This window comes from Pristiophorus japonicus, chromosome 2 (assembly GCF_044704955.1).
Source record: "Pristiophorus japonicus isolate sPriJap1 chromosome 2, sPriJap1.hap1, whole genome shotgun sequence".
Lineage (NCBI taxonomy): Eukaryota > Metazoa > Chordata > Chondrichthyes > Pristiophoridae > Pristiophorus > Pristiophorus japonicus.
This window is the reverse complement of record NC_091978.1, coordinates 347,767,633-347,889,528: the sequence shown is the minus strand read 5'-3', so window position 1 is coordinate 347,889,528 and position 121,896 is coordinate 347,767,633. Positions and strand designations below refer to the sequence as shown.

Below are 121,896 nucleotides of genomic sequence, written 5' to 3'. Positions count from 1 at the left end.
GAGGTCAGCAAAACGAGGAAGATGGCGGCGTAGGGTACTGGCAACCTCCTCATTAACTTCCGCCCCGCGAACGGAGTTCAACCGACGTTGGCACCCGCTCACGCCAGCCTCACGGGCTGGGGGAAATTTCCCCTCATGGGGCAGTGAGGGGTCACCACGCATGGCGGTGAGATCATCGGAGGTTGTGTGGCGGCGCCTCCGCAAATCCCCGCGCAATTGCCCGGGAGCTGGTTGCGCCCCCTCGGAGGCGCTAACAGGTCTCTGAAAAAGGGGGCATTTTACCCCCCTTGTATTTAAATAGTGCGGTTCCTGTAAAAGAAATTGCAAGCTATCTCAAAGATTAAAGATAGAATTTTTAAAATTGTATTTAAGTGCGGCCCCAGCACACAGCAGTCGCAGACAATCCAAGATGCACGCCCTTGATTTCGCTGCTTGCTAGTCACATCTCAACAAGATGACCTTCGACAGAATCCTGCGGGGTCAACGCTGGAGGTCACCAATGGCCGCAAACCTCACCTAACTGCTGAGATCATTGGCCGCACAGCTTCTGGGCCCTTGAGTGTTTGCTACACAGTAAAAACCTTGAAATTACTGTTACAACTACCATTTTTTCCAATCAAGCTAAGGCTTCTTCCAAAATAGGAGACCAAGGAATGTCATTTGAACACATCCAGTGTTTGTCTTCTAATGTTGCCAACGGTAACATCTAAACCAAATAATATTTACATTTTTAAAGCTTCAGCACAGGAGGAAGTGGTTCAGCCCATAATGCCTGTGCCAGCACTTATCCACATCAGAGTTACATAGTCACATCTCGTTTCCCTGCTCTTTTTTTCCACTCCCTTTAATATTTTACCTAATTTCTTCTTAGGTCATGATTGACATAGATCCAATTGCCACTCGCAACTTATAAATATCAAAATAAAAAGATAAATAATCAAGCAACAGTTTGAAAAATTGATAGAAATCTAAGAATAAATGCTGTTGAACTTATCCTGTTGTTTAGATCTATGTACAGGTGCCTCTCAGCTCATTTTGTCCCACTAAAAGGGAATTAAAATGAAAGTAGACATCACGGCTGCAATGTTACATTATCCTTTGTGCCCCTGTCTTGAGGCAATTCCACTCATATTCCTTTAACAACCATCAGATATTTTAAAGTTACTTAATTGGCTGACATGAACATTTTTAACTGTGTGTTGGAGACGTAACACTTCCGCAGAATACCGCATATAAACTACTAAAAAAGCAAAATACTGCGGATGATGGAATCTGAAATAAAAACAGAAAATGCTGGAAATACTCAGCAGGTCAGGTAGCAACTGTGGAGAGAGAAACAGAGTTAACCCTTCGTCAGAACAGAGAAACAGAAACGTTAACTCTATTTCTCCCGCCACAGATGCTGCCTGACCTGCTGAGTATTTCCAGCATTTTCTGTTTTTATACCGTAGACAGATGGTTCGATTAGTGTGCTTTGTACCTGTGGTGTCTCTGAACTCTCGTTAGTCTGACTGGCCGGTGAAAGATGGCGCTGTACTGATAAAACTTTCTTATGTGGACGACAGTTCAGAAACGGGACATTAACCTTCGCAGAAACTAGACCATTGGCTCCAACTGTCTGGATGCTGACTTGAAATGGCACACTTAGGTCAAGATCTTCCAACACGGTCTGTAACATATGAAAGAAGCAATTTCATTTGAAAGACAACTACAATTTTTTGATCTTTATATATATATATTAATGACTTGAAAACAGAGCATAATTTAAAAGTTTGCAGATGACACAAAACTCGGAAATGTAGTGATCAGTGAGAAGTATGGTAACAGACTGCAGGAGTACATAGACAGACTGGCGAAATGGGCAGATGCGTGGCAGATGCAGTTTAACGCAGAGAAGTGTGATGTGATGCATTTTGGTAGAAAGAATGAGGCGCGGTAATATGAACTAAATGGCACAATTTTAAAGGGGGCGCAGGAACAGAGAGACCTGGGGGTGTACGTACACAAACCTTTGATGGTGCCAGGATAAGTTGAGAAGGCTGTTAAAAACGCATCTGGGATCCTGGGCTTTATAAATAGAGGCAAAGAGCACAAACTCAAGGAAGTTATGCTAAACCTTTAAAACACCGATTAGGCTCGAGGTGGAGCATGGTTTCCCATTCTGTGCTCCACATTCTTAGGAAAGATGTCAAGGCTTTAGAGAGGGTATAGAGGAGATTTACTAGAATGGTACCAGGGATGTGGGACTTCAATTATGTGGATAAACTAGAGAAGCTGGGGTTGTTCTCCTTAGAACAGAGAAGGTTAAGTGATTTAATAGAGGTGTTGAAAATCATGAAGGGCTTTGATAGAGCAAAATAGGATAAACTGTTTGCAGTGACAGAAGGGTCAGTAACCAGAGCACACAGATTTAAGGTCATTAGCCAAAGAATTGGAGAATGAGGTGAGGAGACATTTCTTTACTCAGTGAGTTACAATGATCTGGAATGCACGGCCTGAAAGGATGGTGGAAGGAGATTCAATAATAACTTTCAAAAGGGAATTGGATTGGATAAATGCTTGAAGGGGAAAAATTTGCAGGCCTATGGGGCAAGGGCAGGAGAATGGGACTAATTGGATAGCTCTTTCAAAGAGACAGCATAGGCAGAATGGGCCAAATGGCCTCCTTCTGTGCTGTATCATTCTATGAATTTTAATACTCTGATTTCAACATTAAATAGGTCAAACAGAATGCATAAAAGCAAATTTATTATAATCGTAGGCTATGATTTTGATTCTTTCTAATATTCATAGCAGTGTGTTCCCTCAAGTTCGATATTAAAGAGCCTTCAATTACATTGATATCCTTAAGAGGAAATTAAACCCAGAGGGTCCCACACAGAAAAAAGAGGCACCGCTTTATATCTAAGATATGGAGATGATGTTATCACTCAAGTTCTGGTAGTTGTTAACTGTCAAAAACAATGATACGGGAATCTTCATATTGGGATTTTATCTCTGGAAATGAGGTATTGTTTTCATGAAAAAGTGTTTGAAGAGTTTTGTGATGTGCATAGTCGCAGGATGATATACAAAAACTCAAAAACCACCTTGCAACAGCCTGCCTGCAATTTTCATGACTACCAGCCTTAAATAAATGGTGGTCCTCTTCCAATCAGCTCCAGGCAAGGATTACACTCCACCTATTGTCACTATTGGTGATGACACGCTTCAGGCTGTGTACAGTTTCACCTACCTGGGTAGCACCCTGTCTGGAGAAGTTCATATCTGTCATGCTCAGAAGAATGTGTCAGAAAAATCCTGCAGAATTGCCAAAGTCAGCTTAGCTTTTGGCAAACTCTGTGAGCTCCTCTGGAACAAGAGAGGCATTAGTCTGCAGACCAAGCTCAAAGTATACAGGGCTGCAATTCTGAAGACACTGCTTTATGCCTGGGAAACTTGGACGATATATGGGCGCCACATTAAGGAACGGAATCACTTTCACCTAAGCTGTCTGAGACAATTAATGAAGATCAGATGGCAAGGCAGGATCCCTGATACCAAAGTTCTTAAAAAAATGTGCCTGCCAAACATAGGTGCTCTGATCATGAATGCATGGCTACGATGGTCAGGTCATGTGGTGCGAATGTCTGATAAACGAATTCCGAAGATCTTTTATGACGCATTGACAACTGGGAAATGATTTTGTGGTGGTCAGCAAGAGAGCTATAAAGACTCCTTAAAAACAATTCTGAAACAATGCAAAGTTCATAAGTGGAAAAACTTGCTCAAGATGAGAAAGATTGGCAATAAACCATTCATGAAGAACCTGCTGCGAGACCCTTCACATTGCTGATGCTGAATGTAAAGGCCAGCTGAGGAAGTCACGCTTGAAAAATCAAGATTCCCAACCTGGTGTATCCGGGATCCACTCTTCAAACTGCAGACGCTCATTCTGAGCAAAAATGGATCCATCAGTCGTCAAAGAGCTCACTGCAAAAAATGAGATGATATTCTGGCTGTCTTCTTCAATATCGAAGGATGAATCATGGCGATGTGAATACTATTGAAATACATCATGTCACTTGTAGGTGATGTCACCATTATGAAAACCTGTTGGAGATTAAAGCCTTTTTGGATGTATCCTGCTGCGACATTGTTTTAAAAGCTAAAGTACTATATTGTTATTCACTGCTTAATATTTCTTTTCATGACAATACTAACTGGCCTGTTTATATTTCACTTCTGTGGAATTAGGGCACCTTCAGCATGACAGTATCTCCACCTGTCACAAGAGTCCACCTCCAACACTGACCAATTTTCTGATCTCTGAGTCATTAATATGGCAGTGTGGCAATCTCCACTTGGGATCTGCCTGGAGTGGGTACAAAGGTTCAAGGGCTCGCTGCAGCCCGGTATTGTCAGCAGTGACTACGGTGACCTTAAATGTTCAATTCTTTTGAAGTAAGCGTGTTTGCATTGGCTGTTGGTCCATTTAAACTTTAAATGGTCCCTAGTAATGCTGGATGCCAGGAACAAACAAGTCCCTAATGTCTATGGTTGCCATGGCATAAGTGATAGAAAATCTGTCTGATATTTGAGTATCATTTCAATAGACCCACCCATAGACGGATGGACATATTGAACATCACTCATCGCTTCTGGCAGGTAATAGGAGGCTTAAAAGTGGTTAAGGACTTGGTGGAGCACACCCTCCCTGGAAACTATAAAGTAAATGAGCCTCTTTATTGTGTACATGTAATTACTGTGAACAGTGTTCATGCATGTAGAATGTGCCATGTCAAAGAAAAGAAGGAAATGACTATCATTTTTAGCATAAAATATGTACTCACACACGCAGATACAGGGAGTCAGCTGAAACTAGGGTAGTTGTCTCACAACTTTGACCCAAGTCATTGGTGGGAACATAGAAAGACCTGGAGAAATTCTACAATGAACAAGTCACACCTTCCAAATCCTAATTCATGCTCTGATAATCTTCAATCAATGGGCAACACTTATCTCTAAAGGGTTCCAGGTGCTGGGTGACAGTTCAACAGGCACATGAAGCAGCAAATGAAGCTTTGCTACTACAATTCTGCAGATATTTTGATATTTCCACAGAATGCAGAAGTGCACTCAAAAATAAACTCTTCTTCTCCTGGGATATTACTGAGATTTGGCTCGAGCATCAGGAACTCTTGTGGTTCTAATTGAAATTGAAAATACTGGTTCCATCCATCCAATATTCTGCAAGGTGAGTTGTGATAGGTCATCCTTGTCAAATCGAGAGGTCTGCATGACTGGGGACTGTACAGAGACCAAGTGCAAGAGGTGGAGTGGGTACATTTGCATCTTCACTGCATGGATGATAGGTCTGGCAGAGTGGATCGCCAGCCCATTATGGAACCTGTGTCATTTTAATTCCATTGAAATCGCTGGAATGAAAATCATATGGGTTCTATAACAGTCGGACGATTAGTTCTGCCACACTACCGCCCATGCAATGAAAATGAAAAATTACTCCAAGTTTTCGCTGAAACCAACAGATAGCGAAAATGAGCTACAATAATTTATCACTGATTGGTTATGGATTTTGCAAAATACTGAAATTGTGGATGGTAACAATTAGGACCAAGTTTTCTTAAGGTATTTTACTCTTCAGCCATCTATCCAGGGTTCACATTTGGTATCCATCAGATGTGATTACTGAGCCAAAGATCTGAATGCTTAACTGAGGATAACTTGCAGCTCAAAGTATAGAGGTGGATGAGTAACTTGTTTCACAACAGAACTGATTTAATCTTCGTAATGCCAAAAGTAACATAGCATTTACCTGTCTATAGTTCCATTTTGTCTATATTCACCTGTAGTGATTTACAAGGGAATTTTAACCTCTCAGAAGGATGTAAAAGACATCATGGCACTATTTTGAAGAAGAGCAGGGGAGTTAACCCCGGTGTCCTGGCCAATATTTATCTCTCAATCAACATTACAAAAACAGATTATCTGTTCATTATCACATTGCTGTTTGTGGGAGCTTGCTGTGCGCAAGTTGGCTGCCACGTTTCCTACATTACAACAGTGACTATGATTCATTGGCTGTAAAGCACTTTGAGACGTCCGGTGGTCATGAAAGGCACTATATAAATGCAAGTCTTTGTTTCGTTCTTTAAAAAACGGATGGGTTTGGAGCGTGGGGGTACTTAAATTGTTAAAAATTGGATTCCCGGCCTGAACCTGCCTCTAACCCGTCCACCTCCAGTTTTAACGGAGAAAGGACGGAGACAGGCAGCCAATCCGCTCCCAGGAGATGGGACATCAAGTTAAATATTATAATGAGGCTGGAAGCTTCTTCTTTAAACTTCATTTTGTTTTTAACGGTAGCTGGTCGGGTTTTACACACTTTGTAAAACCTGCTAGCGATATAGCAAGGCGAGGACTGCTGCATCCAGGAGGTAAGTGCCTTTACACTTATCTCCTTGGTCGAGAGTCCTTACCTAACACACCCCCCCACCCCGGGATCGGAGATCCCCTCCGAGGGCCTCCAATTGCCTTGCCGGACCCCAAACGCCCCTCCCACAATGATCCTGAGACTGGCCTGATCCTCCAGTGGCCAACCCCCAATCTCCTCTTGCCTCTCCCACCCAACCCCCGATGATCCGGAGGTCAACCCAAACTCCACTCGCCTCCATCCACTCCCCTGTCCCTCGACAGCCCTGATCCCTGCTTGCCTCGCCCCCCCACCCGCCAGTCCTCTCGAGGTCCCCACCCAATCCCCCCTCATTCCTCTGTGCGGCCTAGTGCTGCAGGCCTACCCCCCCGCAGCCAGTCAGCCGTACTCTCCATCTGGCTGGTTGCGGATAGGAAACACAGGCTTCAGATGCAAATCAGGCCTGGCCGTTAAAGTCAGCAGGGCCTGCAGGAAACCCATTCTCCCAGGTGTCCCACCCGCATCAGAGCCACCACCCCTCTCCCCATTTAGTTTATTTTAAAGTTAAGTGGCAGAATCTCATTTGACAGGTGAAGTAATCGCAGGGAAGAAGAAAGTAGAACATCGCAGAGTAATAAAAGGTAACAAGTCATTCACAATAATTAAACAGAACACCCTGTAATGTACTGAATCGAATCACTTTGTCACGCCGATTTTGCTGCACTTTATTTAACAGGGTCTTCTGTAAACATGCAAGAGAGAATTAATTTGTCTTTCAGCCAGCCTATTTGCTTCAATGGTTTCAAACTTAGTGAGCTTTAACCACGAGGTATTTTTGTAGATTTTTTTTTCAGTCGGAGGCATTCGCCCGCGGGATGCCTTCAACCGCAATTTTTGCCCTTTATTTTACTTTTCCTTTCTGTCTCTTTTTTCACTCTCTCTTAATCCAATCTTTCTTTCTCTTTCTGATTTGACATAGAATTCCCCCATCTAATTTACACTTCCTTTGCAGTCCTTATGCGATTAATTTTACAATCCTTCAGTCTTTTGGTTAAGGAGATACACAGTTGCTTGCCTTGTTCACTCAGGTCCCAGATACCCGGTTTCCCTTGCTGCCTTGTTATCAACTCACACTTTCAGTAACGTGCGACGCAAAATATCATTGCGATTAAGCGGGCAAAGGCGAGTCTAACTAACAGCTATGCTGTTTGTTGCCCTGCTACAGGAAATTATGGCACAATATTTTAATTTCAAAAACCTTTAATGTTCTACAAAATATTAAGGGGCAGAAATTGCCCCCTGACTAAGAGTAAGCACACTTACTGATATTTAAGATTTTTCTCCGCCCCAATCCATGGGGCAGATCTTGCGCCGATATTTGCCTCTTTGTCTTCTATTTCTGGTGGGGGCGGTGCTGAGGGGCGGAAGTGCACTTGGGTCGGGTCTGCCACCTCAACGAGTCATCAGTGCGTTGCGCTGTGGCATCACAGCGTCCCCCCCACTTCAGTTAAAGGGGAGGGCTGCTGCAAGCTCTGCATGGGCCACCAGGGAGGGTTTCGACCAGGCCAGCGGCCTGGCACCCAAGAGGGGGTGCCGGGCAGCCTGTTGACGGCCCGGTCAAACCCGTAGCCACCATTGTTGGGTTGACCTCGGAGTTGGCCCGACAATGAAAATTAAATGGAGGCGCCGACAGTGTGCCCTCCCCTTTAAGGGCAGATGCGCCGCCCAGATACACACAGCTTCCCGCGGGACAATTTCCCACAGGGGTCGGTAAGGGGGTCGGCGGCAGTCAGTGTGGGGTCAGTGTGTGCCTGACGGGGCGGCAGCACAGGCGGAGCGGAAACCCGTTCCCGCCGCTCCCGGCCCGTGGGCAATTTCGAGCGGGTCAGCCCCTCCGTCTGCACCTGTCGGTGAGGCCTATCTGCCCCATTGCCGCAGCTTAGAGGCGATAATGGAGCTTAAGGAGGGGTGGAATATTGGCCTCTAATACTTTATGAAGCAACCGCAAAGCTTCCACTTGTAGCTATTGTGGAAATTTCTGTCAAATATTTTTAGTTATCGTCTGAAATTTCCGTGGCAGTTCTTTCAATCATACCTTTGGCGGAAGGTTATTGGGGCTGTATAAGGGCCTTAGTATTCCGAGCAGGGCCCAAAAAACGGACCAATTTCTCAGCCAGTTATCCACAATAAAATTTGATCCATCTGTTTCAGAGTGGTATTTTGTAGACAGGATTCTATGAGGCATGTTGGTAAACCGTGATGACAAGGTACTGTGGTGGCTTGGCCTCACCGAAAGGCTGCGGAATTCTTTGGGATTCTCACAGAAAAAGGGGGCACTGGAAATTTAGCACTGTGAAACCATTCACGAGAACACTCAGGAAATCCCCCAATTTCACAAATGGTCAGTATATTGCAACGATTGGGCCATTGGGTTTTACGCTGTAATATCAGACAAATAATTAATTAGTTGAGATTACATAACACAAACTGAGAGCTTCTCAGCATATTTTGCCTTTATTCCGATGTAAAAATTCCTGGATTATTCACTATAGACAATATGTGGTTTAAAAGCAGTCTATTTTTATAATTGTTTTAGATTTTCTTTTGTATTTATTTCTATTGGTCATTGATAATTTGAAAATTTGATCTTTTTGTTCTACTCTCCAAAATGTATTTCTGAATACATTTTTAAAATGCTTGCTTAGCCAACCAAGCACAACTATATTTAGTAAGCCATTTAGTGAATTATTAAACATTTTGACAGTGTTTTAACTTCAAGGTTGTGCTGCCAGTCCAATTTCAAACATAATTTTTTAATAAGATGATTACAATTCAAAGTCTTACTCATCTTGATGATTGAATAAAGTCTCACAAATTGAATGTTTAAAATACATTTGGGGAACAGACTCGGAAATGAAATATTTAATCATGCAAAGACAATCTCCTCAGAGACAGAACAGCAAAGTGGGTGGTTTTACAGTAATTTCTTACCTTTGTGCAGACTGATCCCATTACCGACTTGTGAAACTCACCATCGATGAATATCTGTCAAGTAAAATAAATATCGTGGTTTGAAAATAATTTGAACAACTTATTCATGCCTGAACGCCTGAAGATCGTTGGAGGAAAAGAAGACTGAGGGAAATAAGGTGTTCCACAGCTTTCAGTCATAGGAAAGAATGAATCAGAGCAGGAGACCATGCAATGAGTCTTGATTTAAGCACAATGTGGAATGCAGGGAGGAGCTAGCGCATGTATGATGGCCACCTTACAACATAGGACAAACAAGAGAGGAATATTCAGAGCGGGATGTCTGCAAAAGTATTGATAAAACAGAGGTGAAAGGTTGTTGTAATTTTCAATGTTATCAGCGTGTTATTAACACTGTGCATCCAAGCATTCAATAACATGCAAAAACATATAGTGGGAGGCTACAGAACCCAAACTATTGGAAAGTTTGTCTGTAGACAAACATGGTTTCAGAAAATCTGCGTTGCAGTGCATCTTGGCATATGTGTGAGATTTGCCTGCCCCTGGGGGTGGATACATGTGATTTGTATTTCAGGAGGCTAAGAGTACAACACTGGTTTGCTTCACCCCACCCCACCCACACCCCCTCCCAACGAACCAGTCCAAAACTCCAGCAAAGAGTCTTGAGCTGGTGGGGAAAGGGTGTCCTCCCTTCCCCAGAAAAAAATCTCCCATAGCCCCAGTACAAAGAGGGGGCATCATAAAATATTTTTGGGGGAAGAGAAAAATTATTTTCTTTAAACCTTTGGCTATCCAAGCTGCGATCCGGGCCTGGACTCCCACCTGAAGCCCACTACCGGTATTTGGTTGGCCGGCACACCTGACCTCACCAGTCATGCCAGTGCCTACCGTGTAGCTGGCTCCTGAGTAGCCCCAGGCTATTCCCAACTCCATGCCCACCCTTACAGCGATAACCTTGTAATGGGTGGGCAAAGGCTCCACCCCCACAAGGCCATCCAGGAAACTTGGGCCAAGGTCGAGACCTGGATTATCCGGGTGCCGACTTATTTTCCAGCTGTTTTGTTGGACTCATGTTGAATTTGTAGCCTCTCAGTTTTAATTATGTTTGAAGGGAGTAAATAGTAAGTGAACCAGTATGCACCTTACTGTATATAACTTAATGAATTTTGTTTTTTTTAATATTATTTGAATTGCTACCGGTATCAGCATAAATGCAAGCACAGACCAGTTGGGCCGAATAGCCGGTTCCTATGTTGTAAGTTCTATGTAATTCTATGTAATGTAAATTTTTTGGTACATTGTTTTCTATTCAGTCCAGCACCTTTTTCTTGAGCTCTCCTACACTATGTATGGCTCCTTAGCTGAGAGGGTACTGGCAGGTTATCCAAGATTACCGCTGATGATGCATTGATAACTCTTGCTTCATTTCTGCTTATTACATTCATGAAAAACACATCAAAATGGGGGCAGAAAATCCTCCAATATCCCAGCCTAAATACCAGGATGCAGCCGTCTGTGACCTCCAGCACTGACCTTGCCAAAGTTCACGAGGTCAGGTAGAGGTCACTTAATTTAAATAAAGTAGACGCGGGCCTGAACCACTAGGGGGTGCCTGTCTGCCTGAGGAGGCTGCAGTGTGCCAGTTTCAGTGGGCCCCAACTCAGGTCTGGACCACCGGAGGGACTCCATATCAGCAAGTAGATATGCTTCTTTCATTTGGAGTATCAGACCACCAATGTCCCACCAGGCTCGAAACCTAGGAACTCCCATTCTGGGAAACCCTACCCTCAGCCAAAGTCCCTCCTATCCCGATAGACTTGTTTGGGCTGGGCAAAACCTTCTGTCATGAACAAGGCCCCATGGAAATTGTCAGTCCCAAGGCCCCATGGAGACTCCTGCCCGGTTTAAGGTGGGAGACTTTTAGCCTCATGATGTCACATTAATAAAATCTTTTATACACCGCAGTGATTTACAATGGGAAATAGCAATCATCACTCTATAAAAGTAATTTTAATAACTACAAGAGTTTTAATAATCTTTGAGGATCAAGTAACAGCTCCCCTCCAATGTCTCACTGTGTGACTGTGTCGTTCAGCATGCCACAGCATCATGGAAATAAACAGTGTGCCAGGTTGGATCCCCATCGGTGCCGAGTGAGAACAATTGTGCAACAAGTGTCATCCAGGCTTCCTACTCCTTGTTAGGATGTTAGGGTTACAGAACGAAGGCGAGTCGATGGAGTAAAGATATAGATCAACCATGAACTAACAGGCTGGAGGGGTTGAATAGCCTACTCCTATTCCTATGTTCCTGTACATTTCCATTCATCCCTATTGTAAAGTATGCAAATGCGGACGTCAGGTGAGGATAGTACTGGGATATTGCGATGCAGTCAGGAAACCCGGGAGAACAGGGTTTCCCTCAGGCCCTGTTCAATTTAATGGCAGGGCCTCATTAACATCTTTTTTAATCTGTTTCCCACTTGCAGCCAGCCAGATTTGGAGTCTGGCTGGCTGTCGGGCGGGTAGGCCTGGGGAACAGAGAGGAGGGAGGGAGAAATCGTTGGAGGAGGAGGGCCAGGATCTTCAGAGGTGGTGGAAGACTAGAATCATCGGCGGGCGTAGGGGGCCAGGAACATCAGGGGCAGGGGATGTCGGGCAATCAGAAGGCTGGGATCGGCGGGGGAAGTCGGAGACCAGTCGAGGGGAAGGGGAAGATCGGAGTGTGGGGGGGATCCATGGCCGGTTGGGGGGGGGGCGGGGGGAGGAAAGGTTGCGAAGCGGAGGTTGTGCAGGACAGATCGGAAAGGTGGTGGGGGGTGGGGGGGGGGGGGGGAGTCTGAATGGGGGATTGGCGAGGCAGGGCCGTTGGATCCAGTAGATATGTGGAGAGGCATTTACCTCCTGGATCCAGCAGTCCTTACCTTCCTTTAACTGGCAAATTCCCCAAGACCTGGGAAAACCACGCTCCCGGCCATAGTTACATTTAAAATGTTGAATCACCATGAGACACACTGCCTCATTAGAATATTTAAAGTGCCAAGCAGCCTCCTGGGAGCTGGTTGGCCGCGCCCCTATCCCGCTTCCGTTGGAGCCGGAAGTGGGAGTGTTGGGGACGGGATTCACATTTTGAGCACTTTAATCTCCCACCCGACCACAACCCACCTGATTTTTGGGGGTTAAAATTCCTCCCACGGCACTGGATATAAATTGTTCTTATTACGTAAAAGCAGGAAATTCCCACAAATGCAACAAAGAGTTGCCATACCTTGAACTGGAGTTAGGTTTTGTTTTAAATTGTCATATTTATAGGATTGATTATGTGATTATCACTAACTTAGCAGTTGTCTGGAATATGATATTTATTCCTTTTTCGGAAGTCAGACAGGAGAGTGCAAAAGTGGGTGAGCTCATCCCTCTAGCATTAGTATTACCAGACAGGTAAAAATACTGTTGTCATGAGCACTTGACCATACCACACCTCAAACCTGAGGCAAATCAATTATCCTTACTGACTTCAACGCACCTATACCTTCATTCTACCTTACTTAAAAAATAAAAGTCAAATCTCTTAAATTATATCTTCTATTCAGCAAATTATGAACAGTATCAAAATATTTTGTATAACTTAGATTCTAACGTACCCTGTAACCTTGAACAAACGTTCCATTGCTGCATCCCTTTCCATCCATAGAAGGCTTCTCCCAATCAATCATCAGGCCGTTCTGGCCAACCGTATCAATAATACGGGCTGAACCAACTGGAGCAGGGGGCTCTGGAGGAAAGAGATGCCAGTGTGATACATATGAATAAAACAAAAGCCCTTTCAAGCAAGAAACCATTTCTGTACTCGTTTGTCTGAAGGATATCAGAAAAATATCTTCGTACTTACTGACAATGACGACACATGTTTCTAGGTTGGGTCTGATGTGGTGTAGTAGAAACATAGAAACATAGAAAGTAGGTGCAGGAGTAGGCCATTCAGCCCTTCGAGCCTGCACCACCATTCAATATGATCATGGCTGATCATGCAACTTCAGTACCCCATTCCTGCTTTCTCTCCATACCCCTTGATCCCTTTAGCCGTAAGGGCCACATCTAACTCCCTTTTGAATATATCTAACGAACTGGCCTCAACAACTTTCTGTGGTAGAGAATTCCACAGGATCACAATTCTCTGAATGAAGAAGCTTCTCCTCATCTCGGTCCTAAATGGCTTACCCCTTATCCTTAGACTGTGACCCCTGGTTCTGGACTTCCCCAACATCGGGAACATTCTTCCTGCATCTAACCTGTCCAATCCCGTCAGAATTTTATACGTTTCTATGAGATCCCCTCTCATTCTTCTAAATTCTGAATATAAGCCTAGCCGATCCAATCTTTCCTCATATGTCAGTCCCGCCATCCCGGGAATCAGTCTGGTGAACCTTCGCTGCACTCCCTCAACAGCAAGAATGTCCTTCCTCAGATTAGGAGACCAAAACTGCACACAATATTCAAGGTGTGGCCTCACCAAGGCCCTGTACAACTGCAGTAAGACCTCCCTGCTCCTATACTCAAATCCTCTCGCTATGAAGGCCAACATGCCATTTGCCTTTTTCACTGCCTGCTATACCTGCAAGCCAACTTTCAATGACTGATTTGAAAGTCCAAATACACCACATCCACTGGTTCTCCCTTGTCCACTCGACTAGTTACATCCTCAAAAAATTCTAGAAGATTTGTCAAGCATGATTTCCCTTTCATAAATCCATGCTGACTTGTACCATGATGCCCAGGTCTCATTGCAACTCCCCTTTTCCTAATCTGTCACCATTCAGATAATATTCTGCCTTCCTGTTTTTGCCACCAAAGTGGATAACCTCACATTTATCTGCCATGCATTTGTCCACTCACCTAACCTGTCCAAGTCACCCTGCAGCCTCTTAGCATCCCCCTCACAGCTCACACCACCACCCAGCTTAGTGTCATCTGCAAACTTGGAGATTTACATTCAATTTTTTCATCTAAATCATTAATGTATATTGTAAATAGCTGGGGTCCCAGCACTGAACCTTGCGGTACCCCACTAGTCACTGCCTGCCATTCTGAAAAGGACCCGTTTATCCCGACTCTCTGCTTCTTGTCTGCCAACCAGTTCTCTATCTACGTCAATACATTACCCCCAATACCATGTGCTTTAATGTTGCACACTAATTTCTTGTGTGGGACCTTGTCAAAAGCCTTTTGAAAGTCCAAATACACCACATCCACTGGTTCTCCCTTGTCCACTCTACTAGTTATATCCTCAAAAAATTCTAGAAGATTTGGCAAGCATGATTTCCCTTTCATAAATCCATGCTGACTTGGACCGATCCTGTCACTGCTTTCCAAATGCGCTGCTATTACATCTTTAATAATTGATTCCAACATTTTCCCCACTACCGATGTTACACAAAAATCATTTTTTAAATGGGACCTCGCCCGTGCTCTCACAATACATTGTTAGCTCAGTTTATTTCCGGCACCATCTTATCTCATCAGCCGAAATAATAACCATGGGTCTGAATTGCCTTTGTTGTGTGGGGCCTATTTATTTAAATGCGCAGTCCCTTGTGAGCAGCCTGCGATGTACCTTGCAGATTACTGCACGGCCCCACATGCACGCACGCAGCTTAGAGGGAACGCTGGTCTGATGTAAACTTTCTCACATGCAGAGATTGCACTGGCTGGTGCCCTCTAGCACTGACCCTGCTAGGATTTGTTGGATCAGCAGTGAGGCACCTAACTTACACAGGGCTGGAGATTGTTGTGCCATTATGGACACTCCTCCAGCACCATGCATCTGTACATTCCTGCATCTGCCTACCATGGGCATGGGGTTGCCTAGCTCAGCCCACCCCCCCTCGTCCTCCACTGTTCAAAGGGGCTAATCCAATGTTAATAAACGTATCTTTATTTCAAGGAACCGGACTGCCTCCCTAACCTGGACCATCCTTCCCCCAGGCGGGACATAATTACATCCATCTGGAGGTCACCATGATATATCCCTCTCGGCGTACCAGCCTCCAGTAATAAGCTGAGTTACTACTGAGCTGGAGAAATGGAAACTCCAAGCATAGGAACCCCCAGCCCTGACTAGACTATCTTGCCGTTACAGTCCTGCTTAGGGAAGGACAGGGATTCTAACCCTGATACGGCCAACAGGGAAATCCTGGAATTGGCAGGGATCGGGCATAACTGTGTCCCTCCTTTTTTCCAGAGTTATGGTTAAGGACATTTTGGGACATACTCCTGAAGAGGTCCCTGTGCATAAAATGCTAATAATATACTCAATTAATTACATATTAATACACTCATTTACGTAACAATTTGCCCTTATAATATAGCAAAAGCTCCTGAATTTTTGCTTGTGATCTGAGTGATTGATTGATCCATGGTCACGGTGTTACCATAAGACAGGAGATAGAACTCAAAGACCTTTGGGCATTGACAACCTCGCATACTCAAGGCTGCCATTTGGAGAATCAAAATGGGAACATTGTAAATCCCTTTAAGGACCTGCTGCTGACTCAATGTAAATGAGTCATGGAAGTGCCTGGTGGATATTGTTCTTATAGTTTGGGGAAGCAGAAAGAGTGTTAACTTATCAAACTATTTATCAAAAATCACATTTATTCAGGAAGAAGGAATTTCTTTAATAAAACATTGAAAGCAATAAATATTTTACGCAGCTTATAATTGATGTGTGCTATCTTTAATACTCTCCCTTCCTGTATATCAGCTACTGCTGTGTGCTTGAGGCTGCGCCCTTTAAGATTTGATGCCAATATATCTGATAGATTGCTTCTTGCTGTCATTGCTAGAAGTGTGCTACTTGTACTTTCGCCAGAGCTCAATATACTTTTTAGGTCACCTGCATCGTTGTATGCCTGGCCATAGGGGATCTCATTGCAGTCCTCTAGGCTACAGTGAAATTGCTCAGCACATTTAGATAGACGCTGTTGCTTCTGTCCCTCTCCTGTTGTTTGCCCACGAGCCTCAGTGTCTGAGTGTTCCAATTCATTGTGCAATCTTGATGCAAAAGGCTGAGATGCATCTCCGTAGCTTAGACAAGGAGTTGACAGTGAACTGTGACATGCTTCCGAATTGGGTTCAGATGTCACAGAAGAGGTTACCTACAGAGATAAAATGATTAAAGTATCAATCTTAAATCCTGCATTAAATCATCAACTAAGGAACTTCTTAAAGATTCCAGCAACAAGACACTAGGATAATAGAAACGGTTGCATAGTGGTTATGCTACTGGACTAATCCAGAGGCCTGGACTAATGATCTGGTGACACGAGTTCAAACCCTATCATGGCAGCTGGGGAATTTAAATTCAGTAAATTAAATTCAGTTAACTAAAAACATCTGGAATTTAAAAAACTAGTATCAGTAATGGTGACCATGAAACTACCAGATTGATGTTAAAAACCTATCTGGTTCACTAATGTCCTTTAGGGAAGGAAATCTGCTGTCCTTTCCTGGTCTGGCCTATATGTGACTCCAGACCCACAGCAATGTGGTTGACTCTTAACTGCCCTCTGAAATGGTCCAACAAGCCACTCAGTTGCAACAAATCGCTACAAATAACAGCGATACAAGAAGGTGGCTCAGCACCAACTTCTTACCGGCAATTATAGATGAGCAATAAATGCTGGCCTTGCCAGTGATGCCCACATCCCATGATTGAATAAATAAAAGCATGAAAATATTGTGTATTTTGAGATACAGTTTAAAGATAATTTGTATTGACATTGATTACAACAATTAACAATGCCTCCTGTGCCTCAAGAAACCTTGTCAGACGGAAATGGGAGCAATACTTACCTTCCTCCAAGCAGCATATTGGCCCAAGCATCATTTTACCAGTCACGTTAACTTCTTCAGCCCTTTTGCTGTGTGCGATTGGTCAGCCTCCAGCAAGGGACTTTATTCATCCAATGCAGGTATTGTCTCATCTTTACCCTTTGACATCTTGAACAACTCTAACTCCTCCTCATCGCCACCAATCGTCTCCTCTAAGCTCCTTGCACCTCACCCTCCATTCTCACCTCAAGCACTAGATGCGAATAGCCTTTATTGTGTCCAAAACTGAGGCCATCTGTATATCTTGTTTCTGCTACTTTCAACTCCTTCTATGTCCAGCTTGTGAAAGGCAGCCACACCCCCTGGCTTCAACTAACCAAGCCTCTTCTATTTCCTCACGCCACACTTTGTCTTCATCAAATTCTTCACATCTACAAAACCTACAAATTGTGCCAGCTTCTGTCCTCCCAACTTGCCTTCCTCAATCCCATGTTCACCGATATTATCAACCTAACCCAATCCTTTGATATCCAGTTCAACATTACAGTTACCACCCCACTAGTTCCCAAGCTTTCTGTGTGGCCTTATTTCTAAGCTTTTTTTTTTCTCCAAAGCTCTGAAACAAGTTGCTGCATCACATAGACTCTTGCCACTTCCAAGACTCCCATTCAAGACTTCCCATCCTGCCCACAGCATCAAGACTGCTGTGGTCAAAGTGACAAACAACATGTGGTGTGATTGTAACTGTGGCTTTCTGTCTCTGCTCATCTTCTGTGACCTCTCTCTGCTGCTTGTTGATCACTCTATACTCCTCCAAAGGCCATGGAGTAATTTAAACTGGAGGACAATGATCTTATAATGAACCCTCTGAGGCACAGGAAGCCAATGCAGCTTGGCAAGAACAGTGATGATGATGGGGGAGGGGAGAGGAGTAGACATGAGCTGTATTGTTCAAGATAAGTTGTCGTTTATGGAGGCAGGGAAGCCAGCAGTGAGAGAATTTGAGAAGTCAAGTGTTGAGGTAAAACCATGGACCAGGGCTTGTGTCCACCTTTCTACAAAGTGCTCCCAGCTTTTGTCCTCTATGTAAAGAACCTTGTGTAAATGTAAGTTGTTGTTGTCTTGCACACATTGTTTTATTTAATTCCATCGGCATGTAACACTTACAATTGCTGCTGTGATAAGGAATGCCATTGTTATTTGTGGCATTCTGTGCTTTGTTTAAATGCAGCACTTCAAAAAGTTAACAATGGCTAAAAGCTATAGTAATCATCTCTTGTGTATCTAAATGTAAATATCGAGCATCTCAAAAGTTTTCTTCATTTTAAAATGAAGATTACCATGGATGCCAAATATTTAAACAAAGTATTGCTGTCTCAGCCTGATGGTAGTTGTAAACTGCTCCAGGTTGGAAGTTGCACAATTCCAATTAAAGCACAATGTTTTCAACCACTGCCCACAGGTTTATGCTCCAAAATAGAGCGGCTGGAAATCTAGGGTACGATGGAAAATTATGACCAATGAATCTGCAATTTCCCCACCTATTTCTTTTAGTACCCTGAGGTGGAAACCATTGGATCCTGGAGATTTCTATACCTTAAGTCCCATTATTTTTCCCATTACCATTTCTTTACTTATATTAAATCAGCTTCTCTACTTGACTTATTTTTAGGTTCCCTTGTGGAGAAACTGATTGGATGTAATATAAGTGGTATTTCACCTTCTTCCTGTACTGTGAATAGATAAAAACAACAACACCATACATTTATATAGTGCCTTTAATATAGTAAAATGTCCCAGGGCACTTCACATGAGCGTAATTGGACAAAAAAAATTGACACCAAGCCAAAGGAGGAGACATTAAGACAGGTGACCATAGAAGTAGGTTTAAGGAGTGTCTTATTGAAGAGGAGAGAGTTGGAGAGGTTTAGGGAAGAAATTGCAGAGCTTAGGGCCTAGACAGCTGAAGACCAGGCTGCCAATAGTGGGGTACGGGGAAGCGCAAGAGACCAGAAATGGAGAAATGCAGAGCTCGCCGAGGGTTGTAGGGCTGGAGGAGACGAGAGAGATAGGAACGAGTGAGGCCATGGAGAGACTTGAACACAAGAAAGAGGATTTTAAAATCAAGGTTTTCTGGGACCGGGAACTAATGCAGGTCAGCAAGCACATGGGTAATGGATGAATGGGACTTGGTGCAAGTTAGGATACTGGCAACAGAGATTTAGATGAGCTCAAATTTATGAATAGTGGAAGATAGGAGGCTGGCCAGAAAAACTTTGGAATAGTCAATTTTGGAGGTAAGAAAAACATGGATGAGGCAAGGGCACAGACAGGCCATATTACGGAGGTGGGGGAGGTCTCAGTGATGGAGAGGATATGGGGTCGGAAGCTCAGCTCAGCGTCAAACAGGACTCGGAGGTTGCAAATAGTCTAGTTCAGCTTGAGACAGTGGCCAGGGAGGGGGGTGCAACCAGTGGCTGGGGAACAGAGTTTGTGGTGGGATCAAAGACAATGGCTTCAGTCTTACCAATGTTTAATTGCAAATACAAAGTATTCATTTAACATTATAGTCCCAGCTGCATCTGTCTTTAATGGGCCCACTCTCTTTCCCTTAATATATTTATAACCTTTACTGTTAGCTTTGATAGCCCTTGTGTGTGTGTTTTTCATATTCCTTTTTTGTACCTCTTTACTTTCTTTGTATCCCTTTGCTGTGTTTTATAGCTCTCCTCTGTCCACAGGATTTCCAATTTCCCTTCCTTTTGTGTAAACCTTTTCTTTCAGCTTGATGCTGTCTCCTATTTATTGACCATGGTTGCATAACTGTGCAAGTGGAGCTTTTGCCTTTCAGGAATATGCACTGGTTTTGTATTGTGAACAATTGTGTGTCGGTTAGCCCACTAACAGTTCAGCAAAATTTTCTGTATTCAATTTATTTCTCATCACTTCGAAATTGGCCGTACTTAAATATCAAACGTGGTTTGCGGCTCTCCCTTCCCCATCTCAAACTGAATTTCAACTTCAGTCACATTATGGTTACTATTTGCAAATTGTTCCCTTATTGTCAGACTGCAAATTAATTCTGGATCGTCTCTCATCACTAATCTGGCACAGCCTGTTCCCTTGCCAGTTCTAAAAAAGAAGTATTTTCTTCCAAAGGTTACTTAAATACAAAAGTAGGACACATATCTTTGAGCCCATGCACTGGAGCGAACAAAATGACAGCTGCAGCATCTCGGACGATCAATATCTTTGCATCTTCTCTAAAGTAGCATTAGTGAGCTGCTGTTCTTCATGTTGGTGATTTGATGGTGGTACTATTTCTAATCTCCTATGTTGTCTCAGGTTGCCGCAGGGAGCGAGGTGGGATGTGAGAGGAGTATCCAATAATTCCTCCATCTAGCCGAGCCAGAGCTCAGGCCCCAAAGGGGGGGGGGTGGGGAGAGTAGGGAAGTGCATCGGAGAAACACACAAACCTTAAGGCCAAATGCAGCCATACCCCGACTGCTGCTGCATCTGAGTCAGATAATTCAGCACAGACCAGGAGTCAAAGCCGGGACTGTCTGGTCTGTACGAGATCAGCTGGTGTCCGTACTCACTCGGACACTGGCACAGCTACTAATACATTTTTATAATGTTATAATTAGGTAAGTGGAGTCACGAAATAATTCAAATATAATTAAACAATTAAAAAGATCGAAATCTGGGCTTCACGAGTGGTTAACCTCCCACTGATATTCGTGTGCCCAGGTTGGCAGGCTTGTGGTGCTGCAGGTTGGCGCTCCTATGCATGATGGCACAGAGTGGCAGGATGCAGATCTGCAATTTTCCTGTCTGACATAGGCACATGGTCATCACATAAACAGAGACACCAAACCGAGTCCGGGAATTTCCCCAGCGAGCGAAAGGGAGGGAAAATCAAAGTTCGAGTCTCCCAAATCACATTTATGGTCAGTTTTTAAATCTCTAAGCATGATTCCGTATTTTTGCAAAATAAAAATGCTTTCATTTGAGATTTACTGACCTGGTAATTGTTGCTGTGCGTGTGCTGGAGTTGTTGGTACAATGTCATAATCCTCTCTGGGCTGCTCAGCCTGGGACTTGGATTAGGCTTGCTCTGAGTTGTGTGCGGATAATGGATGCTATCTGCCTCCTCCACAAACCGTGCTGGAACCAACCCCATCTCCCCGTTCACTTCAGCATGGTACATTCCATGGCTGTCTGCATCCCCGGTGACACGCACTACATCCCCAACAGAAAGAGGCAGCTAAATGGGAGAAAAAGAGTCAACGTGTGACGGCATTCTCATTTTCAAGGTCACTGTTACATTAATTAAAATGTATTCAATCCTTCAGTGTCTGACTGAGGTTACATTTTATTAAGACATCAAAGGTGTAGTAGGTACTGTATATGGTCGCATCTGTTATTTCCTTTTGCAGGAACAGTGCCCCTTAAAATTGCCTGAAGGGTTGCCTTCAAGATTCATAAGAGAAATACCCTCTACATTCTCTGAAGGTACCCATTCATTATAGAGTTTAACCATTGAGCTGAGTGCTAGGAAGTGAATAGTTAATACAGATTTCTAAACATTGAATACATGATTTGAAGTAATTAGGTTATAAATGTATTATCCCTGGCTCAGGCCCAGGGAAAGAGCACTTAGTGGAGATGTTGTTGATTTTGGGCAATAATGCCCAAAGTCAAAATTACCTCCGGTGAGACCTAGGGCTCAATTTTCCCCAGTGATTTGCACCGTTTTCTTTGAGCAGGCTGCTTTTTTTGGCCAAAGTTAAAAAAAATCCCCAGTTTCCCCAATCAATTTGCACCGGCGTAACTCAGTTAGTTACGATTTATTTTAGGTACGTTTTTTTTTCCAGCCAAAGTGGGTGTAACCTACCACCCGTGACAATTCTGGCAATTGAGGGAAGTTTGGCCAGCTGAGAGTTACTCCAGTTCTGCTTAGGCCAGCATATGTGGCCTCTCCAGAAAAACCTGTTGGAGAGTTAAAGAAATCGGTGCAGGTAAGGAAATCACCGCAGGCAAGTGCAGCAGATTCCTGGACAGCAGCAGCAGGAAAGGTAAGAGAGGGGGAGAGAGAGGTGGTGGGTGTGGGGGGAGAGAAACATTGGGGGGGGGGGGGGAAAAGGGTGGGGGGAAGCCTTTCGGGTGTAGTTAGGTGCGGGGACCGGGAGGGAGGAAGCCATTCGGCCAGGGCTAACAGCGGGGGACCGGGACTGGTAAGGTACTCAGGGCCAGGGTCGGACGGGGAAACAGACCAGCAAGCCCTTCAGCCAGGGTCGGGCAGGAGAGTGAACCAGCAAGGCACTCAGGCCTGGGGGGGGCGGAGGGGGGGAGGGGTTACTGGACCAGCAAGGCACTCGGGCCAGGGTCAGGCAGGGTAACGGACCGGCAAGCCCTTCAGCCAGGGCTAGGGACGGGGGAGCGGGACCAGCAAGGCACTCGGGCCTGGGGGGCCGTGGGGGAGTTGGAGCTGGACCAGTACCGGCAAGGGGCTCGGGGTGGGCTAAGCAAGCAGACTGGCAAGTCCTTGGGCCAGAGCTAGGAGCGGGGAACGGGTCAGGCTTTAATAATTGGAGAGGCAAGTTGCTGCAATATATATTAATGTGTTTTTAAGTTGATGCAGTATGTTTTAATGTGTTGGCAGCTAGCTGTATGTTTCACTTTGCAGCCTCAGCTCGCATTGTATGCCCGGTTACCATGGCAACCCGATCTTTTTGGCGTTGATCAAGGCACCACCCCCAAAATTAAAGGACAGGTTAGGCCACGCCAAAATGAAGAAATCCAACGGGGAAACTTAGAACCTTTTTTTTGGCGTACTTGGACCCCAAAAAACGGCCTAACTCTTCAAGTACGCCAAAAATAAGCTTTGGGGAAAATTGAGCCCATAAATAGGTCACGACCCCTCATACTTGTGTTGTCCTTTTGCTAAAAGCAAAGGGATTGACAGGGTAGATACTGAGAGGTTGTTTCCCCTGACTGGAGTGTTTAGAGCTAGGGGGCACAGTCTCAGGATAAGGGGTAGGCCATTTAAGACCGAGCTGAGGAGGAATTTCTTCACTCAGAGGTTTGTGAATCTTTGGAATTCTCTGCACCAGAGGGTTGTGGATGCTGAGTCTCTGAATATATGTGAGATAGACAGATTTTTGGACTCTAGGGGAATCAAGAGATACAGAGATCGAGTGGGAAAGTAGAGTTGAGGTCGATGATCAGCCATGATCTTATTGAATGGCAGAACAGGCTCGAGGTTACGTGTCTCCTACTCCTGCTCCTATTTCTTATGTTCTTAAGGCTGTAAGGTAAAGTGACGAGGAGGGGAGGCTGTAAAAGTAGAACTGCCCTATGTGAAGATCCATATTTCAATACTAGCTTGTTAGAGATGATTGACACAAAAAGGGATGAGCCATTCTGACACATGGGCCATGAAGAAGCAGAGTTTTTCTTTGTTTTTGATAGAAGCATCAGTATTTTTTAGTCTCGGTGTGTTAATCGGAAGACGATTTCTATTTCCTCTATTCTTTTTTTGTAAGAACTTTTACCTCGAAGGTGTAATAGGTGAAGCCACACTTTGAGTATTGTGTACAGTTTTGGTCTCCTAATCTGAGGAAGGACATTCTTGCTATTGAGGGAGTGCAGCGAAGGTTCACCAGACTGCTTCCCGGAATGGCAGGACTGACATATGAAGAAAGACTGGATCGACTAGGCTTATATTCATTGGAATTTAGAAGAATGAGAGGGGATCTCATAGAAATATATAAAATTCTGACGGGATTGGACAGGTTAGATGCAGGAAGAATGTTCCCGATGATGGGGAAGTCCAGAATCAGGGGTCACAGTCTAAAGATAAGGGGTAAGCCATATAGGACCGAGATGAGAAGAAACTTCTTCACACAGAGAATTGTGAACCTGTGGAATTCTCTACCACAGAAAGTTGTTGAGGCCAGTTCGTTAGATATATTCAAAAGGGAGTTAGATGTGGCCCTTGCAGCTAAAGGGATCAATGGGTATGGAGAGAAAGCAGGAATGGGTACTGAAGTTGCATGATCAGCCATGATCATATTGAATGGTGGTGCAGGCTCGAAGGGCTGAATAACATACTCCTGCACCTATTTTCTATGCTTCTATATATGCTTACCGCTACTAGGTACCTTTAAGGACAGAGTGTCAGGGGTTAGGAGCTGAATTGTGGCTATAGTAGCCATTACAGGCAGAGCTAAGTATGTCATTTAACGTGAGTAATGTGTGATCAAGAAAGGTGAGAGGGAAGCTGATTCAGATATCTTCACCTCTGTGTACCTCAGAACTGAATAACTAGGTGAAACAAAGAACTCTGCCACAAAGGGGTTCATCGACTCAACACTGCAGAAGCTAACACCTGCATTCCAGGGAAGGAAGGAGATTGACGCAATCATGTCGTTTGTGAGGTTGAGGTTGTGTAAGCTCTGAACATTGTTCATCACAAACGTAGATTTGATAGACTGGCTATCAAAGCTATGAACTTATTAGCTAACTAAGGAATTACTCAAAGTAATCTCACCAATTTATAAGCTCAGACTCTGATCATTGCTATAGTTAATACTCAGCATCCATTATGCTGCTGTATAGTGATACACTGAATGACCTGTGTAACCTTTGGTACTCATTTTGTTAAGTCACTCTGTCCATTAATGATTTGCTACTCATCTGCTAAGTAACTGATTATATTTACGCATATCTATTGAGCTTTCATTTATCCAACTTTAGCTTTAAGTTGTGATTTGTAACCAATCAATAGTGTTTAGTGCATGGCTTGTGATCAGACTTCTTTAATGATTTGACAAGAAAGCGTTCATTTATTCACAACAGTTTGAGGGTAACTTAATCGAGGGCTAGCAAATTAAATTAATTTTGATCCAAACTGGTTAGTGTAAGACGGTTTAGTTAGTTGAGTCAGGATCATTTACCCCTGGCCCATGCTGGCAAGTAAAACTCCAGATAGTTCCTTAGTAAGAAGTTAAAGGAGGGAATTAAGAATTTGTCTGGTTCCTCGGCATATATTTGACAGAATACCAAATCCCAGCTTTCTTACGTCTTTAACATCACTTAATTTTTTCATAAAGCTTAAAGCTCATCCAAGCTTACTGGGAAGAGATTAATAGATTTTTGGATACTAAGGGAATTAAGGTGGAGCTGAGGTAGAAGATCAGCCATGATCTTATTGACTGGCAGAGCAGGCTTGAAGGACCAAATGGCCTACTCCTGCTCCTATTTCTTATGCATTTATGTTCTGATGAAGGCTCTTCTTCTAACTCATCTTACTCCTGGAAAGAATACAAGAGAAAAAAAATTACAGTCTGATTGGCAATCCCTCGCTCACCTCGAGGTTGCACCCTAACTCTCAGTCTAGCACAACGTTTTGTGTCTCTCTTTATTTTATCAATACTAGAATGGTCACCCAAACTTTCCTCCTGTCTTTGTCCTAAGCTTTAGATACGCCTGCTACAGGTGCACTCCCTCCTCCCTACATCGTCATTGAGTTGAAATCAAGAGTCAGCCTTCTACTCGAGCTCACTCTCATCCAGGATGTCAAACCTGGAATTCTTTACCTCAGTCTTCCTTTCGTTCTCTGAGATTTAAAACATAATCTTGGTGCCAATTGTCATCACTTCCTGATTTAGTTCTCTACTCTCTTCTCCTTCCCATTTTCAGCTGTGGCTCAGTGGGTAGCACACTCGCTTCTGAGTCAGAAGGTTGTGGGTTCAAGTCCCACTCCAGAAACTTGAGCCCAAAAATCTAAGCTGACGCTCCAGTGCAGTGCTGAGGGAGCGCTGCACTGTCGGAGGTGCCGTCTTTCATATGAGACGTTAAACCGAGGTCCCATTTGCTCTCTCAGGTGGATGTAAAAGATCCCATGACACTATTTTGAAAAAGAGCAGGTGAGTTATCCCCGGTGTCCTGGCCAATATTTATCCCTCAATCACGATGACAAAAAACAGATTATCTGGTCATTCATCATCATCATAGGCAGTCCCTCGGAATTCACCTGAAGTGAGTTCTTTGGTGGCTGAACAGTCCAATACGAGAGCCACAGACTCTGTCACAGGTGGGCCAGATAGTCGTTGAGGGAAGGGGTGGGTGGGACTGGTTTGCCACATGCTCTTTCCGTGTCTGCGCTTGTTTTCTGCATGCTCTCGGCGTTGAGACTCAAGATGCTCAGTGCCCGCTCGGATGCTCTTCCTCCATTTAGGGCGGTCTTGGGCCAGGGACTCCCAGGTGTCAGTGGGGACGTTGCACTTTATCAGGGAGGCTTTGAGGGTGTCCTTGTAGCGTTTCCGCTGCCCACCTTTGGCTCGTTTGCCATGAAGGAATCCGAGTAGAGCACTTGCTTTGGGAGTCTTGTGTATGGCATGCGGACTATGTGGCCTGCCCAGTGGAGCTGATCGAGTGTGGTCAATGCTTCAATGTTGGGGATGTTAGCCTGAATGAGGACGCTGATGTTGGTGCGCCTGTCTTCCCAGGGGATTTGTAGGATCTTGCGGAGACATCGTTGGTGATATTTCTCCAGCAACTTGAGGTGTCTACTGTACATGGTCCATGTCGCTGAGCCATACAGGAGGGCAGGTATTACTACAGCCCTGTAAACCATGAGCTTGGTGGCAGTTTTGAGGGCCTGGTCTTTAAACACTCTTTTCCTCAGGCAGCCAAAGGCTGCACTGGCGCACTGGAGGCGGTGTTGTATCTCGTCATCGATGCTCTTGTTGATAAGAGGCTCTCGAGATATGGGAAGTGGTCCACGGTGTCCAGAGCCGCGCGCTGGATCGTGATGACTGGGAGGCTGTGCGGTGAGGACAGGCTGGTGGAGGACCTTTGTCTTATGGATGTTTAGCGTAAGTCCCATGCTTTCGTACGCCTCAGTAAATACGTCGACTATGTCCTGGAGTGCAGCCTCTGTATGTGCGCAGACGCAGGCATCGTACGTGTACTTTAGCTCGATGACAGAGGTTGGGGTGGTCTTGGACCTGGCCTGGAGACAGCGCAGGTTGAACAGGTTCCCACTGGTTCTGTAGTTTAGTTATCACATTGCTGTTTGTGGGAGCTTGCTGTGCGCTAAATTAGCTGCCGCATTTCTTTCATTACAACAGTGCCTATACTCCAAAAGTACTTAATTGGCTGTAAAGCACTTTGAGACATCCAGTGGTCGTGAAAGGCTCTATATAAATGCAAATTTTTCTTTCTTACTATATTTTTGCTGGTCTCCTGTACTATAGGACTTGACCCTTCATTTAAGTTTCTCAATTTTTTTTTTTTAAATGCACCAAACTGGTGACAATAGTGTTGAATCTTTTGTTATACTTGTTCATAGATTGATTTACCCTGTGCCGTGAAATCAATCTATGTACAATCTTAACAAGAATATCCCGAAACCTGTGCCACAGTATGTTAGACCTCCAAAAGATGGCGCCACCGTGTGGCAGGACATAGCTTTACAACCACAATTCCCACATAGTCAGCTTCTGATTTCAGAGGTGCTGTCCTAAGAAGGGAACTGAACAAAGATTGGATGCTTCCCCTGAGGGAAGGAGAGAAAATTTAGATGGAGGATCACCTCAAGGAATTTTTTTATACAACACTTTGAAACAGTGACCAAGGTCTGGCTGCAGATGGCGTCCACCCACTCAATCAAGAGTGATGCATGGCACAGAGTCAGTTCCAGAAAATGGAAGGGAAAAAACACTGGACAGCAAAAGATAAGTTGCCCACTGAATGAAATCCTAAATTATTCTTGATTATGACAGCGATCGGGAAATCCAGAATTCTCATGAAGATTCAGGTCCAGGAGCCATAACCTCCGTCCTCTTCCCTATTCAGGACCAATTGGATAGCGGCACGGGGTGCATCTTTACTACACCATCAATCCTCGTGCTTATCTGAGCTGTGCTGCCACATCATGTAAAGCCTTTGCATTGTAAATGTACATCAAAAGGGAATTCGCTCAAGACTTCCCAAATTTCACTTAAGACACTTTATAATTATTAGAAAGGGGCCTTTCATTCCATTAGTATCTGGGCTGGTTTTAACTCCAATTCCCAGAAGTGAAAGGACAGCTTCTAATGCACTGTTCCCAAGCGCATAATTAGTTTGATACCATAGAAGATAGTCACGTGATAAGACAACCATCTGCTTTGATGAATGCCTGTCTTTAATCTGATTGACCTCTCTACCAAGGATTCATCACACACCACCTTGTTTCATTATTGATGATCTTGAGAAGATTGATAACCAATACTGTTTAAGTGTAAGTGCTGTATACAATATAATGTTGTTTCATTTGGCTTTTTACTCATATTTACATCATTGATATAGCCCATAGGAAGAGAAAGAGAATCATCACAGTAAAGTTAAAAAAAATACACTACTGAGGGCTAAGTAACTCGCCTAACTTGCATAGAAAAAAAGACTTGGATTTATATAGCACCTTTCATGACCACCGGACATCTCAAAGCGCTTTACAGCCAATGAAGTACTTCTGGGATGTAGTCACTGTTGTACACAGCAAGCGCCCACAAAGAGCAATGTGATAATGACCAGATAATTTGTTTTTCAGTGATGTTGATTGAGGGATAAATATTGGCTAACACACTAGGAATAATTCCCCTGTTTTTCTTCAAAATAATGCCATGGGATCTTTTACATCCACAAGACTGCACCTCCAACAGTGCAGCACTCCCTCAGCACTGCACTCCCTCAGCACTGCACTAGAGTGTCAGCGTAGATTTATGTGCTCAAGTCCCTGGAGTGGGACTTGCACCCACAACCTTCTGACTCAGAGACAGGAGCGCTACCCACTGAGCCACAGCTGACATTATACTGATATCAATTGTTATCCTTTACTGCTGGTCACCTAAACATCTGGCCCCAAGCGGCGGTTATTATGAAGAAGAAGAGGGAGGTGATAAAAAAAAAAAACCTGTAAGTTATAACAAGTGTTGCTGTACAAAGATTATGTTCAGGTCCCAGAATTTACCGACTATCGAGTCACCCAGTCATACGTGTGGTGACTTTTATAGTTTTCAACCTCTTTATTTTTAAAGAAGGAGTATTTTCCCTCAGAGGAGTAAGGAAATACATGAGCTTGGATGATGTGGAATCGGTATGGGTGGAGCTACGGAATACCAAGGGGCAGAAAACGCTAGTGGGAGTTGTGTACAGACCTCCAAACAGTAGTAGTGATGTTGGGGAGGGCATCAAACAGGAAATTAGGGTTGCATGCAATACAGGTGCAGCAGTTATCATGGGTGACTTTAATATGCATATAGATTGGGCTAACCAAACTGGAAACAATACGGTGGAGGAGGGTTTCCTGGAGTGCATAAGGGATGGTTTTCTAGACCAATATGTCGAGGAACCAACTAGGGGGGAGGCCATCTTAGACTGGGTGTTGTGTAATGAGAGAGGATTAATTAGCAATCTCGTTGTGCGAGGCCCCTTGGGGAAGAGTGACCATAATATGATGGAATTCTGCTTTAGGATGGAGAATGAAACAGTTAATTAAGAGACCATAGTCCAGAACTTAAAGAAGGGTAACTTTGAAGGTATGAGGCGTGAATTGGCTAGGATAGATTGGTGAATGATACTTAAGGGGTTGACAGTGGATGGGCAATGGCAGACATTTAGAGACCGCATGGATGAACTACAACAATTGTACACCCCTGTCTGCCGCAAAAATAAAAAAGGGAAGGTGGCTCAACCGTGGTTATCAAGGGAAATCAGGGATAGTATTAAAGCCAAGGAAGAGGCATACAAATTGGCCAGAAATAGCAGTGAACCCGGGGACTGGGAGAAATTTAGAACTCAGCAGAGGAGGACAAAGGGTTTGATTAGGGCAGGGAAAATAGAGTACGAGAGGAAGCTTGCAGGGAACATTGAAGTGGACTGCAAAAGCTTCTATAGATATGTAAAGAGAAAAAGGTTAGTAAAGACAAACGTAGGTCCCCTGCAGTCAGAATCAGGGGAAGTCATAACTGGGAGCAAAGAAATGGCAGACCAATTGAACAAGTACTTTGGTTCGGTATTTACTAAGGAGGACACAAACAACCTTGGTTGGCATGCAGGTGCAGCAGGCGGTTAAGAAAGCAAATGGCATGTTGGCCTTCATAGCAAGAGGATTTGAGTACAGGGGCAGGGAAGTGTTGCTATAGTTGTACAGGGCATTGGTGAGGCCACACCTGGAGTATTGTGTACAGTTTTGGTCTCCTAACCTGAGGAAGGACATTCTTGCTATTGAGGGAGTGCAGCGAAGGTTCACCAGACTGATTCCCGGGATGGCGGGACTGACCTATCAAGAAAGACTGGATCAACTGGGCTTGTATTCACTGGAGTTCAGAAGAATGAGAGGGGACCTCATAGAAACATTTAAAATTCTGACGGGGTTAGACAGGTTAGATGCAGGAAGAATGTTCCCAATGTTGGGGAAGTCCAGAACCAGAGGTCACAGTCTAAGGATAAGGGGTAAGCCATTTAGGACCGAGATGCGGAGGAACTTCTTCACCCAGAGAGTGGTGAACCTGTGGAATTCTCTACCACAGAAAGTTGTTGAGGCCAATTCACTAAATATATTCAAAAAGGAGTTAGATGAGGTCCTTACTACTAGGGGGATCAAGGGGTATGGCGAGAAAGCAGGAATGGGGTACTGAAGTTGAATGTTCAGCCATGAACTCATTGAATGGCGGTGCAGGCTAGAAGAGCCGAATGGCCTACTCCTGCACCTATTTTCTATGTTTCTATGTTTCCGGATATAAAAGGGGTCAGAGGGTCTAGTAAGAAGGAGGAACTGAGGGAACTCCTTATTAGTCGGGAAATTGTGTTGGGGAAATTGATGGGATTGAAGGCCGATAAATCCCCAGGGCCTGATGGTCTGCATCCCAGAGTACTTAAGGAGGTGGCCTTGGAAATAGCGGATGCATTGACAGTCATTTTCCAACATTCCATAGACTCTGGATCAGTTCCTATCGAGTGGAGGGTCACCAATGTAACCCCACTTTTTAAAAAAGGAGGGAGAGAGAAAACAGGGAATTATCGACCGGTCAGCCTGACCTCAGTAGTGGGTAAAATGATGGAATCAATTATTAAGGATGTCATAGCAGCGCATTTGGAAAGAGGTGACATGATAGGTCGAAGTCAGCATGGATTTGTGAAATGCTTGACAAATCTTCTGGAATTTTTTGAGGATGTTTCCAGTAGAGTGGACAAGGGAGAACCAGTTGATGTGGTGTATTTGGACTTTCAGAAGGCTTTCGACAAGGTCCCACACAAGAGATTAATGTGCAAAGTTAAAGCACATGGGATTAGGGGTAGTGTGCTGACATGGATTGAGAACTGGTTGGCAGACAGGAAGCAAAGAGTCGGAGTAAATGGCTACTTTTCAGAATGGCAGGCAGTGATGAGTGGGATACCGCAAAGTTCTGTGCTGGGGCCCCAGCTGTTTACATTGTACATTAATGATTTAGACGAGGGGATTAAATGTAGTATCTCCAAATTTGCGGACGACACTAAGTTGGGTGGCAGTGTGAGCTGCGAGGAGGATGCTATGAGGCTGCAGAGTGACTTGGATAGGTTAGGTGAGTGGGCAAATGCATGGCAGATGAAGTATAATGTGGATAAATGTGAGGTTATCCACTTTGGTGGTAAAAACAGAGAGACAGACTATTATCTGAATGGTGACAGATTAGGAAAAGGGGAGGTGCAACGAGACCTGGGTGTCATGGTACATCAGTCATTGAAGGTTGGCATGCAGGTACAGCAGGCGGTTAAGAAAGCAAATGGCATGTTGCCCTTCACAGCGAGGGGATTTGAGTACAGGGGCAGGGAGGTGTTAGTACTGTTGTACAGGGCCTTGGTGAGGCCACACCTGGAGTATTGTGTACAGTTTTGGTCTCCTAACTTGAGGAAGGACATTCTTGCTATTGAGGGAGTGCAGCGAAGGTTCACCAGACTGATTCCCGGGATGGCGGGACTGACATATCAAGAAAGACTGGATCAACTGGGCTTGTATTCACTGGAGTTCAGAAGAATGAGAGGGGATCTCATAGAAACGTTTAAAATTCTGACGGGTTTAGACAGGTTAGATGCAGGAAGAATATTCCCAATGTTGGGGAAGTCCAGAACCAGGGGTCATAGTCTAAGGATAAGAGGTAAGCCATTTAGGACTGAGATGAGGAGAAACTTCTTCACCCAGAGAGTGGTGAACCTGTGGAATTCTCTACCACAGAAAGTTGTTGAGGCCAATTCACTAAATATATTCAAAAAGGAGTTCGATGTAGTCCTTACCACTAGGGGGATCAAGGGGTATGGCGAGAAAGCAGGAGTGGGGTACTGAAGTTGCATGTTCAGCCATGAACTCATTGAATGGCGGTGCAGACTCGAAGGGCCGAATGGCCTAGTCCTGCACCTATTTTCTATGTTTCTATGTTTCTATGAAAGCAGACACATATTTTGCTGCACACTCCATCTCACAGGGACGAACCATTCCGCACCTTCATGATAACAGCTGAAGTTAAGATTTTTGCTTCCCAGCTGAAGGGAGATGGCATGAAGCCAAAAGGCTTGGAGGAGCTGGAAAAGCAGGAATGATAGAGAGTAGAGAAACTCAATCCTAAAATGGGAATTACTCACCACTGGCAGCACCGTGTGGGGCATGTTAGGGTAAGGGCGATAGTCAGCAATGGCCACACATGACCTGTAGGTTAAAGGTGTATTGGAATCCACAAAACCTCGCCTTCCACGAGACAGAGCGCTCAGAAAACCAGGGCTCAAATCTGAAATTAAAATATATATAAAAACACTTAACAGAAGCAGGGATTTTCTTGGTTTTTAAAACATTTTCTGTGAAGGATTTTACTTGAATTAAGTTTCTGGAATGAATAAGGAAAATTTAGTTTGTGTATATATATATACAGATATATATATTTTTTTACTTCTTATTAATTCTCGTCCTTTCCTTTTTTAAGACAAGAAAACTGTTGTACAATGCACGAACCATTCTTTTCCAGTATCTAGTGGGAAATGATGGGGAGAGTCACATGGTCTCTGGTGCCCCCTAGTGGCCAGCTGCAGGAAGTATTGGTGGCAACCTGAGAGCAAGTCATCAGACCATGTGACACGCAGGCATCAGGACAGGTGTTCAAATAGAAAAGAAGATTAAAAATCAATGTGGGAAAATCTTACACTCTCAGAAAAATAAAGTTAAAAAAAGGTCTGTGTTCTGATGTAAAATGAGGATAATGATATACAGTATACACATTAAACATTTTTTGCAAGGTCCATAGGACCTAATGAAAATTATAGAGTAAGCAGGTCAAACCGAACAAACACCTAGCCGAAAGCATTAATCCTTGCCGGAATTGGTATACTGAAATGTTAGAAATCATTCGGTATTCTTGAATATTACAGCACACATATATGCACAAAGTAGTGAAATTAAACTTCATGTAGAACAATATTTTTTTTACTAAATCTGTCACTGAATACTTTTGTTCACCTTCCTTTTCTCTTACATTTTAGCCTTCTTTGCTTGTGCTTACTCAAGTGTGAGAATATAACGGAGTCTGATGTATATACAAGTTCCTGTCTTGGTGTATACCCACACAGTGCAAATCAGAGCAAAGTAGAATTTAAGCAACTCTATTTCCAGGACTAAAGGATGATTTATTGGGGTAGAAATTGCAGTCGGAGGCTTCCCGCTGGTGGATGCCTCTGACCTGTAAAAAATCTAGGACTTTACCTGGTGGTCCAGGAGGTTTGTAGATTCGCGGTCCTGGGCTACTGCGGGTACCCACTGATAGAGGCCCATGTATCCCTAGGGCACACGTGGTTCACAAGCGCCCCGGGATCACATGGGCTGGACCAACCAACAAAAGGGAATTCCCATTCATACTTATGGGATTTCTATTTGTACGGAGACCCCATAAGTATGAATGGGAATTACTTAAAAAATATACAAACACATGAAATAATTTTTTTTTTTAAATGACATATTTACAATAAAAATGTCATTTAACTAAATACTTTTTTAAATGTGTTTTTTTGAAAAAATTATTTATGTTTTAACGGGTGCTAAAATAAACATACCTTAATGGACAAGGTTTTTAATGTATACATGAGTGAAAACATTGTTTTTCTATTTTTTAAAACTCTTACGTTGGTAAAAGCAGGCCTTATTCCTGCTTTTACCAGGCGTAAGAATTTCAAGGGCATTCACTGGGCAGAAGTTGGGCAAATAGCTCAACTCTCCACCAACGAATGTCCATTTCTGTCAGATTCGTACGATCCATCAAGATAATTCTTGACAGATCGCAAGTCCCGGGTTTCGGCGCATGTGCAGTGCATGCCTAAACCCAAAACCTCTGGGGCTCCAACGGGTGCGTGCGCACCTTGTACATACTGGTAGGGACCGAAAATTCAGCCCCAATGTGCTTTTCCCTCCAACTTCCTCCCGTTGCCCTAGGTCTCCTGAAGGTGGTTGCTCATATCAGGATACAATACCAAGGGCATCAGCTGACCTCCATTCCATCGTCCCAGTGGTTGCTCCTCTTCTTTGAGCCGAGAAACAGAGTTTAGCTTGGATATTCAGCTGCTTCTGGCGGCTGAACCCAAACCTGTCACTCAACACCCACATATGTGCACTTTCTAGCAGAGGTCACTGGATCGTGATCGGAAGCATGAACCATGGCTAACTATTCCCACCACGACCTGGGAACAAAAGGCTAAAAAAAATCATTGGCATTCAGAAGAATGAGAGATGATCTTATCGTATAAGATTATGAGGGGGGCTTGACAAGGTGGATGCAGAGAGGATGTTTCCACTGATGGGGAGACTAGAACTAGAGGGCACGATCTTAGAATAAGGGGCCGCCCATTTAAAACAGAGATGAGGAGAAATTTCTTCTCTCAGAGGGTTGTAAGTCTGTGGAATTCGCTGCCTCAGAGAGCTGGAACATGGAATAAATTTAGGAGACAGTTTCTTAAATGATAAGGAAATAAGGGGTTATGAGGAGCGGGCGGGGAAATGGAGCTGAGTCCATGATCAGATAAGCCATGATCTTATTGAATGGCGGAGCAGGCTCGAGGGACCGTATAGAAACATAGAAAGTAGGTGCAGGAGTAGGCCATTCGGCCCTTCGAGCCTGCACCACCGTTCAATATGATCATGGCTGATCATGCAACTTGAGCACCCCATTCCTGCTTTCTCTCCATACCCCTTGATCCCTTTAGCCATAAGGGCCACATCTAACTCCCTTTCGAATATATCTAACAAATATAGCTAACAGAACAGGCTCAAGGGGCCGTATGGCCTACTCCTGTTCCTATTTCTTATGTTATGTTCTTATAATTGGGGTCATTACAAAGCAACCTGCAGTGTTCTCACACACCTACTAGTGGGTGCCTCAAGGCTGTAGAGGTCAGGCAGCAGGTCACCGGCCTGCTCTTCTGGCTGAGAAATGGTATGTGGCATAAGAACATAAGAAATAAAAGCAGGAGTAGGCCACATGGCCCCTTGAGCCTGCTCCTCCATTCAATATCATGGCTGATCATCGACCTCAACTCAACTTTCCCGCCCGATCTCCATATCCTTCGATTTCCCATGACTCCAAAAATCTATCTATCTCAGCCTTGAATATATTCAGAGACTCAGCATCCACAGCACTTTGCGGCAGGGAATTCCAAAGATTACAACCCTTTGAGTGAAGAAATTCCTCCTCATCTCTGTCTTAAATGGCCTTCCCCTTATCCTGAGACTGTGCTCCCTAGTTCTAGACACTCTAGCCAGGGGAAACAACCTCTCAGCATCTACCCTGTCAATTCCCTTCAGAATCTTGCATGTTTCAATGAAATCACCTCTCATTCTTTTAAACACCAGAGAATATAGGCCCATTCTACACAATCCCTCATCATAAGGCAGCCCTCTCATCCCAGGACTTAAGGAGGTAGAATAGTAATTAAAATGGGAGGGGGTAGGAGGATATCAATAACTGTCACTCTGAAGGATGATTGGGGTGTGTACAGATTCCAATAATTTTCAGTAAAGTTATGGGTTCATGTCTAAGCTGCTGTCAACAGATGAGATGACCTTTGTCTAAAGTCACTAACATCCAATTACTGACCTTGTTTAGGAGTTCCAGCTGGGATTGCATTAATGTTCGGGTTACCCTAAAACAAAGGACCACAATTGTGTTAAGGAAGATTAGAATTGACACTGCCCTTTTCTACAAGTCTTGGGAGCCACCTTTTAACTCAGTTTCTGTTTTTTTCACCTATTATAACTGAAATTGAGAGGATGCAACGATCGGGAAAGATTCAGCAACCTGGGCTCTTTTCCCGGTAAATGAGGAGACCTCACAGAGGTCTTTAAATTATGACGTGTTTTTATAAGGTGGATGTGGAGAAACTGTGCCACTTGTGGGTGAGTTTACAACAAGTGAGCATGAATATAAAATAGCTACTAACATACCAAAGGATTTAGGAGGAATTTTTTGATAGAAAGTGGTGAGAATGTGGAACCCACTGCCATAGGGAGCGGTTGAAGCAGAGAGCAGTGATGCATATAAGGAGATTAGAGATAGTAAGGGGAAAAAGTCACTGGTCGGCGCAGTTTATAGGCCCCCAAATAATAACTTCATGGTGGGGCGGGCAATAATCAAGGGAATAATGGAGGCATGTGAAAAAGGAACGGCAGTAGTTATGGGGGATTTTAACCTACATATTGATTGGTCAAATCAAATCGCAGGGGGTAGCCTGGAGGAGGAATTCATAGAATGCATACGGGATTGTTTCTTAGAACAGTATGTAACAGAACCTACAAGGGAGCAAGCCATTTTGGATCTGGTCCTGTGTAACGAGACAGGAAAAATAAACGATCTCCTCGTAAAAGATCCTCTCGGAATGAGTGATCACAATATGGTTGAATTTGTAATACAGATTGAGGATGAGGAAGTTGTGTCAGAAACGAGCGTACTATGCTTAAACAAAGGGGACTACAGTGGGATGAGGGCAGAGTTGGCTAAAGTAGACTGGAATCAAGGACTAAACGGTGGCACAATTGAGGAACAGTGGAGGACTTTTAAGGAGCTCTTTCATAATGCGCAACAAAAATATATTCCAGTGAAAAAGAAGGGCGGCAAGAGAAGAGATAACCAGCCATGGATAACCAAGGAAATAAAGGAAAGTATCAAATCAAAGACCAATGCGTATAAGGTAGCCAAGGTTAGTGGGAAACTAGAGGATTGGGAAGATTTTAAGCAACAGCAAAGAATGACTAAAAAAGCAATAAAGAAAGGGAAGATAGATTACGAAGGTAAACTTATGCAAAACATAAAAACAGATAGTAAAAGCTTTTACAGATATATAAAACGGAAAAGAGTGATTAAAGTAAATGTTGGTCCCTTAGAAGATGAAAAGGGGGATTTAATAATGGGAAATGTGGAAATGGCTGAGACCTTAAACAATTATTTTGCTTCCGTCTTCACAGTGGAAGACACAAAAACCATGCCAAAAATTGCTGGTCATAGGAATGCGGGAAGGGAAGACCTTGAGATGATCACCATCACTAGGGAGGTAGTGCTGGACAGACTAATGGGACTGAAGGTAGACAGGTCCCCTGGTCCTGATGAAATGCATCCCAGGGTATTAAAAGATGGCGGAAGTTATAGCAGATGCATTTGTTATAATCTACCAAAATTCTCTGGACTCTGGGGAGGTACCAGCGGATTGGAGAGCAGCTAATGTAACGCCTCTGTTTAAAAAAGGGGGCAGACAAAAGGCAGGTAACTATAGGCCGGTTAGTTTAACATCTGTAGTGGGGAAAATGCTTGAAACTATCATTAAGGAAGAAATAGCGGGACATCTGGATAGGAATAGTGCAATCAAGCAGACGCAGCATGGATTCATGAAAGGGAAATCATGTTTAACTAACTTACTGGAATTCTTTGAGGATATAACGAGCATGGTGGATAGAGGTGTACCGATGGATGTGGTGTATTTAGATTTCCAAAAGGCATTCGATAAGGTGCCACACAAAAGTTTACTGCAGAAGATAAAGGTACGCGGAGTCAGAGGAAATGTATTAGCATGGATAGAGAATTGGCTGGCGAACAGAAAGCAGAGAGTCGGGATAAATGGGTCCTTTTCCGGTTGGAAATCAATGGTTAGTGGTGTGCCACAGGGATCAGTGCTGGGACCACAACTGTTTACAATATACATAGATGACCTAGAGGAGGGGACAGAGTGTAGTGCAACAAAATTTGCAGATGACACTAAGATTAGTGGGAAAGCGGGTTGTGTAGAGGACTCAGAGAGGCTACAAGAAGATTTGGATAGGTTAAGCGAATGGGCTAAGGTTTGGCAGATGGAATACAATGTCGGAAAGCGTGAGGTCATCCACCTTGGGAAAAAAAACAGTAAAAGGGAATATTATTTGAATGGGGAGAAATTACAACATGCTGTGGTGCAGAGGGACCTGGAGGTCCTTGTGCATGAATCCCAAAAGGTTAGTTTGCAGGTGCAGCAGGTATCAGGAAGGCGAATGGAATGTTGGCCTTCATTGCGAGAGGGATGGAGTACAAAAGCAGGGAGGTGTTGCTGCAACTGTATAAGGTATTGGTAAGGCCGCACCTGGAGTACTGCGTGCAGTTTTGGTCACCTTACTTAAGGAAGGATATACTAGCTTTGGAGGGGGTATAGAGACGATTCACTAGGCTGATTCGAGAAATGAGGGGGTTACCTTATGATGATAGATTGAGTAGACTGGGTCTTTACTCCTTGGAGTTCAGAAGTATGAGGGGTGATCTTATAGAAACATTTAAAATCATGAAAGGGACAGACAAGATAGAGGCAGAGAGGTTGTTTCCACTGGTCGGGGAGACTAGAACTAGGGGGCACAGCCTCAAAATACGGAGGAGCCAATTTAAAACCGAGTTGAGAAGGAATTTCTTCTCTCAGAGGGTTGTGAATCTGAGGGAGAGCAGATTGAGGAAGGTAGAGAGATTGGATCTCCTTCCCTTTGACAGGTGTATTTGTTCAATCTATCCGGAGACAAATCACATTAGCTAGGTGAGGTGAAGCAAAGCTAGTTTTGAGTCATTAGGCTGCTTTATTGCACAGTAAGATGAAGGGTTAGAGCAATAGTTATAACCAGCTTTAGCACAGCTTCTCTTTATGTAATGCTGACCATGCTACGCTGTTTGAGCACTCTCGCATTTGGGTCAGGAGGTTGTGGGTTCAAGTCCCACTCCAGAGACTTGAGCGCATAATCCAAGCTGACATTTCAGTGCAGTGCTGAGGGAGTGCTATACTGTCTTTAGGATGAGACTTTAAATCGAGGCCCCATCTGTCAGTGTCGTAAAAGATGCCATGACACTACTTTGAAAAAAAAAGCAGGGGAGTTCTCCTCCCTATGGTGTTCTGGCCAATATTTATCCCTCAACCAATATCAAAAAATAAATGTTCCAGATATTATCTCATTGCTGTTTGTGAAATCTTTCTGTGCGCAAATTGGCTCTCACATTTCCTAAATTACAACAGTGACTACATCTCAACAAGGTATTCAATTGGCTGTAAAGTGCTTCAAGATGGCTTGAGGTCATGAAAGGCACTATATAAATGCAAGTTCTTTCTTTATCTCACAATGGTGGATCATCCTACTTAAACAGAATAACCCTTCTGCATTCTGTCCTGCAGTGGAGAAGACCCTCTCTATGCAGCCTATTGCTGCCAGATTACCTGTGTAGCAGCTGGTTTCCAAAAGCAAGATTGCTTTTTTGGTGTACGATGTTCTGTTTAAGTCCTAACTGCTCAGCTTAATATCTCATTCAAGAGGAAGAGAAACTGCGAGAGAGAAAGAGAGAGAAACTGAAAGAGAGAGAAAGAGAGAGAGAAAGAGAGAGAGAGAGAGAGAGAGAGAGATAAAAAGAGAGAGATATAAAAAAAGAGAGATATAAAAAAAGAGAGATATAAAAAAAGAGAGATATAAAAAAAGAGAGAGAGCGCGAGAGAGAGCGCGAGAGAGCAGCAAGAGCAAGGACTCAAGGAAGAAAGAAAACTGTGACTCTGGACTGAGGGGAGGGGAGGGCGGAAAAGAGCAGGATCTCGGAATTGACTTACTCAAGTATCAGCTGTGGCTCAGTGGGCAACACCCTGAGTTAGAAGGTTGCGGGTTTAAGTCCCACTCCAGAGACTTGAGCACAAAAATCTAGTTTGACACTCTAGTACAGTGCTGACGGAGCACTGCACTGTCAGAGATGCCATCTTTCAGACAAGATCCCATCTGCTCTCTCACGTGGACTTTAAAGATCCTATGGCATTATTTTGATGAAGAGCAGGGGAGTTATCTCTGGTGTCCTGGCCAATAATTATCCTTCAACCAACATCACTAAAACAGATTATCTGGTCATTATCAAATTGCTGCTTGAGGGAGTTTGCTGTGCACAAATTGACTCGCGTTTCCTACATTACAACAGCAACTACACTTCAAAAAGTACTTCATTGGCTGTAAAGGGCTTTGTGTAGTTATGAAAAGCGCTATGTAAGTTCTTTCTTTTCTTTTACTCAGGAGCTGAGAGTTATTCTTACTCAGAATTTAATGGAGCAAGAAATTTGGGAGATAGAACCGGCAACCAAAGAGATAAAGCTGGGAGGTAGGTAGAGCAGGCCTTGCTGCACTAGAACAAGGTCTCGCTCAGTTTAATTACTGGTTCCTTTCTTTACAAAATGGCTCTCTTCTCACCTGCACCAAAGGTGCCTATCGCTGATTGGCAGGATTCATGCCCTCTGATTAAAATCGAATTCACAGTTTTTGGCAAAAGAAAATGTAATTTATTCTGTTTCAAAAAGGTCCTGTGCAGCGAGTGGGTACTAATGGTTTCGGTAATGCTGAGTAGGAGTCTAATTCTGGTACCACCCATGGAAAAAACGTAGCATTTCCTGAAGATGCAACAGGAGGTGTACATGTCACTCGTCCTATTTCTGATTCACCCGATTGATTAAACATACGATTCTGATCCTAACTTAATGAGCCTGATGAAGAAATGTTCTTTTCAATTTATTTGCAGTGACTTTTTGACAGATTGGACATGTTACATACATTGATAAAATAGGTGTATGATGAAATTGTCTGCCAGTCATCATCATCATAGGCAGTCCCTCGGAATCGAGGAAGACTTGCTTCCACTCCTGAAGTGAGTTCTTTGGTGGCTGAACAGTTGAATACGAGAGCCACAGACTCTGTCACAGGTGGGACAGACATTCGCTGAGGGAAGGGTTGGGTGGGACTGGTTTACCACACGCTCCTTCCGCTGCCTGCGATTGACCTCTTCACGCTCTCGTCTGCCAGTATTGTTTGGTCCAGAGTGCCATCATTTGGAAGTATCTGTTTGGCTCCTGGTGCTGTGTAATCTATTCCATTTACATTGCAGTTTGGATCGCACGGCCGTTAGCTTGTAAACAGCTCCTCATGCAATCACCAATTCCCTTTCCGTCCATCAGACCTTCCCGTGTCTGCGGAGGGGCCAGGGGCAGATTAACCATGGGGCTGCAGCCCCAGGCCCACCAAAGAACATAGGTCCACCAAATAAATGTCAGAAAAAAATATAAGACCTCCCAAATAGATTGAATAGAATAGACAATGAGAGAAGAAAAACAAGACTGAGGAAAATATTGATTATTGGCCTAAGGGTACATACCTATTTTTGCAGAGACAAGATCTTTACTATTTATCTGTGTTTTTAACTGTGTTATTATATATTTAATATATAAAATATATGTTAATATATAATATATTATATTAATATATTATACTATAAGCCCACCATAGTAACGTGTTATTATATTTATACGTAATGTAATGAACATGAACAAACATAACTATAGGCCCATGTAGATCAGTTTGCCCCAGGCCCATCAGGCCCTTAATCCGGCCCAGGGAGGGGTCTTACATGTCAGCAAAGTGAAAACTACAATTCCTGGCCTATATAGGTGGGCTCAGTTTTCGGCCCACCATTAGCCTGATCAAAAGGGCTCCCACACTGCATGGTAAATACAGCATCGGTCTTTTGTTGTTGCCATAACTATAGGCCCAATCACAGCAAATAGCTCACAGAATTCAAATAGCAAAGCCAATATCACAAGAGAGCAATATGCCCCAATAATAAATAGACTTCCATTTATTGACAAACTCCGTTGCAATGCAGCAGTAAATCGTGTAATTAATTCACACTAATGCATGGAGCTGCAGGACTAACAGAAAGAGTTTAAAATGTACTCCATGCGAATGAGCCTCCCTCGAGATTACTAGCCGACCCTCATCTGGTCACAAATACTTGCATTAATATAGCGCCTTTAACGTAGTAAAACATCCCGAGACGCCTCACAGGAGCGATGCCAAACAAAACGTGACACAGACTGAGGATGAGTTGAACGTTCCTGGCCGTACCTGTTGGTTGTGTGCTGACAGAAAGGTGCGTGTGTACTCCAGGATCGCAGTGTCGTTCAACATATCCTCAGCCTCTTCAATCAATCCGGCATTAGTAAAGCCATGCCGGTACAGTTCCCTCACCAACTGTATAATCAGACTGTTCCTGCCGTGGCATTTCTGAATCAGGCACGACAGCTTGGCCTACAAATGGAGCACAACAAATGAGATCTTTTAAGTGTATGTAATGAGGGTTTTTTTTTCACCCTGTTCCATCATTTAAAGACCATTCAATGAATAAATAAAGAGTAATAGATTAACACTGTGTGGGCTGCGGGAGGAGGGAACAAAACATTGGGAAAAAATGCACTGAGGAGAGGCACAGATAAATATGGAAACAAATTTATTTTCTGTGTATTTGTCCGTAGCAAATCAGTTAATGTGATAAGACCCTTCAGTTCCGCGAATTGTTTATTGAACCTAAAATAAATTACCTTTAATGGAGCTATCAGCAGTTCGGCTTTGGTTTTTCTGCTTTGCAGTTCCTCAAACTGAAACAAAACAAATGCCGTTTTAAAGCGATTAATTTTAATTTAATTTGCAACATCTCAAAGTACAGGAAATCATCTTCAAAGTACTGTACACTGAGAAAGAAAAAAACAAAAACATTGACCAGAATTTAAAAAGAAAGAAAGTTGGAGTCGGACTTTGAGGAGAATGTTGAAAGCAGAGGCGGTGGCAAGGTAACAACAACTTGTGTTTATATAGCGCCTTTAATGTAGTGAAAGATCACAAAGCGCTTCACAGGAGTATTATGAGATAAAACATTTGACAGCAGAAGGGTTAGGCAAAAAAATACAGAGGGAGGGGCAGTCAGTAGAATTTTGGGTAAGTTGTAGTTTATGGAGGGTAAAGGGATAGAAAGCACGGGAGCAATCAAGTCTGCAGGAGACGAAGGCAAGTATAAGGGATTCAGCTGCAGCTGACCAGAGGTAGCGATGGAGATGAGCGGCATTCCAGAGTTGGAAGCAAACGGTTTTTGTGATGGGAGAGGATATGAGGGGGAACTTTAACTCCCATGGTTGGCCAGTGGAACATGAAGGCCAGGAACCCGGATAGTGCTGCAAGAGGCCTGGTCCATTTTAATAGTCTAGCTGCGCTGAGCTGCCCACCCAAAACATGCTCAGTGTAGCAACATCATGACTTTCACACAGCATTAATAATACTTCACCTTTTATTAACACATTATTAATAATTAGGTTTAAGTGTCAGTCTTGACTCAGTGGGTAGAATCTCGCCTCTGAGTCAGAAGGCTGTGGATTCAAAGTCCCACTCCAGAGACATGAGCACAAAATCCAGGCTGACACTCCAGTGCAGTACTGAGGGAATGCTGCACTGTCTTTAGGATGAGGTGTTAAACCGAGGCCCCACCTGCCCTCTCAGATGGATGTAAAAGATCCCGTAGCATTATTTGAAGAGATTCCCTAGTATCTCCCCAACTTCCTGGCCAGTATCTCTCAACCAACATCAGTAAACCTGATTATCTGGTCATTATCTCATGACTGTTTGTGGGAGCTTGCTGTGCACAAACTGTATGCTGCGCTTCCTATATTACAACAGTGACTACTTCAAAAGTACTTCATTGGCTGTAAAGTCATTTGGGACATCATGAAGTTGTGAAAGAGGCTATGTAAATGTAAGTTATTTCTTTTATTAAGTACATGACATACACTTGCTATTCATCACTTTGGAGAGAATTAAACTTTCTTAATCACATTGGTTTGCAAAAGAACATTTGTGAACCTTCAGGAATCAATCATCACACTGGATACTAAATCCAGTGACAGTGCTTGTAGTCATAAGTCCATGACAGCATTCTGTCAGGGCTCAAGCACAGGAATTGGGAGAAGGGAAATGATCAGAATATTAACTGGAGAGTGCGCTAATAAACTACCTTCTGCACCAGCCCGTTGGGAAGTTATGAGGTTTAAATCACTTCAGCATTCACAGTGGCTGTCAATCAACAAAATAATCTATATGGAAAATGTCTTCTGCTTGCGATCTGTGGCAAAACCCTAATTGCCTCTATCAAAAAGATGTTTCCAATTTTGATACAGATAGAGGACAGCACAAATCTTCCCCCAATAATCAACTTCTTTTATATCTTCGCACTCTGCTAGAATACTAAAGGGGAAATAAAATACAGCAGACAGCAGCACAAGAGTCAAATATTCACGAAACGTGGGGATAATGAACTGGGTCAAAATACGATATTTTTTCATTTTTCATTTGTGATTTTTTGGAATTCTCTACCCCAAAGGGCTGTGGATGCTGAGTCATTGAGTATATTCAAGGCTGAGATAGAGAAGATTTTGGAGTCTAGGGCAATCAAGGGATATGGGGATCGGGTGGGAAAGTGGAGTTGAGGTCGAAGATCAGTCATGATCTTATTGAATGGCGGAGCAGGCTCGAAGGGCCGTATGGCCTACTGCTGCTCCTAATTCTTATGTTCTTAATATTTAGATGTATTTTTTAAGGCCACAATTACACAACAGTAAAGGGAAAGCCCTAAAATCAAAATTCAAATCAACTTTGAAAATGTAATACTACAAAATAAAATTTTATTTGAGAAAAGCCGAATATCTCCTGATTTTTAAAACATATTTCAGATACAATATTTTGGTGGCTTGACTACACAATCAAGCTTGTGGGTCTGTGATTGACAGCATTAATAAATTGACTTACTGCATCTCCCTCACTTTTCATCATACTGTATCTTGCTCTGAGACTCTCCACATTTTTGCCGTGTTCTTCCAAAGCATCAAGTTGATCTTTCATTCGGGAATTCTCTGTTCTTAGTTCCATTTCAACCTTAGACTATAAAGTAATGGTGCATCAGTACACTCAGCATCAGATTTTCACTCAATTGCTGTACAAGTTCTGTATGGGATAAAAATTCTCCAAAACATTGTTCCCCTGGTGCTCAGCCATCAATAGTTACATCTGACCAAATCGATGTTCTGTCTCACCCAGCCTATCAACCCAGACGAGACAACAGCCTTATGTGGATTGGCTGCACATGCAATCATCTATTGGGATATAATCAAACTGCGATTTTTGATCCAACACAAATGAAGAAATGGCAGTCATTGCTCAGAGTGCTTCAGTCCGTTATGTTACATAAGAACATAAGAAATAGGAGCTGGAGTAGGCCATACGACCCCTCGAACCTGCTCCGCCATTTAATACGATCATGCCTGATCCGATCATGGACTCAGGTCCACTTCCCCACCCGCTCCCCATAACCCTTATTCCCTTATCGATTAAGAAACTATCGATCTCTGTCTTAAATTTACTCAATAACCCAGCTTCCACAGCTCTCTGAGGCAGCGAATTCCACAGATCCACAACCCTCAGAGAAGAAATTCCTCCTCATCTCAGTTTTAAATGGGAGGCCCCTTATTCTAAGATTATGCCCCTAGTTCTAGTCTCCCCTATCAGTGGAAACATCCTCTCTGCATCCATCTTGTCAATGTTGTGTGTTTTGGTCTCACGCACACTTGAAACCCTATTAGGATCAATCCAATTTTTTTAAGAAGCGCTCAGCCTGAGTCAAAGATTGTAAGGGGGTAAAGTATAAAGTAGACAGACAAATGGTCACCAAAGTGGGTACTGAAGGCAGTGAATTGATCTGACACGTGAGATGGTTCAGATTAAAAGGGCTTATCTGTATTAGGAGGTTGTGAGGAGTCAGGAGTTCCTCCACCTCAAGGTAGGGATTGTAAGATATCGCCGATTGACAGATTGTATGTAAAACTCACTTATAAATGATAGAAAATGGCCGTATAACATAAAATGTAAACTTTACATATTCAGTACATTTAAGGGAACGAAGGGCAGAGTTAACGACACCTACTAATAAATCTCCAAGGACAGTAGGGAGTAAGCTGTCTGGAAACATGGATAGGATAATACTATAGTATCAACATTTAACCCATGTAAAAGGATAGTTTGCTGAGCTCATCGGAAAGAGATAGTTTGCTGAGCTCATGGGAAAGGGATAGTTTTGTCTGATAAGAAACCAGGTGCAGAACTAGCCATGGGAAACCAGGGCAAGGTTAACACTGTAGAACAACACAGTCCAGAAGGCTGAAATGCTATGGGAGATGGAGATGTTGAGAAACCACTCAGCAGCCAGTTTGATAAGGGTCAACAAATCAATGAAGCTCTGCTGATAAGCCAGTGGTCATAGACGATTTTGTAGGAGGGTCGCACACCTCGAAAACTGTATAACTGTGTTTGTGGAACCCTTGTACTTTGAAGGTTCATTCCTGAACTCTTCCCCTGCATCTGCTTGAATAAAGATTGGTTGAACCAAGGTTTCGTCTGAGTGATTCCGTGGTCACTGTACAGGCGGATGTTGACTCCTTATTTCAGGGAGTGCACCTTGAAGAAGAGAAGTCTTATTTTTACCCCAACAAAGATTATCTAAACAAGAATTCTATTGTATAAACAGCACAAAACAGCATCTTACCATTAAATCCAACTGATGAAGCCAATCTTCTCGCTGTAATCACCAGCACATTTTTTTTGTTTTGATGCACACGGCAATTTGGCAATTCACAAGATACAAGAAAAGATAAAGCCTGGAAGATTTAGAAAGGTCGCGATTTCCCTTCTGTGCTCCATCGATCTGAGATAGAGCAGCAGTCGGGGTGATACAACTCGCCTGAGAACTCCCACTTCAGAGAACCCTGAAAAGAGCATGTTTGTGGATGTCAAGATATGGTCAAGTTTGGGTTCAGCTGTGTCACCATCAATAGTAAATAGCATGGTGGCAGTCATAGGCTAGGCTCACACATAAGATAAGGTTCTGGAGGATGGCTGACATTTTACCTCAGCATTTCTCAGCACTTTCAGCAGTGGAGGGGGCAATGGAAGAAAGTTGAAGGGGAAAAAAGAAGCAGAAGGCCATGCATGGGCCGCATTAACACCGAGGAAAGCTGGTAGGAGAGTTTCTTGGGCCGAGGGTTAATTGGATGGAGGAGTCAACCTCTTGGTAGCTGCTGCATTTCCTTCAAATAAACTTTCCATTTGGCTCAGTGCCAAAATGTGCAGCAATAGCTGCTGTCAGGGGCCTTTTAATTCATATCATGAGATGAGGCCACAGGAACAGTGTGATACCATTGAGTTGAATTTCCCTCATTGGTGGATTTACCATTAGACATGCAGTAGAACCAGTAACCTACCTAGTTTTGCTCAGTGAACCTTCATTATAGATTTGTGGTACCCGCTATAGACTGTCCACCATTTGGGGGTGGGGAGGAGAACAACCCAGATACACTGCTGCAGCAGCTGAACGGGTTAAGGCAGGCATTTTGTGTCTGTAACCAGCCGGTTCACTTCAATGTCTGAAGCTGCTGCTTCTTCATTGTCTGAGCCCAAGAATCTTGAGATGTTGCTGCCTGTAATCCAACAAAGGAGGGCCTAGAGTCAGCTCAGCTCTCTAGCCTCTGAGTCAGAAGATTGTGGGTTCAAGTCCCACTCCAAGGACTTGAGCACATAAATCTAGGCTGACACTCCAGTGCAGTACTGAGGGAGTGCTGCACTGTCGGAGGTGCCATCTTTCAGATGAGACGTTAAACTATGGCCCCGTCTGCTCTCTCAAGTGGGCGTAAAAGATCCCATGGCAATATTTCGAAGAAGAGCAGTGGAGTTATCCCTGGTGTCCTGGCCAATATTTAACCCTCAATCAACATAACAAAAAACAGATTATCTGGTCATTATCACATTGCTGTTTGTGGAAGCTTGCTGTGTGCAAATTGGCTGCCGCATATGCTACATTACAACAGTGACTACACTCCAAAAGTACTTCATTAGTGTTATATATGTAAACTTGTAGTTACTCTGGAGTCCCAAGGGATCCCATAATTCCTTGGGAGCACAGGTATTTAAGGAGGCCTCACAGGTTGAAGAGGCACTCCGGAGACCTGCAATAAAAGACTAAGGTCACACTTTACTTTGAGCTCAAAGTGTTCAGTCTGACTCCTTCTCCATACATAACAATTAGCTGTAAAGCGCTTTGAGATATCTGATGGTCATGCAAGGCGCTATATAAATCCAAGTCTTTCTTTCTTTTACACCTTAAGGAGGCCATGAAGGGCATGAACCAGCGCTATTTTCCAAAGGCAGTATTTGTCACTTCATCCCTGTAACAGAAGGCCTTCTGAAAGCTGGATTGCAATTCTATACTCTCTCTATATTCTTCTTGAAGGGGAAAATGGCCCACAACCAAAGGCAAAGTACTACCTCAATGCCCCGAGTGCTCCTGCTGCAAATCATCAGCCAGCCACCTCAGAATCTTTGACCACTGCACGAGAACCAGGAGGCTAAGATTAAAAGGACACAAGAGTAGACATCAAGGTGGAGCCATGGTCCAACAGCGAGGCTGGGACCTAGGGAAGATTCAGCACGGACCAGCAGCCAGGTCGGGACGCGAGGCCAGAATATGCGCGGTCACGAGTAATGAACCAACGACCAACGTATGAGCGGTTGGAGAGAGAGCGGAAAAAGCGCAGCAGAGCGTGCACATGGAGAGCAGAGAGCTGGAGCCCGGGGTGCAGTGTCAGTATTCTATGGACAAATACGCAAGCTGCTTCAAGATCAACGCACTCACCTACACTGGGATCTCTGACAACCAGGGAGAGAAGACCTGAGGGTGGGAGGTGGTGTGTGAGAGAGAGAGAGAGATTGTGAGTGTGTGTATGTGTGTGTCTCATGCAGCAAAGCCTGGTTTCCAATTGTCTTGGATTCCCTTGCCATTGGACCGAGACCTTGCTCTGTCAAGCCCATGTGGTGGCTGGTGTGCAACAGACACCCCACGTTAAAAGAATTCACGCACGGGCATCTTCCACCCTTTAAAATGAAGTTGAGGACCTGGCATCAGTCACCTCAGAACTCACTTTAGTGTGGCAGCAAGTCATCTTTGGCACCGGGGGACTGCCTCAGAAGAAGAAATATTAGGAAAGCTGTCAAGTTGGTTGTCAGTGAAATGCTTCCGTCAGTGATGGGCAATGTGCAGAATGATTTGGAGGGAGGTAGCGGAATGCCTGCGTGAAGGAATAGCATAATGATTTCCAAAGTGGGGCCTTTATAGTTGTGAAGGAAAGCTAAGAGTCAGCCGGTGTCGAGGTTTGGGTTTGTTGCCCAAAGGGGATCATAATGGTGGTGGCCTCTGATCTTAGTCATCTAAAGGTCTCCTCTGCAATTGGCACAACTCAAGCTATTGTTTCAGGAGGGAGGCACAGCACATTTACCTTGGATGGCGACTTTCAGCCTTCGAAGCAACAACGGAATAGAAATATGGCTTCATTTTACAGGGGTTCAGTTGTGATTAATTTAACACAGACCTTCCCAGAATCTTTTTTTTTTAAATTAGAAGACAGGGACTACATTTATGCATAAGCACTTACATTTCACACTACTTACTCCCAAGTGTTGCACCTTTCTTTAAGAAAAGACAGTAATTGCCGCTGTCTCCTCCTACACCAGATCAACAACAACTTGTATTTATATAGCGCCTTTAACATAGTAAAATGTCGCAAGGCGCTTCACAGCAGTGTTATAATACAAAACAAATAAATTTGACACCGAGCCACATAGGAAGAAATTGTGGCAGATGACCAAAAGCTTTGTCAAAGAGGTAGATTTTAAGGAGCGTGTTAAAGGAGGAAAGAGAGGTAGAGAGGCGGAGAGGTTTAGGGAGGGGGTTCCAGAGCTTAGGGCCCAGGCAACAGAAGGCATGGCCACCGATGGTTGAGCGATTATTATCAGGGAAGCTCAAGAGGGCAGAATTAGAGGAGCGCAGACACCTCGGGGGGTTGTGGGGCTGGAGGAGATTACAGAGATAGGGAGGGGCGAAGCAATGGAGGGATTTGTAAACAAGGATAAGAATTTTGTAAACAAAGATCAGATGAATATGTACTGCAAACGTCATTTACCTGTATATCAAACTGGGTTTGGAGAAGCTCCAGTTGAATCTGTAACTCTTGCAGCCTCCTTTCAAGAGCTGTCTGATCTTTAAGCTGAGAATTCAATGTGAGAACCTGTTGCTGTAGGGCCATAGCATCCATCACATGGCAGTCGGCTGTTTGGCTTATGGATTTCACCGGAGCGCTCTGTCAGATGACAGCACAACAATTAAAAGAAGCGTCTGGGATTCAATTATTTTTATTGGTAGTAAGCATTCTCAATCATCAACTTCTTGTTTAGTTGCTGATTATCGGCATAAAACAGTCTCACCTTTCATCATTTGTATATTTTATAGTTCCGGATTTGGGGGTGAAATGTTTCCTTCTGAAGAAGGACAAATACAGTGATAAACATTCTCCCTCTCGACTTGGAGACTAACTACAAAGCGCGATGCTTTAAAGTTTATATACACTAATATGCACACATGATTCACTGAGGGAGCATATTATGTACATTCTTGTGTACTATTAAAAAATCTTGGAGCTCCATCTGCTGGAAGAGATCATAACTGCAACGTGGTTCAGTTAAAGTCACATAAATGCAACCGTGATGTAAATGCATTCTCAATAATGTGTAAACTGTTGCTAATTATTAGGCTTGCACTCTACAGCCTCTTGATTTACAGACCACTGGTGCATTCCATTTTTATTTATCTAGGTTGTCTAACTGGATTTTAATGCAGAAAGACAGGGGTCAAGTTTCGGCCTGAGTTGCTCCTATTTTTTTGGAGTAACTAGTTTAGAATGGAGTATCTTAGAAATTGCAATTCTCGGCATTTAGTTTGCTCCAGTTCTAGTCAGTTAGAATAGTTTCATTTTAGAACACATTTTTTTTTCAAAAGGGGCCGTGTCCAGCCACTTACGCCCGTTTTGCAAGTTTAGGCAGCGAAAACTTACTCCAAACTAACTTAGAATGGAGTAAGTGTAGATTTTTGTACGCTCAGAAAAACCTTGTCTACACTTATAAATCACGAGAGATGGGGGGGAGGTGGTGGGAGTGAAGTTTACAAACATTAAACACTTCACTTTTACAAATAAAGAGCCATCATCAATAATAAATGATAAATAAATCAATAAATCAACCAATAAATCAAACAAAAATTTTTTTTTAAATCAATAAATAAAAAATTAAGTTTCTACTCACTGACTGCAGCACTGGGAGCCCTCCAACAGCATGCTAGGATGCCCCCCCCCCCCCCCTAGTGTATCTCTCTCTCTCTGTCAGTGTCTCTCTCTCTCTGCGAGGGGTGGGGGGAGAAAGGGGAGTGAGGGGGAGGGGAGGAGGGAGAGGAGTGGGGGAGAGTAGGGAGGGACAGGGAGGGGGAAGAGGGAGGGTGAAGAGGAGTGGAAGAGGGGGGTGAAGAGGGGGGGAAGAGGGGGAGGTGGGGAAGAGGAGGTGGGGAAGAGGAGGAGGGGAAGAGGAGGCGGGGAAGAGGAGGAGGGGAAGAGGAGGAGGGGAAGAGGAGGAGGGGAAGAGGAGGAGGGGAAGAGGAGGAGGGGAAGAGGAGGAGGGGGAAGAGGGAGGGAGAGGAGGAGGGGGAGGGGGAGAGGGCGGGGAGGGGGGGGGGAAGAGAAGGGGGAGGGGGGGAGCGCCAGAGCGGGACTTGAACAGGGAGGGCTGGGGGGGAGCCGGAGCGGGACCTGAAGTTGAAGAGGAGGGAGGCCAGAGTCCGATCTTCGTCACCCCAGTGAGCCCATTCGGCCAGGGCTAGGGACGGCATGCTTTGGGCCACTCCCACACAGCCTCGGGGGCCTGGAGCTACTGCACATGTGCGCACACTCTAGCTCGCATGTGCAGAGGGCCCGGCTCTGTTTTCAGTGCCGGGACCTGGCTCCGCCCCCGATCCCTTGTGCTGCGCCATGCCGAGCACGAAGATGTCCTGAAGGACTCGTAGAATCACAAGGTACATTTTCGGCCCAGACTTTTCTTCCAGAAAGTCGGCGCACCTTATCGAGATGCATCGTTTTTCCAGAGGGCGGAAACTTGGGTCCACAATGTGGAGCATAGAACGACAACTTGTACATTACTAAACAAAGGCATCCAACTCAGAAAGAACAGCAAATGAAACTATACTATCAATGCAGACTTATAATACATAGATTAAAATCTACCATTAATGAGCATTTAGGGTCAAACAATATAATTCACATGTAACACAGCAACCATGAAACACCAAACAAACCACTCACATTATGTGGTGTCAGGTAATCATAAACATGGGTAAAAATTTGGCAGATGGAGTATAATGTGGCAAAATGTGAGGTTATCCACTTTGGCAGGAAAAATAGAAAAGCAAATTATAATTTAAATGGAGAAAAATTGCGAAGTGCTGCAGTACAGAGAGACCTGGGGGTCCTTGTGCATGAAATGCAAAAAGTTAGTATGCAGGTACAGCAAGTAATCAGGAAGGCAAATGGAATGTTGGCCTTTATTGCAAGGGGGATAGAGTATAAAAGCAGAGAAGTCCTACTACAACTGTACAGGGTATTGGTGAGGCCACACCTAGAGTACTGCATACAGTTTTGGTCTCCGTATTTAATGAAGGCTATATTTGCATTGGAAGCTGTTCAGAGAAGGTTCACTAGGTTGATTCCGGAGATGAGGGGGTTGAATTTAAAGACAGGTTGAATAGGTTAGGCGTATACTCATTGGAGTTCAGAAGAATAAGAGGTGATCTTATCAAAACATATAAAATAATGAGGGGGCTCGACAAGGTGGATGCAGAGAGGATATTTCCACTCATCGGAGAAACTAAAACTAGGGGACAGAATCTCTGAATAAGGGGTTACCCAGTTAAAACTGAGATGAGGAGGAATTTCTTCTCTCAGAGGGCTGTAAATCTATGCAATTTTCTGCCCCAGAGAGCTGTGGAGGCTGGGTAATTGAATATACTTAAAGCGGAGATAGACAGATTTTTGAGTGATGGGGAATAAAGGGTTATGGGGAGTGGGCAGGGAAGTGGAGCTGAGTCCATGATCAGATCATCCATGATCTTATTAAATGGCGGAGCAGGCTCGAGAGGCCAGGTGGCCTACTCCTGTTCCTATTTCTTATGTTCTTATGTTGCTGACAACGTTAAATGTTGTGGCAGTTTATCACATGCGGACTGATGATACAGTGCACTGGATGGATTAGTCAGCTTAATGACTCTCGAGGTGGAAGGGCATGTATTTTGCACTTTCTCAATTTCCTTCACAGTGATCTTGGGATGTCAACCTATACGGGGATTAACAGGGTAGATGCTGAGAGGTTGTTTCCCCTGGCTGGAGTGTCTAGAACTAGGGGGCACAATCTCAAGATAAGGGGTAGGCCATTTAAGACAGAGATGAGGAGGAATTTCTTCACTCAGAGGGTTGTGAATCTTTGGATTTCTCTGCCCCAGAGGTCTGTGGATGCTGAGTCTCTGAGTAAATTCAAGGCGGAGATAGATAGATTTTTGGACTCTAGGGGAATCAAGGGATATGGAGATCGGGCGGGAAAGTGGAGTTGAGTTCGATGATCAGCCATGATCTTATTGAATGGCGGAGCAGGTTTGAGGGGCCGAATGGCCTACTCCTGCTCCTGTTTCTTATGTTCTTATGTTAAAGGCGCTATTTAAATGGAAGCTGTTGTTGTTGATCTTAGCTGACAGTTCCCGATGAAGTGAGAGTGGAGGCAAAGCACTTCCACGGAAGGAAAAAGGAAAAGTTGGAAGGGGACGGATGTCTGTCCTGCCAAGTTGCTGCCATGCGGAACATTTTGTGGGGTGCAATACAGTGTTACTGGCAAACGGCTGGGAGCAGGAATGCTGCTTTGTTCTCAGTAAGAACATGGTGCATGATGAGGGGAATGAAGCTGGGCAAGGAATGTTTTCATTAAATGGGGATTAAAAAGGTCAAAACAATTCAAAAAAACTTTTATAAACAACTGCTTTAAAACTACCAAAGGTAGGATGTTCACCAATATTTAAAGAGTTGTTAAGAGACACCAAACCCACATCGGTGATCTACTGCTTTAGTCATCTGTAAAGGTGTAAGCGATCCTTTCTTGAAAATGTGCCTTTTTAAATAATTTACCAATGTAATAATACGCAGCTATACTCAACAACTGTTAAAGCCTACAGCTGGTGCTACACAAAGATACGCTGACAAGGGAGTGTCTACTGAAGGTGCAATAGCAAAGGCATCACATCATGTAGAGAATTCTACTTTCAATTCTGCACCAAAAATAGCAAAGATATATTTTACTTTCAATTCAAAATACTCTACACTAAAAACTGTTTCATGCATTTCACTAATCTGAATTTTATTGAGTGTTTTTGTTGTTGGCACAGAGATATTACACAGCCAAAGCAGTCCATGTACTAACAACAGCAGAGTATGATCAGCACTCGAGGAGTTAACCCAATCCTGGTCTCCTGGATTTTCATTGGTGCGTGAGGAGGATAATTAATATTCATTCGTGACAAACATATTGAAATAAGAGAGTCTACAGAAGCGAATGGTCTGATTCACGGCAGAGGGCACTATTGCTACAGTAACTAGCATCTACACAGGGCAAACAGCAGGGAGGATTTGCAGGTTGCTGTATCACTCTGAGTGAGTATTAACTGCTGTGGAAGATCAATGGCATTTTTAAATGAAGCCATATTTTCCTGACAAATTCATTTCCATGAAATGGTGCTTGCCTCTTTTTCATAGTGCAATCTAGCGATCTGCAATAATATGGCCTTATCTATAAAGAGAATGACAGTAGTGTGTACCATGTACAAGATGCACTGCAGCAACTCGCCAAGGCTTCTTCGGCAGTATTTCCCAAACCTGCGACCTCTACCACCTAGAAGGACAAGGGCAGCAGGCGCTTGGGAGCACCACCACCTTCACGTTCCCCTCCAAGTCACACACCATCCTTACTTGGAAATATATCGCTGTTCCTTCATTGTCGCTGGGTCAAAATCCTGGAACTCCCTCCCGAACAGCACTGTGGGAGTACCTTCACCACAAGGACTGCAGCAGTTCAAGGCGGCGGCTCACCTTCTCAAGGGCAATTAGGGATGTGCAATAAAAGCTGGCCTTGCCAGCAACACCCACATCCCATGAATAAATGTGTTTAAAAGCTCCAATCCCCTGAGTAGGCAAGCCATCAAGACCACAAAGATCTCGGGCTTCAGCCCTCTGGGTTTAACCCTTGTCTTATGCTCACTCAATGGATCTCAGGGAAGCAGAGGTTCTATTGTTGATCTCGATGCCTCTGGGTTGGGAAAGAGAAAATCAGCTGGGATTTCCATTTCCAATCACTATTCAGCAACTTCTGCTGGAAGTACACGTGTTTGTGCACTGGGTGATCCCAGAATCGGACTGCAATGCCCCCTCACCCCGGGTTAACTGGGCTCACCCCTGATAATGGCCACTCAAATGAGGTACTGCAGGGAGACTGGCAGCAGTGGAACTATAAATGAAGGGGATGGGAGAAAATTCAAGGAGAAAATATGCGAGAAAATAATTAATTTTTAAAAAGGCTTCTCTTATTCAATTTTGTTTCCCAAACAATGATGGTTACACTTTCAATCAGGCTAACAGTTTCAGTTCTATCACTCCCTCCAACTTGAGCTGCCTCAGACAGGAGACTTTCATCAACATTCAGTCAGCAGCAGTGCAGTGCAGAGATGTTATAACCAGTAGGTTGAGAAAGGGGCCTAATCTTGAGTCACACTGCTTGAATCAACACTCCTTCCAGCTGAATATAAAAACATAAGAACATAAGAAATAGGGACAGGAGTAGGCCATACAACCTCTCGAGCCTGCTCCACCATTCAATAAGATTATGGCTGATCATCGACCTCAACGCCACTTTCTCGCTCGATCTCCATATCCCTTGATTCCCCTAGACTCCAAAAATCTATCTATCTCAGCCTTGAATATATTCAGAGACTCAGCATCCACAGCCCACTGGGGCTGAGAATTCTAAAAATTCACAATCCTCTGAGTGAAGAAATTCCTCCTCATCTCTGTCTTAAATGGCCTACCCCTTATCCTGAGACTGTGACCCCTAGTTCAAGACACTCCAGCCAGGGGAAACAACCTCTCAGCATCTACCCTGTCAATCCCCTTCAGAATCTTGTATGTTTCAATGAGGTCAGCTCTCATTCTTTCAAACTCCAAAAAATATAGACCCATTCCACACAACCTCACAGTATAGGGTGAAATTGATAGTAGCCAGAAGACCATGGCTCAGACTACCCCACAATCCCACTCAGAGACTCGGTATGGTCATAAAAACTTTGGCACCTGTGTAAATTAACTTGCGAGAATATATTTTAAAAGGAAGGCCAGGAATTTCCTCTGAGCTGGAGGTACCATATCCAAATATGGTTTCCATCCACTTCCACCAAAGTTATGGTGGTGGAAGGAAGCAGCTCTAAGGAAATGCCCGACTGAGACTTGAATCATTTTGTATTACCTCTTCCATCGGTTTTAAATTCCTTTTCAGAGGCCCTTGCTCTCTTGTAGTTTGCTTCAGCCTCTCCATCTCAATTAAAGCCTGTGTTAGCTCCTCCTGGACCTTCACAGACCTGGATTCTGCAAAGCCCAACTCTCGGTACCACTTCTGAGCCTGGAGTCAAAGATGTATGGAATATGAATCATAATTACATAATTATACCACATATATTACGTTACAAGATATTTCCATTGTTATATTTTATATTTCACTGTTGTAAGTGGCTGCAGTGTGTACCATCTACAAGATGCACTGCAGCAACTCACCAAGGCTTCTTTGGCAGCACCTCTCAAACCCGCGACTTCTGCCACCTAGAAGGACAAGGGCAGCAAATGCATGGGAACACCTCCACCTCCACACTCCCCTCTAAATCACACATCACATCCTGACTTGGAAGTATATTGCTATTCTTTCATCGTCGCTGGATCAAAATCCTGGAAATCACTATGATCCCCAGATCCCTCTGTACCACAGCATTTTGTAATCTCTTCCCATTAAAATAATTTGCTTTTTTATTTTTCCTACCAAAGTGAATAACATCACATTTTCCCACATTATACTCCATCTGCTAAATTTTTGCCCATTCACTTAGCCTATCTATATCGCTTTGCAGATTAGTTGTGTCCTCCTCACAACTTGGTGTCCCACCTATCTTTGTATCATCAGCCAATTTGGCTACATTACATTTGGTCCTTTCATCCAAGTCATTAATATAGATTGTAAATAGATGAGGCCCCAGCATTGATCCCTGTGGCATCCCACTGGTTACCGTTTGTCTATCTGAAAATTACCCATTTAATCCTGACTCTCAGTTTTCTGTTAGTTAGCCAATCCTCAATCCATGCTAATATATTACCTCCAACCCAGTGAGCTCTTATCTCGTGCAGTAACCTTTTATGTGGCACCTTATCGAATGTCTTCTGGAAATCCAAATACACGACATCTACTGATTCCCCTTTATCCACCCTTCTCGTTACATCCTTAAAGAACTCTAGCAAATTTGTCAAACACGATTTCCCTTTCATAAAACCATGCTGACTCTGCTTGACTGTATTATGATTTCTAAATGTCCTGCTACTATTTCCTTAATAATGGACTCCAATATTTTCCCAATGACAAATGTTATGCTAACTAGTCTATAGTTTCCTGCTTTCTGCCTCTCTCCTTTCTTAAATAGGGGCATTACATTTGCGGTTTTCCAATCTGCTGGGGCCCCTCAAGAATCCAGGGAATTTTGGTAGATTACAACCAATGCATCCACTTTTTCTAGTGACAGTGATTGTTTTAGGTCCCCACCTCCCTATAAGCCTTTGATTATCTATTATTATTGGGATGCTTTTAGTGTCTCCTATCGTGAAGACCGATACAAACTATTTGTTCAAAATATCTGCCATTTCTCTGTTTCCCCCTATTAATTCCCCAGTCTCATCCTCTAAGGGACCAATCTTTACTTTAGCTACTCTCTTCCTTTTTATGGAAGCTCTTACTGTTTTGTTTTTATATTTCTTGGTAGTTTACTCTCATAATCTATCTTCTCTCTCTTTATTATTATTTTAGTCATCCTTTGCTGGTTTCTAAAAATTTCCCAATCCTCCAGCCTACCATTAACCTTCATAACATTGTATGCCTTTGTTTTCAATTTGATACCATCCTTTACTTCCTTAATTAGCTACTGATGGTTCATCTTTCTCTTAGAGTCTTTCTTTCTCACAGGAATATATCTTAGCTGAGAGTTATGAAATATCTCCTTAAATATCTACCACTGCTTATCTACCGTCTTACCCTTTAATCTATTTTCCCAGTCCACTTTAGCCAACTCTGCCTTCATACCTTTGTAATTGCTTTTATTTAAGTTCAGGATACCAGTTTGAGACCCAACTTACTCATCCTCAAACTGAATTCGAAATTCTACCATGCTATGACCACTCTTCCCGACAGAATCATTTACTGTGAGATTATAAAACCACAACTATTTCACAATTTAAAAAGACATGATTTGCAGCCTCTTAGTAGACCAAAAAACAATGAAGAATGGGCACAAGATGGCAAATAAAGAGATCAAAGAAAGAAAGACTGCACTTATATAGCTTCTTTCATGATCACTGGGCATCTCAAAGCACTTTAGAGCCAATGATGTACTTTCAGAGTGTAGTCACTGTTAGCAATGTGGGAAACGCGGCAGCCAATTTGCGCACAGCAAGCTCCCATAAACAGCAATGTGATAATGACCAGACAATTTGTTTTTGTTATGTTGATTGGAGGGATTAATATTGGCCAGAACACTCAGAATAACTCCTCTGCTCTTCTTCGAAATAGTGCCATGGAATCTTTTACATGAACCTGAGAGAGCAGACAGGGTCCTGGTTTAACGTCTCATCTGAAAGACGGCACCACCGACAGTGCAGCGCTCCCTCAGCACTGCACTGGAGTGTCGGCCTAGATTTATGTGCTCAAGTCTCTGGAGAGGGACTTAAACCCACAACCTCTGACTGAGAGGCAAGTGTGTTACCCGCTGAGCCACAGCTGACATGATCAAAATCAAGATGATAACCAAAAAGCTCTTGATGGGACTGATTTGCTTCATGAGCGAACCTGATTTATTGATACAGGTGGAAAGGATAACTTTTTGCTGGATGATAAGGTCACAGGGAAAAAGAAGCCCAGCTGGGAGTTGGACAATCATATATAAAAAAAAAACTGAAGCTAGAAACATATGGCAGTAAATAAACCTCTGCAGTAAATAGTCAGGAGGTGATAAAATAAACTTTACACAGAATGTCCAATTGCAGACATCTTATCAATAGGCTGAGCAGACTGATAAAATGCTACAGATGTACCTCAGCTTTTGCCTTGTTCAGTTCTCCCTGATTAAACTTCAGCTCCATTTCTGTTTCCTTGAGTAGTTTCTCAAGTGAATTGTTCCTTTCCATCAAAGTCAACTGCAGCATCTGATATTTAAGAGAATTGTTTTACAAAGTGTAATAGATGAAGAAAGTGATGGAAGAATACAACAGTATTTGAGAGGTTTTTTTTTTTTAAATGAAATTTTACCTCAGTCACGGGTTTCTGAGCAGGGCGCTCCTTCACCTGCAAATCCTGCTCTTCACGTGTTAACTTTACGTCTCCTGTTGCAGGCAGCTCCTCAGCATCTGGCCGTTTTCTTTGTAGAATATCATAATCCAACTTTAGCTTTTTCAGGGATTCATCCTTTTCCTTTAAGTGAACATGGGTTGATTAATTAATGTTCATTTATGATTTTTTTTTAAACAAACATCAAATCAGCTCTTACAGTTCTATAATTTATGTTTTATACATTCCTATAAAACTATCGAAAATGTAAAAGACGTGATATTTGAGGAACAGACTGATACAGTAATCCTGCAATAATAAAATAATTAATTTTTGAAAAGAAATGTTGTATTAAGCTTCTTCAATTATCCAATTTCCCCCCTCACATTTTCCTTACCTTAACAGCACTTTCCAACAATTTAATTGTGTCAGAGTAACTAATGGCCTCTAAAGCCACATCAGTCACCACTGTAATTTCCTTTAAGCGTGTCTCCACAATTGTCCCAGTTTTTTCAACAAGACATCTTTGATCTTCTGCGTCCTTTTTGGACCCCAAGGTCTGGTAATCATTAGATCCCCCAGTGTGTTTCACTCCGGATAACTCTGTCAATATATCATTAAATTCAGCATTCTGTTGTGTCAGATTCTGGCTTTGTTTCCCTCCACATGCTTTTTCAGCCTGGAAAATCATCTTCCTGTCACCTTTTTTGAAAGTAACTTCTTGTAATAAATTATCATTTTGTTGCTTTAGAATTTCTTTCAATGCGTCCTGCTCATTAGTTATTTCAACAGCTCCTTGGGCTTTCAGCTCTTTGATTAGATTTTCTTTTAAATTCATCAATTTGGTGTTTTCATTTTCTAAATGATTGATTTTGTCTTGTGCCGCACTATTCTCAGTAAAGTGCTTCTCCACTTCACTTTTCAGTTCTCTGACCTGTGCTAGAAGATTTTCATTCTCTCTTGTTAACTCATGCACAGATGGGTGAACGATAAGTGTCTTCTCATTCTCCAGTTTGTGCATTTTGTTTAGCAGATGTTCATTTTCTTCCATCAGCTTTTCTATTTCTTCTTTCAGTCCTGTCACCGCGTCAGTAAGAGTTTTATCCTTGGATTCCAACTCTGATGTTCTTTTCTGCAGATCCTCATTTTGTGCGCTCAATGTTTCAACAGTTTGATGACACTCCATTAATTTCTGCGCGTTTTCTTTCTGTAGACAACTAATTTTGTCTTCCAGCTTATTCTTCTCTTCTTTCAGCTGAGATATTCTCTGCAAACATTCCTCATTCTTCTCTTGAAACCTTGCCGCCACATCTCTTTGGTCGGATTCCAGTTTTGCAATCCCATTTAGTAGCTCTTTATTTCTCTTCTCCAAAACCTCATTTTCTTTCCTCAAGTTGTTCTTCATCGACTCTTCTTCCTGTATCTTTCCTTTTGTTCTTGCCTCAAGTTTTTGAGATAAATGCTTCATTTCGCTTTCTGCAATGCACAGTTCCTCCTCTAACTTACATTTCTCTTCAGCTGTCTTAAGTAACTGGTTGTGCTTGCACTGCAAATGTTGATCTACTTCTGCCTTCTCTGTCTGAAGTTCTTGTATTTCAGCCTCAAGGTGTGCAATGGTTTCAGTCAATGCCTTTGTGTCTGTGCTAGCAGGCTCTCTTTTCATGCTAAAATGCGTCTTTGGTAGCGTACAAATATCTGTGTTACTGCCAGTGCAATCTACATTCTTGTGTACAGTCAGGCACCTTGACTTTGTACTGGTGACTTTCTGACTCCCAAGTTCCAATTGGTCAGGCTGTGACTCATTAGTAGCGTTGTCCACAGGAACGACATCATCGCTGGCTAATTCAGTGACAATAGTTAGATCATCTCCACATTTCTGGATCTCTTGGGCTGTCTTACTGATCTCTTGTTTTTCAACCATGGATGATGACAGGTCATAACTTGCCAATTGTCCTACTTCAGGGTCCAACAACATGGCCAGTTCTTTCTGTGTCTCAGGGCTCTGAAGGACTGCTCTGACCTGAGGTTAAAATGATGACAAATTATGTGATACTCTGTGTACATCAAAATGTAACAGAAACTGTAATTACATAAACAGTGGACAGCACAATAACGAGATCCAGATAAATATTCACAAAGTTTACATGAGTCAGTCGATTATAGCAAGAGCTTTCATCTTTTTTGACTTTTAATGCCTTTGTGCTTGTGCTCGCAGATTCTCTTTTCATGTTGAGCAATGCCTTTTGGTGGACAAGCATTAAACAAGTGAGGGCTGATTATCAGTTCCAATGCACATTGGGCAGGTAATGGCAGAACGAGGCTCATTTTAACTGTGGGCGCTAGAGTAAAACAGGCGACATAGAGTCAACCACCCATTATATACCTTTCCTGATTTTCATTTCCATTGACTTCAATGGGATCGGTAATCAGGAGAGGCGTTGAGCAGTTGGGAAACCCAATACCATCTGTTTTACATTATCGTCAAAATTACCCACGATGATCGCACTGCTTGCCCGATGTGCATCAGCAAGAGGCCCAGACCATTGTCATAGTTGCCCTCATTTACGTTGGCTTGGTGAACTGCCAATGCTCACGCAGCGCTGGGGGGGCGGTTTGGGGGAGGTGCAGTGGGAAATCCGACAGTTCCTCTGCAGAGCTGAGCCAGAAGTTAAAACTTAAGGGTGAGTGGAAGAAGGGATCGCTGCACATCTCTTTTTTCAAAATTTGTTATTGACACATTATTCAGGAAAATAATTAGGATGGGATAGCTGAGCTAACTGTGCAGCTTCAGAGCAAGAAACCAAGGTAGACTCTCAGAGAGCTGTACAAATTCTAGAGGAGAATCATAAGCTGCTTCAAAAGGCTAGCTTGTATGTCAGGATTTCATAAAAATAGGTCTGATTATTGGCATATAAATCCAATAAATGTTTAAATCCCCCAAAAATCAATCACCAAAAGATTTCTAAGCTTTTTAAGATATTTCATGTGACGGCACCAAATATTTTATTGAATAAATGTTACAACAAATATATTAACTAGTGTGAAAAATCATTTGTAGAAAATATATCTCTTCAAATTCGCTTGGTTTTCAAAACTGTACTCAACTGGTCAATGGAGACATGGGGCTAGAAATTCAGCCGTGCTTATTTTTGGGAGTGCACCAATAAATCGTGGTAAATTTTTAGGCCATATTTTTTGCTTTTTAATTATGAACCAAGTAGCAATTCTTAAAACAGTCTCCCTGGGCAGGACAGTAAACACCATTTTGCTATCTACTTCATTTTCTTGGATAGTCAAAGCATAAAACGGCAGGTGTCAATCTGATAAAGACAGATAGAAAGCTAAATGCCAGATTGAAGAATAACTAATTCCCTTGGAAAATCACCAAATATATTGGCCCAGAAAAAGCGGCTTCCCCGGGTCTGTACGAAGTTTCTACAGTCCCGGAAAGGCATCGGAAAAGCCGGTTTTCAGCGCACAATGCGCATGCGCTGAAAACCGGCTTTTCCGATCTGTCAAGCTGGAGCTTGACAGATGATCCGCATCTCGGGAGCGAGGTCATTTGCTTGGGCAAGGTTGTGGGATTTACGCATATCTTGCGCAGCAAATGTCCTCAAAATTCTTGTGCCTCAAAAAGCTGGTGCATAGCCTACTTTTACAGACGTATGTGTTTAAAAACATACACAAATATAATTAAATTTAATTAAATAAACACATTCTGTTAAAAAAAACTTTACTCACTAAGGTAAGTTTATTTTTAACCCGAATTACAAAACTTTAAAAAAAATTGAAGAAATATTGTTTTTTTCTGTGGCATTTATTAACTTTAAATTCAATTAATTTTAATTATGTGAGGTCTGTTTTTTATTTTTTTTCCCATTAATAGCAATGAGAACTTGTAGATACGGAGCTCTCATTGTTATTAATGGGAAAGCTGTGGAATACAGTTCCTGATTGGCTGAGCAGCCACACGTGACTGCACCTTCTGCGTAGGAACCCTCCGGACGGGAGCGCGCTTCGCAGCGTGGGAAGAGAAGGCCTCCCCATCGGAATCACAGGCTCCTCCCGGACCACCAGCTAACTTCATAGAAATGTTTCAGGTCGGAGGCAATTGCCCGCGGGCAGCCTCCGACCGCAATTTCTGGGTCATTAAAATTGTATAGATGTTATCTATTTCAATTGATAAAGGATGCTTGTGTAAACATTCTTCCCATCATCTTATATACACTTATATGCAGTTTGAGGTTCTTTATTTTACACTGATGGGGGAAAATAAGAATTTTTGTTTAAGTTTAATTTAATATATTTGAAATGTTTAAGTAAATATGGTCATTAAGGTGACTTATGATAGTGCTGGACAATAAAACAATTTTCCACTTTTCTTCACCGAGTTCAGTGCCACCTGCCTCCAGGTCAGGTTTAGATAGTGCAGTTATTTATGGAGCAAAGCTCTCTCCAGCTGTGTGCATGAGCCTTAACCTCAAAAGAACACGCAATCCCCTAGGGTACCAGTGTGAACCGTTCCACTTTCAACTGTAACTTGATTTGGGAAATGAAAACCAGAGCCATCATGATGTACAATACAGCACAGCTTTAAAATGTATATCAATCATGAACAATACAATAAGAGCAAATAATTCAACTACACGTAAGTGCAATTCCTCAGGAGGCGTTTCTCACCTTCTCCACATCCCCAGTCCTAAGAATCTGCATTAGATCTGCCAGTATACAAGAATTTGCTTCTAGCAGTGGTATAAGACGTCCTTCCTTTACAGCCTCGGACAGTTTTGGATAACCGCAGACACATTCAGAAGCCAGCTCTGTTGAAAAGCATGCAGAAGAAACACCGAGATTGATTAGAATTTGTCAGTTTGAGCATATCATGTTGTGTTTCATTATTTTTCCCAAAATTGGTAAGAGATTGTCACATTTTGGGATTTTTTTCATCAGTAGAATTAGGAAGGACTCTGGATCATTTATATTAAAATATTGTTACTAAGATAAATTTAGCTCACGAGGAATTAAATCCACCTAGCAAATGCATTCTAAGAATGCAAATCCGATCCAGGCAAGTTATTTTTCTCGCGTACCACATCAGACAATGAGGGTTAGTTAAGCTATTCCAGTTAACATTCGCAGATATTATGCTGGAACACGAGACCAGCAGGAGTGTGAGAGGCAGCTGTCTCAGGAGCCCACATCTAGCAAGGCAGAGTAGCAGGATTAATTGGCAACATAGAGGTTCAGAGGTCAAGTCTTTGCTATCCTGCCTAGTTAGGACTTAGTTCGATCTGCCGAAATCGGAAGTGGATGTCGAACACTGAACTCCCTTTTTAAGTTTAGCACTACTAGTCTCAAAGATTCGCTATAGTCGGTAAAGTGGCTAACAGGAACATTGTGGCATATTTTGTGATTTTTTTTTAATGCTACAAGGAGTGGTTTGAAATACACTGAAATTCAATGTAAGCTATTCAATCTTATATTACATGTAAAAGAAAACAGCTTGTTGGTTTACAAATAGACTTGTCTCACTAGAATGTTCATCTTCTGGAAGATAGAAGCACATGGGAGGGCACAAGTGGGACTACAGTATCCAGGTCACACACAATGCAGCGTTTCATTGTTATGACCTCTGGGTCACGTGATTGAATGACTCTATATTTGGCAGTGAAAGGAAACTTGACCATGGGGGATGCAAGGTTCATTCACAAAAGAGACTGGGGACACAAACAAATATCTAGTGCAGACCCAAACCTTGCAACACAGATATACTGGGGAAATTGCTGGACCCAATGGAAGATTTGTTGCTGCACAGTCTGTGGTGGTGCTTCCACCTTCCTGAAAATGACTGTGCAAGAGAGCTAGCATTGGCTTTATTTGAAGCGAACCTTTTCCCCTAATCTATATCTGAAAGCTGAATGGCCTCCTACTGTGCTGTAACGATTCTATGATTCTATAATTGCAGAGGAACAATAGGCCAGTTACTATATTACGATCAAGTCCAGAATATATTCGCCTTTTTGTTGTGCACCAAACAGCCAATTCTTTTCACCCTCAATTTAGTGCCAGCCTATACTGGACCACTGCAAGTCTGCGTGTGTACATTATTTAACCCTTAGATTGTCAGCAGCTCCAGAGAAATTCCATGAATTGACTGCTATGTCAAGTATTCAGCTATATATTGATCCCTTGAGTCATTCAATTTTTTTTTTACCCTATTTTGTCTTCCATTATCCTTCCATTTAAATTCAATTTTCCAGTTATTTTATCCTGATTTGATTTACAAATGTAACACATGGCTTTCCAAATATTTGTACTTTCTCTTCCTGCCTTATATCATGATTGCTAAAGAGCCCGAGTGTAATGTTTTTGCCTTTTACACACTTAGAGAATGAATACAAATGGCGTGTAGGCAACTTTCAACTGTGCAAGATCATTCATTTTTCATCTGACTTCCATCATCATCACAGGCAGTCCTTCGGAATCGAGGAAGACCTGCTTCCACTCTAAAAATGAGTCCTTCGGTGACTGAACAGTGACTTCCACTGAAATGTTGACTACCTTTTAACAAAGAACAAAAATAAACCCACAGACATGGAAATGTATCATAGAGTTAAGATAGGCACAATCATTTATATAGGTGCCTGTCACCCCGTTTGAAAGACTGTGCAAAACAATATTAACAGGGGGTTTTAAAGGTGGGTCCAACACAAACAAAGGGGTGTGTGGACCCGAGACAGCTCTTTGAAACCTCAAATCGTAGAGGGTGTGGTGTGAGGAGGTGGACTGTTTCTTGATAAACATACTTCTATATTTACAATGTGCTCTTTTGAATGTGTGATGATGACATTAGTGTAATGTTAATTGAGTTACAAATAGAAAAACGGCATGTTAAAAAAAATTGCATTCATAATAAAGACATTTTTTTTTTAAAAAGGGTTTATATTGTACGGTTTGCAATATTGAAAGGTGAAAAAAAATGCTTCAGCTTCCTGAAAGCTTTCACAATGGGATTTTGGCAAGTTCTGAAATGAGTTTATTGATCTACAACAGTCAAAGGACGAACCATTATGTTACAGTGACACAAATTTTATCAAATAGTTGAGTCATTGACAATATGACAGGCATTGATGAAAGGAGTAATGAGGTTGACAGCAGGATGTACTATTGTATACAATGCCCTACTTGCAATGATCATGGCCTCTTGAACACACTGGCCAATGGAGGGAGTCTGAGTGTTCTTGTTGCAAGCTGAATCCAACACAGCTGTCCACTTCTCCTGCAATAACTCTTCTCGAAACAAAATGTCGCCATTCTGATTGAAACCAAAATATTTGAGTTTAATGTATGTTCTCGGAGCAGAAGACATCAAAAAGATGGCATCTATGTTTGGCCAAAGAAATGATCTTAAAAGTAAACATTTACCTATATAATTGAAATTGGGCTTATATCCTTGTCACACATTGAAAGTCATTTTCACCTTCACCATTGAGCAGTAAAATGGCAGAGTAGATCGCCCGCCCGTTAAATAACCCGCCTAATTTTTATTTCCATTGGAAATGAAGTTCAGGCGGGCGATCCCCTCTCAGTTTACTGGCCAAGTGGTGAAGGTGAAAATTACCCTCACTAAATCCGAGAGTGGCACATTAAACCTGTCTTCACCAAAGAACTAATCAAGTGTCATACTTTTTTGATTGACTCAAATAACTACTAACTGTTAACGGATTCACTCAAATACAGATCAGCAAAGCTACCAATCTGAAATGAGAACACCACAAAAAGCAACACCAGTTCATTCGCACAATCTTTTAACTAAAGATACCAATCTGGTAGCAGCAGCTGCCATACAACGAGCCAATCGCATCACTCAGTTAAATTTTTTCTAACCAGTTTCATTTGTCAAATAGATTATTAAAAACATTAATTCTTTATTTATTCTTGGGACATGGACGTCACCAGCATTTATTGCCCAACCTTCGTTACCCTTGAGAAGGTGGTGGTGAGCCGCCTTCTTGAACCGCTGCAGTCCGTGTGCTGAAGGTACTCGCGCAGTGCTGTTAGGTGGGGACTTCCAGGATTTTGACTAAGTGACGATAAAGGAATGGTGATATATGGCCAAGTTAGGACGGTGTGTGACTTGGTGTGGATTCCTGATCATCATAATCTTTAATAACACAATCATTTTGCTTTAGTTTGTGGCAAAATATTCCTAAATACAGATTCTTGTTAATCTAAAAAAAGGATTTTGCACTCTTCCTTCACCAGTTTTTCAGCCAAACTGGATTAGGTGGGGAAATTAATCAGGGATGCGATTCATAGAATCATAGAATGGTTACAGCACAGAAGGAGGCCATTCGGCCCGTCGAGCCCGTGCTGATTCAAAGTAATCTGTCCCATTTTAACATTGTTTTACATACCCACCCATATGTGAACGTATTGTAATGATATTCAAATGATGGGAATAAGCCAGCATTGCATTGTCTGTCATTTGCACCATAGCAAAGCAGGATGCCAGGGATGCCTCTTCATCCATGGTGCTCAGCATTACCAGGTTGGTAGTGGGAGGGTGTGATATTTCAATTTTAATACTCGGCAGGGATTTAGAGTTCTCAAAGAAAAAGACATGTCAAATTAGACTTTGTTTTCCATCAAACCCTTCTAGAAATTGGTAGAGCTCAGGATCTCCAAAGGAGACTCTAATATCCTGATTGTTATTGTGAGCTACAAGAGGCCATAAAACCAACTGGGGTCAGCGGTGCCTCCTTGTGGCAGCAGCAATCCCACCACAGAGAAGAAAAGCCCCAATGCTGCAATAATGGAAAACCTAGGCTTATAGTTTTTAATTTGTTCTTTCAATAAAAAAAAGCTGTAAAAGTACATTTTTAATTCCCTGAAATTTCTGGCCAGGATCTATATTTTTCTTTTGAGGTAGCTGTGTTTGGAGAAATTCATTACAGTTAGTTATGTAATTGTCTCTGATATTAGTCTTCCACCACCAGGATTAAGGAGTGCAAAGCAAGTTTGTGTTCTGAAAGGCGGAACGTGCATTTACTGGGCTTCAGCATTCTTTTACCTGGAGCTGATATCGCAAGTGGGTCAAAGAGTTCTTTAGGTCTCTGTATCTGTTAGGTGAGCTCTCCTCCTCCTATCAAACAAAGTGAACAGAATATCAAATTAACTGTGATCATTTTAATGTGTGTTTTACTCTCAACAATTGTTTCAGCAGAACTTGTAAGGATTGTAAAATGGCTTGGGTGCTTATTTTAGTTGTGACCCATTTTAAGCTTCTCATTTAGATACATCTGCTGAAGACATTCTCAACACATTAATCACATGGATAAATACTGATAACTCAACAATCTCATGAAATATAATTCTGTTTTTCAGTACCACATAATACTAGACAATAAGTTTTATATATACACACGCATATATACATATATATTATAAATATACACACACATATACATATATATAATATATATAAATATAAATATATTAATATAAATATCATCATCATCATAGGCAGTCCCTCGAGTGAGGATGACTTGCTTCCATGCCAAAAAGGGATGAGTTCACAGGTGTTTCAATGTTCCAGATTCCAAACTAAAATTCCAGGTCCTGAACTACATCCTGAAGGGTGGAAGATGCCTGTGTGTGGATTTTTTTAACGTGTGGTGGCCTTTGCACACCAGCCACCACACGGGCTTGACAGAGCTAGGTCCAGTGGCAAGGGTTAATCTATATATAAATATATTATATATTTAAAAAAAATATATATATATATAATATATATATATAAAATAAATATATATATATAAATATATGATAGATAGATGCTGGATAGATGATAAATAGATAAACCATTATACCAACAAACATGCCATTTGTTTCTTCTCAGATAATATCTCCAATTATAGTGGTACATTGGGGTATAGTTCAGCAAAGACAGCAGAAAACTGGGACCCACGGGATTCAGAGTAAAGCCTTGATAGGCCTCGTCGCCAGAATACAACACTGATAAATGCATCTGATACCTAGTATTGAGAATGAAACTACAAAGAAGACACAATTCATGTTTTTTTTTTTCTCTACAGGTTCTGAAATGCGATTTAACTAAATTCCTGCTAAACAATTGTCAGATGTGAGCTTACCATATGGTGAAACATTGCACTGCAGAGGCTGCTCAGGTGCTTATACTTTGAAGATACCTAAAGAAGCAAAATAATTATTTCAGCAATTGGCAGGGCTGTGTTTTCCCTCCAAACTCATTGGGAAAATATGCTTCACGCCTACAAAGTTCATTTTTACCATATTCATAATTACTTTAGAATGTATTTGCATTGGTCGTAATATCCTGCGTCTTCGTGCGTGAACATTGTGTATGTTTTTTTGCCCCTTTTAAATAAACTAATCAGAACAGCTATCAAGCACCTTCTGAGTTTCCCCTCCAATTTCACGTGAAAATGATGTGAACTAATCATACCAGATGTAAAGTGAATCTAAAATAATAAGTACAAAAGCAAAATACTGTGGATGCTGGAAATCTGAAATAAAAACGGTAAATGCTGGAAAGATCATCGATTTGAAATGGTAACTCTGTTTCTCTCTCCACTGGCGCTACATGACCTGCTGAGTATTTCCAGCATTTTCTGTTTTTATTTAAAATAAGTAACTGTGCTTCAGAGGGAAAATTGTGAGGAATTTATTTTACTCATGTAATGCCGCGAGGGAGGGGAGGGAGGTTGAGGCCAGAGTACGTTCTGAAAATATTCAGTTCTTTTGAAGTTGATTGAACGATGTAATCAAATTTAGCAAAAGAATAACATTTCATATTTGTTTTATTTTGCCAACGGAAAAAAGTAAATTACAGTCCTATTCTTTTTCTATATATTAGCGACTTAATCTAAATATTTTTTGAGCTATAAGCAGAGTGCCATACAAGGAGGCGCCTGAATTCTACAAAAATCCCAGTAGTTAGTGCTCATGTACTAGCTCATGTGTAGGTGCAACCCTCTTAACCATGCAGAAGGCTTCCACATATAGTTAAAAGCATGTGAGTCTGCATGGCTCAGTGGCACTTCCGCCCCTGAAGCAGAACTTTGTGGATTTAAACCTCATTCCAGTACAGTACTGTGTGAGTGCTGCACTGTCAGAGGTGCTGCTCTACTGGTGAGACACCAAAATGAGGGACTGTCTGCTCCAATGCTTCAAGAGGATGTTAAAAGATCGCAGGGCACAACCACCACCACCCAAAAAAATATAAACTGGCCATTCACTCACTGCTGTTTTTGGAATCTTGCTATGTACAAAATGGGTGGCACTTTTGCTTACGAAACAGTCACTGCTTTGCAAATGCAATTCATTGTATGTGAAGTACTTTTAGATGTTCTTGAGAGCTGTAATATATTTTTGATGATTCTACGATACCAATGATATTTTTTTCAATGCACTGACTATGACTTGTGTACTTGGCTGGAATTAAGATAGAGCCCAATTACATGAACATTTTCTGGATAAACCATTGAAATACAAAGGACCTGCGTGCATCTGAGTTCTGTACTAGTGGATTTGGCTGCATATATTCTTTGCAGTCATTTTCAAAAGGATGCTTTCACTTTTTCCTCATGTTTGATCCCACCAATGGGCAACTACCAATGCCACCAAAGGTCTGATCCAACCTTTATAAAACACCTTTAACAGGGCAAGACATTTCCAGGTACTTCAACTGGGGAATGGACATCAAAGAAGAGTTGGAAGAAGGGGAAGTGACTGAGGTGCAGCAAGAGGAGGGTTTATTGGAGGAATTCCAAAATGTAGGTACCATGATAGCTGAAGGCTCTGCCACTAATGGTGGAATAGAGAGAGAGAGACTGGAGTTTAGAAGAATGAGAGGGGATCTCATAGAAAAATATAAAATTCTGATGGGACAGGACAGGCTAGATGCAGGAAGAATGTTCCCAATGTTGGGGAGTCCAGAACCAGGGGTCACAGTCTAAGGATAAGGGGTAAGCCATTTAGGACTGAGATGAGGAGAAACTTCTTCACTCAGAGAGTTGTTAACCTGTGGAATTCTCTTCTGCAGAGAGTTGTTGATGCCAGTTTGTTAGATATATTCAAGAGGGAGTTAGATATGGCCCTTACTGCTAAAGGGATCAAGGGGTATGGGGAGAAAGCAGGAAAGGGGTACTGAGGTGGATGATCAGTCATGATCTTATTGAATGGTGGTACAGGCTCAAAGGGCCGAATGGCCTACTCCTCCTACACCTATTTTCTATGTTTCTATGAGACGGGTACACCACAGTCCAGAATCAGAAGAGAGTCCGGGCTATACATTGATCTGCAGAGGTAGGACAGGGTAAAGTGAAAATGAGTGAACTTAGTGATGGATAGGGAACTCAACTCAAGGTCAAACAGGAAACTGAGGGTGCACTGTGTGAGGTTCAACTTGAGCAAACAGCTCGGGACAGGGGTGGAATTAGAGACCACTGTATTGAATTTCAGGTGGCTAGGAGGCAAACACAGGACCAGAAACTTCCATAACTACATTTGGAAAAGTTTAATAAATCTAGCTAATCTGTTCTAAAGTCAGACTTGAACTCGCAACTCCAGGAACTTGAGCACACTCCAGTGCAGTACTGAGCGAGTGCTGCACTGTCGGAGGTGCCACCTTTCAGATGAGAAGTTAAACCGAGGCCCCACTTGCTCTCTCAGGTGGATGTAAAAGATCCTATGAAATTATTTTGAAGAAGAGCATGGGAGTTATCCCCAGTGTTCTAACCAATACTTATCCCTGAAACATCATCACTAAAAACGAAACAGATTATATGGTCATTATCACATTGCTATTTGTGGGAGTTTGCTGTGCGCGTTGCTTACATTACAATAGTGTCTACACTTCAAAAAGTACTTCATTGGCTGTAAAGTGCTTTGGGACTTCTGGTGGTCGTGAAAGGCGTTATATAAATGCAAGTCTTTCTTTCATTCTTTCTTTCAGATATCTTACGCAACACATCGTGAAAGTCTGTCTTACCCTGTTGCTGAATTATTCCATGCTGACCTGTTGTATCATGTGACTACCAGTGTGATATATTCACAGAGCACAAGCACACACAGCTTCCTACATGGCAGGCAGCTCTCTCGGAAGCCTCCGGAAATCTGCCTGGTTCTGTTTAATTATTAACTGTGCAATTGCAGTACACAATACGTCCACATCCATAGTGTGGAGCTACAAACATTACAAGCTTACAGACATTACACTTCTCCCTCCTTAATGAAGAAGTTATTATAACAAACATCATACATAACTTTCATGTTTATACATAACACAGGATATAAACTTATTTTTTTCCATATTTACAAATTTAACTTTACCACTTGTTTTCTGTTCCGAAGAGGATACCTTCGCTCTCGAACTGAACCTTCCAAACATGGTGTTGAATCTAAACTCATTCGAGGCTCATCCTGAGGAATGTTTTCCTCCACGGAATTTCCTTGATTTTCATTTGAACTCACTTAGTCTAACTTCAGGTTCTTTGTTTTTCTGACTCGGACTCAGACTTTCATTGCGAGAGGGATAGAGTACAAAAGCAGGGAGGTCCTGCTGCAACTGAATAGGGTATTGGTAAGGCCGCACCTGGAGTACTGCGTGCAGTTTTGGTCATCTTACTTAAGGAAGGATATACTGGCTTTGGAGGGGCTACAGAGACGATTCACTAGGCTGATTCCAGAGATGAGGGGGTTACCTTATGATGATAGATTGAGTAGACTGGGTATTTACTCGTTGGAGTTCAGAAGGATGAGGGGTGATCTTATAGAAACATTTAAAATAATGAAAGGGATAGACAAGATAGAGGTGGAGAGGTTGTTTCCACTGGTCGGGAAGACTAGAACTAGGGGGCACAGCCTCAAAATACGGGGGAGCCAATTTAAAACCGAGTTGAGAAGGAATTTCTTCACCCAGAGGGTTGTGAATCTGTGGAATTCTCTGCCCAAGGAAGCAGTTGAGGCTAGCTCATTGAATGTATTCAAGTCACAGATAGATAGATTTTTAACCAATAAGGGAATTAAGGGTTACGGGGAGCAGGCGGGTAAGTGGAGCTGAGTCCAAGGCCAGATCAGCCATGATCTTATTGAATGGCGGAGCAGGCTCGAGGGGCTAGATGGCCTACTCCTGTTCCTAATTCTTATGTTCTTATGTATTCTGATTCTCTCCTGGATTTGTTTCCAGTACATTGGATTTAGGATTTGCTACTGGTGTATCAAAACTATCTGATGAGTCAGAAATAATTGAATCATTCCCACCTTCAACTCCTTCCATGTCTGTAGGTAAAATATGATCAATATGAACAAACCTAACCTGTCCATTATCAAACATCTTTACCAAATATGTGCGAGGACCACATATCTTCACCACTCTTCCTGGTAACCACTTTACCCATTTATGGTGATGGTTCTTCACTCTCACCTTCTGGTTTAATTTCACACTTCTCTCTTTTACTCTACCTCTATCATGATTTTCTTTCTGTCTTAATTGTCTCTCTTCTACGGACTGTGCCAAATTTGGTTTTAACAATGAGAATCTGGTTCGTGGCTGATGTTTGAGAAACAACTCTGCTGGTGTTCTACCAGTAGTTGTATGAGGAGTTTTTTGACATGTAATCAAACAATGAGCTAATTTGCGATCCAAAGACAACTGTCATTTCCTTGGATTTGGATCTAACATTTGTTTTATGAGGGCACGTTTAACAATTTGTACATTGCACTCTGCTGCACCATTCGAAGCAGGATGGTGTGGTGGAACCTTGGTATATTTCACACCATTTTTTGCTCGTGAATTGTGCAAATTCTTCTGAACAAAATTGTGGTCCATTATCCGAAACAATTTCTTCAGGCAGGCCAAATGAAGAAAATAATTTTCATAAAATGTCCAATGTTTTACTTGTTGTTATTTTCCACATTGGAAACATCTCAACCCACTTCGAATGGCTATCAATCACAATGAACAATTGTTGTCCTTCTAACTCAGCAAAATCAAGGTGTAGCTTTTGCCACACCCTGGGAGTGGGTGCATTTCTAATTGCATCCAATTTTACCAAAGTTGGATGTAAACCATCTTTGTCTACTCTGTACCCCAAGTACTCCACTGAGTTTTTAAATAACTCACACTTAAGAGCAAACACTCGTACTCTGTGCTTCTCTAGCCGTTTGAGGACTTCATTCAATATATTATTATGAATTTGCCTATTTGGTGCTGAAATTAGTATGTCATCCAAATAGCATACTACCCCTTCAATACCTTGCGAAATCTGGTTCATCACCCCTTGGAATATGGCAGGGGTGGAAGACACTCCAAACGGTAGCCTATTAAATTGATATAGTCCTAGATGAGAATTTATCATCAAACATGACTTGGACTCCTCATCTAGTTCAAACTGTAAGTAGGCATTCGTAAGATCCAGTTTTGAGAAGATCTGACCACCTGTCAGTGTTGTGAACAAATCTTCTATATTCGGCAATGTATGGGGACATTGTCCTCTAGAACCTGGTTTACAGTTATTTTATAATCACCACACAATCTTACCTTACCATCGGACTTAGGTACAACAACAATGGGTGTAGCCCAATTACATCGATCTATCTTACAAATAATGTTCTCAGTCTCTAGTCTTTTGAGTTCTTGCTCAACTTTCGCCTTGAGTGCATATGGTACGGAACGTGGATTGTAGTAAACCGATCTAGCGCCCTTCTGTACCCTGACACTCGCCTTGAAGCCTTGGATCGGACTGCCCGTTTCGCAGAACACCTTCGGATACTTCTTGATAACCTCATCCGTTGATGAAAATTTCGCTACCATACAGAAAATCTTACTTCAATCCAGCTTCAGTGAGCTCAACCAATTTCTTCCTAGTAAGGCAGGCTTGTCTCTTTTCACTACTATTAGAGGCAAGTTCTGAAATTGATCTTTATATTTCACCGCTACGGTGATATGACCTAACACAGGAATTTTCTTTCCTGAGTAGCCTCGCAGCTCTTTCTTGGATTTCTCCAGTTGGAAATTACGCAATTTGTCGCGGTATAGCGACTCCGGTACTACACTCATGGGTGCACCCGTGTCAATTTCCATTGGTATCTTGAATCTCGCAACATCCATGTGGATTTTGATGCTTTCTGAATCGCTGTCCGTTAACCTCGTGCTCCTGATGACGTGTAACTCTAACATCTCCTCGTCCTGTTGTTGTTCTTACATGCTATGTAGTCTCTTGGGATTTCTACTCATAGCTTTGAATGCTGGACTCATGGAAGCTGGTTTACCCTTGTTTCGGCATGCCTTCGCAAGATGCCCAGTCTTTCTGCAGAAGAAACACTCTGCCTTCATGTATGGACAACTTTGAACAATTTGTTGTCCCAGGCACCTACAGCACGACTTCGACGCTCTGTTGGAATTTTCAGTTTCTGAGACTTTGGGCCCCCACCATCTTTTACTTTGAACCTGCAGGTGATTTACCTCGGTTGACTGACGATCATAATGATTATTTAATTCTCGGGAATATTGTTCGGCCATGCCCATCGACAAGCAATCTCAAAAGTCAAGTAATCCGTCGTCAATAACTTCCTTCTGGTCGCATCATTTTTCACCCCACAAACAAAACAATCCCGTAATGCTCGGTTTTGAAAGTTTCCAAAATTACAGTGCATCGATAGCTTTTTTAATGCTATGATGTAATCACTGATATATTCATCAGTCTTTTGATTCTGAATCCCGAAGCGATAGCTTTCAGCAATTTCTAACGGTTTGGGGTTATAGTGCTGCTCCAGCTTCATTAAAATCTCTTTAAGCATTGTGTCCTTTGGCTCATCAGGCACAAGCAGATTTACAAGGGTTTTGTATAATGCTGGACCCGCCACCGATAAGAAGATCGCTTTCTTACGTTCCAACACAGCCCGGTTCTGGACTGCATTGTCTGGAACTTCGATTATGTTATTTGCAGTGAAATACATTTCTAGCCAATCCACATATGCTTTAAAATGTTCCCGGTCATGTCTATATTTCCCCAAATGTCCCAATACACCTGCGGGTGCTGCCATTTTAATCTGTAGCTGTTCACACCATGTGCTGTATTTTACCTCGGATTTTGTAGCTTTCTTCCAAAGACAGAAACTTCCAAAGTCTCTCTGTTGGCTGGCTGAATCCTTCACCAACAAAATTTAAGCTTTAAATCATCCGAAAAATCCCATCTCAATCGCCAAATGTGATATATTCACAGAGCACAAGCACACACAGCTTCCTACATGGCAGGCAGCTCTCTCGGAAGCCTCCGGAAATCTGCCTGGTTCTGTTTAATTATTAACTGTGCAATTGCAGTACACAATACGTCCACATCCATAGTGTGGAGCTACAAACATTACAAGCTTACAGACATTACAACCAGGATGGTGGAAGACAAACCAGATGGACCCTGATCGTTCTTTGTCTAGCTTTTCCTATTTCCTACTTATTAATAGCTGACTCAATTATTATGCTCAGATTTTGCAGGACATGACTAACCCTCTTCTTAAGTGTCTCCTGGCGCTTTAGGGCAATTGGCTCCACTGTCAACGCTCATCATTCAAGTGACCTCATGGGTGTATCTAGTCGAACACTCTGACAGGAAGGCAATGTTCCTTTAATTACTGAAATAATATTTGAAATTTCAGCTTCTTTTTTCGCCTCAGGTGTTAGTTCTGCCGCATCAAAAATTCTTGAAGGTTTAATTGTTTCCGAACCAACGATTCCACCCCCGGTCATTAGCTTGTTTTCTTAATCTGTTCTCGTCCTTCCAGCCTTTACCCTTCACTTTCTCCTTTTGTTATGTGTACATTATTGATATTAAGAGATTAATAATTCATGCCTCAATCCTGATCCGTATGTACAAAACTCTACCCTGCAGGAGCATGTATATGTGCACAGGAAAGGAACATTTTGTATTGCATTTTCCACAACATGGACACAACCTCCACACAGATTTGTACTTTCAAATGGGGAGGAAAATTTTGGACCCTAATTCATCAAAACATTGGAAGACAAGTCAGTTATATTTATTTTAATGCTTTGATATTTTCCAAAGTTGCTGTGCGTCAATTTCAAGTTGCCAAAATGTACAAAATGGACAGAGCACAACCAAAATGAGACAATTAAACCCTAGAGTGTCTGGATCCTCCATTCACCCTGAAGATCAGTGTCCTGGCCAATATTTAACTTCTTAACCAACATCACCAAAACAGATTATCTGGCCATTAGCATAATGCTGTTTACGAGTCCTTACTGTGAGCAAATTAGTTGCTGCGTTTCTAACCTGTGTGGTGACCACTTAATATTTAAACTGTGTTTGTTGGAAAAACCCTGACAGAAGTGACATTTGAAGGAACAAAGGGGAAGGCATTCAATAAGGTGCCACATAAAAGGTTACTGCACAAAATGAAAGTTCACGGGGTTGGGGGTAATATATTTGCATGGATATCATCATCATAGAGGATTGGCTAACTAACAGAAAGCAGAGAGTCAGGATAAATGGGTCATTTTCCGGTTGGCAAACTGTAACTAGTGGGATCGGTGCTGGGGCCTCAACTATTTACAATCTATATTAATTATTTGGATGAAGGGACCGAGTGTAATGTAGCCAAGTTTGCTGATGATACAAAGATAGGTGGGAAAGCAAGTTGTGAGGAGGATACAAAAAATCTGCAAAGGGATATAGGCAGGTTAAGTGAGTGGGCAAACATTTGGCAGATGGAGTATAATGTAGGAAAGTGTGAGCTTATCCACTTTGGCAGAAAAAATAAAAAAGCAAATTATTTAAATGGAGAAAAATTACAAAATGCAGAGGGTCAGAGGGACCTGGGGGTCCTTGTGCATGAATCACAAAAAGTTAGTGTGCAGGTACAGTAAGTAATCAGGAAGGCAAATGGAATGATGGCCTTTATTGCAAGGGGGATAGAGTATACAAGCAGAGAAGTCCTGCTTCAACTATACAGGGTATTGGTGAGGCCACACCTAGAGTACTGCATACAGTTTTGGTCTCCTTATTAAAGGAGGGATATACTTGCATTGGAGGCTGTTCAGAGAAGGTTCACTTGGTTGATTCTGGAGATGAGGGGGTTGACTTATGAAGATAGGTTAAGCAGGTTGGGCCTGTACTCATTGGAGTTCAGAAGAATGAGAGGTGATCTTATTGAGACATGTAAGATAATAAGGGGGCTCGACAAGATAGATGCACAGAGGATGTTTCCACTCATGGGGTAATCTAGAACGAGGGGACATCGTTTTAGAATAAGGGGTCGCCCATTTAAAACTGAGATGACGAGGAATTTCTTCTCTCAGAGACTTGTAAATCTGTTGAATTCTCTGTCCCAGAGAGCTGTTGAGGCTGGGTCATTGAATATATTTAAGGCGGAGATAGACAGATTTTTTGAGTGTTAAGGGAATAAAGGGATATGGGGAGTAGGCAGGGAAGTAGAGCTGAACCCATGATCAGATCAGCTATGATCTTATTGAATGGCAGAGCAGGCTCGAGGGGCCAAATGTATTCTTAAATACATTTGAAACCTTTTTTTTTTAAGTTGTTGGAAAATAAAATTGCATGTGTGTAAAACTGACAAAGGCAAATTTCACCCGATATCTATTTGCTTGTAGGTCATAATATCCAGTTTACATTCAGGTTATTGTAACATTTTTGACTGATGAGCAAACTCTATTTGAAGAAGTGGATGATTCAGAAATGAACTCCAAAAGAAAACAAACATGCTGGTTAAATGTGAAGCACGACACTTTAACCGCCATGGTACTGAGAGACTGCAGAAAGGCATGATTCAATGACGAGCAGGAGAGTTTTCCCTGGTGTCCTGACCAATAGTGATGGTGGAGAGGCAATGGCAGACATTTAAAGATCACATGAATGAATTACAACTATTGTACATCCCTGTCTGGCGTAAAAATAAAACAGGAAAGGTGGCTCAACCGTGGCTAACAAGGGAAATTAGGGATAGTGTTAAATCCAAGGAAGAGGCATATAAATTGGACAGAAAAAGCAGCAAACCTGAGGACTGGGAGAAATTTAGAATTCAGCAGAGGAGGATTAAGGGTTTAATTAGGAGGGGGAAAATAGAGTATGAGATTAAGCTTGCAGGGAACATAAAAACTGACTGAAAAAGCTTCTATAGATATGTGAAGAGAAAAAGATTAGTGAAGACTAATGTAGGACCCTTGCAGTCAGAATCAGGTGAATTCATAATGGGGAACAAGGAAATGGCAGACTAATTAAACAAATACTGGTTCTGTCTTCACGAAGGAAGACACGAATAACCACCCGAAAATATTAGGGGACCGAGGGTCTAACAAGAATGAGGAACTGAGGGAAATCCTTATTAGGCAGGAAATGGTGTTAGGGACTGAAGGCCGATAAATCCCCAGGCCTGATAGTCTGCATCCCAGAGTACTTAAGGAAGTAGCCCTAGAAATAGTAGATGCATTGGTGGTCATTTTCCAAAATTCCATGGACTCTGGATCAGTATCTATGGATTGGAGGGTAGCTAATGTAACCCCACTTTTAAAAAAAGGAGGGAGAGAGAAAACAGGGAATTATAGACCGGTTAGCCTGACATTGGTGGTGGGGAAAATGCTGGAATCAATTATTAAAGATGTAATAGCAGCGCATTTGGAAAGCAGTGATAGGATTGGCCCAAGTCAGCATGGATTTATGAAAGGGAAATCATGCTTAACAAATCTGCTAGAGTTTTTTGAGGATGTAACTAGTAGAGTGGATAAGGAGAACTATCGGATCTGGTGTATTTGGATTTTCAAAAGGCTTTTGACAAGGTCCCACACAAGAGATTAGTATGCAAAATTAAGGCACATGGTATTGGGGGTAATATATTGACGTGGATAGAGAACTGGTTGGTAGACAGGAAGCAAAGAGTGGGAATAAACGGGTCCTTTTCAGAATGGCAGGCAGTGACTAGTGGGGTGCCGCAAGGTTCAGTGCTGGGACCAGCTATTTACAATATACATTAATGATTTAGACGAAGGAATTGAATGTAATATCTCCAAGTTTGCAGATGACATTAAGCTGGGTGGCAGTGTGAGCTGTGAGGAGGATGGTAAGAGGCTGCAGGGTGACTTGGACAGGTTAGGTGAATGGGCAAATGCATGGCAGATGCAGTATAATGTGGATAAATGTGAGGTTATCCACTTTGTTGGCAAAAACAGGAAGGCAGATTATCTGAATGGTGACAGATTAGTAAAAGGGGAGGTGCAACGAGACCCGGGTGTCATGGTACATCAGTCACTGAAGGTAGGCATGCAGGTACAGCAGGCAGTAAAGAAAGCAAATGGCATGTTGGACTTCATAGCGAGAGGATTTGCGTATGGGAGCAGGGAGGTCTTACTGCAGTTGTACAGGGCCTTAGTGAGATCACACCTTGAGCATTGGTGCAGTTTTGGTCTCCTAATCTGAGGAAGGACGTGCTTGCTATTGAGGGAGTGCAGCGAAGGTTCACCAGACTGATTCCCGGGATGGCAGGACTGACATATGAAGAAAGACTGGATCGGCTAGGCTTATACTCACTGGAATTTAGAAGAATGAGAGGAGATCTCATAGAATCATATAAAATTATGACGGGACTGGACAGGTTAGATGCAGGAAGAATGTTCCTGATGTTGAGGAAGTCCAGAACCAGGGGTCACAGTGTAAGGATAAGGGGTAAGCCATATAGGACCGAGATGAGGAGAAACTTTTTCACCCAGAGAGTGGTGAACCTGTGGAATTCTCTACCACAGAAAGTTGTTAAGTCCAGTCGTTGGATGTATTCAAGAGGGAGTTAGGTGTGGCCCTTACGGCTAAGGGGATCAGCGGGTGTAGAGAGAAGGTGGGAGTGGGATACTGAGTTTGCATGATCAGCCATGATCATATTCAATGTGGGTGCAGGCTCGAAGGGCCGAATGGCCTGCTCCTGCACCTATTTTCGATGTTTCTATCCCTCAACCAACATCACAGAGGACAACCAAACTGAGACAATTAAACTGTAGGCTTTCTGGATCCTCCGCCAACCTAAAGATCAGTGTCCTGGGCCAATCTTTATCCTTCAACCCACATTAGTAAAGCTGATTATCGGGTCATTATCACATTACTGTTTGTGGGAGCTTGCTGTACACAAATTGACTGCCATCTTTCCTACATTACACCAGTAACTACACTTGAAAAATACTTCATTGGCTGTAAATTGCTTTGGGACGACCTGAGGTTGCGAAAAGTGCTATATTAATGCAACTTCTTTCTTTTTCTTCGTTATTTGTGAGTGAGACACAAACATTAGGACCACTATAATTATCATGGAAGACTGGACGTTTTTCCTGCCACGGCCTTTATATTTTGTTGAATGTTCTTACATTTGAATAAAACAAGACAACCTTAAGGATTTTTTTGGAAAAAACCTGCTGGGTACATCTGGCATGCTTGCACCAAGACCACAAACCCATACAGCCCACAATCTATCCCATATTTTCCTAATGGTGTAGCACTGAATACACTCACTGCAAGGTCAAGGGACAACCCACTCCAGTGAAAAGCCAAAGCAGAATGCACTCAAATAAATTTTACTTCGTCGGAGAACCGTGTCATTCAACACTTTACGAACAAAACCATTCTTGAACTCAGCCAGAACCAAGTCCCATTGGTGACAGTGCTGCTCAGCCTTTCAGTGGCTAATTGTTCTGACAGGACACAGAGAACCTCCTCCATATTGAGAGAGCAGATTTAGAACACAAGAGAATGCTCATAGATATGTGATTAAAAAGAGAATGGTGTCATCATATTTAGAAAAACAAAATCTAAATAATTATTATTCAAAAATTTGAACTGGAGCTTAACAGATCAATACGTGCACTACTAAAAATTCAAATCACTGTAAAATTTAAAATTAAGCATTTTTGACTAACACACTGGAATCCAACACAGAATAATCAAGTCTGAGTGTCGGCCATAGTAACAAATGGGTACATTTCAATATTTGTTATCCCATTGAGAATGTCTCCCAACTCGTCAGTAGTATCATGACCATTCGTTTGTGAAAAGACAGCCACAATGTATCACAAGTGAAGCAATGCATCTCAGAAGCATATTCTAATCTTCCCTCCTCTGCTAAAGAGGCTGAGGTTCAGTTCCGTAGCCACTGGGTATTGTCTGGTACCTTGCCATAGTGACCATTGTACCTAAACAATGAATTTCAGCAGGCTAATCAACCATGAGACAATCGGAGTGGAACTCAGAACTGATGTCTGCGCCAGCACACTATCGGGCAAGGTGTAAGATCGGTTGACTCAGCACAGACAGGAAATCAAACCTGGGACCTTCTGGTGTTACATGGCTCAGGACACGCTCTGATTTTACCCTGGCAGGAAGTGGCTGCAGCGGCGAATGCCATCTCGATAACCCAAGGGCCCCATTAGAGTGTCGGATGAAGTCCACTAACCTCACAAAGTCAGCTAAAATAAGCAAGTTGTCATCTGAATAACAGAAATCTTCCTGAAACACAGAGAGGCAAATGGTATTCCCTTGTCCCAATATTCAAGCAAAACCCTGTGTGATATCACATGGCATCGTGTTCCTATGTCCAGAAGCACTGTAACCTAGCATCACTCATGCCAATTGTCTCACATCCTGTGATGCACGACAACATATGGAGGCCTCCCATCTTAAGTTCTTGGTCCCGTCCACCTACTATTATTATCATCTATTCTATGTATCCCAACAGATTGCTGCAGGATTTGGAGGCTGTTACATCTAGTTAACACAATCCATTCTTGCTATTGGAAAAAGCAGAACACAATGCCGGCAAATGGCAGGCCTCTGGAGAGAGAAATGCAGACATCCTCAAATTAACTTATCATGAAGAGGAGACACTATCAATCATTGGAATCAACTTTTGACCGGGGATTGGGGAGTGCAACGAATAGAGAGGAGTGTTTCTGAGAGACTATTGACTGTTCAGCTTACTCTCTGTCAGGGATTTCACAATCTATCTGCTTCCATAAGGTTGGTGAGAGGAGGTGTTTCTTTAATGGACTGACACCTCAGAAAAAAAATTGACCAGGCATCTGTAAAGCGGTCTGGAACATATTGGGATCTTATCTATCTAGTAGCATAGCCACTGGACCTGCTTCATGTTTTTTTTAAATCGGACTGGCTTTGGCATCAGCTGCATCACTGTCAGGCCCTCTGGTATCCTCTGGGACATCTAGCACCTATCCTGTTCGGACAGTGAAGTTAGGAAGCTCACGACATTCTACCTCCTTTCGAAAGATGATGCTTGGGGCAAACTGCAAGACATCCCAGATCTATCCAGATAGATCCTTTAAGCATTCTATGGTTTGCTCAATTGAGTAGAATAGGCCTATGGGGCTCAATTTTCCCCAAAGCATTTTTTTGAGTTACACCCGATTTTTTGGGGGCCAAATACAGCCCCAAAAAAGTGTTGCATGTTTCCCCGTTGCATCTCTTCATTTTGGCGTGGCCGAACCCGACCTTTAGTTTTGGGGGTGGAGCCTTGATCTGCGCCAAAAAGATCAGGCTGCCATGGTAACAGGGGACACAATGCGAGCTGAGACTGCAAACTAAAGCATACAGCTACCTCCCAACACATTAAAAGAATTGAAAAACACATAGCACCAACTTACCTCCAACCCCGTCCGAAGGGTGTTCGGTCTTCTCGGTTGCCAGTTCGGGTCTCCCTCTCTCTCTCTCTTTCCTGTGCCCCTGTGCCCCTGTGCCCCCGCGCCCCCTCCCCCCTCTGCTGAGAATGGGACCGGTCTGTGTGTGTGAACCAGGGACCAAGAATGGGACTGGACAGCCTTCGGGCGGGGTTGGAGGTAAGTTGCTGCTATGCATTTTTCAATTCTTTCAACGTGTCCGGGCATCTGCTGCATCACTTTCCTTACCTGCGCCAATTTCCTTAACTCTCGGTAAGGTTTTTCAGGACAGGCCACATATGCTGGCCTAGTCAGAACTGGAGTAACTCTCAGCTGGCCAAACTTCCCTAAATGGCAAGAAGTGGCGTAGGTGGCTGGTTACGACCCTTTGGCTGAAAAAAAAACTGATTAAAATAATTCGTAACTAACTGAGTTACGCTGGTGCAAATTGATTGGGAAAACTAGGGATTTTTAAAGTTAGGCCAGAAAAAGCAGCCTGCTCCAAAAAAAACGGCGTAAGTACTGGGGAAAATTGAGCCCATATTCCCTAGAGTGTAGAAGAATGAGAAGTGATATAATTGAGTTATATAAAATTCTTAAGGGGCTTGGACAAGGTAATGCTGAGACAATGTTTCCCCTGGCTGGGGAATCTAGAACATGGGGCCACAGTCTCAGAATAAGGGGTCGGCTATTTAGGACTGAGATGAGAAGAAATTTCTTCACTCAAAGAGAAATCTTTGGAATTCTCTACCCTAGAGATGCTCAGTCGTTGAGTATATTCAAGACAGAGGTCGATAAATTTGGGGGAATTAAGGGATATGCGGATAGTGCAGGAAGGTGGAGTTGAGCCATGATCTTGTTGAATAGCGGAGCAGGCTAGAAGGACCAAATGGCCTACTCCAGCTCATATTTCTTATGTTCTTATGTAATTAAAATTCTGTTCTTATTGTGTACTTCATGATTTACACACCTCTACCACAGAAAGGACAGCCATTCCTTCTGCCCACCCTGGAACTTACCAGATTTCTGGCATACACTTATGGGGCAGAGAGTCAACAGGTCTGGGGCCCGGCCCCAATTTCCTGTCACTAGCGCTAATGCCGACTTCTTCCCTCCTCCAACACAGGAAATTCAAGGTAATGTCTTCAGTTAAAGAAAGGAAGAAAGATAGAAAGACTTTCATAACCTCAGGATGTCCCAGAACGCTTTAAGCCAATGGAGTACTTTTGAAGTGCTGTCACTATTGTAGTAGAGGAAAAGTGGGAGTCAATTTGTGCACAGCAAGATCCAACAAACGACAATGTGATAATGACTAGATAATCTGTTTTAGTGATGTCGGCTGAGGGATAAATATTGACCAAGACACTGATCTTCAGGGTAGATGGTGGATTGAGCCTAGAGTTTAATTCTCATTTTGGTAGTCCTATGTGATGTTGGTTGAAGGATAAATATTGGTCAGGACACCAGGGAAAACGCTCCTGCTCTTCATTGAATCGTGCCTTTCTGCATTCTCTCAGTACCATGATGGTTAAAGCGTCATGCTTCACATTTAACTAGCATGCCTGGTTTCTTTCGGAGTTCATTTCTGAGTCATCCACTTCTTCAATTATCACTCATAAATTTTTCAATAAGGTGAATTTAAAACCATTAAACACAAGCAAATTGGATACTATGACCTAGAAGCAAATAGATAATAGGGTGAAATATGTCTTCATCAGTAGTGTGAAGCAGGCACGTAGTGAATCAGCGGCCCACTTTACACCACACTCGATTTTCCTTTCCAGTGACTTTGAATAAAAATGGGGCTCAGACAAATCTCCAACCCCTTGTTCCTTCATATGTCACTCATGACAGGATTTTCCAGCAAACACTGTTTAAAAATTAGTGGTCAGGACGCAGGTTATAAAACATTACCCGTTCACTTTTTTCTTCAGTTCCTCTTAAAGGGACAGTACAAAAAAATTACAAACTCAAGAAGGAAACACACTCAAAAGATATGGGAGTAAAAAGAGATAGATCGCAAAACAGGGACTTTCTCTCACCTCCAGTGGAATCTCTTGCTCTGGCATTTCATCTGAACTTAACTGGACTTCAATGTTATTCTAGAATAAAACAAGTGACAATATGAAAATCATGCAATTTTGTTCATTACAAGACAATAACAAATGAATATATTCCTGATTTCCATCACTATTTCCACAATTATACTGCAGGTAATTACATATTCCAAATATATGCACAGTCTGTATAAACTTGCTCCATAGAGGAGGTTGCAAGGAGATTCAGAATTGGCTTGGTATTCTCTGTATCTAATCCACATCTGAATGCCACAGTGCACAAGTCTGAATGGCAATGCTTGTTATCGTATGCTTTAGTGTAGGTGTAATCAATCTATTAGTAGCTTCAATTCGATGAAGCAGCATAAGTGAGAAACATAGAAACATAGAAAATAGGTGCAGGAGTACGCCATTCGGCCCTTCAAGCCTGCACCACCATTCAATAAGATCATGGCTGATCATTCACCTCAGTACCCCTTTCCTGCTTTCTCTCCATACCTCTTGATCCTTTTAGACGTAAGGGCCATATCTAACTCCCTCTTGAATATATCCAATGAACTGGTATCAACAACTCTCTGCAGTAGAGAATTCCACAGGTTAACAACTCTCTGAGTAAAGAAGTTTCTCCTCATCTCGGTCCTAAATGGTTTAACCCTTATCCTTAGACTGTGTCCCCTGGTTCTGGATTTCCCCAACATTGGGAACATTCTTTCTGCATCTAACCTGTCCAGTCCCGTCAGAATCTTATATGTTTCTACGAGATCCCCTCTCATCCTTCTAAACTCCAATGGATCCAGTCTCTCCTCATATGTCAGTCCTGCCATCCCGGGAATCAGTCTGGTGAACCTTCGCTGTACTCCCTCAATGGCAAGAAAGTCCTTCCTCAGGTTAGGAGACCAAAACTGAACACAATATTCCAGGTGAGGCCTCACCAAAGCCCTGTACAACTGCAGTAAGACCTCCCTGCTCCTATACTCAAATCCCCTAGCTATGAAGGCCAAGGCCAACATACCATTTGCCTTCTTCACCGTCTGCTGTACTTGCATGCCAACTTCCATTGACTGATGTACCATGACACCCAGGTCTCGTTGCACCTCCCCTTTTCCTAATTTGCCGCCATTCAGATAATATTCTGCCTTCGTTTTTTTGCCACCAAAGTGGATAACCTCACATTTATCCACATTATACTGCATCTGCCATGCATTTGCCCATTCCCCTAACCTGTCCAAGTCACCCTGCAGCCTCTTAGCGTCCTCCTCACAGCTCACACCGCCATCCAGCTTAGTGTCATCTGCAAACTTGGAGATATTTCACTCAATTCCTTCATCTAAATCATTAATGTATATTGTAAATAGCTGGGGTCCCAGCACTGAGCCCTGAGAAATGTGCTTGACGAAGTACATTGCTCCCGGTCCAGCAACGCCTCAAATTTAAAATTCTCATTCTGCGTTCAAATCGCTCCATGCCCTCATCCCTCCTTATCTCTGTAACCCCCTCCAGCCCTATAACCCTCTGAGAACTCTGTATTCCTCTAATTCTGGACTCTTGTGCATCCCCGATTGCCTTCGCCCCACCATCGGTGGCCATGCCTTCAGCTGTCTCGGCTCTAAGCTCTGGAACTCCCTCCTTAAAACTACATTAAAGGCATTATATAAGGACACAACATAAGACATAGGAGCAGGTAGGCCATTCAGCCCCTCAAGCCCGCTCTGCCATTCAATAAGATCATGGCTGATTTTCTACCTCAACTCGACTTTCCTGCACACTCCCCATATCCCTTGATTCCCTCAATATCCAAGAATCTATCAATCTCGGTCTTGAATATACTCAACGACTGAGCCTCCACAGCTCTCTGGGGTAGAGAATTCCAAAGATTCACCGCCCTCTGAGTGAAGAAATTTCTCCTCATCACTGTCCAAAATGGCCGACTCCTTATTCTGAAACTGTGACCACTGGTTCTAGACTCCCAGCCAGGGGAAACATCCTCCCTGCATCTACTTTGTCAAGCCCTGTAAGAATTTTGTATGTATATAACAAAGTTGAATTGCTGCTGTCATTACAGTTTTCCAAACACTCACCGCGGGTAGATGAATCCCACTCTGGTGACAATACAGGAAACATGCAATGATACAGCAAGCGCAAGATCTGGAGTGTATGATCATTAACAAATTGGTGGCGTAGCAACAGCCCCACTATTAAATGGCCCCAACAGCAGGCTCATTGAACTTTGAATAGCTCAGCATCCATATACTTTCGCAAAGTAAAATCTCCCGATTCCTCTTCTTAAAATGGCCTTGGACTTTCAATCTCCAACTCATGATCATCCACTGCAAAGAAGATGGTTTGTGTCTCCTTCCCCCAATTAAATATTTTTGACCCTTCCCACTTCAGAATTTCCGTCATGTTCCAATTTCCTTGTTGAGAACAAATCCCACTCTGCTCCTCTCAGTGGAGACATTCAGGTGTCCCGGCTCCTGTTGCCAAGAAAACTCAAATCGAGTCCCTGCCACTCCCCAATGCTGCATCAAGAAGCAACAACAACTTATATTTCTATAGCACGTTTAACGTAGTAAAACGCCTCAAGGAGCTCAATCAGAACCGAATTTCGCCCCTATGGCCTAATTTAGGAAATGGCTCTCCCCCTGCTGAAGTAGTTTCTCAGTCTTTGCTTCCCATCACCTTCCTCACCCTCTCTTCTTCCCCCATCGCTTCACCCATACACTCTTCACACAACCTCCCTTCCCTGCCCCTCTCTCCCTCTCCTCCCCCTTCTACCCCCCTCTACTTTCGCCAACCCTTCCCTCCCATAGCACAATTCCTGCCTCCAGAGCCTGCTGATTTGGATCTCAGGGGACCAAAACTGTCCCTTTCTACAAGACCTGTGGTGAGTCACGGGTCAGTGCAGACTGGCCGCCGAGCCACCACCATCTTTGATATTGCCCTCGTTTACTTTTGGAGGGGTGTAGGGGACGGCTCCGCCCGTTTTCCCGTCGCATCATGCATGCGCCGACCCCTTACCGACCTGCAGCGGCACCTTTCCGAAATTTCCCCACGGGAAAATGAACCTGTTGGGAAATTCCCACGCGGAATTTTCCGTCAGTGCCCTTTCTGTGGCTTAACGGCGTGGCCACTCTTATAGGGGAGGTCGGGCTGCAGGCGACTCCATGTTATTTTTCTTTGTCGGCCGACTGCCAGGTCAGGCCGACAATTATGTCCGTGGGTTCGGCCGGGCCACCAACAGGCAGCCTGGCACCCGCCCCCTTCGGCTACACCGTCCCGCCCCCACTTCCGACCCGCTAGTGGCGGCTACTCCGATCCGACCGCACTTCCGCCCCTCTCCCCAACACTGGAACCATCACCCAAAAAGCTGATTTCTCCTGATTGTGCGCCCCACACTTGGAAAGTGGTTGGTGCGACTCATTTCGGGCAGTGGGCAATTTCGGCCCCCAGGTGTCTTGCTCTGGAAAGGATACTGGATGAGCATCACATTCACATGGATGCATCAAGGCAAAGCTTGGAGGGCCTGGGACAAATAGAATGGGGTTACAGTGGAGACCAAACCAGTTTCCGTGACAATATTTGAGAAAGATTCAACACATTGCTGTGCTATCTGGAGCAAGTAGTAGCACCAGGAGCATTTATATCTGCTCTCCCCCCAAAACACAGAGGTCTCCAGAACAGTGAACACATCCAACATGAGTATTTTGACCACTAGCCTTGGAGAACTGTTTAAGGCAACCGCCTTATGAGAGCTTTGGAGAGCCATCCCTCAGTGAAAGAATACCACTTAGTTAAAGTTATTCTCCTTTGGAGTAGCTTAATACTGTACACCTCTCTCATTTCCTGTACCCCCTGCTTTTATTCTGCCTCCATTATGACGACATATATGGGAATGGCCATAGCAAACCCCATGGCAAAGGCTCTCTCCAAGTCACACAGTATCCTGACTTGGACATATATCGCTTTCCTTCATTGTCACTGGGTCAAAATCCTGGAACTCCCTACCTAACAGCACTGTGGGAGTATGCTCACCACACCTACTGCAGTGGTTCAAAAATAACAGAAAGAAAGACTTGGATTTATATAGCGCCTTTCACGACCACAAGATGTCTCAAAGTACTTTACAGCCAATTAAGTACTTTTGGAGTGTAGTCACTGTTGTAATGTGGGAACAGTGACTGAGAATAGCGGAGAACAGATTTTTCTAATCATAACAGTCAGGGCTGATATTTCAAACACATTGGTGCACAGTCAAAGCCTGTGAACTCAACCACTCCCTGATTTGACAAGTCAAGCAGGTTACTTACCTCTCTTTCTACAGCCCTTAGTTAAGTCAGGTGCAATTCTGGCACAAAAGATGGAACTTCTGGCAGATCAGGTTTTGCCCTCAGCTCCCTGCTATTCAGAAACAGGGGATGGACGTATCTTTCGTTAACCCCCCACTTTCACTGCAATTTATCGTACATCTTAAAATGTTCTTTGCTCTGGCGTATCTAACATACACCGCAAATAATATCCAGCAATTCTGCTGGAGAGTGCAATGATGCCATCCTCTGTCCCCCTCCCACCTTCCCCATGCCGTAACCATTGATATCCATGCTCACACATAAAGAATAACCACTAGGATGAGGTACCAGAGGGCAGGAGTAGAATAGCAGCATAAATCAGCATCTTCAGGAGGGGGAGACGTGGAGAGAAAACTTAGAGGAAAATAAATTCATTTATTGGAGTCTAGACTGAATTTTAAAGTAATAATGCTTCAATGTGAAAGACAACAAAAATATTAAAATCTTACTTGTAGGTATTTTACATTTTGCAGCATCAGTACTTACTAATGTGATTTTATGCACTTTTTTCATATCCTCCACTAAACTCTCCAATTTGTCTTTCTCTTCCGGTACTTCTTTCAGGTAGTTTACATGCCCCTGTATTCCTGTCAGTTCCCTTCTGAGATTCTCGTTCTCCTCTTCCAGCTCCTCTACTTGCTCTTGCAGGCTGCTCTCCGATAACTTTAGCTCGTGGATCCGCGAGCGGAAGTCTTCCAGCTTATGTGTGAGGAAGTCCTCATTGTCTTCAGCTTGCTGAAATCTGTCTCTGAGCTGCTCCTTATCCTGGTTGTTTGCCTCGTCTTTTTCTAAAAGGTCCTTTAAGTCACGCTGAAGCACGAGAATATGGTCTTTGATTTGGTCGTCTTTATCTGACAGGCAACCTTCCACCTTGGTGAGTTCGGTATCGTGCTCTGAAAGATCTTTGCTTCTTTTGGCATGTGCTTTTTCTAGCTTTGCAAACTTTGCTGTAACTTCTCGAAGTTCAGCTCTCAGGACAACACTGGCAGCATTTAGATCGATTTTCTCTCTTTCCAGCTTGAAAACCTGATTCTGCAGGGACTGTTCACGTTCCCTCAGCTTCCCCATTTGCTGCTGCTGCTTTTGCTTGTAATGTTCAAAGTACTCGGACTGCTTGTTCATCTCATCCTCCTTCATCCTCAGCTGGTTCTGCAAACGCCACAGTTTCCCCTTCAGCAGTTCTTCGGACTTCACCTTTTCTGTAAGCTTCAAAGAAAGAAGTGCGTTGAAACGTACATCGATCACAGAACTCTGCAGTAATCACCTACGATAAACTAACAGTGAGCATATCACAATCATTAACACATAGGCGTGATTATCATTGCAAATCGACAAGGCTGGTCACCTGCAGTTGGACTGACAGAAGCCAAACATGAAATTAAACCTGCTCTCAAAGATTATATATTGTATTTCAAATATTCAGAAATTGCCCTGGGATGATCTGATGCACTAATCTTAAAAGAAAATTCTGATAACTAAGTTACTTTAGCTTCTCTCGTGAAGGATATGCCAGTCCATGAGGTTACAGATTGTGGTGAAATATAATTCTATTGCTGCTGCTGGCCGACAGCGCTGCATGGATGCCCAGTTTTGTGCTGCTAGATCTGTACTTAATATATCCCACTTTATGCCACACATCATGATGGAGGGTGTCCTTAGTGTGAAGACAGGACTTGGCCTCCACAAGAACTGTGCGGTGGTTATTCCTACCAATACTGTCACGGACAGATGCATCTGTCCTCTGGTATCACTGAATCAGTTTGATTGCTCTCTCTTTAGCACTGAAACGTGATGGATGAAAAGTTTCCAACGATATCTTTATTTTTAACCAGATCTTTGATATTCCAAACAGCAAACCAATAAAAATAAAACTTCGTTACACGTAGAACATGATGGGATTTGTCTATGCCTTTTACATTTCTCTAACTTTTTAATTTGATATCTGGGGTCAAAGGCAAAACCTAATTACAATAGAATAACACTCTGCAGTGGATTTTTATGAGCACCAAAATCTAACATTGAGCCTGAAATCGCGCTCCGCACAGGCACGTACGAAGTGCACATATGCCCGCGGGGTACCCGCAAGTTCCGGGTTTAGGTACGTGAAATGCATGCGCCTAAACCCGGCACTTGAGATCTGTCAAAAAAAAAATTCCTGACAGATCATCGCATGCGAAAGAAAAGGGCCTCTACAGCTGGAGAGGTGGGCTAGTTGCCCAACCCCTGCCCAGCGAGTGTCCTTTAAATTCATATGCTGGTAAAAAGCAGGTGTAAGGCCGGTTTTCACCAGCATAAGAGTTTTAAAAAATAGAAAAATAAAATGTTATTACTCATTTATATGTTAAAAACCCTGTCTATTAAGGTACGTTTATTTTTAACCCTCTTAAAACGTATTTTAAAAAAGACTAAAAAATCTATTTTTGTATAATAAAATTGCATTTTAATTAATTTTAAATATGTAATGTATTTTAAAAATGTATTTTTAGTGTGTGTGTTTTTGGGGGTATTTCCATTCATACTTATCGTAGCTCAGTACGTATGGAATCACCATAAGTATGAATGGGGATCCCCCTACTCTGATAGGCTGGACAGGCCCACGTGATCCCAGAGATCCATACGAAACCCGTACGATCCTGGGATACGTGGGCCTCTACGCTGGTCTTCGCGTGGAGCCTCAGGACCACAAGTCGCTGAACCTCCGGAAACAACAGGTACTTTCATAGAAATTATTGCGGCCGGAGGCATCCGCCCACGGGAAGCCTCCGACTGCAATTTCTGGGCCTTTATTTTAAATTATTTAGCCCTGACCCAATTTCATCGTACTTTCCATCTGTGTCATATCATGTTTTAGGGACAAACCAGAGAAAACAAGCAATAAGGTAATGGCGTAAAACAGACGGCATAAAATGTACGAGAAGCACAAATTAGGCCTGACTGCTAGCTCCACATTCGTTCAACTGTCACCAAGAACAATCACATAACATGAGTACAGAGGCAGAAGCTTAACACTGATACTCAGAGATAAGAGAAAACTGCATTACTGCTGGTATCATGGATTTTCTATTAGCTAACCATAAAGGAAGATATATGCCCTTCCCAATTATTGATGGTGGCAAAATTACATCCAGTGATCTGTGCTATAGTATATGGTAGTGCAATTGCAAATGGGGGAGATCAGATTTCCAATGTTCCTTCTTTACAGCAAAACCACATATGCCTTCTTTCTACATACATTTTCAATTCTGCTGTAAACAACGGGTATCTTACACGATGGACAGTTTGTGAATAACAGTGGCAAAAATCAAAGCTGTGTTATTCCCTAGTTATTGTGCTTTTATGCTGACTGTGAATATGACACAAATCATTAGAGAAACCTAAAATTCATAGATCAGTCACATCATGATCTACACGTCAGGATACGAATGATTAAGAAGTTTTGTGTTTATTTCATTTTCCAAGTCAGAAACCTCTTATGACAGAAATTGGAACAAAGATTCCTATTTGGTGTGTCAAAGATTTTCTGAGCAGCAGGGATGTCGTATCAGAAGCAACTCAGCTCTTTCAATACCACTTTAATGTGTGTTAATCCTTACAGTGCTAGTCACACAGTCAACAGGGAATCAACAAGAGCAGGCATTGACGACGAGATCCAACATCGCCTCCAGTGCACTAGTGCAGTCTTCGGCTGCCTGAGGAAAAGAGTGTTTGAAGACCAGGTCCTCAAAACTGCCACCAAGCTCATGGTCTACAGGGATGTAGTAATACCCACCCTCCTGTATGGCTCAGAAACATGGACCATGTACAGCAGACGCCTCAAGTCGCTGGAGAAATACCACCAACGATGTCTCCGCAAGATCCTACAAATCCCCTGGGAGGACAGACACATCAACGTTAGTGTCCTCGTCCAGGCCAACATCCCCAGCATTGAAGCACTGACCACACTTGATCAGCTACGCTGGGCAGGCCACATCGTTTGCATGCCACACTCGAGACTTCCAAAGCAAGCACTCTACTCGGAACTCCTTCACGGCAAACGAGCCAAAGGATGGCAGCGGAAACGTTACAAGGACACCCTCAAAGCCTCCCTGATAAAGTGCAACATCCCCACTGACACCTGGGTGTCCCTGGCCAAAGTGGAGGAAGTGCATCCGGGAGGGCGCTGAGCACCTTGAGTCTCGCCGTCGAGAGCATGCAGAAATCAAGCACAGGCAGCGGAAAGAGCATGTGGCAAACCAGTTCTACCCATCCCTTTCCTCGACGACTGTTTGTCCCACCTGTGACAGAGACTGTGGTTCTTGTATTGGACTGTACAGCCACCTATGAACTCACATTAAGAGTGGAAGTAAGTCTTCCTCGATTCCGAGGGACTGCCTATGATGATGATGATGATGATGATAATGATGAGTCACATAAAACTCAGCTTCTGCTTATTTAGATAAGGTCATTAAAAACACTGAAGTTTAAACGGAGCACATGTCTGAATAAAGCATGACCTCATTTTTCCATTTTGACTAGCGAGATACAAAACTTCCTGTCATCTTGACTGTAGCAGATTTTCGATTGTGATTTCACAGACAAGTATAAAGGAATGGGTATCTCTGCTGGCTCAATATGTAAAGGAACAGTATAGTGAGATAGTGAACTATACAGAGCAGGTATAACACCTGTCTCTGCTGAGTTTGCCACAATAAATTGCCATCAGTACCCTCGAGCTACGGACGACAGAATAAATCAGTCAAGTTACCCGCTCCTGATTGCAGTCAAGTGTGCAGTCATGAACTTCAGGCAAGGACAAAGTCCTGCTCGGTTATCAGGTCTCTGACAACTAGCTTATTCTCAGAGTCATCAACCAATGGAAAAAGTTGCTGGCTTGTGCAGTGAGTACGGATTCATGGCAAACATTCAAAAGGGAGCTGGATGAGTGGCCAATATAGTTATACATGGAGAATGTATTGAGGGATGTGTCATAGAAACATAGAAACATAGAAAATAGGTGCAGGAGTAGGCCATTCGGCCCTTCTAGCCTGCACCGCCATTCAATGAGTTCATGGCTGAACATTCAACTTCAGTACCCCATTCCTGCTTTCTCGCCATACCCCTTGATCCCCCTAGTAGTAAGGACCTCATCTAACTCCTTTTTGAATATATTTAGTGAATTGGCCTCAACAACTTTCTGTGGTAGAGAATTCCACAGGTTCACCACTCTCTGGGTGAAGAAGTTCCTCCGCATCTCGGTCCTAAATGGCTTACCCCTTATCCTTAGACTGTGACCTCTGGTTCTGGACTTCCCCAACATTGGGAATATTCTTCCTGCATCTAACCTGTCTAACCCTGTCAGAATTTTAAATGTTTCTATGAGGTCCCCTCTCATTCTTCTGAACTCCAGTGAATACAAGCCCAGTTGATCCAGTCTTTCTTGATAGGTCAGTCCCGCCATCCCGGGAATCAGTCTGGTGAACCTTCGCTGCACTCCCTCAATAGCAAGAATGTCCTTCCTCAGGTTAGGAGACCAAAACTGTACACAATACTCCAGGTGTGGCCTCACCAATGCCCTGTACAACTGTAGCAACACCTCCCTGCCCCTGTACTCAAATCCCCTTGCTATGAAGGCCAACATGCCATTTGCTTTCTTAACCGCCTGCTGCACCTGCATGCCAACCTTCAATGACTGATGTACCACGACACCCAGGTCTCTTTGCACCTCCCCTTTTCCTAATCTGTCACCATTCAGATAATAGTCTGTCTCTCTGTTTTTACCACCAAAGTGGATAACCTCACATTTATCCACATTATACTTCATCTGCCATGCATTTGCCCACTCACCTAACCTATCCAAGTCGCTCTGCAGCCTCACAGCATCCTCCTCGCAGCTCACACTACCACCCAACTTAGTGTCATCCGCAAATTTGGAGATACTACATTTAATCCCCTCATCTAAATCATTAATGTACAGTGTAAACAGCTGGGGCCCCAGCACAGAACCTTGCGGTACCCCACTAGTCACTGCCTGCCATTCTGAAAAGTACCCATTTACTCCTACTCTTTGCTTCCTGTCTGACAACCAGTTCTCAATCCATGTCAGCACACTACCCCCAATCCCATGTGCTCTAATTTTGCACATCAATCTCTTGTGTGGGACCTTGTCGAACGCCTTCTGAAAGTCCAAATATACCACATCAACTGGTTCTCCCTTGTCCACTCTACTGGAAACATCCTCAAAAAATTCCAGAAGATTTGTCAAGCATGATTTCCCTTTCACAAATCCATGCTGACTTGGACCGATCATGTCACCTCTTTCCAAATGCACTGCTATTACATCCTTAATAATTGATTCCATCATTTTACCCACTACTGAGGTCAGGCTGACCGGTCTATAATTCCCTGCTTTCTCTCTCCCTCTTTTTTTAAAAAGTGGGGTTACATTGGCTACCCTCCACTCCATAGGAACTGATCCAGAGTCAATGGAATGTTGGAAAATGACTGTCAATGCATCCACTATTTCCAAGGCCACCTCCTTAAGTACTCTGGGATGCAGTCCATCAGGCTCTGGGGATTTATCGGCCTTCAATCCCATCAATTTCCCCAACACAATTTCCCGGCTAATAAGGATTTCCCTCAGTTCCTCCTCCTTACTAGACCCCCCCAACCCCTTTTATAACCGGAAGGTTGTTTGTGTCCTCCTTCGTGAATACCGAACCCAGTCACCATGGTGTTGCGGGGGGGTGGGTGTTGCGGGGGGGATGTGTTGCTGGGGGGGGATGTGTTGCGGGGGGGTGGGTGTTAGGAGGGGTGGTTGTTGGGGGGGGGGGGTGGGTGTTGGGGGGGGTGGGTGTTGGGGGGGGGTTGCGTTGGGGGGGCAGTTGAGGGGGGGGGCGTTGAGGGCAGTTTGGGCAATGGGGTCGGCGGAGGTAGTGGGTGGTGTGGATGGGTGGTGTGGATGGGTGGTTGGTGTGGTGGGAGGGTGGTTGGTGTGGTGGGAGGTTGGTGTGGTGGGAGGTTGGTGTGGTGGGAGGTTGGTGTGGTGGGAGGTTGGTGTGGTGGGAGGTTGGTGTGGTGGGAGGTTGGTGTGGTGGGAGGTTGGTGTGGTGGGAGGTTGGTGTGGTGGGAGGTTGGTGTGGTGGGAGGTTGGTGTGGTGGGAGGTTGGTGTGGTGGGAGGTTGGTGTGGTGGGAGGTTGGTGTGGTGGGAGGTTGGTGTGGTGGGAGGTTGGTGTGGTGGGAGGTTGGTGTGGTGGGAGGTTGGTGTGGTGGGAGGTTGGTGTGGTGGGCAGGTGGCGATGGGCGGTCGGTGGGGAGCAAGTGCTGCATGGGGGTCATGGTGTGCAGAAGCTGCACCATGACCGTATGGGACCAGCTCAACGGACAAGCTGCTCTTTTTCCTGTGCTTCACCTTTGTATGGCCAGAACCCTCACTGCCTGCACCCCGACACTAACAAAGCATCACTTGAGTGAAGGATTGGGCAACTGCTGCAACTCAGAAACTTCAGAGGAGCAAGAATAATGAACCCATCGGATTTAAAACTAATCTTACCGTGATTCTGAGACCCCTCTCTGAAATCTGCAGACTTCGAAGTTTTCCTGTGAGCTGTGGATCGTTGACCATTGATTGCTGCGATTTGGAATTTAGCTCACTGGTTTTATCCAGAAGTTTTTGTTCTGACAGCTCCAAATCTTGAATTCTAAACAATTCAATAAAAGGAACCAATAGCATTGAGTAAAAATAAAATAAAAACATTCGATGCAGCATTTTTGCTGTATTTTGCGATCGTTGAGTTGAGGTATATCACTGCTGGCACCTGCTGTCAGCATCAACCCCCACTCCCATGTCAAGTAGAAATCAGCCACTTCTCTGCCCCAGCAAATGCATCCTAATCCCAACCTCAGGAAAGTTACTTTTCTCTAATCTACCAATGTGACATTTGCATTTCAATGTCAGCTATCCTGACAGCGTTGCTGAGTAAAGATTGCCAATTAAATGTCAAAATAAATTCCCATTAGCAGAAGGGTCGAGAATTAGAGGACGCAGATTTAAGGTGACATAAGAAAAAACTTTGTTTTAGACAGCGAGTGGTTAGGATCTGGAATGTACTGCCAGACTCAATCACTGCTGTCAAAAGGGAGTTGAATAACTACCTGAAATTAAAAAAATAGCAGGGACATGGGGAAAAGCTGGGGGAGTGGGACTAACTGAGGTGCTCTTGCAGAGAGCCGGCACGGGCTCGATGGGCCGAAGAGCCTTCTTCCGTGCTGTAACCATTCTATGATTCTATGAACTGTGGACCTCTGGAATGAATTGCCAGCTTGTGTGGTGGGTGCTGACTCTCTACATGACTTCAAAAGGGAGCTGGACCAGTTCTTGACCTGGGCAGAGATTGCATCATACAGAAGGTGAGAGGCTTTACAGATAATACATGATTCATGTGATCTCCTTGACTGGTTTTGATCACCTGTGGGGGTCGGAGCATCATTTTCCAAAGTATTTTTCCCTTATTGGCTGGGTATTCCCTGGGTATTTCTGTGTTTTTGGCTCTCCCAGGAGATTATATTGCTGCCGGGGGTTGGAGGGAATGGGTTGTGAGTGACTTGTTGTAATGCTCTAGCCATCATGAGTGTGGGGCAAGCTTGATGAAGCAGTTGGTCTTTTCCGGCCCATCAATTTTGTATGTTCATGCACAGCTTTGTGCTTTGGCCGACTAGGAACTGGATTCAAACTGCCTAAAACTCATTTCACTTAAGACTCTTAAGGCTAAACTTTCCTTCCATTTTCGGCGGGTTCTCGACGATTTTCTCGGCGGTACAGCTGTTTTTCTGCCGATGAAAGTTTCCCCTTTTGTTTTTCAATATTATCGCATAAATCTGAAAACGCCCGCCGGGACCAACTGCCGACGTGCACTGCCGAGAAAATCGCCAGGGTGTAAGTTTGGTCTCAATGGAAGCCCGTCCAGATCGCTGAGGGAACAGCCCGGTGAAAGCTGCTTAAACAGGGCGGTAGGTGAGTACTCTGCAAAGTTAAAGGTTCGTTATTTATTTATTTTTTTAAATGTAAATGTCGATTAGGTGTAAAAGTGTCTTGGGAATGTTTGTTTAACTTTTTATATTTTTTTTGTGAAATTTGTTTTTAAATTGACCCCCCTCCTAGGCCCAACCACAGCCTTGGACTGAATTTAAAAAAAACGCCTGTTTTACTTAATTTCCCCTTAACTGCCGAGAAAACCACCGAGAATAATGGTGCAAGACCCATTTTCTTGCCGGGCGATTAGTTTTAATTAGTTTTAACTTGAAAGTGGAAATTTGCGCCAGCGTTACTTCCCAAACATTAGTGGTTTTTCTGGGTGGACAATTGGGCGTTGAGGGGCTCTCGGGAAAGTCTAGCCCATGGGAATGTGCCTCTTTCTAAATGAAAAGTGGGAGAATCCTTTGTTGTCCTCTATAATTATTAGCTAAGAAATCGCGGAAACGCACATTTTATTTATTAAAATAGAAGGTACAGTCCTAAGATTTCAAACCCTTTCAACCAACACTGAGATTTCATAATTGCAGTCTAGATCATGTCGAGATGTGCTAGATGGGCCAAAATGCCTTCCTCGTCCTTATTCATTCTGTTGATCTTTATATAGAGCCAGCTTAAGTTTGCCATCAGTCAGATCAAGATGGGAATAGAGTGGCTAAGTCACCCATTCTATTTTAACTGCCTCCTGTCCAGTTTCCACCATTCTGGGGGAATAAAACTCGAAGCCCAAGCGTACTTCAGACACAAAGCAGAGGAACAATAGGTCATCGACCTGAAACGTTAACTCAGTTTCTCTCTCCAGACTGCTGCCTGACCTGATGAGTGTTCCCAGCATTTTCTGTTTGTATTACAAAGCAGAGGAACAGCAGCTCCAAAATCACAATCACTAAAAATGCTTAAAGTAGACAGTTACGGTTCAATTGTCAGACATTGGCAGAAGACACTTCTCCTTAAATGAAGAGCATGTTAAATCTGACCTTTCTATTTAAAAATTCTTCCTGGAGTAAGTGTCTCAGTGATCATTGTAAAACAGATGATAATAGAAACCCATATTGAACATGGTGGTATTATTATAGTTTGTGCTATTTGTGTGGAATTGTAGACGGTTGAAAATATTTTTTTGTTATTCAAATAGCTCATGTACATAATCTATTCAGATGCAACAACTGTGACTCTATTCCATTCAATCTGTAGAATTGTTTCAATTAATGCTCCATCAATAATCAATTCTAATAATTTCCCTTGATGCCAATCTAAATTTCTATCACTGCGACTTAATGACATTATAAATTATAAATGCATTTTAAATTCAACATCAGGAAGGGATTGATGCAGTGGTTGTGTCCTTGTTACCACAAAGGACACTTATCATTAACGAAAATTTGTGACTTACATGTAACTTTCTAAAAGGTAACTGAGCTAAAATTGCAATCTGTTCCTGATAAATGATTTTAATGTGTGGCTGTTGAGGCTGTCGTTGTCTATAATTTCTAACTTTAATCGCTGTTAATGACATTTTAAATTCTCTGCAGATATTTGCATGTCATTTTTAAGTTCATTGAAACAGGAATGAAGAAGAAAATATTAACAAGTGTAGCCACTGACTCCTTCGACCAATCACATGCCACAGCCTCAAAGATTCAGATCCCAGAAACCACTACGATCTGTCTATTGAACCAGTGATTACACTCTAATAGTACTCCATTGGCTGTAAAGCACTTTGAGAAGTCCAGTGGTCGTGAAAGGCGCTATATAAATCCAAGTCTTTCTTTTCTTTAATCAAATCTGAAACTCAGAAACTAATCAGATACAGAACCATACCACCAGAAACCAATCAGAACCAACTCTGCAGTGACATATCTGATTGGCTGTTTAAATAACCAATCACATTCAAACAAAAAAATGTCCTCGGCATAAAGGGATAACAGTTCGTTACATACCCCTACATCATATAAATAAATTACAAAAAAAAATCTATATAAGTCACAAAAAATCATGAGCTTTCCCATAATCTTTTCCATCGCACTATCACAATATTCAAAATTCAACTTCTCAACCCTCCTTCCCCCCACCAATAAACTCAAAAGCTTCGACCTGGGTACACTTGTCCCTGCTACCCATCACCACCACATATCTGCCCTCCAGGACCAGCCTAATTCAAAGCCTCTGATCTGAGCTTTGATGAGATGAATCCATCTGCTGATGACTCCATCCCACCACACAAATGATTTTGCACTCCCCTGCCTGCTCCCTCCCTTAGATTCTGCTCCTTACTGTCCCTGCCCATCCCCACTACCTTCCTTTTGTGGTTTCCACTGTCCCATAGCTCACTCCTTGGAAGTGAATAAGAGAAAGAAGAATAGAGAACAAGAAGGAGAAAGTAGAAGAAGCACAAATACAGAAAGAAAACCAGTGATTAACCAAGAAAGGAACAGAGAACAGTAACACACATCGAGAAGGATAGGGAATCATAGAAGGGTTCCTCCAGTCTTCCAGAGGTCCTCCAGACTGCTTGATGTGACTACATACTGGATACCTGTAAGATGGTCATTGAGCTGCAGCTTCTCCGATCCCCAAAAGTTTACCATCCAGAGAAAGCGTAGATCCACAAGAGGATCAACAGAACTTAGTTCAACCTTAATTTTCCATGCTACTTATATGGAACATCACATTCCATACCTCAAATTATCTGTGAGTAATACCAAAGAGTCCCACCAATATGTTACACATTTATCATGGAACCCATTTAAGTTCCTACCCGTTTCTAATATTTGACTTTTTAAAAGTTTATCCCCATGTTTTTTTAACCTTGGGTCTATGGGTGTCCTGTCTCCGCTGCCAAGAGATTAGATAGGTAACCTGCTGCCAAACTTTACCCAATTCTCAATGCTTCAGCCAGCCAGAGGTAACACTCAGACAGAACACGATGATCCAATATTGCCTGCCACTGCAGCCTCTACTCACTCTCTTCTCTGTCTAACATGGTAATAACTGAGCAAAACAAAGATTGAACTTTAACCTTACCACTTCATGGCAATTGCATATTGGTGCCCATTGTGCATTATTATCTCAAATATTTATAGAAACTTCCCTAATAGTCAAACTCAAGGGATGACTATCTCACTGTTCTCTATTCCAGTTTATCAGTTAGTTCATTTTTTTTGCCTCTGCTCTACCAAATACTTGTGACAAACAGGAACTCACTGTACAACCTGGGACTTTGTGTCTCACAATTTAGTGAAGGCCACTCTGCACACTGGAACCTTTCATTCTACACAAAATTCTAGCACGGGATCAACAATTAAGATTATAATCTTGCATTCTTCAACATTTAAATGCTTGCCAAAAATATTTAGCGTGAATGAATAAAAGAGCTGAAAATCCATAACAAATAAGTAAGCTGAAGTGTTCTTTTAGGGGAAGAGGGTATTGTTAAGACTCAGGGAGTAATTAGAAAGCTGCCCCAACCCTTGTGGTTGCTGACATAATTATTCCTGTGGAATATGAAGATATTAGGAACATAGCAACAGGAGGGGACTGATCTGTAACCTAACTCCATATACCCGCCTTTGACCCATGTCCCTTAATACCTTTGGTTAATAAAAAACTATCAATCTCAGATTTAAAATCAACAATTAATCCAGCATCAATTGCCATTTGCAGAAGAGACTTCCAAACGTCTACCACCTTTTTGTATGTAGAAGTGTTTCCTAATTTCACTTCTGAAATTCCTGGCTCTAACTTTTAGACCATGTTCCCGAGTTTTAGAATCCTCAACCAGCGGAAATAGTTTCTCTCTATCTACCCTCTCTGTTCCCCTTAATATCTTGAAAACTTCGATCAGATCATCCCTGAACCTTCTAAATTCTAGGGAATACAACCTAATTTGTGTAATCTCTCCTCGTAACTTAACCCTTTAAGTCCGAATATCAGTCTGGTAAATCTAATGCCCGGAAATTTTCTCTAGAGCTTCTCCCACTCCGATATGTGTAAACAGGGTTTGTGCCGAACTTCCACTAAAGCTAGGGCAGCGGAATATGGGAATCTGTGAGGAAACTCCCAGCCTATTGAGGTTTCGTTGATACTGGTCTAGATTTTCCGATCAGCTATTTTAATGCCAACAGTGGCCTGATGTTAAAATACCGCCAATTGGGAACAGTTAAATACATCATAGTAAGTGACATTTTCATTTAAGCACATTGATTTGTAGTTCATGTCCTTATTTTGAACATTGGCCCGGAATTTCCTCAGAGCTCCAGTTGCTCTGCTGCCATTACTTCACCGGAAGTTTGGTGAAGCCCCAATTACATGGAGTTTCTGCCGCACTTCCAGTCACGTTATGGTGGCTGAGTGAGAGCAGCTCTGACAAAATTATGGACTTGTACATCAAGTGCTAGTTGGTGGTTCCCTCTTTTGAAATACACAGGAACAAAATGGTGCCGAGTTTGCTTTTTAATATAAATCATTCACAGTTAAGAACTGCTGTAAATCCTATCTGAAAGTGCTAATTGTTCTCAGATCTCTGGTGCAATTCACTTGAATAATATTCACAGCACAAGACTCAGATAGTTCTAGGAAGCAGAATGATGGTGGGAGAGGAGAACCGAGTGTAAATAGAAGTTAAAGGGATGGGGAGAAAACTAGCTGATATCAAACAGGTGGACAAGTCCCCTGGACCTAATGGCCTGCATTCTAAGGTCTTGAAAGAAGTGGCTGCAGAGATAGTGGATACATGGATTGTAATCTAGCAAAATTCTGGAGAGGTCCCAGCAGATTGGAAAACCGCAAACGTGATGCCCCTATTTAAAAAAGGAGAGAGATCGAAAGCAGGAAACTATAGACCAGTTAGCCTAACATCTGTCATTGGGAAAATGCTGGAGTCCATCATTAAGGAAGTAACAGCGGGACATTTAGAAAATCATAGTACAGTCAAGCAGAGTCAACATGTTTTTATGAAAGGGAAATCATATTTGACAAATTTGCTGGAGTACTTTAAGGATGTAACGAGCAGGGTGGATAAGGGGGAACCAGTAGATGTCCTGTATTTGGATTTCCAGAAGTCATTAGATAAGGTGCCACATAAAAGGTTACAGCTCACGGGGCTGGGGGGTAATAAATTAGCATGGATAGAGAATTGACTAACCAACAGAATAACAGAATCAGAATAAATGGGTCATTTTCAGGTTGGCAAACTGTAACTAGTGGGGTGCCACAGGGATCAATGCTGGGGCCTCAACTATTTACAATCTATATTAATGACTTGCATGAAGGGATGGAGTGTAATGTAGCCAAATTTGTTGATGATACCATGGGGTCAAGTTTCGGCCTGAGTTGCTCCTATTTTTTTGGAGCAACTAGTTTAGAATGGAGTATGTTAGAAATTGCAATTCTCGGCATTTAGTTTGCTCCAGTTCTAGTGAGTTAGAACAGTTTCATTTTAGAATAGATTTTTTTTTTCAAAAGGGGGCGTGTCCGGCAACTTATGCTTGTTTTGCAAGTTTAGGCAGCAAAAACTTACTCGAAACTAAATTAGAATGGAGTAAGTGTAGATTTTTGTACGCTCAGAAAAACCTCGCCTACACTTAGAAAATCAGGCGTAAGGAAGAGAGCTGGGGTGGCGGGGGGTGGGGGGGTTTACAAACATTAAACACTTCACTTTTACAAATAAAGAACTATCATCAATAATAAATGATAAATAAATCAATAAATCAATCTAAATAAATTAAAACATTTTTAAACATTTTAAAATCACTCAATAAATAAAAAATTATTTCTACTCACCTACTGCAGCACCAGGGAGAAGAGGGGGGTGGGGAAGAGAAGATGATGGGGGCGGGGGGGGGGGGGGGAGAGAAGATGATGGGGGCGGGGGGGGGGGGGGTGGGGAAGAGAAGATGATGGGGGCGGGGGGGGGGGGGGGGGAGAGAAGATGATTGGCAGGGAAGGGGGGGGGGGAAGAGAAGAAGATTGGCAGGGAAGGGGGGGGGGAGAGAAGAGAAAAAGATTGGGGGGGGGGGGGAGAGAAGAGAGGAAGATGGGGGGGGAGAGCGAGAAGACAACGAAGAAGAAGCCCCGCACGCAGCCGATGCCGGTACCTGTCGACGCTGCCGACTCTTCGGGCGGGGCTCGCCCCAGCGAGATGTGGGCGGGCGAGCCCCGCTGACGACAACGACGACGCCAGCTGCCAGGAGTTCGGGGCGGCCCCCGCCGCTGAGGTAAGATGCGCAGGCCACTCGGTCGGGGATAGGGGCGACGTCCCTTCGGCCTGGGATAGGGTTGTCACCCCGGAGACAGGGCGCCGGCAGCTACTGCGCATGCTCGCAGCTGCCGGCACTGTTTTCGGCGCAGGGCTGTAGCTCCGCCCCCAGCAGCTCCTGCTGCGCCGCGCAGACCTGCAAATGGACCTACAGCTATCTGAGAATCGCGAGGTAAGTATTCGGCGTAAATTTTGTTCTATAAATTAGGCGGGCCTCTCCGATGTGCGCCGTTCTAGCGGGCAGCCGAAACTTGACCTCAAAGATAGGTGGAAAAGCACGTTGTGAGGAGGACACAAAGAATCTGCAAAGGGATGTAGATAGGCTAAGTGAGTGCGCAAAAAGTTTGGCAGATGGAGTATAATGTGGAAAAATGTGAGGTTATCCACTTTGGTAGGAAAAATAAAAAAGCTAATTATTTAAATGGGGAGAGATTACAAAATGCTGCGGTACAGAAGGATCTGGGGGTCCTGTACATGAAGCACAAAAAGTTAGCATACAAGTAATTAGGAAGACTAATGGAATGTTGGTCTTTATTGCAAGGGGGATGGAGTATAAAAGCAGGGAAGTCCTGCTACACCTGTACAGGGCGATGGTGAGACCACACCCAGAGTAATGCATAGAGTTTTGGTCTCCTTATTTAAGTAGGGATATACTTGCATTGGAGGCTGTTCAGAGAAGGTTTACGAGGTTGATTCCTGAGATGAAGGGGTTGTCATATGAAGAAAGATTGAGCAGGTTGGGCCTATACCTATTGGAGTTTAGAAGACTGAGAGGTGATCTTATTGAAACGTATCAGATTCTGAGGGGGCTTGACAAGGTGGATGCAGAGAGGATTTTTCCTCTCGTGCGGGAATCTAGAACTAGGGGGGCATAGTTTCAGAATAAGGGGTCGCCCATTTAAAATGGAAATGAGGAGGAATTTCTTCTCTCAGAGAGTGATGAATCTTTGGAATTCTCTACCCCAGAGAGCTGTGGAGGCTGGGCCATTGAATATATTTAAGGTGGAGATAGACAAATTTTTGAATGATAAGGGAATCAAGGGTTATGAGGAGCGGGCAGGAAAGTGGAGTTGAAGGCAAGATCAGATCAGCCATGATCTTATTGAATGGCAGAGCAGGCTCGAGGAGTCAAATGTTCTACTCCTGCTCCTATTTCTTATGTTCTTATGTTCTTATGTTCTTATGTAGGAACTGACCTCCCTCAAATTTACTGCTTCATTACTAGATTGATGAAAATGATACCAGGGATGAGGAACTACAGTTATGCAGAGAGACTAGAGAAACTTGGGTTGTTCTCCTTAAATCAGAGGGGGGCAAGAGCAGTTTTGACAGAGGTGTTCAAAGTCATGAATGGTTTTGATAGATTAAATAAGGAGAAACTGTTTCCAGTGGTAGAAGGGTTGGTAACCAGAGGTCACAGATTTAAGTTGATCGGCAAAAGAACCAGAAGCAACATGAGGACATTTTTATTTTGCGCAGTGAGTTGTGATGGTGTAGAATGCATTGCCGACACAAACACAATTGTCCAAATGGCCTCCTTCTCTGCTGCCTCATTCTATAAGTTTATGATTACACTCCGTCTGTTCCCATTAACTGGCATAACAGAGACAAAGACTGATTCACCATATTCAATCTCGGAGACAAAGACGGTAATCTTAATTAAACCTGTTATAGAATCCGTCAATTGTCCTTTCCATTGACTTAAATAGAAATGAAAATCGGGAGATTTCTATTCCAGGCAAGCAATCCAGTCCACCAATTTACTGCCCAAATGATGGTGAAAGTTATCCCCCCAAATATCTCTACCGTGGATTATTAAGGGCCATTTATGTAGGACAGGTTTAATTCAATACCCTCTCGATGATGACAGAATTTTGAGGAATTCTTTATAAATAAAGGATTTTTTTAAATAAAGAGAATGATTTTAAAAGGTTCATCAGAATAAGACATGGTGCATAAGGAAGGCATTTCCCTGGAGAGATTTCCCTACAGCGGCCTAGAAATTCGATTGCGTCACATCTGTTTATCAGGCGCTAAACAGCTGCATAACCCTCCAATTTTGCGGGCAGGAAGCGTACACTCATTTCAAATCAAAAGTGCACCACCCACCGTATTGGCTTCTCCATAGGCGTCCAGAGCACATGCCAGAAATATTTAAATCAATGAATAAATTATGCAAATAAGGGTCCTACTCTTCTTGTAGGACCCTTTTCAATTTTGGTATGCCACAGCTCCAAACACCCCACCTGCTAAACTTGACTCCAAGGCAGTTTTTGAGAACCTGCAGGTCTTGCAGCCACTTCTCTCTTTACAATCTTTCCCCGTTTTCTGCAGCCAGAGTGCACCACCCCTTTAAGAGGTACTGGCTGCCTTTAAGTGGCATCAGAGACACCCAATATCCATGCCACCAAACAGACATGTAGCCAATGAATAGCATGGATAGTGCTGGTTGCACACCTGACTTGGATAGGTTAGGTGAGTGGGCAAATGCATGGCAGATGAAGTATAATGTGGATAAATGTGAGGTTGTCCACTTTGGTGGTAAAAACAGAGAGACAGACTATTATCTGAATGGTGACAGATTAGGAAAAGGGGAGGTGCAACGAGACCTGGGTGTCATGGTACATCAGTCGTTGAAGGTTGGCATGCAGGTACAGCAGGCGGTTAAGAAAGCAAATGGCATGTTGGCCTTCATAGCGAGGGGATTTGAGTACAGGGGTAGGGAGGTGTTACTGCAGTTGTACAGGGCCTTGGTGAGGCCACACCTGGAGTATTGTGTACAGTTTTGGTCTCCTAACTTGAGGAAGGACATTCTTGCTATTGAGGGAGTGCAGCGAAGGTTCACCAGACTGATTCCCGGGATGGCGGGACTAACATATCAAGAAAGACTGGAACAACTGGGCTTGTATTCACTGGAGTTCAGAAGAATAAGAGGGGATCTCATAGAAACGTTTAAAATTCTGATGGGTTTAGACAGGTTAGATGCAGGAAGAATGTTCCCAATGTTGGGGATGTCCAGAACCAGGGGCCACAGTCTAAGGATAAGGGGTAAGCCATTTAGGACCGAGATGAGGAGAAACTTCTTCACCCAGAGAGTGGTGAACCTGTGGAATTCTCTACCACAGGAAGTTGTTGAGGCCAATTCACTAAATATATTCAAAAAGGAGTTAGATGTAGTCCTTACTACTCGGGGGATCAAGGGGTATGGCGAGAAAGCAGGAATGGGGTACTGAAGTTCTAATGTTGTCCTCGTCCTCTCATTTTAAACCTGTTTATTCTGCAAAAAATATATCATAATTTTTTTTTAAAATAGCAGATGATGCTAGGTTCGATCAGACAATGTTGCAGCCTGGATTTGCTTCACTGCTCTTTCATTTGCATCCTCACTTACCAGAATCAAGAATCATACAGCAAGAGGCCATTGTGCCTGTGCTGACTTGTTGAAAGAGCTATCTAATTAGTCCTACTCCCCTGCTATTTCCCCATAGCCCTGCAAATCTAGCTATTGTTAATCATGATATTTTAAAGCTCTTTAAGAAACCCCAAATTAATATTATGAACATAAAACAGCATTTATGACAGCAGTTTGTGCAACACATCATGCGTCATGTGAATTCCTCTTGTGTATAACTGTCGCAAAGTGCATACAAATTCTAGGAAGTCAGTAATTTTGGTTCCACTGCTGCTCATTATAAGAGCACTGCATTTATAAATATAGGCATAAAAATGATAGATGTAATCTTTAATAATTTGTCTGGTATTACCAACCAATTAACATTCCTCAAGCTCACCAAGGCAAAGAATAGCAGCTGAAACTTAAGAGACTTATTTGACAATAAGGTACTTTTTGCCTTACCTATGCCTTCCCTTTTCCTCCCCACAGCCCCGTAATCTGCACCAGTTTGCAGTCATCAGTTACACAGGAGAAACAGAATTATTGCCACAGCCTCCTACATTTCGTTACCTTCTTTTTAAAGCAGCCTCTGTCTTTATGAAGTTGCCGATGGTTTGTTTGAGTATCTTCTCGGACTGTGTGAATTCCTCCAACCTCTGGTTAAGGACATCAATTTCACGCTTATTAGTCGCCCATTCAGCCTGGCTTGTCCCTTCATTCTTTGCCTCCTCCAGGTCCTGCAATTGCCAGGAGGTACCAATGGTTACATTAACATTCAGCACATCTGCGCCTTCTTTTCTGGGTGAGATAATTTGATAACTAATCTCTTTGACTTTATCGTCTGGGGACTCCATTTGTAGGAAAAGCAACGCTGCCTTTCATGTCACTGGGATCATTTGAACCCGAGAAATATGTTGCAGCTGAGAACTCCTCAGTCTTCAAACAGCGCAGATAATTTCATTTTGAGACAGTCTCAGTTGGTTTAACTGTGGTGGCCTGCTGCTCAAAAGGCATCTCCACAAAGTGGTGAAGATGCATTTACTTATTCATGATGGAAAGAAGCAAACTGTTGGTTCCATTGGACAAACTGACATGTAATATTGATGGAGCATTCTGATATTACAGCTTCAGAGAACTCCAACAATGGCATTGTATCAGGAGGCCCTCACATTACATTGGCAGAAATGCTTCCAATATGTCTCTATTCTACAAGGAAACATTTAGTGCACAATCTTTAAAATCAAATCTTACAAAAATGGTTTATTAAAAATGTTTCTCTGAACTATGTTTTTTTGGGAAGTAGATCATTTCAATTATTTTAAAATTCAGTTGAACCCATTCTGATCTTCTGTGTAATATGATATAGGATTACACAGGATATACGGCAGAGAAATAGGCCATTCAGCCCAACCAGTCCATGCCGGTGCTTATGCTCCACTCAAGCCTCCTCCCATCTTTCCTCATCTAAATCTATCAACATAACCCTCTATTCCCTTCTCCCTCATATGCTTGGCTAGCCTGCCCTTAAATGCATCTATACTACTCACTTCAACCACTCCCTGTGATAGTGAGTTCAACATTTTCACCACTCTTTGTGTAAATAAGTTTCTTCTGAGTTCCCTATTGGATGTCTTGATGACTATCTTACATTGGTGGCCTCTAGTTATGCTCTTCCCGTGACCCGAATCCAAGTACTAGAGAGAGTACTTATTGACATAATAATGAAACTTTAATGGTGATCTATTTGCACTGTCTGTACAAGCATGACGTGGCATTCTTTTTCTCTGGGGATAAGAGATAATACCTAAAGCTCCCTTTGGTTTTCGGGAAGAATGTGCTTAACCTGTCATCTTCCATTACCAGATAACGTGAACGTTGAAATGTATTTGTGAAAAAGACAAACGTCAGTGGGGGTGATTTTCATGTCGATACTGCCCCATTTATGCTAAAAAACAGCGCAGTACTGGGATGAGTGGTGGAAGCGCCGATTTACCATTAAGTTGCCATCCATCCTCATTTTTGGGTGGGCCGCCACACTGCTGGCCAGAGCTTCCATTGGAAACACACAGTGTTGCTCATACATACAAACACATCAGGGTCAAATGACACAGTTGGCCATTTTCATTTCTGCCCACCGGACTATGGCCACTTCTTGCTCCCATCCACCAAACATGGGTGGTACAAGTCGAGAGGCAGTCATTTCCAGCTATAATTAAAGGGTTTCTCAGCAGCTCTTAGGTAGAGCTGTAGAAGGTTTTTAGAGACATTTTGCTCAAATTAGTTTGTCACCCAAGATGACTTAAAAATGCTTGTCATTGCTGCCAGGCTTTCCGAACTCTTAGCGTCTAGCATCGCACTCATTTCTTCATTGCGGACGTTCTGGGAATGCCACTCTGGAAAGAGGAAAAGGAGCCTTTGCAGGAAGGAGCAAACAGACCTGTAACTGGAAGGAGACCAAATAGAAGGAAGACGTGCTCAGAGAGGAATCATCACCTTCCCAACAGAATTTGTATGCCCAGACCTCTGGGGAGCAATACACAAGAAGGTTTCGCTTCTCTAGGGAAACCGTCCTAGAGTTGTGTCACCTCCTGCAACAAGACCTGGAGCCAAGTGCTCGAGCCAGCACAGCATTGCCTGTTGCAATCAAGGTCACTACAGCCCTGAACTAATTCACAACAGACTCCTTCCAGCCTGCCACAGGTTACATCAGCAACATATCAACCTTGTATTAAGCAGATGACTGTGTTCTAAAGAAAACGGTTTCTTCACTTTCTCCATGGACACCTGGAAGCAGCAAGATAGGTCTCTGAGGTTTGCACAGATTGCAGGCATCCCAAGTCCAGGCCTCATTGGCTGCTCGCACGTGACCCTTCAGGTTCCTTCACATGATCCCCGACTGTCTTCACAAATCACAAGGGCTTCCACTCCATTAATGCCAACCTGCGGGTCAGTTATCACCAGCGGTGCATCATGCAGGTCAGTGCCTGCTTTTCTGGGAGCTACCATGATGATTTTATCTTGTGGAAATCCTCCATCCCTCCACTCTTTTACCTCTCCTCAACAAGTGAGAGGCTGGCTGCAAGAGGACAAAGGCTGTCTCCTGTACACTTGGCTCGTGACTCCTCTTAGGAAGCCATGCTCTGCGTCCAAACTGTGCTACAACCAAATCTATGGTTAAACCAGAGACTTGACTGAGCAGACCGTTGGGAGTCCTCAAACAACAATTCGGCTGCCAGGGCAGGTCTGGCTGCATCCTGCAATACAACCCACAAAGAGTGTCTTGTATGATCGTGGTTTACTGTACGCTGCATCACTTTGCTCTGCATGGAACCACCATTAAATGAGGACGTTCAGCATGCTGAGGGAGAAATGATCTCCTTTTTAAAAGCTGGGCCCTAAAGCCAGCAACTCTGCCCCCTCCAGCAGAGCTGGGTCCAGAGCTAGCCCTCTGGGGAGCTCTTCCCTGGGCTGTCCTTGCCATCGTTACCTGCTCCGGCTCACTTATGCTCGGTGAAGACCCCTCTAAATCACTACCTAACACACGTATGGTGTTGACTTGTGTGCAGGTGCTTGGAAGAGTGTGTGATGGTACATCTTCAGGAGGATGCTCACCCTCAATCTGCCTGACTGGAGCACCCAAGGCGTCTGACTTAGCTGGGGAAAAAAAGGAGACAACACAATTGCTTTGAAATGAAGCTCTTTGAATATTTGTGTAATAATGCCTGGCATATTTAGTGAAAATCTTTTGTCTACCATTTTAATGGAGGTGTTTAAAATAAATTGATTAAGACCGGCATTAAAATAGTTTAAAAAAAAGGAATTTAACATGTAATCATAAAGCTTAATTTAAAGCAAATGTTTTATAGTATTAGAGTCCCTCGTCTGGATTTTCTGATATGAAAGCAGTGCTTTAAGGCAACTAGTAGCTCATTTACTGGTAATAAGTTATCGTCAGCAATAAAATAATGCTGATCAGCAAATTCAGTCTCCAGTTGGATTTAAAGCAGCAAATCTCACCACCAGTTTTATTCTTTAAAGACTCAGTTAAAATGGGGGTTAGAAATTTGAGACTGTCATGGATATCTTCTTGGATTCAGTGGTGTCGGTTACTCTCTTATGTGGCCTTAGCAACTGCTTATTTTGACTCCCACTGCCCTCTCTTTACGTGTGCGACAGTGCGATCCAGGAGTGTAACAGTGACATTTCCTTGCGATCTGGACCAGATTTCCACGTCTAACTCAATTTGAAAGCATAATCACGCTGTACCCAGTCCTACCACCCAAGAAAGCAGTTCGCTCCCTTCTGTGGCTCAACTGACCCTTAGCCCTGGATTTGCTTCTGAATTACAGGCTGCTGTGCGGCCATATTGGGTAAGGACAAATAAGAGGCGTGTTTTACCCATGCCTGAAGCAAGCATTAGGTCTTTTGTATCTGCAAATAAGAGGCCGAACGTTTGCTTGAATTTCCCGCTGCAGGATTGGTTTATCCTGAGGCAGCCAACCCCTGCCTTCGCTAAAAAAAAACACACTTTAACATAACTCATGTCCAAGTCCTTTCCATGAAAAAAATGGCCAAAGAATCCCAAACCATGTCAATGAGCTATAATTAACTGAAATATCCTTGAAAATTAGCACCAGGCAGTAATGCTTGAGTATTTTTGAATATTTTCGCTTAAGTCATCAGTATTGCTGATAAGATCATTGGGAAGACTTGCCTTAAGGAGTTACTGAACCCAACAGTACAGAAACACCTCAAAACTTATCAGTGGATACTCATCTAACCAGCACGATTCAATAATTTTGCCTTTCAAGTACATTATTTTCAATTAAGAACGTAAGAAATAGGAGCAGGAGTAACATATGGCCCCTCGACCCTGCTCCCCCATTCAAGATCATAGCTGATCTTTGAGCTCAGCTCCTCTTTCCCACCCGATCTTCATATCGCTTGATTCCCTTAGAATCCAAAAATCTATCGATCTCAGCCTTGAATAAACTCAATGACTGAGCATCCACAGCCTTCGGGATAGAGAATTCCAATTAGGGCCTGTGTACTGTTGGACTCCACAACTCAAGAAAGAAAGAACTTACATTTATATGGCACCTATCATGACCTCAGGACATCCCAAAGTGCTTTACAAAACGCTTTGGAAGAGCAATTGCTGTTATGTAATGCAGGAAACGCGGCAGCCAATTTTGCGCAGAGCAACATCCCACAAACAATAATGATCTGTTTTAGTGATGTTGGTTGAGGAGCAAATATTGGCCAGAAGACCAGGGAGAGTTCCTCTGCACTGCTTCAAACCTGTGCCATGGGATCTCTTACATCCAGCTGAGAAGGTAGAGGGGGCCTCGGTAGAACACTTCATAAAAAAGACAGAACTCTGACAATGCAGCACTCCCTCAGTACTACACTGGAGTGCCAGCCTAGATTTTGTGCTTTGGAGTAGGGTTTGAACCTTCTGACTCAGGCGAGAATGCTACCACTGAGCCACGGTTGACGCCTATTATATATCTCAAATGATTCCTTCTATTGACATGTGCGACAGTGGGATCCAGGAGTGTAACAATGACATTTCCTTGCCATCTGGACCAGATTTCCACGTCTAACTCAATTTGAAAGCATAGACTCACTGTACCCAGTCTTACCGACCAAGAAAGCAGTTTCCATTCGGGACGTTAATTTTTGAAATCTTGTAAAATTCGCGCCTGGCGATAATAATTCTGAGCTTTCAATAAATTGGCTGTTAGCAATCCAGGAAAGAACTGGATCGCTAAATCAAATGCTAATGACCTCAGTAGGGTACTACCAGCAGAGTGATAATGAATTTCAGGCACAATGCAATTAGGAATGATCCTTCACACTGGCTCCTTCCAGCTCTTAAAGAGGAGGTTGCAGCATTGTGCAGAATCTCATTATCAGCATTGCTGGCTGTGAAGATGACCTAGAACCAACTCAATCCCCTGATTGTAATGGCTGATCCCGCCTCCAGGGAGAGAGCACGTCATTTCACCGACCAGGCATTGGAGGCATTGGTCACGGGAGTGGAGCGAAGGAGGGCAGTGCTGTACCCAGCCACTGGAAGGAGGCCAAAGCCCGAGGTCTTCAGGGCAATTTGGGGAGATGTGACCCAGGAGGCCTCGGCCAGTAGTGTGGTCATCTGGAGCCTGACACAGTGTCGGAAGAAATTCAACGACCTCACTCGGGTAATCAAGGCGAGTACATACTCCAACAGGTCTTGCATACCAGCATCTGAACCTCAGTCTGTGCACACTACACAAACCACCACACCCCGACCACGCACCTCCACCTATTCAAACTCTCATCCACATCTCACGCCTTGCCTACAAATACAGCTATTCAACTATGGCACGCACATAATCCAAACACATAGCTGCACTCTGACTCACACTCATTTCTCTTGCAGGCCAAGATGACCCACAATAGGAGGGAGCAGCAGAGATCAGGCGGGAGTGATGCCGCCAGCAGTTTACAGACCTTGAGGAGCGAGTGCTGAAACTCATTGGGCAGCAGGTGGTGGGCGCTGTAGCTGTCGGTGACGTCAACCCCGTTGGGGGCAACAATGGTATCTTCATCCCCTCTCCTTCTCTCATCCCACTTCCCTGTCACACCAGAAGGCTTTATCACTTTCCAGCTCCTGATTATGTCGGCATTCCTTGCTCCATTCCTGCCCCCCTGCCCTTACCCCACTGCCCTTACCTTAACATGGAGTCCTGTGCTTTTATGCTTTCAGATAATCAGCAACCAGATGACAAACTTGTCCCTGAGCCCCCCCCATTGAGAGTGAGGATGGAGAAGGAGGAGCAAGGCACTGTGTCACTGTATCGCTCACCACCTCAGATACTGGCACTATGCGTTCGTTAGAGTCAAGCTCAGTAGTGGGGTCTGCACTGGGTGATCACCGGGGACGAGTGGGCTGCAGAAAGGCCGGGGGGGGGGGGGAAAAGGGTAGCTCGGGAGCCAGCTTCCCGGAGGACGAGTTCGTGCGTGAGTTCTGCTGCACAGGACTCAGATGAGGACCTCAATGGGAGGGCATTCAAAAGAAATGATGGCCATGCACTCGGAGATGATGGGTGCAATGGCAAGGGTGCCCGAGAGCCTCTCAGCAATGGTATGGATCGTGGAGGAGTCCGCCTCCAGCATTGTTCAGAGCTCTGCACACACCATGGGGCCCATCATTGCCAGTCTGCAGATGATGGTGAATTCCCAGGGAGACTGTGTGGATCCAGACCTCATGACACATGTCATGGGCAATGTGGCAGCTTTCATTGCAGCACTGGCGGAAGCAATGCAGCGTCTTGGCGCTGTGATGCAGACAATGGTTGCTGGCGTCAAAGCTCCGACTGCTCACATGCAGTCTCAGCTCGATGCCACGCGTGCTCTGACTCTTGCTATGGTCGCTGGGTCCACCACAGGCCACCGGGGATCTCACGGGGTCGCAGCAGGTTGGTGGGAATGCTGAGGTGCTGCCCTGGGGGAGTGGCAGTGGGTCAGTGGAGCAGGAACCTGCTGTCCTCTCTCAGGATGACAGCGCTCCTGAACCCAACACTGCCACTCCGCCATTGCACTTGTCGCTGCCCGTCATCCAGCCAGCCCAGACTGCCGCCGCCCAGCCTGAGATGGCGCAGTCTACAGCCAGGCCTTCCAGGCCTAGAGCTGGTCAAGGGCGGCCTGCATGGTCATTTGTAGTCTCTGGTCTGAGTTGCAGGAGATGGCAGAGCACTGCGATCACATCCTTGGTGAAGTAGAACCTTCTAAGACACTAACACAAAAGCAAAATACTGCCGATGCTGGAATCTGAAATAAAAACAGAAAATGCTGGAAATCTCAGCGGGTCAGGCAGCATCTGTGGAGAGAGAAACAGTTAATATTTCAGGTTGATGACCCTTAGTCAGAACTGGTGAAAGTTTCGCCTCATCTTTTGTTTAGGCACTTTACAGCCTTCTGGCCTCAATATCGAGTTCAACAATTTCAGACCATAACCTCTGCCCGTATTTTGCTCCCTTTCCTCCCTTTGTTTTTTTAACCCGCCACACCCCGCTCTTAGGTTAAAAAAAAAATCTCTTCCCATGGCAGCTGGTAATTATTCCGCCATTCACACCTTATCTAGACTAATCTTTTTCTAACTTCTGCCATTACCATCTCAAGTCAGCCCATCATCCCTTTTGTCTCTCTAATCTCTCCTGTCTTCCACCCAATCAGACCTTCCCTTTTGTTCTTTGCTCCCCTCCCCCTTTCAGTGTTCCTTAAGAATCTGTTCATTACGAACATTTGCCAGTTCTGATGAAGGGTCATCGACCTGAACCGTTAACTCTGTTTCTCTCTCCACAGATGCTGCCTGACCCACTGAGATTTCCAGTATTTTCTGTTTTTATTCCTTCTAAGACACTGTTTCTCAGTGAAATTGATGTAGGAGATCTGTTGCTGGAATACCCTGGGAGGGTAAAGCCTCTTTGTTGATCCTTGTAGGAGGGTGAAAGTGTGCCTCGAAGAATGCAATAGAGGTGCCCTTCCCCAACGATATGCCAGGGGATCGTAGGTGGGGACAAGATCTTTATTGACCAAAGATTAAAGTGCTCCAAAAAATCTGGCTGGTAGACTTAGGGTAGACTGCTCTAATTTTGGGGTCTTCAGGAGGCCTAAATTGGACCCAATGCCGATTCTCAGCCTGTTTGAGTTCCATCGTTCCTATTGTGCGCTGAGAAAACCTCTGGTGGAACTCAGGAATGCACCAAAGTCTGTGCAAAACGTAAGGAGAGTGGATTTAAGAAAAAGTCTCCCATGCCGCACAATTTCCTGCACAAATTACGTTGGTGGAAACCAGTTAGATCCAAGGTCCGACTGAAATTACGGCCCCCTGCCAGAATTGCTCCGCATCAGTGCCCTCTCGGGCCCCCCCCCCCCCCCGAGTTTTGGGCCCATAGTATTTTGCACCTACCTGTTCTAAATCCTGAATTCTTGCCCGCAGCATTGAGTGCTCCTCTTGCAGTGGTCTTAGAGCTGCTTCTTTAGTACGAAGCTCTCCCTTTAAAGTGAGGGAGAGTTGGCATTCCTCTTTAATCGTGCCTTCTAAAGAGATCATCAATTGAGACTGATTGGCAAGCTGAGTTTCCAGTGCTTTCTTCTCCTCCCGCATGGTGGTTTCTACTTTTCTTATTTCACATTGTTTTTCTTCCAATGCCTCCTCAAGTTTTTTCCTAAGGCTCTTGGCATTTATCTCAGAAATTTCAAATTCTTTTATCCTCTTTTTCAACTGCGTTTCAAGGTTTTGCTTTCCCGCTTGACAGACAGACTGTTTGAACTCGAGCTCTTCAATCTTTTTGTTAAGCTCTGCTGTTATATTTGCGTGTTCTTTTTTCTTCAAAAAGCCAAGCTCATCAAACTCATTGATTTTCTTTTGAAGTTGCGCCTCCAAGTGAGTTTTAGCCATTTCCAACTCATTTATCCTACCTCGCTGACAGTTTATTTCAATTTTCACCTCCCTTTCCAATTTTTCAAGGTTCGAGCTCTTCATTTTCCAACGATGCAGTTCTTCACTCATCCCTCGTTGTTTGACACCCAGTTCTTCGTTACGTTGTGCCAGCCTTCTTTGAGTCTCTTCCATTTCTTTCAGTAAGATCTCTTGCTTGGAGATCCTGGCCTGTAACTTCGCCTCAGTTTCTTCTTTCATACTAAGCAGCTTTTCCATGCGGGCTATCTTTTCCTGTAGGATCCTGCTCTCTCCTTCCTGCATATCTTCCACCAGCTCTTCCAGCACCTTGTTTCTCTCCTGTAGCTTCCTTTCGGATTCCTTTTGTTGTCTTCGTTGCTCTTTCAGCTCGCCAAGCTCTTCATTCAAACCTTCAATTTCGTCTTTAAAGTCTTCCAGTTTTTTGCTTTTTTCATTCAACTCCATTTCAAACCTGCTCCTCATCTTCACAATGGACCCCGCCTTGTCTATTTCGGCCTCTGCCCTCCTGCTCAGCTCTGCTTCGAGTCGCTCCTTTTCCTTAAGAATCTCTGGAGAAATGCGCTGTCTTTCACGAAGCAGGCTCTCTGCGTTTTTGGCACTTTGCTTCAGTTCTTCCACCGTCTGCAAAGTCTTTTTTAAAGTGTCGTCTTTCTCTTCAAGTTGTCTTTTAAGGCTCTTAATTTTGCCATTTTGCCTACTTTCCACTTGTTTAAATTGCTCGTTCAGTTGTTGCTCAAAATGTTCCCAATCCCGGACAGTTTTTTCCAGATCTGCGCATTGCTTTTTAAATTTTAATTCACTATTCACTCTCTCTTCCAGGTCCAGCTTTAATTTGGCCATCTTTGATTCAAAACCCTTTCTGCAATCTTCGATTTCTCCTATTTTCTGAATCAAATCTTTGTTAATCACCTCAAGCTGGGAATGGGCTTCGTCTCGCTCCCTGATCTCATCGAGCAACATTTTGATTTGCTCCTGGTGCTCTTCCTCAGAATGTTCTTTTTCACTCTGTAACTGCTCTACTTGGCTGTACCTCTCCTCCAACTTGCTTTCAACATCTGCTTTTTGCTTCGTCAACCGATCCAATTTGGCACAGCGCAAGCTAAGCAGCCTCTGATTCTCTTGGTTTTGCGAAAGTTGTCCTCCAAGGTCTTGGACCATTTCTGTTAGCTCCTTCTCGCTCATTTCTTTGATCTTTAAAAGTCCTTCTAAATTTTTGACTCTGTGAAGCAGCTCTGTTTTTGCGCTGTGCTTGCCTTCAGTTTCCTCATCACTGCTGTGAGAATCCAATGATTCCAGTTCCCTCACAGAAGCCAGTTTGCCTTTAAGGGCATCACACTCGAAACGAAGTTGATGATGTGAAAGTTCCATCCCAGTGAGCTTTTTCCTCAAAGTCACTGACTCTCGTGTCCTTTCCTCCAGTATAACCTCATATGCTTTTAATTTCTCTTCAAAAATCTTCTGATTGTCAACAGCTTCAGTCCCTCTGAATTCTGGTTCTGCTAAGCTTTGGAAATTCTGCAATTTTAAAATATGATCTTCAAGTTCTGCTATTCTGTCACCTCTGTGTTTGTTTTCTTCGTTTAATTTGATCAGTTGCTCTTGTAAAGTTTTGATATTTAAATCAGTCGCCAGTTCCCCTGGAAAAGACACAAAAAAATGTTCTCTTCTCTTAGGTTCTGTGGGAGTCAACAGTTGCTCCCCTGAACTGTGTGGCTCCTGTAATTGTACCCTGCTCTTATCTTCAGTATCTTGTCTTTTTTCCCGATCACTCTGCATTTGTATAAGTTTGCTCTCCATCATCATTTCTGAATCATTCATGTATTTTTAATTTTCAGCTAATTCTTCTTGATCATTTAAAATCAAATGGTCGTCAGAATGATCTTTCGCCTCAGTAAATAGATATATATTTGAAAAATTTGAATGGCATCTTCCAACGTGGATTTAGCGTGTGTGCGTATACCTATTTTCGGCTTGTGTTCTAGTTTGTCTTTAGTAGAAGCTCGGAATTTGGTCAATGCCTCCACTTCAATGTATTCTGTTTGCTTTGTACACTTTGAAATTTGTTCTGACAGCTTAGCTTTATCTTCTGTGAGCTCTCTTGCATTCTAATGGCAAAGAGAATGCAAAAGTACAGATGAAAGGGATATTAAATTGACTTCAAATCATTAATAAATCCAGTTTTCTTACAAAGCTATATGGACTTTTCTCTTTTCAGAATCAGGTGTGGAACTTTACACCCAAAGTTTATTAACTTTTCTTCTCCACACCTAACGGTGCTAACTCTGGTTGCGATGCCAGCTACCCTTCAGAACTTCACTGAAGTGCTCATTCTTTGGTTGTAGGCCATAAGATGATAATATATATATTGTTATATAAT

The 121,896-nt window shown here is 43.2% G+C and overlaps 1 protein-coding gene across 1 annotated transcript; it reads right to left on the bottom strand.

The window, feature by feature from the left end:
* Window positions 1-616: 616 nt before the first annotated feature.
* Window positions 617-110,904, bottom strand: LOC139231614 (uncharacterized protein C4orf50-like). Its single transcript, XM_070862521.1, has 23 exons — window positions 110,621-110,904; window positions 98,922-99,069; window positions 91,879-92,598; window positions 87,032-87,091; window positions 70,423-70,479; window positions 69,342-69,413; window positions 67,454-67,583; window positions 66,722-66,829; window positions 64,949-65,088; window positions 60,666-62,288; window positions 57,161-57,313; window positions 50,692-50,868; window positions 45,437-45,568; window positions 43,186-43,242; window positions 42,713-42,895; window positions 36,393-36,438; window positions 32,905-33,047; window positions 21,260-21,502; window positions 16,112-16,559; window positions 13,047-13,177; window positions 9,404-9,457; window positions 1,481-1,669; window positions 617-706 (listed from the first exon to the last, which is right to left on the bottom strand). The coding sequence occupies exons 1-23, from the start codon at window positions 110,902-110,904 to the stop codon at window positions 617-619; spliced, it is 5,388 nt and encodes a 1,795-aa protein (XP_070718622.1).
* Window positions 110,905-121,896: the final 10,992 nt, after the last annotated feature.

Bases quoted from the DNA above. Each gene is read 5' to 3' on its own strand.
- LOC139231614 (XM_070862521.1), bottom strand. From the start codon at position 110,904: ATGGAGTCCCCAGACGATAAAGTCAAAGAGATTAGTTATCAAATTATC. The intron at 57,314-60,665 runs GTAAGGAAAATG...CTTTGACTCCAG, and splicing joins TGTTGGAAAGTGCTGTTAAG to GCTCAGAAGTGGTACCGAGA. The intron at 21,503-32,904 runs GTGAGTAATTCC...TCTCCCATTTAG, and splicing joins CCCACACGGTGCTGCCAGTG to CTGCCTCTTTCTGTTGGGGA.